The sequence below is a fragment of the Furipterus horrens genome, unplaced genomic scaffold, assembly GCF_987537825.1.
Source record: "Furipterus horrens unplaced genomic scaffold, mFurHor1.1.pri manual_scaffold_5, whole genome shotgun sequence".
Lineage (NCBI taxonomy): Eukaryota > Metazoa > Chordata > Mammalia > Chiroptera > Furipteridae > Furipterus > Furipterus horrens.
The window spans coordinates 69,016,455-69,160,633 of record NW_028327175.1 but is presented as its reverse complement, the minus strand read 5'-3'; the positions used below and the strand labels follow the sequence as shown (position 1 = coordinate 69,160,633).

At 36.0% G+C, this 144,179-nt stretch overlaps 2 protein-coding genes across 2 annotated transcripts; both read left to right on the top strand.

The window, feature by feature from the left end:
- The first annotated feature begins 36,166 nt into the window (after positions 1–36,166).
- SLCO6A1 (solute carrier organic anion transporter family member 6A1) lies at positions 36,167–136,833 on the top strand. The gene is made up of 15 exons (XM_090279323.1): positions 36,167–36,437; positions 46,609–46,869; positions 48,286–48,468; positions 50,365–50,461; positions 56,640–56,761; positions 57,589–57,698; positions 65,676–65,820; positions 78,290–78,485; positions 97,974–98,124; positions 110,238–110,292; positions 110,572–110,704; positions 115,715–115,779; positions 117,941–118,110; positions 119,648–119,722; positions 136,756–136,833. The coding sequence occupies exons 1-15, from the start codon at positions 36,167–36,169 to the stop codon at positions 136,831–136,833; spliced, it is 2,112 nt and encodes a 703-aa protein (XP_090135449.1).
- A 14-nt stretch (positions 136,834–136,847) lies between these two features.
- LOC150008764 (heterogeneous nuclear ribonucleoprotein A1-like) lies at positions 136,848–137,943 on the top strand. The gene has a single exon (XM_090279013.1). The coding sequence runs from the start codon at positions 136,866–136,868 to the stop codon at positions 137,826–137,828; it is 963 nt and encodes a 320-aa protein (XP_090135139.1). The 5' UTR covers positions 136,848–136,865; the 3' UTR covers positions 137,829–137,943.
- The last annotated feature ends 6,236 nt before the right edge of the window (positions 137,944–144,179 follow it).

The window sequence follows — 144,179 nt, the reverse complement described above, 5'->3', positions numbered from 1 at the left end:
TTTTAATTGGATCGTTTGTCTTTCTGATGTTGAGCCATGTGAGTTCTTTAAATATTTTGAAGATTAAACCTTTGTCCAGCGTATCATTGGCAAATATGTTCTCTCATATATTAACTCCCCAGTCCCTGGTTACCTCTATTTTACTTTCTGTCTCTATGAATCTGAAGAATATTTTTTTCAGCTTTATTGAGATGTAACTGACATAATATTATGTAAGTTTAAGGTGTACAATGTGTTGCTTTATACACTTATATATTGCAAAATATTTACTGCCTTCACATTAGCTAACACCTTCATCACATCACATAACCATTTCTTTCTTGTGCTGTATACTTTTTAAAAAAATAGAATAAAGAGTAAGGGAGGAAAGTGATCTATAATCTTGGGTAAATCCCAGACATAGAACAACAACAACAACAACAACAACAAACCCCAAACAACTTGTTTTCTAAAGGAAAACTGATAGGGTGGAATAAAGTAGTGAGAAAGCAAGGAACTCCTATTCTTCTAAATAAAAAAATCATTTTTTATGAGTGTAGCAGTGTTATTATATAAAATGAATATGGGGGGAGATGGTTATGTAGTTCTTTGATTTTACTAGGTCATTTTTTCATTTATCATTTAAATTTTAATTCAGAATTTATATATGCCAGACATAATACTAAGCCCAGCAAATGTAATGATAAATATAAGGTGTAGTTCTTACCTTCTAGAAGTTCATGTATTCTGGGACTGACAGTAACAACACATAAAAATAAAAACAATAAAAAGCTAGAGAGGTGAAATTGCATTTTATATACAGTGGTGCAATTGTAGATACATTGATTCTCAAAAAATAATTTTCTGATAAAATTTCATTTATTTACATGAAATTTGTGTTTGATCTCAAATGGGTAATTATAGGAAAGCCTACATTCATTTAAGAGGGATAGTTTCTTTTCTTTTTTTTTGCACTACTACTAGAAGGATTCTTAAATTACTTTGATAAGTCATTACTTTCAATGAATTTACTAGAACTATATTTAATGCAAACACTATAGCATGCAAGTTTTTAAAATCCATTTAATGAATTAAAACCTCTTCAATTTAATGAACAGAGAATATTTTCTTAAATGGCTAGATACATTCAATTACATGTCAGAAATATTTGGGTAGTAGAAAAATATCAAGGAGTTCATTCATTTGGAATGGTTTTTTAAAAAAAAATTTTGTTATGAAAAGTACATTTTAGATGGTATCTATCTTTAAAATACATGTATTATTCGCTATTCTATACCAGAAGTTTATTTTTTTATTTATTTTATTTTATTTTTTGGTTTTTCAATTACAGTTGTCCCATTTTTCCCCCATTGCTCCCCCCCACCCAGCCCATCCCTTCTCCCACAATCATATCCCTCCCCGTTGTCCATGTCCATGAGTCATTCATACACGTTCCTTGACTAGACCCTTCCCTCACTTATCCCCCTTCTCTCCCTCCTCCCTCCCCCCTATTGACTGCTATTCTGCTCTTTGCCCTATTTAGTTTGTTTGTTTATGTTGTTCTTTAGTTTCCTATATTGGGTAATATCATATGGTATTTTTCTTTCTTTGCCTGGTTTATTTTACTAGGCATGATTCTATCTAGTTCCATCCATGTTGTTGCAAATAGCAGGAGTTTTAAAAATATTTAATAGGTATTATAAATTGGATTAAATACTTTCCAAGAGAAACAGGACACAAAATGCCCTCGTAGAAATTCTGGATTTTATTAATATAAGTCTGTGGAATGCCATTCTTGCTTTTGGGCATGCTCTCATCAGTGGCTAGCTGTTTCTTTGTTTTTGTAAGAATGGCTGCAACCAGGAACTGTTTTTATTCTCAGTTTAGAATGGTCATCCCCAGTGTTTGGAAAGTTTCATGTTTCTCATGTCTCCTGGAAGCACAGGTGCTTGAAGATCGGTCCTGGCAAAGACATGATGTCATTCCCACTGTGACCATGAAGGGTGAAATTGTTTCTCATCTTACTTAAAAATTTATTGTTTAAATTATTGACTATATTGCCTATGTTTAATTTTGTAGACTATATCAAGTACCTAGAGCATATTAAAAACTTTTAACTTTATTAATTTATAGAGTATTTCTTTTCTATAGTATGCCAATTTACATAATCTACTCAGTGCAGTTTTGATTCAACTCTTAAAATAGTTAAATAAAAAGACGCAATTCTAAGCTTTTTAGAAGAACATTTCTATAATCTATTCATAGAGGAAAGCTTCCGTGTATATTAAGCATGGTTAACTATAAGTTACAAGAAATTTTAACTGTAAACTTTTACCCCATTGTACATAATAATGTGTCCATTTTGTGGAAAAAATGGCTTCTAATAGGCTGTAGACCTATATATCCTGTGTGGCTACATCAATTATCTCTGTACTTAGGAACTGGGGCTTAGACAGGGCTATATCCTGTTTCAACTCTTCTATTGGAAAGCAGTTTGTAACCTAATGAATTTTTGTTTTACAAATTTCCTCCCCTAAAGGAAGTCAATATGTATTTTATTACAACACCCTTACAATAACCTGGTGATGTAAGAGGCAAAACTCGCTTTCCACAACATAAAAGTGAGGAAACTCATATACTTTGAATTGAAGTTAAGTAATTTGATGGAAGTCATTCAGAGGCAAGTCTTACTCTCTTACCCCCATATCCTTTCCACTTGCTCAAACTGCATTCTTCACACATACAGGTCCATAACAATCTTTGTTTTGCTTCCTTAGAGTTTCTGATTATTTAAATTCTACAAGTCAATGTGCAGTAAAGATGATGCTATTTAAGAGAATTAGTTTTCTGCACCTGTTTTATAGTGCAGTATTGTGGAGGTAATCAGCATTCTTCAAAGCTTTATGTTTAAATATATCTTGCTCTGTATGACGTTTCCTTCTATTTATGTCTGCTTGGGCATCAAAATTATCATCTGCTTTTTCCTGCCTGTGACAGAAGGGCATCATCTTAAATGGGTTGAATAGGATAATACTAGACTTAAGACGTATGAAGTCATTTTATGGGGGTTCTTGGTCTAATTATTGAAAGTGTCTTTTAATATTTCTCAGTTTTAAAAAGTTGATTATAAAAAATAACTGATTACTACTTCAAAGCTATTTAAATATTATAAATGTGATATTTTGATTAAATTTGGTCTATTATATTCCAGAACTTAAAATATAGGCATATCTTGAGTATAGTATTATGTTTTTGGTTTCAGACCACCACATTGAAGTGAATAATGCAATAAAGTGAGTCATGTGAACCTTTTGGTTTCCCCGTGCATGTAAAATCTATGTTTGCACTATACTGCAGTCTATTAAGTGTACAATAGCGTTATGTCTAAAAAATGTAATTACCTTCATTTAAAAATACGTTATTGTTAAAAAATGCTAACCATCATCTGAGGCTTAAGTGAGTCATAATCTTTTTGTTTGTGAAGGGTTTTATGCCTTTGTAACATCAAATATCACTGATCATAGATCTCATGACAAATATAATAATAAAAATAATAATAACAACATTTGAAATATTGCAAGAATTACCAAAATGAGACAGAGACAGGAAATTAGCAAATGCTGTTGAAAAATGATGCCCATAGACTTTCTTGATGAAAGGTTGCCACAAATCTAAAATTTATTAAAATCACAATATCCACAAAATGCAATAAAATGAAGCTCAGTAATAAGGAGGTATGTCTGTAACTCTGGACTTTTCCCCTTGCTGTTAGTTGGCATGGATCTTGGTACTGACCAAATACTGTTTGATGAAATATGAAGTTAAACAAAGTCTTTGTGCCAAAATTCAACTAGCATTTATGGGGCACCAACTCATTAAGCTAGTATTTCTTATGATTCTCTTGATAATTATTTAATCTTGGAGCCTGGGACAAAAGTCCAGGAAATGTGGGAATATTTCCATGAATATCATTAATTTTTGTTGTGATTGTTTTCCTTTGGAAAATAGAAGAAGTGATGTGGAGATGTTCTGAATTCAAAAAAGAGACTCCAGACTTATAATTCACCCAAGGTAACCCTATATTAATCAGAATAACCTAATCAAATAGTCTGATTTCAAACCTTAGTAAACTCTTTTCCTAAGAATAGTACTCCAAATGGATTCTTGGATAATTAGATAATTAGACCTGCTTGGTCCTTTAACTACATCTTAAATGAACAAAGAGAAATAACAGTTCTTTGTGCCCTGGCTCCTTTTCTCTCTTCCTGCTCTGTCTACTCTGGAGGAGAAGATCCATCATAAACAGACTTTTTAAAAATAACAGGAGCTGGGAGACTGAGTATGTGCAGCGAAAGCACTACATGAGACAAAGGTTCTTGATCTAATAATGCTGTGTGGCCTTCCTTATATGCCAGTAGATTACTCTCTGTAAAAACAAGATAAATTATTAATGTGGAAGCCCAGTGGAGACTGGTTTTTGCCTAAGAGGCTCATAAACATAGTATTTATCACAATCCCATCTATCCTGAAGAATAATATACAGATAGTGAAATTCATTCATACCATAACTGTGAGTACTTTCTAGCATTTCTGTCTCAGTTTTGTCCACAAAACCTAAAGTAATGAGGCTCTTTCCTTTATTAGTGCTTGATATCGAGTTCTTAATTTAGTTGAAACTTGGTCTTCTATAATTCTTAAATTGGTCCAAATCTTAATCTGAGATATTCTGGAAAGCAGAGCCTAAAAAAAGAATTTGAGTGCGGCCATTATTTGGGAGGCAGACTCCACAGCAGCAGTGAGGAGAGTCAAACAGGGAGGCAGAAGTCAAGGCAAAGGTAAGCTACTGAGATGGTCGTTGTAGGTAACCGAGCTCCATCCTTCTGAGGGGAATAAAGGATATCTCGGAACTGTCCAGCAGAGGGTGCACAAGAGGAATCATTTGCCCTTAGCTGTCACCCACCACTGACTGAGGGTCGCCCAGTGTTATTACTCCTCAACCGCCCTTGCGTGCCTGCCTAATGGAATCCTGCAGGACTAGCAGGGCACAGAATTGAAAGGGCCCTGTGCAGCCATTTACAGCAAGACACTGTCAGCACCAAGTGAAAGAAAGCAAGCCCGGGAGGCCTAAGGAAAGTGAGATTGGGCATCTGGGTTAGGCAAACTCAAACAGTTTTGTGATAGAACAAACTGGATTGGAATCTTGACTCCATCACTTGCTCTGTGAGTTATATCGAACCAGTTATTATATCTCAGTTAAAAAATGGAAACAGTATGTATTTAACAGCAAGATCTGATCATTAGTACTACTATAGGAAAAATATTTGGTGCAAATTACCTTGAAGAGTCTGTTAGCTAGAAGCTTCCTGGGTGTAATCTGAAACCAGCCCCCGTACCTCAGGGATAGGGAGAGATGGAAGAAAAAGGCAGACCACTGCAGATTGGTAGATGACAGTAAAATAAGTAGAGGCCTTCAACAAGTAGATTTCTGCACCCACCTCCAAGTCTTAAAAGTTTACATAGAGACCTTAACTGAGTTTAGTCGTGTCTCCAGTCCAGACAGTCTCATCACCACATTTCTATCTCAAGGCTGTGTCCTTGGCAACTTCTAGTTCAGGGAAGGCAGGGGAGCATACATTCAAGACCAGGGGAGAGAGTGGGGAGTCTCCAATTGTCCAGGTCCAGGTTGTGGGTCAAATCAGCTATCATGTCTTTTTGATGAGCTTCCCCCAAAGATATTAAGACATATAGAAGAGGTAGTTTCAAACACATCATATAAGTTTTAAAAAAGGCTTGTCAAAATTATTTCTTTTGAACCATCCAGAAACATTTGCATTATATAGGACAAGAATTACATTTATGTTATAAGGAAGGACCTTGAGACACAGAGAGATTATATTTTTTAATGAAAATCTCCTACCTGGTAAAGGACAGTGCTAGTTTTCTACCCCTTCTAAGTGTTTCATCTCATTCCTCAATGGTTAGCAAATATTAAGACTGCTATCTTGATCTGCAATTTGCAAATTATAATTTCCTTACAAATATAATTTATGGACCAAGGCTTAATTGCAGTATACTAATATCTGTTTACTTACTGAACTTGGTGAGTAGCTCATTCCCGGTCATTGATTTTGTTGTTGAAAATTTAACAAAGCCTTATCATGTCAGGGTTTACTATGGAAGAACCAATGTAATTACCTTCCACTAACTTCCAGCTCTTAATTAAATTAGTGATTCCTGTAGTCTTCCTTAAATAAAGTTCTTAGGAAACAATTTAGTTGTTAAAAGATTCAGATTAACTATGCACATTTGGATGTTAATTTTCAAAATACTCAAGTAACTGCAAAAAGTTATACAAGATAGCTATAATTCAGAGACAGTTATATAACATTTATTAATTTAAAATCCACCATTTAAAAGAAATATTATTAGTGATCACAATAATTTTTAAAATAGTCTTTGCATTTATTTATTTAATGAAAAGTATACTACAGTTTTATGCCACAGCCTAAAAAGCAGTATCAAATTCTCTTTTACACATTTATGTAATATTTATGATAGACCCAGCGCTGTGCTAAGCCTCTAATATACACTAACCATCTTAATTTTCATAATAGCCTTATGAAATAGAAACAGTTATTATACCTATTTTATAGATGAGGAAACTGAGGCACAAAGAGGTTAAGACCTTCTCAAGTTCATTGTTATCTTTACATTTGAGGAAACCCGCTGAAACATTGTATAGAACTGATAAATGAGAGAGCTAAGATATAAATTCAGGTTGATTAATGTCTAAATTCATGTTTTTAATCAATATAATATATTAGCTCTCATTCAAGGATTCCAATTAAAAAATAGATTAATGATTATTGAGACCCAACCCTAATACAATGCCATGAGTGACTGAAAAAAAGTTAAAATTATAACGAAACCAAAATTGATATTAGTTCACTTAAAAAGAAAACAGTGAAGCCAACCTTCACACATTTTATGAATGTAATATTAATTAGTCAAAATCTTTAGAATAATGTGAGAGTATTTTTGTATAGTAAGATATTTGTTTCTGGGAGAAAATTTTAATCTAGCCCATAGCATTTGATTTAAGCACACAAAACCACCTTTTTAGTATGTGCTGTCAATTAAATATATACATTTAATATTTAATTTTTCTCTTGAGGCAACAAATGTATGCTAACCTACATGCATTTATCTTTTCTTTCACAAAATGTCACTTATTGTTTGTCCTTCGACATTTCAGGAACAATGCCTTCTGACAGTGCTGCTGAATCAGTGTCTGCTTTGGTTGGAAATTCAGCTGTTTTTAGCAAGGTATGACACACAGTTCTCTGAAACCTGGCAATATGTGGTTATTTTTGCCTGAATAACAGCGACATTCAAAACAAACACTTAAAATGGATTGGATAATAACAAATTCTATGGAATAGAAGTAAAGAAGAGATGATGGGTTAATGAAAAATACAAAACACAAACTGAAAATAAAGTTTCTGTCCAATGGGCTGTAGACCCCAAATAGCAGAATAGTCACCATAATCCATATCCAGGAAAACCTTTTCCTATGCTCATTTAAAAACTATCTTTATGAAATTTCAATTTACTCTCATTTAAAAGGTCATTATTCATCCTAATTTGTTGGCTTCTCCCTAGATATATTAGATGTTTCTATTTTTGTCTAAACTCTTCAATTACCTTATGAATTTTTCACTGTCATTTAAATATATTAGTCACTGTTGTGAACTTCATTGCCTTTCTTTTATTCTTTAAAGAAATCACTCTATTTTTGACTCCTCATATAATATATTTTGAGACAAATTGCAAATAAGTAGTCATAAAAGCATAATGTTATTTTACCATAAAATCAGATCTTTTTCCATAATCTTCTTAATATTAGGTCTAATATCAGGAGTGCAGAGTCATGCTTATAAATGCTTACCTTGTTAAAACTTCTCCATATTTAAAGTTTCTTCAGTCTGTTCATTTCACATAGATATGCAGAAATGAGAGAGAACCATGGAGTATTGTCTTCCAATACTCAGGGCTCTTTTTCCACTAAGTTATCCCATGAAGCCTTCATTATTCTGGCTAATTAGCTCCACTGTAAAGATTACTAGTACTGGTTATGTGCGATGTGCTCACACACATTTTCCTATGTCAGTGCGCTCACACTCCTTCCCGCGTAGCATCATGGGTGCTCCTAGAGGACCTGAGCAGCAGGTGATAATCCCAAGGATTCTGTTAAGGGTAGAATTTTATTCTGCCCAAATTCATATACTGAAGTCCTAATGCCTAGTACCTTAGAATCTGACCTTAGTTGGAAATGGAGTTGTTGCAGATGTAATTAGTTAAGATGAGATCATATTGCAGTAAGTTGGGCCCCTAATCCAGAGTGACTGGAGCCCTTATAAATATGGGAAATTTGGACACAAATATGGACAAAGGGACACCACCTGAGAATAAAGAGAGAGATTGGGCTGAGGCTTCAACATGCCAAAGAATGCCAAAGATTGCCAGCAAACCAGCAGGAGTTAGAGGACAGCTATAAGACAGATTATCTCTCACAACCTTCGGAAGGAACCAATTCTGCTGACACCTTGATCATGAACTTCTAGTCTCCAGACCTGTGAAACAATACATTTCTGTGGCTTTAGTCACCCTTTTGTGGTATGTTTTTTATAGCAGCCCTAGAAAGCTAATACAGATCACATAGACTTTGGGAAGATCTGATCCTAATGTGTAGAGATACTTGATGGGAATCTTAGAGCCATTCTCCAGCCTGAGCTCACATTAACCCCCACAATTTAGGTGCTATCACTGGGTGAATCCTCAGACTCAGCAAAGACTGTCTAGAACTCAACAACAAAATAATATCACTAGTCTCAAATGGCATTTAAAAAAATATTTATTTATTTTTAGAGAGAGTAAGGGAATGAGAAAGAGGAAGAGAAACATTAATATGAGATAGAACCATCAATTGGTTGCCTCTCATGTGCCCCAACTTGGCACTGAATCTGCAACCCAGGCATGTGCCCTGCCTGGGAGTCGAACTGGCAACTTTTCACTTTCTGGGACAATGCCCAACCAACTGAGATACACCAGTCAGGGCTCAAACGGCATTTTTAATGCTAGGATTTTAGTGCTGAAGCAACTCTTCAGACCTGAACTACTAATATTACAGACATGTCTCCTGAACTCTAAACCAAGTTTCCTTTGTTCTCAGCAACTGTAAAATTCAGTCTGTAACAATTCTGTCTACACTTTCCCTTTCTGGTTTTGGTCTACAGGACAGTTCTTAAACCTTGCCCTGTCTTACTGTCATCCCTCTCAATAGTGAGAAATGTAGCCTGGGTTACTAATACATGAGTTCATGTATGACGTACCCTGTGTGGTGTCCAAGTTAGCTAGCTTAAACAAGAAGTTCCCTGCCTCTAGAATAATAATATCACCTTACATACACTGAGTTCTAACTTTTTGTGTTATACGCTCCCCAGTTACTTTGCCTATGGGTTTCTAGTTGACCCTAATAATGAGCACCATTCTCAGCATTTACTGAGTACCTACAGTGTGTTTGCACCATAGTACATTATAAAATATTTAATTTTAGTTCATACCCAGTACAAATTCAGGCATTTTTCTCCACATTTCATAGGTAAGAAAACTGAGGTTCAGAGATGTTAAATATTTACACTGACAAAGTAGAAGTTTTGACTGACTAGAGTAATGCTCTGATAATCTAGGACAAAATTATGAACATAAATAAGAAGAAATTCAATAGACAATAGAAGTCTCTATTTGTACTTCTACAGTCAAAGAGATTTATTGCCCCATGAAATACAGTAGCGACCAATAGTATCTCATTTCTGAAAGTAACTGAATAATAAGACATATTATCTTGATATATAACATACTAAACTTTTAACGACACTGTTTTCCCACTTAGCCTAAAAATGTCATGTTTTATTCTCTTCCTCCCTGTTGACCATCCTCCTCTCTCTCCAAGCATGACCATGGCCTGAAATCTGATGACAAGGGTAGGTAGAGTGTACAACCAATACCTTCTATCATGCGGCTCACACCATTGCTGTACATTTCCTCCATTATTTCAGACAAGTAGGTCTTAGGTCTTTACTGAAACTCTGAGAACTGATTTCTAGCCCCTAAATTGCAAAAACCTGTTGAATTAGTATAGAAATGCAATAGCCTGGCTAAATATACTGTTCTTGAAACTGTAGAAAATGGAGTTTCCTGAAACTTTTAAGGTTAACATTACTTGCAGTAAGGTGATTTCCCCAAACATGCTGTTTTGCTGTGGAATAACCTAGATTTATGGCAAGATCCTGGGTTCTTTTTACTAACACCCTCTTATAAATTCATGAATCAAAACACAGGTTCATAAATTAATGGAGGCCTGAATCTGACACTCACAATTCCAAAAGCCAGCTTATTTTTTATTGTTGTGCAGGAGAAAAACTTACTCTCATTGGGAACTTAGTTTCTCATTGAATTCTAAAGATTACTGACACTTTTAAGGGATTATTTCTGAAGTAATTTATTAAAAATTTTGTTGGGAGATTGTTAAGAAAAACCAATAAATTACACTTAATACTGATGTAGGTAAAATGGTCATTGCTTATTTGAGAAAAATAATAAAGAGCTGATCCATTCCTTTTTTGTGAGCAAAAGAGGGGAACATTTTTCTAAGATTTGCAATAACTTCACTTCAGGGGTTCATATTTCTCAAAGATACTAATTGCACCTTTTCTTTATTTCTGCTCTTAAGACAACAGGAAAAGTGGGATTTTAGAGCAAGAACTGGAAAAGAAAAATGATGATTTGTATTCTTCCTTTTCTTCCTGATAGTGTCTTCCTGGTACAAGCAGAGAGGAGCAGTAAAGGAAATACTTTAGCAAGCTGAAAAACTAAAGGAAATAAAAATTATTACCAAAGGATAATACTAAATAAAGCAAGGAAATTAAACAGAATGACACAATCCTTCTATGAATAAAATAAAATAAAATATGAAATACATAGTATTAGACATTTAAAACAAATAATCTTTGAGATCATTTGTAATTTTCTTTATTCTCATTTAATATTAATTTTCCTTCCTAATTTCTTTACTGATATGTAATTTCAAAACAAAATGTTACATATGCATATACATACATACATACATTTACAGTACGTATAAGAGGTATACAGGACAGTGCCTAAGAATGTGGGCTTTAGAGACAACTTGGATGTGAATCCTGGCTGTGCTAGTTGGTAAGTTTGTGACCTTAAACAAGGCATGTCACATCTATTTGTCCAAATGTTCTCAGGTGTAAATAGGTTAATAATAACATGGTGTTGTTTTAAAGATAAAGTGACTTAATATGGTGACATAAACTGAGTACATGAACACTTTAAAGAGTACAGACAGTTTTAAGGGAATCACTTTCAGAGCCTGAACTCCACGTGTACTCTGCCTGAGAACTTGTGGCTGAAGAAGGGTAACCTCAGAGGTGTCACACCTGTTTTCCTCTCTCTCTTCACTACTGTTCTTTTCCACATTCTAAAATAACGTATACCTTTTATCCATCCAGAGTCTTACTGAGCTGTTTTCATTTAATGTATAATTCCTCTAGTGTCAAATAAAGTGACTACGTATATGAAATAGTATTGTTAGTGTTCGGACAGTGAGTGATACTAATAACTAAGATTATGTTTTTTTGGAAGTCTGGTGATTTCCAGTTCTTCATTCTCAACAAAATAAAGGAGGACCTATTTGAGTTTTTAGCTGAGAGATCATTAGAAATAATTAGGAATGGTAAGAACAGAGATTTCTTCCATTTTTACCTACCTCTGCATGTGAACAACTTCCTTAGTTATGTTTCCACATATTATATACAGTTTAAACATATATATATGAAAAAATATATATAATAAAATTAGGGATAGTACATTTCAAATTACTTTATGACCCAGCCTCAGAAGGCAGAAGTCATCACTGTGTGGTCACAAGCCTCCCATAATCAAGGAGAAGACATACAGATTCCACCTCTTCTTGGAGAGCTGACAACGTCACATTGTGATAGAGTTAGAGCCAGGTGGGTGGAATTTATCATTGCAATCATCATTGAAAAATATTAAGTATCACATAGCATGAAGGGTAAAATTCTACAATTTTAAAGTTGGAAGAATTTTTTGTTTTTATAAATGGAGAAACATGAATTTGTCTTTGAGATCAGCTACCTCTTTTGTTTTAGGGAAGAAATCTAAACATGTTAATAAGGCCTTTCCTACATTAAGCCAATATCCTGTTCTGAAATGAAGAGATGTAATACAGTGAGAAGTGAAATCACTCTGCATTATACAGATAAGTTATTTCTACTCAGAAATTAAACCACATCTCTGAAGTTTGTTTCCTTTCAGAATGGAAAACTCCATTTTCTCCCTTCCTGGAATCCTTGGGGATTCCTGATGCTGAATTCTGGGCAGGAGAATCCTACTTGATAAGCTCTAGTGTGTGCAGGAGCTAAATCTAAGGTGGCAGAGGACTGGGGACTAAGAGGAGGGATGTCCACAAGCACTTACATTAGAATGTTCTGGGAGTAGTTTTATAGAATGTCCAGCCTTGAGTTTTTCTTTGGTAAGTTTGTCTTTTGATATCCTGTGGACTTTGGTGAAATTTTGGTTCATGTTGCATTACATTGGGTTTGTTATTTTTCCCTTTTTGGAGTTAAGAAATAGACTCATGTCTGGAAGAACAACTTGTCTTGATTTGTCTAGGATTTCTGGTTTTAAAACTTATGATCCCATGTTGCAGCAAAGCCCTGCAGGCCCAGGCAAACTGGAATAGTTGGTCCCTCTAGCTAGCGTCTATACTTGAGGTTACTTGCTGGCAGTGAAGTGTAGCAGTCTGATGAAAGCTGGTTTCAGGTCAGTCAGTGGCAGCCTTCAGAAGTGCTGTGCCTTGTCTTCTTTACTGAATCAGACAGCAATTCAGTTGTCAATAAAATGCTAAGAAAATGTAGCTAAATCCTAGAACTAGGCAGAAGAGATTATTAGGTACCCTGTCAGTATCATGCTAGCGACTGTCTGGCTAGCCCACAGAGGTATTATCTGCCTTTCTAGGGGTGAATACCTCTGTTTGACTAGATCTTTATAATAAGGATTGCGATATTTTATATCTCTGTAACGGTTATTATCAACTTGTAGAAGCTGATACTCATGATTCTTTTCTGATAGCAATTTAATAAATTTTGTTTGAGAGATGAAATTATTTCTGTCCTGCAAAAGAAAAAAAAAGGTGAACCCCAGAAGTTGCAGTGTTATTGCCCTGAAGGATATTAATTAGTTTTATATTTAAATTAGCATTCTTTTTGAATTAGCCTCACCTTCTTGCTGGTTTCCTTATTAATAGAATAAATAAATATTTGACATTGCTGACATTTTTTGGGTGAACAATGTTTTGTTTTGTTTTTTCAAAATCATGTATTGCCATTAGAGATTTGTAGGATATGTTAATATTCTTCAGAAAGATTCAGGACATTTATGAAGAGAGTGAACCTGGTAAAAGTCTAGGCTCCCTACATCTCCTCTCCTTCTCAGGGTTGGGAAGACAATGAATATGATGAAGAGACTGGATGTTCCATGAATGAGAAGGTCTTCCTGTCCCTCCCTCATCTTCACTGCCAGTCCCCTCAAGCCTTCACCCTTCTTTCCCCTGCCGAAGAGTCCCTTCTTTCAATCAATGGGTTTTTATAAATGCAGTGGGTTCAGGGGGTGGTACAAGTTCTTCCCAGTCATCAAACCAACACATCTATGTCAACCTTTCTCTTACCAGGATGGACTTCTTAAAGCTTAATTATGCCACATTATGATCCCAAAGTGGTCTTTGTTGCTTTCCTTGGTCTCCCCCAAAATACTAGGAAGGGGTTGGAGATGAAATCAGAATCAAACTATGTATATATGGAAACCAGAGGCCATTCTGCAAGGTTTTTGTTGTTGTTTTTGTTGTTAGTGTATTTGTTTTTAAGCAATGAATACCAGGAATTGGTTAAATAAGTGATAGGCTGAGAAACCAAACAGAGGACAGTGAGGCACTCCAGAGGTTAGCAACAGCTGGAAGCTCCTTCACTCCTATGGCTGGAGGGAAAGAGGGACAGGGCTGTGTTCCTGAGGCTTGTGGGCTGGTATTAAAAGGCAGAGACTGGAGTCATGGGGACAATGCAGCCTTTGGTGGAGAGACTGCCAACGCAGATAAAGAAGAAAAGAAATCGCCTGGTCTCTTGCTTCTTCTCACCTTCCCACTGGCCAAACCCATCAGGGAACAGATGACCCCAAAGCCTGGACACTGCAGCCTACAGGGCCAGCACCTTGCAGAGGAGACAGAACAGCAGAAGGGGGAAGAACGAAAGAGAGGAAATGGGGCAATACTGGTACATTATTTAGTGGGACACCTAATACATCAATAAAGGTTAATTTTCTGTTTCTTCCAATTTTCAGTTTCATTGGCCTTAAGATTCTTTATCTAAAAAAAGTGTTTTTATTATTTGCTCCAGGACCTTGAATAAGGCCAAAAACTTTCTAAGAATACAAAGGGCTGTTCTGAAATTCTTAAAATCACTTGTATTTGAAGATAGTTAATTTGATCAAGCTAAATAAATGCACACTCTCTCTACTCCTGCATTTTTTTCAATACTTTTTTCAGTATTCCTCTTTCACTTGGCCTCCCAAAGATATTTCTTGTTTTATGACTCATCCCTAAACTGCGTAGAAAATAAAGGGACCTTTTATCATTCATTCCACTTCCTCTAATTCAATTGCTGCTTTATTTCAGACATACACATGCAAAATACTGAGTCTTGTGGTAACACTAATTACACCCCCTTTTTGCCTTTTAGTTCTGAATACATTTAAAAAGTAGTTACAGAAATGAGGTAAGGAGCCAATATCAGCTGTACTGCCAGAAAAGCTAGATCAAAAAGCACAACAGGAAATTGAAGGTGAGATATGCTTCTTACTTCTTTCCATCGAATTGAACTTACCTGTTGTCATAGACATAGTGAACAGATAACTGCACACCAGGGTTCTATATGCTCAGTGTCCTTTCCTTGCTTTCACAAATTTGATAAATCAATCCTTCCTCGTGGGTGATATTCAAGTAATGAGATGGAGGGAGTGACCACAAGTAATCCCCAGTGATCCTTTCTGGGAAATACAGAAGAAAGCCTCTCTGTATAAATGAGAGAAGAAACAGAATAGATGTTCCCCCACTCAAGCTACTTCCTATAGAAACTGTCAGTCAATCTCCTAAAACTTAATTGTGGGCTGGTTTGGTCCCATTCATTATCAATTTGAATATAACCAATCACTAGCTTAAAATTTTGCAAATTAGGTATTCCTTATTAACACAATTAAAAAAAATTCTGATTAAAAGAGTTCAAAATTTTTAAATTTTATTTATTTTTTAGAGAGAGGAGAAGGGAGGGAGAAAGAAAGGGAACTAAATATTGATGTGTGAGAGAAATACCCATCGATTGCCTCTTGCACATCCCTAACCAGGGACCTGGCCCACAACCCAAGTGTGGCCCCCACCCCCAGGAATCGAACCTGTGAACTTTTGGTTTGAGGCCAGTGCTCAATCCACTGAGCCACACTAGCCAGGGCAAGAGTTTAACATTAAACAAATGCTTTAAATTTACAAGTACATTATGCACTGTTATAAAAGTTAGCACAATATAAACAAAAATGTACTGTTGCACCCTGATTATAATCAGTAACTCCAATTCAACTCTCATAGAGTACTGGGAGCAGGATTAGGAACATTAAAGAATTCTGTGGTTGAAAGTAATTAAAAATATTTTCCTGAAAGGAGAGGTATGTAATAAAGTAACAGCATGTGAGGTCTATTTTATATCTTTCAAATTTAATATAAAAAATGAAAGTATATGCCCACTAGATGGCAGCAAATTAAATCTTTTTACACAGTTCCTCTGATAAAGGACAGGGGAAAGGAAGGAAGTCCCCGTGAGTAGTTGTCAGGAGGAGCTAGGAATGTAGACAGAAATCACAACTTGAAAAATTCACTGGCAGGTCAGATAAATCTTATTAACCAAACTGTGATTACAGTCTATCTATATTGGTTGGTCTCCTAAAGTCAAACTCTCTTAACATCAATTTCTTTGGACCTATGTGTTCTATGATAATTCTGTAATCAAATTGATCCAACAGTAATTGTCCAGAGTCTTATGAGTTCTGAAAATAAAATTACTGACTGTGACAGAGACTGGCCTAAGTTATAAATTCTGGTCAATGTTTGCCAAGGCCATCCCATGATTAGCTCTAGCCTCCCAACCACTTTTTTGTACCTTTCCCCTAAATTTCTCCTTTGGTATTCATTCCCTCTTGCAGTTAGACTTGCAGAGAAGTCCTGGAAGTATTGGCTGATGAGCTTTAATACATCAATGAGACATGCTATTTTCAAACTTATAAAGAAATTATTTTCATAATTGCTTATAATATTGAAATAGATTTATTTCAAGTAATATAGTCATATGTTATCAACAGTGCAGAAGCAAATAATAAAATTTGCATACTGACAAAGATACTCTACTTGACCAAACTGTAGATAAGCTCTTCTGAGCCTTCTTTTCAACTACAGCAGTCCCCCTCTATATTGTGGTTCACTTAACGTGGCCTCACTCTATGGCGGGTTTTTTTAAAGTATTATATTTAATTATTTATCACGGATTTTTCGCTCTATTGTAGGATTTTGCGGTACTGTATACATATATTGTTAAAGTAACATAGGTTTAAGAGTGTAGAATATGTTTAGGAACATAAGTAGTGTTTATAAAAGTGTGGAAAAGGTTAAAAAGGGACTGGGAACGATTTATAAGTGTGTGGGAAAGGTTTATAAAGCCTTAAAATATATATAAATACTAAAATAAATGTAAGGTTCCTACTTTGCAGATTTTCACCTATCGCGGGGGTGGGGGGCATCTAAAACGTAACACCTGCAATAAGTGAGGGAATACTGTATCTAAGCCAGTCTTAGCAAAGAACTCTGCTAAGTCATCATTATCGCCAACCCTTGGTATTTCATCACTCTTAGTATCTTGATTAAGTTCCTCATCCCCACCTTTGATATATATGTCCTTGTCGTGTCTTTAACAAGAATTCTGTTGTCAAGAATCCCCCTACTCTTGATGTCTCCTCTTAGTAACTTTCCACCCACTATCACCCTCAACCTGCTCTTTGGCTATAAATCTCCATTGATCTTTGTTGTATTTGGAATTAGGTACAATTTCTGGCCCCTATTACAATAGTCTTGAATAAAATCATCTTTAGCATTTTAACAATAGTGAAAAGTTTTTAAATAATGCATGTTTATTTTTAAGTGTTTTACTTTTTAAAACTTTAACATGTAATGTAACAATCATCTGAATGGCTTTGTACCCAAATTTACTTTTAAAGTGCACTATCTCTAACAGAAATACATTTCTAAAGGTCTTCATTATCTATCTGTTCATTCAGCCATGTGTTGTGCCCTCTCTTTCTGCAAAGATGTCAGTTAGGCAGCGAGGCCTGGACATCTACATATTGTTTATCTTAATTTTTTTTTTTTTATCCTCACTTAAGGACATTATTTTCATTGCTTCCAGAGAGAGAGGAAGGGGGAGACAGAGAGAGAAACATCAATGTCAGAGAGAAACATCAATTGGTTGCCTTCATGTACATACTCCAAATGGGATCAAACCCACCACCTGGGTATGTGCTCTGACGAGGAATCAAACCCATGCTCTTCAGTCTACAGGATGATGATGCAACCAACTGAACCATTCCAGCCAGGGCATCTATTTTTATCTTTTATTCCAGCTCCTTCCCTTTCAGAGTAGGTTGTCTAGAAATTGTAACAGAACCCCTGGGCTGCTCTGATTGAAACAGAACCCACGGGCTGTTTAGTTAGGGACCCGATTGCCCGCCGCCAGAATTATAACTCTGAATACCAGAGTTTGGTGAAAAGAAAAAGACTTGTTTATTTACACATAGTCCTGCCTCCTCCCCAACCCCCACCCCAGACCTGGCCAGTCTTACAAAGTCAGAGACACCATTTCCCTACTTCCTAGACACAGTTCAGCTTTACCAGTATCTGCCAATCACTCAGTTCTGATTGGGGAGGTCCTTTCTGTGCTGTGGTGCCCTCCAGCTCTCAATGCAGAACCTCCTGCATTCTCAGCCTCCTTAAAGCAGCCTGGAGACCCCTGCCCCTCCACGCCACATGGAGGGATCCCACCAGAGTGAGAGCCAGATAGTGAGGGCCAGAGAGAGAGCCCGAGAGAGAGGCTCCTAGAGCCAGAGCCAGCCCCAAAATCCGCAGCTGCTTCTCTCTTCCTCCCTGCCTCCTCTCTCTCCCTCACTGCATCCTCTCATGCAGTGGATGTTGCAAACAGTTCTTACCATTCACAGAACCCTACGTAGGCTCTGTCTCCTTCTTCCGTACCAGCCCACAGTCCAAGACCCCTCCTAGACCTGAGCCTTGGAAGTAAAGTGGATCTTTGCAACAATGTTTCCAGCCACTAGCTCCAGGCAGGCAAATGCATCATGAAAGCTGCTTCCTTTTCCCTATCTCCCAGCTGCAAACTCTGGGGTTTGTTTTTGAACTCCCCTGTTTCTGTAACAGTTCCCCCCTTCTCAGACTTAGACCCTTTATAATCTTATAAAGGACAATGGGCGAAGGTCTCATGCTCCTGTAGCTGCTTCCTGCTGGACATGGCCGTCGTCCTACCTATGACAGCTTTTAGCTTTCTTTCTATCTCTATTGTGGCTTACAGCAAACATCGATTTAGGCTGTTTGCTTCTTGCAAACATTATTACTTGTTCAAATTCTATCAGTTCATTAAGGATAATCTCAACTGTCACCCTTTCTCTATAGTCTTTTGTGAGAACATCTACTAATAAATTTTCCCCTTCAATTTACTTGACTTCTACCCATTGGTTGAGGGTCTAACTTGTAGAGGGCTACACATAGTAGATACTTTTTAATATAAAAGTTTATGATTCTAATAAGTTGATAAGTAATTATCTACTATATGGTAGGAACTATGCTAAACACTTTTAGTTTATTCTAATCCTCACAATAATCTTTCAAATAGTTTATTATCCTCATTTTATAAATGAAGACCTACTGTTCAAGATGTGTAAAAGACTTACCCGAGATCATGTAATAACTAAGCAGAAGAGCTGGATCCAAAGTCTATGTTTTATTCACTATACATGATGCTTCCCTTATGTTCGTTGCCTCCCAGCCCCATTTCTCTCTAGGTTTTAAAATTATTTAGCATTTTATTTAGCTAGCAGTTAGAGTTCTAATCTCAATAAACTAAACAGAGTCATGGGAAGTCAAAAAACAGAGTTAAATAAAAGGCCTGTAATCATTGAGAAAAGTAGTACTTATAGCATCCACATTTTGGAATTTTTTTTTAAGCAGGAGATTACAGTTATTTTTAGCCTTAAACCTTCTGATCTTATTATTTGTGTAGAATATATAATGCTTGACTATATAATTACAGGAGGCAGCATATTAGGAACTTAGAAAAAGTAACTACTCTCAATCAGTAAAGAAGCAAGAATAATTTACCAGGACAGGTAAGCAAACATGGGCCATTGACTAAAGGCACAAAGTTTAATATCCCTTAATTGATGAGGTCATTTGTACCATCATGTTGTTTATCTGCTTTACTGACTCATTTGTTAAAGAGAGTTACAAGAATTACCCTCAATAGGTTACTTTAGTGAATAGTTCTTTCTATATACATGTTTAGCTGAAATTGATATTATATGGAGGATATTTAACAGCAACCCTTAGACATTTGTTGTTCAATTCAAGCTGGTCTCAATATTTCTTAAGCTTTTTCAAGCTATAAAAGTATAGATATTAAAATCATTTTGCATATTTTCTAGAAGTAAACAAATGACTATTACATAAAATTTCAATATAGACTTTGAAATATAGCTACCAACTAAAGCACTCCTGATGAGTTTAGCGATTTAAAAGCTTAAGATTTTTTCCCACATTTAGCATTTCCAAATTTGGGTTATATTTTATAACACTAATTTATATCTTCTTTTTTTAACTGAATATTTATTTATTGACCAAAAATGCATATTTAAAAAAATACATTTTATTGATTATGCTATTACAGTTGTCCCAATTTCTTTTTCCTTTGCCCTGCCTCCACCCAGTACCCCCATTCCCTCTGGCAATCCCTGCCCCCCCACTCAGTTCATGTCTGTGGGTCATATGTATAAGTTCTTTGGCAACTTCATTTCCTATATTGTTCTTAACATCCCCCTGCCTATTCTGTACCTACCAATTGGTGCTTCTTAATTCCTGCACCTTTCCCCCCATTCTCCACCTTCCTCCTTGCAACTGGTAACCATCCAGTTTATTTCCATATTTATGATTCTGTTTCTGTTCTGCTTATTTGCTCAGTTTGTTTTTCAGATTCAATTGTTGGTCATTGTGAATTTGTTGCCATTTTAATATTCATAACTCCACCCTGGCTGGTTTGGCTCAGTGGATTGAGCATCAGCCTGCGAGCTAAGTGTCGCTGGTTCGATCTTCCAGTCAGGGCACATCAGAGAAGGAAAACTCTGACTCCAAAAAACCTCCGCTGCCTTGCGGCATACCTCTTCAGGGGAAAGGCTAAGGGAGTAAACCCCGACAGAAAATCCGGAGCCGGAGTCCCTAAGGCGGTTTGACGTTGTAGTCGACACCGGCAACTCCTGCGGCGCACCTGAAGCCAAGCTGTATTGACTCCGTCTTTCCCTTGGACCCTTCAGCTGCGAAGAGAGGGGGGGTCTGCTGCATGGGCAACAGCAGACCCTCCATATCACCCTGCCCAGGCTCTGTAGCTTCAGCTTCACTGGAGAGGACACTCCAGCGTCATCGCAAGATGTCGATTCAACACGGGAGGAGACAGATACCGTGTCACTCCCGAGTCAGACTGCACAACCATTCTCGGCGGTGCAGATAGACTCTTAAGAAGCTACACCATCGTCTCTCGAGACGGACGGCTGCCGAAACGAAATATTCATAACTTTGATCTTCTTTTTCTAAAATAAGTCCCTTTAAATGGCTTGGAGATCATAGACTCCTTTAGCTTTATCTTGTCTGCAAAGCACTTTATCTGCCCTTCCATTCTAAATGATAGCTTTGCTGAATAGTGTAATCTCGGTTGTAGGTCCTTGCTTTTCATCACTTTGAATACTTCTTGCCAGTCCCTTCTTGCCTGCAAATTTTCTTTTGAGAAATCAACTGACAGTCTTATGGGAACTCATTTGTAAGTAACTCTTTTTTTTTTTTTTTCTCTTGCTGCTTTTAAGATATTCTCTTTATCTTTAAAATTTGGCATTTTAATTATGATGTGTCTTGCTGTGGTCCTCTTTGCATTCGTCTTATTTGGGACTCTGTGCTTCCTGGACCTGTATATCTATTTCCTTCACCAAATTAGGGAAGTTTTCTTTTATTATTTTTTTCAAATAGGTTTTCAATTTCTTGCTCTTTCTCTTCTCCTTCCTGAATCCCTATGATTCAAATGTTGGTACATTTGAAGTTGTTCCAGAGGCTCCTCACCCTATCCTTGTTTTTTAAAAAATTCTTTTTTTTTTTTTCTGTTTTGATTGAATGCTTTTTTCTTCCTTGTGTTCCAAATCATTGACCTGATTCACAGCTTCACTTACTCCACTGTTGACTCCCTGTAAATTTTTCTTTATTTCACTTAGTGTAAACTTTATTTCTACCTGAGTTTTTTTGTACTGTTAAGCGTTCAATGAATTCCTTAACCAGTGTTTTAAACTCTGTATCTGATAGAGTGCTTATCTCCATTTTGTTTAGTTATTTTTCTGGATTTTTTATCTGTTCTTTCATTTGGGCCATGTTTCTTTGTTTTCTCATTTTGGCAGCCTCCCTGTATTTGCTTCTATGTATTATGTAGAACTACTTTGACTCCCTGTTTTAGTAGCGTGACCTGGCATAGAAAAGTGTACCTGTAACCCTGTTTTAGTAGTGTGACCTGGCATAGAAAAGCATACCTGTAAGTTGGATGAGGTGGAGCCTTCAGTAATCACCTGGGTGGGGCACCCCATGTGAACCAGATTGATGGAGTCTCAGATATGGTGTTGCTGATCTGTGTCTCTGTGTGGTGGAGGGCTCAGAAAAGAGACAATGTCCGCTGTCGAACCTCTGGAGTCCCTTTTAGGGAGGGAGCTGTTTCCTGGCACTCACCCAGATGCCAGACACTTCAGTTTCTCTTTGTATGCCACTGGTGCCCTTCATGCTGTTGATCAGTTGCTGTAGTCCAGAGGGAGTGAGTCTGTGTAAGTCTGCATTGCAGATTCTTTAAGAGGAGATACCTGAGAATTCTACAATTTCTTCTGCCACCCCAACCCCCACTGGTTTATATAGCTAGATGTTATGGGGACTTATATTTCTGGCACTGGAACCCTGGACTAGGGGGCCTTGTGTGGGGCTGGGATCCCTCACTTCTGAGGTATCCATCCCAATTTTTATCCACCACACGTGGGTGTGGGACTGCTCATTCCACATCTCCACATCTCTGTGTCTTTGTGTCTCCATGTCTCTGCCCCTCTTACCCATCTGAACAAATATGACTTCTTTAATTCCTTGGTTGTTGGAATTTCATACAGCTTGATTTTATAACAATCCTGGGTGATAGTTGTTTTGTAGTTTAGTTGAAATTTTTGTTGTGGTTGTGCAAGGGGGCAAGCCGTGTTTACCTATGCTTCCATAAAATTGTTTTAAATCAATGATACATCTTTCAGGAAAATACTCTATATATTAAGATGTTCAGGTTTGTAATATCAGGGAAAAAATTGGGAACAAGCCAATACCATCAATATGGAAGTGGTTAAGTAAATTATAGTTAATTCATACAATGGAATTCAATATAGATATTGTTTCTTCATATAAAGATAGCCAACATGAATTGTTGAGTGTGGTGTTAGCTAAGGTTATACATGTAAGGCAACACCCCCCATTATTTCTTCTTAAGTACTTAGACTACTGGATAGCAGTGACTTCTATTATGTAATAAAATCCTGTGGTTAGACATTTCCCCACTTGAAAAATGCTGACTAAGTCATTGAGCTTGGCTTTAAAAAATTTACTGTAAAGATGGAAAAAAACATAATTTTATAGTAAAATATAAGAGATCTAGAACACCATGGAATCAGTTAAGTAATTAATACCTAAAATAGTTGTTATTAATTCTGTGATTTAACAAATTTTAACCTCAAATTACTTATATATTTAACTTTAGAACTGAATGGAACTTCTGTAATTAATCTCATTTTCCTTTATGGTAGCCACCAGCCACATGTGGTTATGAGCTCTTGGAATGTGAACAGTTCAAATTGAGATGTGTTGTAAGCGTAAAATATACTCTAAATACTGAAGGCCTAATAAGAATAAAACATGCAAAATATTTCATTAAAAATTAATGATTTTGAAAATCATGAGTACATATTGAAGTACTATTTTAAATACATCATGTTAAATGAGCTACATTATCAAGTTAATTTTACCTGTTTCCTTTTATCTTTTATGGTGGGTACTATAAAATTTTAAATTACATATATGCTGACATTTTATTTTACTGGACAGTGCTGCTCTATAACTTGTTTCTTTGAGACTTAAAACTTCAAAGGTCTCATTTTGGGCTCAAACTAAAAACAGTGAGGGATCACTTATTACTTTTTTTTTTCTTTTTTTTTTTTTTGACTCTTCTTTGGACTGAAAAAAAAAGTGATCAGAACAACAATCACTAAAAGCCAAATTTACATGGGCATAACTTCCCCTAGGAGGATGTGTATGTTTTTCCTGGGAATGTAGTTATGTTAATAAATAACACTAGAGGTGTGGTCACCCTGACCTTTGAGCTCATGCTTCTCTTTTAGTGAAAAAGACCTAGTTTATGACTGTCACCTGATGTTTCCAGTAGTGATTTCCAGGCTTTTCTAAAAGGGCTAATTTTTCCCCTCCATATACATATTAAACATAATTTGGTATTTAAAATATAACTACATGGCCATGTGGTTATCTCCTTGTTGAAAGAATTACTCAAATAATCTCGGAAGCAAGACAAAGGTCAGTAAGGAACAATTCAGAATCAGAAGGAAGATCATCTCTCAATTTCCATGAAGTTCAGAATCTAGAACTGTACAGATATTAATAGGGTAAAGTGTTACTATAGCTTAGAAGTTTCATATTTATAGCTAAAAATAGTTCTTTTAAAATCATTTGTTGATAGAATGTTCTTTTATCTCTGCATAGTTTTCCCAGGTCAAACCAATCCAAGAACAACATTACTCTCATTTTATCTTCACTTCAGTAATATGCTCAAATAACCTTTAAAAATTTCCCAAACTATTACTTATACTTTCCATGGATTGTAGTCTTTGGTTTCTCAGACATCATGTAGCATCCCCCTTTTAATTGATTGATTGTTAGTTAATAATTAGTATTCATTACATTCTTCAATGTACTAAGCCCTGTGCCCTCAAGATGCTTTAAGTTTGGTGATGTTTGGTACATACACATATATATGCACACATGAAAATATGATGAGATGCTTGCTTTAATGGAAATTGATATGGTCAAAATGAAATGGTAGCATGAAGTCTTTGGGGAGTCACAATGAACTGGATATAGCTGGAATATGAAGACCAAGGAGGTCATAGTAAAGTCTGTCAAAGGCAGTAGTTAGAGCATGAAGAACCTTGCAGATTTAGTTCTAAAAATCACAGGTTTCCAAACAATTTTTGAACTATGGGATCCATTATTCAAATAAAATATTACACAGTGTCTCAGTGAGTAAAACAGGTCAACAGATTACAATACTGGAAATTCTTGGTCCAAGAATGCCCAAGGCATTAAAAAGATGAAATTAAGTGTGACTACTGTAACTTCTCACCAAGACTCAGTGGATATTGGTGCCGTTCAGAGAGTCAAGTAATACAGAGAGATTCACCTTTTATTCTTCTTTAGCTCTAGAGTACTGTTGACTGCCATTAAAGTATTTTGAAGCTACAAATCCTCTAACACTATGAGATGACAGTATGACCTGCTTTCAAATATGAAGTCCTATCTGGTCCAAATATAGGTTGGGGTATAATACTGTTCTTATTCTTACATCCACATTGTGCTCCAAGAAGCAACTCTAAATGGGAATAGTATTCTTTCCTCTCTTTGATGTTATACTATTATAGAGCTTCCCAGGGCCTCAAAGAGAGTTTCATGAAAAAACTCCGTTAGCATTTGCTTGCATTCCCCTCACTAGGACATGATGATATTTGATGTGGGTGAGGGAGAAGAGGACAAGGCACGATCTGAGTAATAGACCTACCCTCTTTTTCGGAATCATCCCTGCTCTCTAACCCTAAGTCATTTTTCTTGGATGGATTAACATGAATTTTTTCCAGCAATCTCCTTTATTGTTTGAATAAAAAGATAACTTAGTGGGATCTAAAATAGAATCTCCAAGATACATTTGGAACACAGAGAAATACACCTTATATTGAAGCTGGTACTTACGTGACAGCTGAATATTGTGGAGTAGTTAAACTTAGGAACAACTTTTGTTTTTAATAATACATGGTAGAATGAAGATCAGAGATTTACAACCTTGGCACTACTGACATTTAGGACTGGGTAATTCTTTGTTGTGAGTGCTGGTTCTGAGTGCATTGTAGTTATGTTTGCAGCATCCTCACCCAGAGTTGTGACAAACAAAAATGTCTCTAGACATTGCCAAATGACTACTGTGAGACAACATTGCCCTTGGTCAAGAATCCCTGAATTGAACCTAACATGGAATTCCCACCTCCCTCCTTCTCAATATATTACTCTAAGCAAGGGACTTAACTTCCCTGGGCTAGTGTATCTGAAACACTGAGTAAAATGTTAGGATATCTAGTACGGTGTTCGATAGAGAGTAAGCACACAGCAAATTGCATTTTTCTTTTTCACTTCCTCTTTAAAAAAAAAAAATCCAGCAAGTTATCCTAGAATCTAGAAGTGGGTACATATACTAACAAAGCAGCTTACCTTCTAGAATCTTAGAGTGGTAAATAATGAGACTATTTTAAACTAGAAGTAAATGTAAGAAATAAACATTGGAGAAAAGAACTGTGTTTTGTCAAAAATTTTTGTTTTTAAATTTCAATTATTTAAAAAATTTACTTTAAAATTTAATTTTAAATAAAAATGATATATTTTGTAGTTTTAATTAATTTTCCTTTATCTTGTTTCCTTCGTAACAACCATATGAAATAGGGTAGGGAGAATCCCCATTTTATAATATAAGTAAGGATTTTTGAGTTAAGAGAGTCTAAGTGACTTGTCAAAGACATTAATTTAATGAGTATGCGAGGTGAATCTTGAACTAAGACTAATTGCAAATGTGGTATGTTTTGCACTTATAATAACTACTTTCTACTAGATTAAATATATATTTTGAATACAGTGCTGCATATTTATTTGAAGTATATGTTATCTTTATTTCAAGATTTTGGCTTTTATTTACTATATGTAGTCCTGTTTGAGATTTGAGAGGGATGAAGACCAATGATTTTGAAATATTTCTCTTAGCTTGTTTTAAAATTTATTTTGTATAATAAGTGTTATGAAAAAATTACACAGATATGTGAAATAGGCTTTTGCCCAAATGTACAATTCTCTGCACAAACTCATGATTGGGTTTTCTCCTTAAAAAAAAAAAAACACCTATGTTTGTAAGCCAAGACTCTACAATAAAAACATGTTCTTAATCAGGAAAAGAGCTTCCAAATCACTAGCTAAAAATCCTCCTCTCTGTCACAAGCCTGGCTTCGTGTTATAGACTTTTTTATAAGTCATCAGGGCAGCTGCTCGGCTAGCTGCCTGCTGAGCAGCCTGGCACCAAGGGATAGATGAGAGACGCACACAGTAACTATGCTATTCCCTTAGCTTTTATTGAATGCAGGTTCACTCAAAATAGAACATCAACATGCATTGATATCCTACTCACATTCTAACAATCTAAGAGAATTGTAACACACACACACAGCAATCAGTGAAATAATGAATCTGAGTCCCAGAGTCTTGTCTCAGTCTGCAGATCCAGGAGACATTATGGTAGGCAAGAGAGATGTCAGTATCTTGCAGGGAAGGGTCTCTGGACCCAGGTGAGCAGCAAAGCAGTTGAAGTCCTCACTCCAGCAGGGCAGAGCCTCTGCCGGCCAATGCCACGGGAGATCAGCATGGCATGGAGCATCACTCTGGCGTGTGGAGCTCGGCTGTCTCAGCAGTGATCTGGAGCCTGCCTTAGTTATACCTTGAAAGTGGTGTACTCCACCCTTCTGGGTCTTTTTGATAAATGTCTTGGCACCCCTGATGCAAAGTGGGGAATTTTCCCATGAGCCTATCTATGGGTGGTCCCACTCTGTAGACATGGCTATTCTGACCACATGTGCAGATATTTTAGGTATGTCTCCTTGACAGATGTGTCTGGCATGACTTAGGCAGTTTCCCTCTTGAACCAAAATGTCATGGCTGACTGATCATCTTGGTTGACATGAGTGATTCCACTTTGTTTTATATACTTTATGTTATCTTGATCAGACCAATGCCATTTTATTGGTACTGCTCTCCACACTCTCTCAAGAGAAGTCAGTTTTACTTGCATGGTAACTACTGTTAATGTTCTATTTGAATAGCCCTAACTGGTGATACTTACTTTTTTCATTTGCCATCGTGAAATACTGTGAACAGAAAAAATGGAGTCACTGTGGTCAAGTTACTAAATTATTAACTTCAAGTGAGTTAAGGCATAAGAAAATGATAGTCCTTTTTTAACTGGCTCTGGGAACTTAAGCCCTAGAACTTTTTAGTCCTGTGTCAATACTTAGATGTGCATCAGTGTGCTGCATGTTAATGCCTGGACATAGATTTTCATCAAAAAGATGTTCCATTGTCTAGAACACCAGACATCTGCTGACTACTATATTGGATCACCAATCCAGGGACTGTGAGTGTAGAACTGATCCTTCTAAAGAATGTACTTTTTACTATAAAACTATGACTTTTCTTACTCTTTTGGAACACTCTTCATACTACTTAGGTGTGTTTCTAGTAGTCTACAAACTCTAAGGCCCTTGAATAAATCTTTGTTATTTATTTCTAGTGAAAGCCTCCTGACTCTTTTTGAGTATGTTCAACAGCAGTATGAAACACTTGAAATCAGAGAACCGTCTTTTTGGAATGAAATGCAAAATATCATGGAATGACCAGATATTACATGAAAAAAAAGTAGAAGTACAGAAAATACCTTAATTCAAAACTGTACTCCTACAACTTTGAAAAAGTTATGAAGAATGGAAAATAATATGGTATTTATTTTCAAAATAAGGACAGATGGGAAAGTCTAACTAGTTCATCTAAAAACTCACTGAACCAAAAATAAGATTTTGTGTTTAACTTTTAGTTTAGTTGAAGAATTCCCTTTTGTCACAAGCCTGTGATCTATGCTACTCCTTCTGTTAGAGAGAGAAAGGCAAAAGCTCCTTAACCAAAAATCTACTTGGGAATTTTAATATAATAAAGATAAATTTGACATCTCTTAAAGTAATCTGCACAGCCACTGAATTCATCTTGAACTTCTGGAGCTGAATGGCTAGAGCTCTCTCCGAAGATTATTATTATCAAATGAAAAATAATCCAGAAAAGGCAGAGGGAAAAAGAAAGTGAAGGAAAAAGGGAGTGCAACTTCGTAACATACTGGAGTCACTGGGGAATTTTAAAAATTGTAATTCTTGGATTTTGCAAACCGGAGATTCTAAATTAATTGTCCTGGCGTGTGAACTGCTATTGAGATTTTTATAAGCATCAAAAATATTTTTAATATGAAGTCAAGGTTATGTATTTCTGGTTTTGCTGGTGAGCTGAAGGAGACATAAAATTGTTAGAAATTTGCTGAGGCTTATGAGGTTCCAACCACCTATAAGCCAACAAAATATTGAGTGTATCATTAATATTCATTAGTAAATATCCTCCAAATACATGCAATAGATCAAGAAAGGATGAAATCAAGAGCTAAATTGGTAGTATTTCACCAGTAATGTTTGTCAATGAGTTCCCATTTACAATTTACTTTGTACAGGTTTTCAATACTAACCATCTAGAAACTAACACTGGCCAGTTTTTATTCCTTTCAGAGGAAAGTGGTGAAAGAAAGAGAAGGACATTTCCTCTCTGAAGGAAATTTGAAGAGTAGAGAATTTTGAACTGCTCAAAAAACTGAATATTAAAATGTATCTGATAGCTTCAAAACACAAATTGTGATTTATTAAACATTTATCCTGCAACCTGTACTGTGCTAGAAGCCTTTCTTGTCATCATAGAACCTGCATCATTTCCATAATACTTTAGGGCCTACTTTTGTTATCACAGCTATCATTTGCACTAATATTGTATCAATAGGTATTTGAGGTGTTTCTCCAATACAATAAATTCCCTTTCAGCACCTTAAAGTTATCCAGTATTCCAACAAGATATTTAATAAAATTCTATCTACCTGTCATGAACAGCACTGACAAAAAGAGTGATAAAAAAGTTAAGAATGAATAATATTTTAACAAAGTATGCAAAGAAACACTAGTAAATTAAAAAGGCTGTCTAAAAAAATATTAATTTAGTTGTCATGACCTAAAAGGGGAATTGTGTCTAGAGCTTATACTGTTTTGGAATACTTATAAATCTGCAGAACATCAATTAGTTTGTTGAATGATTTGATTAAAATACCCATAGGAAAAAAGAATATATTCCAGGCCTGTGGTTTTCATTTAGAAGTTTGCTACAAATATTACAAAATAAATTAATGATGTATTTTATAAGTGCTTTTCTTTAGTTATATATATGGATATGGTATGTGTTTCAACCATATACAAACATATACATTACGGGTGTGTATCTGTGTGTACTGAGTCACTATGTAAAACATATTTTTTATTGTAAGTGTGGTTGAAAGATTTTAGTATAGTGGACTAAGGAAAATTATCTATTCTCCTAGGTCCATAGTTTTCTGTAAGAGTAAACTTCATTGCATTAGTATAGTAAAATCTTGACATAAAAGCAGTTTCATTCTAAATTCAATTATTCCTATAGTTTAAAAATATTAGTAATATAACTGTAAGATCACTTGGATTTATTTTCTTAAGCAGTATTATGGACATATGTAGGAATAGTAACATATTGCTTCTTTCTCTTTCTCTCTGCAGTTATTGTACTGTTTTTGGCTCTTATATTTTCTGGAAGACTTTGTGCAGACTTTGTTCATAATGGAAGCAGGGGATAGGTTCTTCTGGTAAGGCCTAGATCTTTTACTGAAATAGAATTGACATATAACATTGTATTCGTTTTATGCATATAACATAATGATTTGATATATGTATATATTGCAAATGATTACAATAAATTTAGTTGACATCTATCACCTTACATAGTTACAAAATTTTTTTCTTGTAATGAGAACTTTTAAGATGACTCTTTTAGCTCCTTAGAGCAGAGCAAGCTTCTTTCGATCTCTTTTATAAGGGCACTTATCCCTTTATGAGGGCTATGCCCTCATGACCTAATCACCTCCCAAAGGCCCCACCTTCAAATACCACTATACTGGGGTTTAGGATCTCAATATATAAATTTGTGGGGAGAACATAGACATTTAGTCTACAGCAAACTGTCATTATAATATTGAATAAAAGTGGCAGAATTAGATATTCTTGTTTTGTTTCTGACCTTAAAGAGAGAAGCATTCAGCCTTTCACTATGTTAAATATGATATGGAAGGTTTTTACTTTTCAGTCTTCCATTTATCAATTTGAGAAAGTTCCCATTTATTATTAATTTATTTTTATCATACAAAGGTAATGAATATTTTAAATTCTTTTCCTGCATCTGTTAGAAAGATCATGTGGGTTTTATCTTTAATATTGGGTTGGCCAAAAAGTATGTATGGTTTTTTCCATAAAATCAATGACACATTTTTAATTTTCACCAATAACTTTATTGATTTGGATATTTTAACTAGGTCAGCTACTTCCCACATGGTATAAAATGTTGATTGTTCTCAGTTAATGTCTTTTATTTTTAAAAGATTTTATTTATTTTTAGAGAAAGGGGAAGGGAGGAAGAGAGGGAGGGCAACATCAATGTGTGGTTGCCTCTTGTGCACCCTCAAATGGGGCATTGGCCAGCAACCTAGGTATGTGCCCTGACTGAGAATTGAACCTGCAACCCTTTGGTTTGCAGGCCAGCACTTAATCCGCTGAACCATACCAGCCAGGGCTCAAATGCTATCAGCCTCAATTGTTCTACCTGATTATGGAGCATCTCCAGCAAGAAATCTCTAGCACCAAACTTTGCAAATTGCTTTTGACATGTTTGATCAGTCACAGTACCTTCTCCATATGCTGCACAAATCTTCTTTTTGTGTTTCAGTTGCATTTTTATCTTTCTTGAAACAATAAGGTATAATACGCTGATAATGTTGCATATTTTCTTTCATCTTCAGTATTAAAGTGGCTACATAAAATTCACCAATTCTGATAAATTTCTTTTAAATGTATGCTGATATGTCAACTGTCACAATACAGTCTAACAAAATTGTTTTGAATGAAGTTAAAGACAACTAAACACTACTAGAACCATCTTACAGAAAAAGCCCAACCCAATATTGTGCATTACATAAACTGATCTTCAGATGTTAAACCAACTTTGCTTTTGTGGGATAAATTCCACTTTGTCTTAAGATATAATTCTTTTTATATTGTTGGATTTGGTTTGCTGGTATTTTGTTGAGGATTTTTCACAGTTCTTGACCAATTTTCGAAAGATATTTTGCTGAATAAAGACTACTTGGAGGTTTTCTTACATATTTTTAAAATATAGTTTCATTGTATTGTGACCTATATAATTTGCTTCTCTGCAAATTGTTTCTTTTTTCTCTGACTTCCTGCAAACTATTCTAATGAGTTTTGATTTTTAGTAGCTTGATTAAGAAATGTCTAGGTGTTACAGAGCAAAAGGGGGTTCTTTCACATGGCACCTTGGTATAAAACCCAACAACTAGTGTTGAGGAAAACAGGTCTCTATTTACAATATTCCAACTCGGGGAGAGCAGTGAGCACTTTAGCTCAGAGCCCTGTTCTCCCATTGGACACAGTACTTTTCTTGCTCCCCAAAAGGCTAGAAGCCAAAAACATGCCCAGAAATTCCCCATCCCTTATCTGTCAGCTCTCTCCTTCAGGATCTGGGGTGTGATGTCATCAGCCTCTGTATGACAGTCCTGGAAAACATGTGCCATGTTGCACTGGATTATGCATGGTTCTCTCTCTGCCTTTTCAAAGCCACATGGATATCTCTCCTTCTAACACCTCATGTTGCTCTCTTTCTACCTGCCTTGCAAACAGCGTGGAACTCTCTCTCTCTCTCTCCATAAAAATGACCGCTGCCTTATTTTTAAATCCCTGACTGCATCCTGTGACATAGTGGGCAAGGTGACCAGTTCTGTCCATTCACAGAAGCTTGCAAAGTTCCCTATAATCTTTCCTCACCATTCAATGGTAATAACCTCTCCCATTTCCTTGGGGCCTTGGAAGAACCAAAGCCATTTACATAACTAAGACACTAGCTGCCAGCCATAGATATGCAAAGGCATCTTGAAAGCTGTCCCCTTCCCCCAACTTCAGGCTCTGGGAAATTCTGGGGACCACACTCTGTAACATAGGTGTGCTTTTCATTGTATTTATATTGCTTTGAGTTTTCTGAGATTATTGCATATACAATTGTGCATATTTCATTATTTTGATAAAATTTGTTACCACCATATCTTCAAATAATTCTACCTCATGTTCCCTCTCTGCTACCTCAATTATATACATGTTAAACAATTTAATACTAAATTGAAGACATTGTACATAAAAGAAAATTGGAAACTAATATAGTTATATCTAGAAATGATAAATCCTCTTTTGTCTGGCTGTTAATGTAGATTTGTTGATGTCAACTGAAATAGAATTGCATTTGGGTTTTGTTTGTGTTATATTTATATTCAGTACACCACAGGCTTACATTTTTCTAATGGGTCCTGTAGTTACCATGTGCTTTATGTGAAATTTTGAGTGCTGGAGAGTTTGCAGCAGGTCCAGTATGTACCAACCAGCATTGGAGTTTTTCCCTGCTCTCCTGACCCACCTATATGGGGGAGTGCTATTGCTTTGTATTCATGCACAGTTCATAATGGAAGCAGGGAATAGGTCCTTTTGGTCCAGCCTCAATCTCAGGCCCTGAGTGTCTGAGCTTCAAGGGTTGAATTTTGATTGTTTTGGTGGTGGTTCTTGGGAAGGAAAGACATTCCTGCCCTTCCCTCTTTGGCAGAAGGTTTTCATTTCTACCCTTCCCTCTGGTGGAAGCCAATCCTTTGGGTGGACCACTAGACAGTATGATTTTCTGCTCCTCCCTCAATGGCAAATGGCTTTTGCTCAGGTCCTCTTTCTGTAACAGCTAATTTTTGCCCCAATCCTAGAGGTCGAACTGCTTGTGATTTACATGCTAAAAGGAAACAGCACTGGGGATAGAAGGGTGAGCAAGCAAACCTTCCTACTTCTTCAGCGGCAGCCTATCACCACCAAATGCATTCTTTATTAAGGAAAGTGCTTGTGCCCTGTCAAATGGCAATGCTTCCCCTTGTTTCTAAGATTCCTAGGGTTTCTAAACCATATGCTAGCCCTCCCTGGGCCTTTAAGAATTCATTCAAATTTCAGGTATTTTCTTCCTGTTTTTTTATGATTGCTATTGTGGTAGGCAGGTAGACAGATATGAGCAGAACAAGGAAGATGGGCCAAGTACAGAGGTCACTAGGGTGGAAAGCACGGTTACCTAGCAATGGACAAAACTGGTAAAACAAGGACATTGCCCCCAGGGTGACCTTTCCCCTCTAGCATATCACTGATCAGGTGGTTTAGATTCCATGACCTTTCATATTGCTAGTCATAAAGACCCTCTGAACTTTCCTCCTTAGAGATAACATCTAGGCTTCAGTTGTATTTCAGCTGCAGGCCCAGCAGTGAGAACAAGCAAGGGATGCCACAGCTGACCTCAGGACCAGCTGCATTTACCAATGATCCCCTGCCCACTAATCAGTAGAGACCACTGCCCTGAAAGGACATACCTGGAAAGCTGATGAATTGTCTATTGAGATCCTCCCCTGGGACCTATCCTAAAATCCCCACCCTTAAAATCCTTTCCAGTGGAAGACCCAGTGTGCTCTTCCTCCCAGGAGTGCACTTGCACTTTCCCCTCTTCCTCTCCCTCTCCCCACCCCCATCCCAGGCATGTTTTCCTTGCCTCCTTCTCTCTCCTAAGCTCCAAGGGACCTTCCTTTTGCCTCTATAAGGTGTTTCCTGAGCCCATTTCTTCTTTAGATCACTTCTTCAACCTCTGCGATTTTCTAAATAAACGTTCTCTTACAGTTGAGTCTTGGCTCTGAATTCTTTCCTAGACAGAACACAAGTACCGATTTTGGTGAACCAAGGCTTGGTCTGACCCCACAGGTTTAACACCTGGTGCTCTGCCACAGGTAAAATAGTCTGTGTGTTCCATCCTTGTTCTGAGGGCTTTGTTAGCCTCTAGAATCATTTTGCCTTGTTGCTTTGGAAATATAGCTCTCTGGTGGGCGGAAACAGTGATAGTATATTATATTACCTAGCTTTCTTTTCTTTTCAATTATTGTTGTTAGAGTGGAGCTAACATTTTACTTTGCTCCCTATTTTCTATGTAGAAGCAAAAGTCCTAGTACCATTTATTTTGAATGGAACTGTCTTTTCCCTGAGGCTTTCAGGCCATGCCTAGTCTGGTATCAAAGCACAAAATAAGAGAACCCCCCACCCCAACATTCCTACCTCCTAGGAATTGTTTCCTTTATGCGTATTAATGTCTTGAAGTGATGTGGGGATATTCTTAGTTAAGTAGGAAAGGAACATAGGAAATCTAAGGCACTCTTCCTTCTTATGTAGTGCCCATATATTTGACAAACTAGGTATCTTAGTATAGGAGAACATTTCTATTCACTGATGGACAGAGTGCTCTGTTGAGGCAAGTTCAGGCCTCAAGTCAGTGGTGGGGCCTTTGGGACCCTTATCCCAGCTCTTCAGTGATTCCACCCCCCTCCCCTGGTCTCCCAGCCCCAGCACTTTCTAACAGCACAAAAACTTGTTGAAGATCTGGATTGTTTTGGTGACACAATGTCTAATCCATGGGATGGAAGATAGTTTCAATTTTCCTGGAAAGTCATCATCTCCACCTACAAGGCCTGAATAACTTATACTTTGTCTAAGAAAAGAAAACCAATAAGAAGTTACATTTTTTGTAAACAACACATACATTTCATGTCCTGTAACTATTCTGCTATGTTCTTTCTTTTTAATTAAGACTTTTGCACCTGGGAACATAAATCACACCTGGGTCCTATTCCTTTTTTAGGGAGGAAAATAATAATTCTTTCTGTTCTTGGCTAGAGATGGAGTTTCTAGGACAATAATTTTGATGTATGAAACACTTAGGAACGTTTGTTGGAACACTGTTTTATGAACTTTGCTGGTTTCAACATATTTCTGGTTGTCTCTAGTGAGATTATTCAATTCGAAAAAACAATAATTTTGGGGGTAGTTGGGGGACAGTTCCACTGTCCCATCATTGATTGCACGTTTCTCTTCCCTTGTTTCCTAACGAGAGGACTTCCATTAGTTTGAGTTACACTGATGCTTCCTGTGTTAGCAATGATCAGAATCTAATAGACCTGGCTTCTTTTTTGTCTCCTCCTTTCCCATTTGCAAGCCTTGAAGTTTTCTCAGGGCAACTGTCAACGTTCTGGCAGGGACGTTTGCCTCCAGCCCAAGAACGAGCGTTCCGTCTGGAGACCTGGGCTGCAGGAGCCCATTGCTGACGTCCAGGCCCGCGGGCTGGTCAGTTGCAGGCGGCAGAGCAGGGCGCCCATAGCGTGGGCCACGCCCCAGCCTCCCCCGGCGACCCGCTGCCACGCCTGAAGCCGCGGTGGAAGTGAAGCCGCGGGCCATGCGGGCTCAGCCTGCGGAGAGCACAGAGCACAAGGAGGCCAGGAAGGCCAGGACAAAATCGATTTCAACTTCCCTGGTCAAGTTCCACAATCAGAAAAAGAAAAGAAAAAAGACTGGGACCATACCCGCCATTATGAAGAAGCCAGGAGAACAGAATGAAAATCTGGAGGGTCCCTGCAGCTTGGGTTGTATAGTTATTGCCAGCTGTCAGCGTTTTAATAACATCCACTGCTTTCTGATTTTCTTCTGCATCCTGCTGGTCTCTCAAGGTGAGCCTCTCGGGGAGGGGTGGGGGATGTGCAGGAGGAGGAGGAGGCAGGAGAGGGACCAGGTGTCCAGCTTGAAGCAACTGTCCTCTCTAACGTTCTCGAGGTATGACTAGGAACAAAGCTGGTTAAACGGGTTGTCACCTGTCATCAAACACTTTATTGCCATAATTACTCCTCACAGTGTGGGTGATAGGGGTCTGGCCTTCAGAGAGCCACCTGGAGGGAGTAGTATTGAGTCATTAGTGTTTTTTGGTCACCAATATCGAGATGCTCAGGGTTGAATCACTTGGGGGATTAAAGTTGAAAACAATATCTGGGACCACCAGGTTGTTTCTGCTTCAGCCCACAATTTTGAGACACACTGGCCAAGCCATTGTCTGCCTGGATCTTGTTTCATCATGTGTGAATTGAGGAGGTATAGTTGGAACCTCAATCAATCTATATAAGAGAACCCAGGCTCAAGAGTGTTTATCTTTTCCCACAGTTTGCAGAAGAATATGAATTTGAATGCTTTCAGAGGGTCATGCATTCCCTTCTTGGCAAGGCCCTCACCACTCATTACACTGAGACTCTTTATCACTAGCCTGTGTACACTAATTGCACTGGAGTTTGCCAAACATGAACTCTTTTTTTGCTTTGAAATGCTATGTCTAAAGTGCAATAAAAAAGGACCAAGTGTGACTAGAATCACACCAGAGGAGCAAATAAATAGTCATCAATTTATTTTTCTTTAGATCATCAAGGAAATTTCTCTGAGGAAGAGGCATTTGAATTTTGCCTTGATAAATAGGTACAGATCTGATGGCTGGGGAGATAGTTAAGGAATATTTATTGAATAAGGAAACAAATGAATGAATGAATGGGATGTTTTAATAAATACTCAGATACAGGAAAGACTTTTTTTCAGAATGGTGAATAACAGGATTGTCTGGATGATGGTTTTACTTAAGAACCAAAAAGGGTAGTTATATTTATTTTATTTATTGTTCTCCCCCAACCCTGGCCTGGACCCAGTATAGTGACTGAGGCAGAAAAGAGACTCAATAAATATGTATTGAATAGGTAGGTAAATAAAACAGGAAAAGACAAGTTGTGCCCACATTATGAAGGTGTTTAAATACCAGATGGATAATTTTGAAGGACACTAGGTGTTTACTTCCCACTAATGTCCTGGGTGATGAGTAAGGTGCTTTGTAGGTGTTTTCTTACTTAACATAGCCTCGTTATTAGGTGGGTAATGAGAAGCCATTAAAGGTTTTTGAACAAATGGTTGACAGTGATTGGTTTTAGTTTCACTACTTATTAACTGGCTACATACAGGTCTCAGAGAAGGAAAACTCTGATTCCAAAAAACCTCCGCTGCCTTGCGGCATACCTCTTCAGGGGAAAGGCTAAGGGAGTAAACCCCGACAGAAAATCCGGAGCCGGAGTCCCTAAGGCGGTTTGACGTTGTAGTCAACACCGGCAACTCCTGCGGTGCACCTGAAGCCAAGCTGTATTGACTCTGTCTTTCCCTTGGATCCTTCAGCTGCGAAGAGAGGGGGGGTCTGCTGCATGGGCAACAGCAGACCCTCCATATCACCCTGCCCAGGCTCTGTAGCTTCAGCTCCACTGGAGAGGACACTCCAGCGTCATCGCAAGATGTCGATTCAACACGGGAGGAGACACTGTGTCACTCCCGAGTCGGACTGCACAGCCATTCTCGGCGGTGCAGATAGACTCTTAAGAAGCTACACCATCGGCTCTCGAGACGGACGGCTGCCGACGACGACATACAGGTCATTATCTCAGTTTAAGGATAATATTGAGTCTCCATTCATAAAAATGATATACCTCTTCATTTACATATTTATCAGTTGATATATTTATTATTACCTTATAAACAAATTTGAAATGATTTCAAACACATGGAAAGGATGCAAAGAATTCCTGAGTCCCCTTCACCCATATTCTCTAGTTGTTCACATTTATCATATTTGTTCCTTCACCTTTTCTTTCCCTATACATACAGATTTTTTCAGATATGGTGCCCCAGTATTGCTAATACTCCAGTGTGCATCTTCCCCAAATGAGGACATGCTTCTGTATAACCACTTTTCACCCTCCAGTCAGGGCTCACGCACACTACCATCAGACATTGAATTGATGACCCCACTCAGATGTGTCCAACTGTCTCAATAGTGTCTCCTTTTCCTTTCTGGCCCAAAGTTCTATCCAGGAACACATGTTTCATTTAGTTGTTATATTTTAGACAACTTATTTAATCTGCAACACTTACTCCTCATCCCTCACCACCTCTTCCTTGTGTCTTATTTTCATGCAAGACTTCAAGTATGTGTGTTTTTCATTCCCTATATTGAACTTCAACATGGATATGTTTGATATTTCCTTATAAGACTCAGGACATGCTTTCATGCCTGCCTTTCTGCCTCTCCCGTTCCTTTATCCTTTTAATTTGTGGTTTGCTTCGCTTTCTTTTTTAACCTGTGTCTTTTTTGATGAAAAAGTGTTCCATTTTTAAATTAAACATTTTGAAAAATGTATTGATGAGAGAAAGAGAGAGATTTGTTGTTTCACTTATTGATGAATTCATTGGTTGATTCTTGAATGTGCCCTGACCTAGGTCAGAACCAAAACCTTGGTGTTTCTGCATCAGGATGACACTCTAACCAAAGGAGCCACCCAGCTAGGGCAGTGTTCAGTTCTGTTGAAATCCAATTTGTTAATTTTTAATGGTTTATTCTTTTTGGTTTACATCAAAAAAGAATTGCCTAAATTGAGGTCATGAAGATTTTTTGCTTTGCTCTCTTTTAGAAATTGTATGGTTTCCTCTGACCAGTGTGGCCCAGTGGATTGGGCATTGTCCCACAAAGCAGAAAGGTCACTGGTTACACACACGATCATGTCATCTGTGCATCAGCAGTTTTACTTCTTCTCAATCTGTGTGCTTTTTCTTTTTCTTGTTTTGCTCCAGTGGTTATAACCTCCAGTAAAATGTTGAGGAGAAATTCAAAAAGAGAAGTTCATTTATTTATACTGATTTTAGGTAAAAATTATTTAGCCTTTCACAATTAAATATGTTAACTAATTTTTTTTTTGTAAATACTCTTTATCAGTTTGTAGATGTTCCCTTTTATTCTAAGTTGGTTGAGAATCTTTATCATGAATTGGTGTTGAATTTTATCGTGTTTTTTTTTTTTTCTGTGTCTCCTGAGACCATTATATGGTTTTTCTTATTTATCCTATTAATATTATATATTACATTCTTTCATTGTTGGATATTTAACCAACCTTACTATTCAGGGGTAGACCCTTATTACTGAATTATTATTATTTTATATGTTGCTGGGTTCAATTCACCAAAGTTTTGTGTGCTCTTTTCAACAAGGCCTGGATTTTAGCCCTTGAGTCCTTTACCTCAGCCCTAGAGGGAGCGGCTGTGCCTTATACTGTCTATTTCTATGTTCCTTAGCATTCTCTTTACTTCTTACTAGTTAATTCCTCATTAGTTTCATTTTATGTTATAGTTAATAATTCTTTATATTAAACTGTTCTTGTTCAAATTACTGTATAGTTTCTCTCTCCTGATTGTATCCAGACTATTCTGGAATTGGTATGAGGAATAGTCCCAGGAGATATACCCATAAATATGGGATTTTAGGATTGGTTTTATTATGCCTTTAATCTTGAGTGAAGAGCTGAGCTCTCTGACAATGGGAAATGGATCCTTTTTGTTCAATCCCCCCACACCCTACCCTTCCCTGCCCTTAGCTGTCAACCTACTCTCTATCTATGGTCTGTCTCTGTTTTGCTTCTTAGTTCAGTTTGTTCATAAGAGTCTACATATGAGTGAAATATATGGTATTTATCTTTCTCTGACTGGCTTATTTAACTTAGAATAATGTTCTCCAGGTCTATCCATACTGTCACAAACAGTGAATTTTTCTCCTTTTTAATGGCCAAGTAGTATTCCATTGTGTAAATGTCCCACAGTTCTTTTATCCACTCATATACTGATGGACCCTTTGGCTGCTTCTATATCTTGGCAATTGAAATAATGCTGCAATAAACATAGGGATGCTTACAGTCTTTCAAATTAGTGTTTTGTGTTCCTTTGGATATATTCCCAGAAGCGGGATTGCTAGGTCAAAAAGCAGATCCATTTTTGATTTTTTGAGATACAGTATTCCCTCATTTATCGCAGGTATTACATTCTAGACCCCCGTGCAAAGTAGGAACCTTACATTTATTCTACACTCTTAAACCTATGTAACTTTAACAACATACATATACAGTACCACAAAATCCTGCAATATAGCAAAAAATCTGCAGTAAATAATTAAATATAATATTTTTAAAAATCCTGCATTACAGTGAGGCCACGATAAGTGAACTGTGATATAGAGAGGGACTATTGTATCTTCAAACTGCTTTACACAGTAGCTGCACCTGTCTACATTGCCACCAACAGTGCAAAAGAGTTTCCCTTTCTCCACATTCCCACCAGCATTTGTTCTTTGTTGATTTATTGATGATAGCCATTCTGACAGGTTTGAGATGGTATCTCATTGTAGTTTTAATATGCATCTCTCTGATGATTAGTGATGTTGAGCATCTTTTCATATGTCTGTTGGCTATCTGTATGTCCTTTTTGGAGAGAAAGTATATATAGGATTTTATCAAAAAGAATTTTCTGCATTCTGATGTTCATGTTGTTTTTGTCCTTCATTATCTTAATATAGTGAATTACATTGATTTATTTTCATTTATTAGAATTAAATTAATAAGGCCTATGACTTTTCACATTTATCTTTGGCAAAAAATTTAAAATAATAATAAATAAAGACAACTTATTTGAAAAGTTTTTAAAAATATTCATCAAAGAAAGATTCTATGAATGATTTTTGGCTGATATATTTCAGTACAAAACAGAATGAAACATGATTTAGTAGTGTTTTCTTAGATACATATTTGTAGAAAATTTTTTCCAAATAGAATATTATAATCTACAGTGAAGAGTCATTTGGAGGCCTTAATAAGCTTCAAGTTTATTAACTCTTATATTGGAGATCCATAAGACCTTACTCAGACTGAATGATTCAATGGAAGGGCTGAGGGCTCAGAGAAAGATGTTATACAGTATTCCCTCACTTATTGCGAGTATTATGTTCCAGCCCCACCCACGAAGTAGGAACCTTAAATTTATTCTACACTCTTAAACCTATGTAACTTTAACAACATACATATACAGTACCGCAAAACCCCGCGATATAGTGAAAAATCCGAGATAAATAATTAAATATAATATTTTTAAAAATCCCGCGATATAGGGAGGCTGCGATAAGTGAACCGCAATATAGCAAGGCACTACTGTATTCATGTTCTAATTTATTAAAGTGAAACGATGTAGATTAAAATCAGCAAAGGGAAAAGGCACATGGGATAAAGTCTAAAAGAAACCAAGCCTAAGCTTTCATGTGTCCTTTCCCAGTGGGGACAAATGGCATGCTTGATTTTTCCAGCAAGAATGTGTAATAACACGCGCAAAGAATTTCCAACCAAGGAAGTACCCATGAGGCTCATGTCCAAGATTTTTTGAGGGAGGGTCAGTCATGTAAGATGCAGCATCTGTATGACTGACTTTTGTTACTTAGACACCATTATCACCCCCCCCACACCAAACAAGGTGTTCACCATAAATATATTGTTAGCATAAGCTAATCAAACCGGTACAGCCTCAGGCATACAACAATAGATATTCACCTTAAATCACCTTGTTAGTATAAACTGTCCGATTCTAATGGTACTGAGTGGCCCAAGGCTTCAGGCGTATAAAAACGCTCTTCTCAGGCAGAATATCCCATGGCTCAGAGTCATCTTCCAGCAGTCAAACAAAGATCAGTCTTGAAGACAGGTTTTTTTCTGAGCAACCACACTTGCCGAGTCAACCTTTGCTGCAAAACTATAAAAAGCAACGTCAGTGAATTACAGATAATTTCATAAGAACCTTAGAAGTAAGGTCATATCAAAAATATATTCTTCAGGAAAATATTATAACATTTTATTAGAGATAAATACGACTAAGAAATTGGTTCAAGTATGTATCAAATAATATTTCCTATAAAATACTATGAGATATAAATACAAAGATGTTTGAAAATTTTTTGACTAAACCTTTAGTTTCACCAGTGTAATAAAACTAATTTGTCTATAAATTACAAAAATCATATATTTTTTGATATAGTACTTCATACCAATCATTGAACCAGGAAAAAACAAACAAACTACCCCTCAAAGATAGGAATCTGGATTGGTTATCTGACCTAGTTGGACTCGAAAGCAGCAAAAACAACAGTATTTGTGCCTGTGGAAAATGGCACATGGGAAGTCAATGGCATACATTGACAAAGAGTTATTTAAAATGTTGCCTGAGATAAAATTCTTACTGAAAGCAAGGCTTTGGGAGACCAACAGCTTCTGCAGTTAACTGCAGTGGAACATTAGACTACAAAGATTCTGGGGTTGATGGACTGACTCCTTCTGACTGCACTGGAAAGTTTACAGAAAGAAAATGAGTTTAGGGCATAATTAGAAAATGTGTGAGCTTCTTTGATGGTTGTAAGAGAACCTAATCACTTTTAGCCACATACTACATATTTTGAATAGTACCAACCCTAATTCATGGTTGTAGAGTTACAACGCAAGTTGAATTCATGGGTTCACAAGATCACTTATGTGCGAGTTGGGGCACTGATTGGAGAGAAATGGACCCTGAGAATTGGGATAAAGGCATTTGGGTGGAATTCAATGAATCTGAGGACTGTCAGTCCTGAAATCCCAAATCTCCTTTCTCAATAGGAGCAACTATTCCTCTTCTAACTGAAGAAAAAGCAAGTCCCTGCTTGAAGACACTGAATTTATCTCACCTAAGTTAAGGGAGCTCTGATTGCCCTCATGGCTCACCCCACCACCCCTTATTGCTGCCAGGCTCCATCTAGAATCAGATCTCAGCCTTCCCAGAATGATTAACATGAAGTCCACCTGGGAGATGATGTCTTATAAACATCCAAAATTTGCCTGCCACTTCTGTGATGTCTCTAGGGACCAATTGGTTCAGATTGTGCAGGGCTACCTCTTCTAACATACAGGAAAAGGTTCTTCATTTGTACCATTCACTACTAAGAATGAAACATAATCTTTTGTACCTATGATTTTTGAAGGTCAATTATGCTATTGTAACATTATAGTCCCACTCGCAAGTGTTCCTGAAAAATAGAGCATAGAGGAAATCCTCCCAGTGGGCAGGACATTAAGCAGTACAATTTGATTGTCTGTATTTCCTAGATACTATACTGGCATTGCCTAATAGTGACTAGGTGGGCCAGGTAAGTGGTATCTCTGAATGGGCAGAATTACCCTAAGCAAATGTTCACCAAAGAAATCCATTGCAGAGGAAGCTCTCAGTAATGAGGTACATAGATAACGATGCCATGAGTATTAGACAGCCTCTTTTCCCAGCCATTGTATGTTTTGTTCCAGGGACCATGTTCAGTTGCATCAAGAATGAAATTTCTATAGGAGCTGAATGCATGGATTTATCTTTACTGCAGCTGATTTGGCTATTGCACTAGTGAGTGCCTGACTTGCCAACCAGAAAAAGTCAACACAATCCAGGAAATGACACCATTCCTTGATGAAATTAACCAGCTCCCAGGATACAAGTTGATTACATCATCTGCTTTTATTATGGAGAAGGAAATAATTTCTTCTCACTGAAACAGATATTTGTTTTGGATATGGATTCTCTTATCATCACATTTCTGCCAAAACAACCATGCTTGGATTTAATGAATGCCTTATACACCATCATGATCATCTTATTTATCATCACATTGCTTTTAATGAAGAAATTCATTTTATATCAAAAAAAGTACACTCAGTTCATGATCATGGAATTCACTAATCTTACTAAATATCTCAGTAATCAGAAACTCTTGGTCTTATAGATAATTATAATGTCTTACTGAAGACACAGATAGGGCTTCAGCTAGGAGAGAACAATAAAAAAGTTTGAGGTGTTGTCCTAGGAGTTGAAGTGTATGCTTTTTAATAATGTGTATATGTTATGTGAGATTGAGAGATAGAAGAGGGAGTGAATAGGGAAGAAGGAGGTTATAAATATCAACTCTGTCTCATAACCATTTAGAGAAATAAAAGCTGTAGGAACTATGCATTTTTTTCATTTTTGTTTTTTTATGTATACACATACATGAATATGTACATTTATGTGTATATTCCAATTTTTTATTTTTTTACCTCCCTTCTCCTTATTATGTTCTAAGAGAGTATCGTGGGCTGTAACTTTACAATTTCACCTCTAGGTTACAGACTATTCCTGAATTAGAAGAGGAATTAATACCTCGGCCCCAGAGATGGGCACTGTTACTGACAGGACATTTTTTGCCTTGGCCATTATCCTTCTTGGCCACATCTAAAATGAAAGTTGTTAAAAAAATGAATAAATAAAATAAAAGAGAGTTGAAAAAAATTATTCTCTTGGACGCAGCAAATGTTTTATATCTTGTTTCCTGCTGCTCTTGGTCTGTTAAATTGTTGTGGTTCTAAGTTGGATTTATGGTGTCTTGCAATACAATTCCCTCACAAATTTTGTTAGGCCTATATGTTTGCTTAATTATTTATTTATATCTTTTATACCTTTGCAATTGAGTTTTAATGTTAAAGAAAATCAATTCCCGTTTATGACTGAACTAGAAGAAGGATTAGCATTACCTTGATATGGATATGGTGACTGATGGGACTGTGTATCTCCCTTTTTTAGGGAAAGACTAAGAAGTCCTTTGTAAGAATAAATGAAACATGTTAGGAAGAGGCATGATGTCGTTGCTATTAATCTGGTATGGAAGTTTAAATATGTATTCTGAGCAGTCTAAAAGATGAACTTTGCAAGTTGTCTGTTGGCCATAAACTCCATTGTTCCCCTTCTGGATTCATTCCCATTTACAAGGAGACTGGCAGCCTGTAAACTACATTTTCCAGATTTTCTCAACAGCTGACTTCACCTAGGTGTTACCAGTGAGAAACTGTGGTAGTAGATTTGAAAAAAGGAACACAGGGAAACCTTTTTGTTGTTATTTTCTTCTCCCTGTTTCTGGTGATATTTTTGGCAGCAGCAGTAATCTTGTGGTTGTGAAGTTTCCAGGATTTAGGGTCAGTAATCAATGCAGCTCCATCAGCAGCAACAGTGAGTGATTCAGCAATGCAGTGCTCAGGGGCTCTGGCTCTGGCAACTGGAATTGCAGCAGGAGCAGCAGGTGATTGTGAGCTAGCTCTCTCTGCATTAGCAGGAGTGTAGATCCTGGCTCTCTGCAGAGGAGGTAGTGAAGGGAGGTCCAGCAGCTGCAGCCCTTGCAGCTGCTTATGCTCCAGCAACTTCGTAGCATAAGATCATGAGTTTTGATTAGAACTACTTTCCCTTTCCGTTCTAACGAATGTGTTACTTTGTAACCAACCTTTATGTCAATTTCTCCCCCACCCCAACATTTAGTATGATTATTTTTCCCCAGCTGGATGTGGAGTGAACGTTTATGTAATGTTCAAGAACATGACAAATAATATTCTGTATTGCCCACGGATATATACACGGTGAAAAAAGTGTTAACAAGGCTAGGAATGGTGAACTTCAAGTATAGGATACAGGTTATGGACGGAGAAAGAAGAATGTGTGTGGGGAGTACATGGTGGACTTCAGCTATTTTTTTGACTGTTTTGTTAACATTTTATTGTCTGTTCTGGATGGTAGATATTAGATTGTTATTTATTCATTTTTACTCATATAATTGAAATATAATACATCAAAATAAATATTAATAGAGATGATAAAAAGATAATCTTTAGTAAGTTACTCATGAATATAGTATTTAAAAATAGCTATTTACAATTATGCCATTTGCAAATATTTCATACAGGTTAAGGCCTATTAGTGTTTTTAAAAAGGAATCATTTTGTACTTATAAATCTTAAACATTCAGAATAATATGAAATAAGCTTAAATCACTGTAAATTAAGTTTTGCTTTGTAATGATTATAATGGTGATATATTTTGTCTCTTAAAATGCATGTTATTGCTTTCTTTTTTCTTTTCATATTTTAGGTATTGTGTTTGGTCTTGTAGATGTGAGTATCAGCACACTTCAGAGGGACAATCGTCTGAGATCCACTGAAAGTATGGTGTTGTCACTGACTTACGATATTTCATCTTGCCTGGTAGTAGTGTTTATATCATACTATGGAGGAAAAGGAAACATACTAAAATGGATTACAGTTTCCTCCTTTTTAATAGGATTTGGATCACTTTTATTTGCTTTTCCTTACTACAGTAGTGAAAATTATCAGTTGAGTGTAGAAACTGAAGGTAAGATTTAAATGATTCTGTCATACTTCATATAATTATTCATTTAAATCCTTGTTTCTAGGAACTTAAAATAGACTATAATACTTGTATGTCTGTACATCCATCCATCTGTATATGACCAAGTTTGTTAAACTAAATAATTGTAGCTCCCTAGTAATGTATATCTATTCTCTTAACTTCTCATGATCATATACCCTATACAGATGGGCCTAAGACAAAGAAAGAGTATTTGGTGATAACTATTTTGTGAAATTGTTTTTCTTTTGTTAATTTCTGTATTTAAGTATCTTGAGAGCTTCAGTAGTTCTTCATGTCTTCTACAGTATGCTTTAATTAATCCCTTTATTTAGGCTTCAAAACACACACATTCTACACAAAAACAAACAAAAAACACACACAAAGATCAGACATTTTCTAGCTATTCCTACCATTTCAAAACAGGAGAGCTGCCCTTTGACATAGGGCTTTGAATCTAAAATGATTGGTGGCTTCTTCACTTTATTCACTAAAAAAAATTTATTCCACAATCAATTTGCTACTCCCAGTAGATAAAGGCTATCTGAAGTTGCATAGCACTATTTCTGACTCTATTCACTACTTTTCTGTTGTGAATAGGCTTATAAGAGTGTTGGTATGCATTTTCCAATTTGGCAACTTTAAAATGGGACTTAGAAGGACATGATGGAAAAATGCATGAGGGTGTCTCTATGTGTGTGTGTATGTGTCTGTAAGCTTATGATGTTTATAATGTATATTTACAATGTCAATAAAAATTATATTTATTATATCAATATTATATTAATATAGCTATACATTATTTATATTAATGTATAATATTATATATAATGTAGATTATGCTAATTAAATATTAATATAGTTATATAGTATATTAATTAACATAATATAGTTATATACTATATTATATATAGTTATAAAGTGCATGCATTAAATAATTACTGGTAGACATTATATCAATATATGAACTATATACTATGCTAATACATTTATAATATATAGCATTTGTAGAATATAAATATTTCAAATATATTTATTAATTTGAAAAATATATTTATAATATACTTAACCATATTTGTAGAATGGACAGCTAATTGAACTAGAAGGTGATTTATGGAAAGAAGGGAATGAAATGACATCCTTTCTATTCTTCCCTTTATCCTGTCCTGGTCAGAAAGGATGAGAAGTTAAGAAGCACTGCTTGAGACATATTAAAAATGCTACTTGTTTAGCACTCAACAGGAGTCATGGGAGTAGAAATAGTACAATTTTTCTTCCTTTGTGTCTAATTTATGTCACCTTGATTTTAGCTTATAAAAGGTAAAATATTTCATAAAAGATACTGTATATTTGTAAAAGTTTTGACTCGTTTAACAAAAAATTAAAATTGTTTCTTCGAAGATATTTGCAAAGAAACGAAGATTATCAGAGCTTGCAAGAAATCCATATCATTTGAATCAAAGTTTGTAATTTTCTTCATCCTTGGGCAGACTGTTCAGGGAATAGCAGGAATGCCTCTTTATACCCTCGGAGTAAGCTTTCTTGATGAGAGCTCTGGCACACACTCAACTGGTGTATATATAGGCAAGTTTTTTTTTCCTTTTTATTATGATTTACCCATTCTGAATTTTTATTGAGATTCTATATGTTGGTGTGCATATCAAAAATGATATATAAGTTCTAATTATTGGCTCTAATAATAATATTGTAATGAATGGTAACCAGTATGCCTAACTTCAAAATTACATTGAGCCACTTAATTCTGAAGAGCTGCTTGAGATTTGGAATTAGAGACATGTCATCTGAAGGCCACCCTAAAAGAAAAAGAGCAATAGGAAAAATACATTCTTAAGTAATACAAATTGTACTCTTTCCATATATAGTGCACATGTACATATCAAATTTTATAGACTGCAGTTTATTTCTCTAGAAAAAACCTTAAAATTACCAGATTGAATTTTTTGAGTAGTTCTATGTTTAACCTTTGGGGATATGTGTGGGATGTTGCTGACATCATGTCCATAAGGAGACAGAAACGTTGTATTATGCCTCTCCAGCATTAGATTCAGTGTGGTGCTAAAATAGTCATCATTGTATATTAAGTTCTTTATATCATGCATTAACTCAGTCTTTCGGTGGGCTCTTATATTTTTAAGTTAACCGAAGCAAGCTCGTTCATCCCTTCAAGGAGAGAAGTGATATGTTACTTAATCAACCACAGTGTAGTATCCTCCATTTACACTTTTTTTATGGTACTGTATCCTACAACAAGTAACACTGGGGTATATCTCAGAATAATCTGTACTTCCTAATATTGCAATAGCTTCTAGTCCTGGTAGAACATCCATTTGTACAGGGATTTCTAACTACACTTTTGAAAGAAAAATTAAAGTTGTTTTTCTATACTTATTGTGAAGGTGTCTTAAAAGAAAATAGCATTTTTCACCAAAATAGTAATTTTTCCATCATAGGTAAGGAGAGTGATGCCAATAGCTAAAATAGATGATATTCATATATGTTTCCTTTTAGGAAGAATTTTTTGCAGTGACTTATAAGTCTTATGTGAGAGTGGAAACAAATATGTTTGTTTTACTTTTGGTTTTATTGAATAGTAACTAAAACACACATCTATATACTGCAGAGAGAAGCTTACTTTATTGCCACCTCTTGTCACTCTCACAGCTAAGATGAAAGATGCAAAAGCAATGATAATGTATCATTATAAAGCATCATCTTGTTTTAGTACCACAAATTAAAGTGAAAGAAGGTATATTGAATTTATATTTATATTAAATATAAATATATTTACTTATATTACATTAACTATATAGATTAAATAAGGTACAGTGAATTATATGATTAAAGTACCTGAGTTTCTCTACTACATGTGTTGGATAATATGTATGATGATTAATTTTATGCATAAGCTTGGCTTAGTTATGGCAACCAGTTGCTTGGTTAAGCACCAGTCTAGATGTTTCTGTAATACTTTTTAGTTGTGACTAACAGTTACAATCATTAGATTTTGAATAAAGCAGATTACCCTCCATAATGTGGATGAGCTTCATTCAGCCAATTGAAGCCTTTAGAATAAAGACTGAGGTTTTCCAAAAAAAGAAACAAAGATGTCTCCAGACTGCAACAGAGAGATTCTGAGTTTTCCGACCCTGCTGGCCTGCTCTGTGGATTTCAGACTTAATTATAAACTCAAGACTGTAACATTAACTCCTGCCTGGATTTCCAGCATGTCAGCCTGTCATACAAATTTGGACTTGCCAGCCCCCAGAATTGCATAAGCCAGTTCCTTAAAATCACTCTCGCTTTCTGAATATCTTATTTGTTCTGTTGCTCTGGAGGATACTGACTAATGAAGTGTACTATGAAACTTACACAAAGAATTCATTTTAGTGATGTAACTTTTATTATCTTATGACAAAGCTGTCTTATGTAGTTGTTTGATGCTCAATATTCATTTTATAGGCCTTATGGAAGCTTCAGTAACAATTGGCTATGCTTTGGGTTATGCAATAGGAGCACCCCTAATTAAGACCTCTGAGAAGAGTAATTTTGATAACAGGTAAGCTATTTTCTTTCCTTTTTGTCTACATTGTGTAAAATATATATTAGACACTTTAGCTTATAATATATATATTTAATTAGTAATAACCACATTGTTTAGAAAATATGTGTAAATGTGACTGATATGCACATATATGTACATATAAATACATAAAAATGTACATTTTTACCATTACTGCTTGAATATAATTTTAAAAATACCATTTATAATGACAATCTTACTACTAATTCTGCATATAGTTTTTATAAAAATTGTGGTAAAAAACATGTAAAATAAACTTTACCATACTAACCATTTTTAAGTGTACAGTATAGTAGTATTAACTATATGAACACTGTTTTGAAACAGATATCTAGAATATTATTTTGCTAAACTGAATCTCTATATCTATTGCACAACTTCCCTTTTCCCCCTTCTCCCCAGCCCCTGGCAATTATCATGCTGCTTTCTTTTTCTAAGAGTTTGACTACTTTAGGTACCTCATATAAATGAAATCAAGCAGTATTTGTCTTTTTGTGACTGACTTATTTCACTTAGCGTAATGTCCTCAAGGTTCACCCATATGGTAGCATATGACAGCATTCCTTCTTTTTTTAAGGCTGAATAATATTCCTTTTCATGTATATACTACATTTTCTTTATCAATTCTTCTGTCAATGGACATTTAGGTTACTTCCAACTTATGGCTATTGTGAATGATTCTGTAATTAACATGGGTGTGCAAACATCTCTTTGAGATTCTGATTTCAGTCTTTTTTGATATATACCCAGAAATGAGAAAGGAAGTTGCTAGGCCACATGGTAATTCTTTTTTTTTTTTTTTTTAATTTTTTTTATTTTGGTTTTTCAATTACAGTTGTCCCCTTTTCCCCCAATTTCTCTCCCCCACCCAACCCACCCCCTCTCCCACAATCATATCCCTCCCCGTTGTCCATGTCCATGAGTCTTTCATACAGGCTCTTTAATTAAACCCTTCCCTTACTTATCCCCCTTCTCTCCCTCTCCCCTCCCCCCTATTGACTGCTATTCTGCTCTTTGTTCTATTTAGTTCCTTTGTTTGTGTTGTTCTTTAGTTTTCTGTATTAGGTGATATCATATGGTATTTTTCTTTCTTTGCCTGGCTTATTTCACTAAGCATAATTCTCTCTAGTTCCATCCATGTTGTTGCAAATGGCAGGAGTTCCTTCTTTCTTTCTGCTACATAGTATTCCATTGTGTAAATGTACCACAGTTTTTTGATCCACTCATCTACAGATGGGCACTTAGGTTGTTTCCAGCACTTAGCTATTGTAAACAGTGCTGCAATGAACATAGGGGTGCATAAGTTCTTTTGAATTGGGGTTTCAAGATTCTTCGGGTATAATCCTAGTAGTGGAGTCATTGGTTCAAAAGGCAGTTCCATTTTTAATCTTTTGAGGTAATTCCATACTGTTCTCCATAGTGGCTGCACCAGTCTGCATTCCCACCAACAGTGCAGTAGGGTTCCCATTTCTCCACATCCTCGCCAGCACTTGTTGCTTGTTGATTTGTTGATAATGGCCATTCTGACTGGTGTAAAATTGTATCTCATTGTGGTTTTTATTTGCATCTCCCTGATGGCTAATGATGTTGAGCATTTTTTCATGTGTCTATGGACCTTCTGTATGTCCTCTTCGGAGAAGTGTTTGTTCAGGTCCCTTGCCCATTTTTTAATTGGGTTGTTTGTTTTCTTGATGTTGAGTCGTATCAGCTCTTTATATATTTTGGAAATCAGTCCCCTGTCTGTGATGTCATTGGCCACATGGTAATTCTTTACTTTCTTTTTTCCTTCTTCTTTTTTTGAGGAACATTCATATTGTTTTCCATAGTGGCTGCACCATTTTACATTTCCACTAATCCAATTTCTCAACATCTTTGTCCATGTTTACCTTCTGTTTTGTTATTTGGTAAGAGCCACCCTAACAAGTGTAAATTGATATTTTATTGTGGTTTTTATTTTCATTTCCCTGATGATTAGCAATGTTGAACATCTTTTCTTATACTTGTCATCCATCAATATGTTTCTTTGGAGAAATGTTTATTCACAGTTTCATGCTCATTTTAAATCATATTTTGTTGAATTGAAGGAGTTTTTAAAATGTATTCTGGATATTATCCATTTATCAGATACATACTTTGCAAATATTTCCCCCCATTTCATAGTTTGCCTTTTCACTCCCTTGATTTTTTCCTTTGCTGTGTAGCTTTTATTTATTTTATTTTATCTTATTTTTTATTTAAGTTTTTGGGAATACAATGGTTAATAAAATTTTACAGGTTTCAAGTGTATAACTTCATAATATATCATCTGTATATTGCATTGTGTGTTTGGACATTTCTTGTAGCAATATTTTTTCTGATGTATATTCTTGGGCAAGGGAAACAAAAGAAAAAATAAACAAATGGTATTACATCAATTTTTTTCACAGCAAAGGAAACTATTAACAAAATTAAAAGACAACCCACTGTATTGGAGAATATATTCACCAATGATACATCTGATAAGGAGTTAATATCCAGCATTTATAAAGAGCTCATACAAGTCAACACCAAGAAAACAATTCAATTAAACAATGGACAAAGGACCTAGATAGACACTTCTCCAAAGAGGACATACAGATGGACAATAGATATGAAAAGATGCTCAATGTCGCTAATCATCAGAGAAATGTTATGTAGTTTTTATGGTCGATGTAGTCCTGTTTACCTTAATAAAGAACATCTCTGGTTTCTCACACAATATTGTCTCTGACTAGGGAACATACGATAAGACAAAGGAAGAGTGACAGAATGATAACTCTAGAATTCACTGGTCTTACTCTCTGCCTCATTATTCAGAAATAGCTGGATTGATAAAATGGTGTCATAGTTTGGTGCCATTAACAGGTCTTTTGGTGGAGTCTTTAAAAATTTTCTATATGGAACAGGAGCGACAGCTCTACCTAAGATGCAGAGACAAACAGACACAGGAGACTTCCAGCCAAGATGGAGGCCTAGACTGACACGCTCCTTCTCCCTCCACAACGAAGAAGGAATACAACTACTGCAAAACCAGAAATAACCAGAAGTCCCAGAAAATAAATGGAAGTCCAACATATGAAGTTATAAAGAAGTGGTGCTCGTCCAGACGGGTAGGAGGGGTGAAGCTGGGGCAGAGAGGTCAAGCTGTGCTGTTGGTGGCAGCAGCAGTGAGGGCCGTGGGATGGCTGTAAGCACAGACACCTGTATTTAAGGGGAGGCAAGAAGCACCTGGGGAGCACCCCCGTCAGTGGACCAGACCTGTCAGCTTGTGATTCCAAAGTTGGGAAAGGCAGACCTCCATTGCCTTGGACTGTGAGGCCCAGAGGGCATGGGGATGGAGGAGGAGGCTCCTGGTCTTTCAGCGGAAAGTGAAGGGCAGTAACCCATCTTGGACCCCCACCCCTGCAGAAAACACCACAGCGTGGTGAGAAGGGTTGCCCTGTTGTGACAAGTGCATGGGGCTCACAAGTGCATGGGGCTCCACCTCCTATAGCATAGGAGGTGTGACAACCCCACCCCAGGAAGGAAAGGTAAACACAAAACTGTCAGGATGACACAGATCATGGTAGAGATCCCAGTGACGCAACTGACCAGACAGCAAATATCTAATCTTACAGACCAGCAGATAGATAATCTTTCTGAGGCTCAGTTCAGAGCTTTGGTTATAAAAATGCTTACAGACATAACAGCAGATCTTAAACTAGATGGGGAAGGAGTGAAGGCTATTCCTGCTGAAATGAACAAAAACACATACGAAACTAGTGGTGAGGGCAAGAAAACCAGGGATCAAATCAATAAATCGTAACACAGGGAAGGAACAAACAGTCAACCAGTGCAGAAAGAGGAAACGGGAGGCAAGGAAAATGAGGAGAGGCTCAGAAACTTATCAGACAACTATAAGCGGGTCAACATCCAAATCATAGGGTTGCCAGAAGGTGAAGAAGAACAATTAGAAATTGAAAAATTATGTGAAAAAATAATGAAGCAGAACTTCCCTAATTTGGGGAAGGAAATAGACTTATAGGTCCAGGAAGCACAGAGAGTTCCAAAAAAACTGGACCCAGGGAGAACCACACTAAGACACATTATAGTCAAAATGTCAAAAATTAAGGATAAAGAGAGAATCTTAAAAGCAGCAAGAGAGAAGAAGAGAATTATGTAGAAAGGGGTCCAAATAAGACTCTCAGCTGATTTCTCAAAAGGAACTCTGTAGGCAAGAAGGGACTGGCAAGAAATATTCAAAGTAATGAAAAGCAAAAACCTACAATCATGATTACTCTGTCCAGCAAAGCTGTCATTCAGAATATAAGGGCAGAGAAAGTGCTTCCAGGACAAACTAAAACTGAAGGAGTTCATCACATCCAACGAATGTTATATGAAATGTTAAAGGGACTTGTTTAGGAGAAAGAGGATAAAACTATGAACATTAAAATGAAAACTGTATCACAACAACCAACAACAGAAGCTAGGGAACTGAAACAAAGGCAAACTAAGTAGGTAACAAGAGTGGGAAAAGAATTATAAGTATGGGGAACATTATGGGGGGAGGTCAGCAGAGAGGAGGAAGGGAGTAAAGGGAGGGAGGTGGTACAGGAATTAAGAAGCATAGTAGGAGGGAGCGGAGAAGACAGGAAGATGTTGAGAAGAACTATATTCACAACCAATGGGCATGGACTAAAGGGGGGTGCAACTGGAGGGAGGGCGGCCACTGGGTGGAGGGGAGCAAAGGGAAAAGAAATCAGGACAACTGTAACAGCATAATTAATAAAACATATTAAAAATGCCAATTTTACTTACCTTTTCTGTTATGGATGCCATTTCTCCTCTTCCTCCTCCCCTTGACCCCTCTTCTTCTTCTTTTCTTTTTCTTCTTCTTCCTCACTCCCTTCCTCCTTCTTTTTCTTCTTCTAATCTAACCACCCTGGCTAGTACTTCCAGTGTTATGTTGAATAAAAGTGAGGAAATTGGGCATTCTTGTCTTGTTTAGGTATGTTTTATCTATACCACTTTGTTGAGAGTTTTTGTCATGAATAGATTTTGAAATCTGTCAAATGCTTTTCTGCATCAGTTGACATGATCATATGATTTTTATCTTTCATTTTTTTAGTGTGGTATATCACATTGATTGATTTATGGGTATTGAGCCATTCTTGCATTTCTGGAATAAATTCCACTTCATCATGGTGCATGATTTTTTTAATGTTTTGTTGAGTTAGGTCTGCTAATATTGTGTTTAGGGTTTTGCATCTATGTTCTTCAGGGATATGTGCCTGTAATTTCCTATTCTTGTAGTGTCCTTGTCTGATTTTGATTGTACATTTAAATTTAAATTCCAATTTCAATTTACTTTTGCATGTAATACAAGGCATGGGCCAATATTCTGTTTTTTTACTCAAAGGGATATCTAATTGTACTAATGACATTTTAGATTATTTCACTTTTGAAATGGATTTAATTTTACTGATATTAAATACCATCTTTATCATAAATTAAATTTCCCTGTTAATATGATTTCCTCTCTCTTGTCTACTCTATTCTCTGATATATTTTTTATTTCATCCCAATGCTATAATATTTTAATAACTAACTAAATAAAATAAGTTAACTAAACATAACTAGTTATATTTAATAACTAAATCTTTATCATATGATTTGCAATTTGGTTGAATAAGTCCTTACTCATATTATTCATTAAATATCAGAAGTTGTTTTGTAAAATTACTTTCCATATATATTTGATAGTCTCAGGTTATAATCAAAGCATTTTGATTTGAATTACTTGAATTTATGTGTCAAATTGAGTATAACTATTATCTTTCCATGGAAGAATGTGGTACATTGCTCTATTTTCTCTGCTTTTCTTTTATGTGCTTCAGTAAAGTTTTATGATTTTCTTTATTGAAGATGTCCTATTAAGCTTATTCATGCTGATTTTATATATTCTGTTTTGTGCATGGAATAGATGTATTATTACATTTGCTAATCATTTATTTGTAGTAGAAGGAAAACATTTGTCTCTAAGTTTGTCATATATATATATACCTATTTCACTCTCTTTTTTTTTTTTCTGTTAACTTATGGCTTTGTTTGTAATAAAATATGTAAACTTGAAATTTTTCATTTGTTTTTATTAAAGCATTGGAGACAGTGATAATAATAAACACTGGCTGCACACATGGTGGATTAGTTTTGCTTTTGCCGCAGTTATTGCATGGTCTACATTAATACCATTGTCATGTTTTCCACAGCACATACAAGGTGACTATAATCATATAATTCATTAAATTAAAGGAAAGTAGATTCCTCAGACTCCTCATCCCACCCTCATCCTCCATTCTCAGAATATGGCTGGATTACATTTCTGTTATGGGGATAGAGAGGCATGTGATAGATAGAATAAATGAAGCCTCATGTGACCAAATACGATTTTATTTATGTACCAGACTTTCACTAGTACATATTTTCACTTTCTGTCATTTATTTTAAAAAATCCTTTATAGAGAGAGTTCATACATTTTCTCAAAGAAGTGTGCTTACATCTAATTACCTAACATTATTTCATACATGTACTACTTCACAGAATTGTTGTAAGATAAAATGATAACTATTGAAATTCTTTTAAAAACACTAAAAATACATGTAACATTAGAGAAGTCAAATATTCTCTTAATGGTAGTACATTTCATTGGCACAAAATATTTTTAGTAATATGAAAGGTTACTCTTTCATATTTTAGGGCCGTGCTGTTAAATACTGTGGTAAGTTGCCACATGGTGCTATTTAAATTTTAAACCAAATTACATTAAAAATTAATCTGCTCAGTCATATGAGCTACATTTCAAGTGTTTAATGGCTACAATAGTGTACAGTGTAGGCATGGAAAATTTTCCTTATAACAATGTTCTTTAGAACAGTACTGTTAGAAGAATGTACCTTTTACTTAATTAGGTTGCCTTTAGCTTGTTCAAAAATTGTTCACTTGGCATTTCAAGACAATCTAAGTTTCTTAAAAGGTGTATGTTTATTTATATATGTTTTTGTTATTTGAATATGTCATAAGATTCTTTTGCTTGTTAAAAATATAGGTACAGCTATAGTAAAAGCTGGGAAACACGAGAAGCTTCATGTGTTGGATAAAAAATATAAAGATCAGGAATATGGAGCTAGTATCAAAGATTTACTTGCTTCTATTTGGGTAAAGTAAAATATTTTACATGAATAAGCCTATTAGTTGACTTGTACAATTTTCTAATGGTGAATTTAAGAAAATAATTTTAAAGTGTTCAACATAAATCTAAGTGGCACTTTTGAAGTCTTAATTAACCTATTTATTTGTGGATCATGAAAAATAAGACCTAGCTTACCTAAGAAGCACTTCCAAGAACTTGACCAGTGTCAGAGATTGGTACCAAGTATTTTCCTTCTTCTGTTTCTCTTATATTATTTTGTGTTTTTCTTCCCTGATGAAATAGAGATATTAATATTATATACTTTTAATTATGTTTAAATGACTTAGAGAAATCTAGAAGTTAACAAATATTCTAACAAATATTATATTTTATTGAGACTATTTCCACTCAATATCAAATGGAGAAGAACTCTGTTATTCTAGGCGAGAAACAAGGTGTAAAGTACAGACATAGTGGGGTTAAAAACATCCAACTTCTGAGTAATGATTCTACATTCAATTTGTTTTCTATTCACAACTTCATCCTTTATGTTGACTGCAGAATTGTATTTCTCATATGTAGACTTTATCAAATAATTTCCCAGATTACTTGGTAGATGAATTTCATGCTCTTGTATCCTTCACAATGGAATCAACTGAATTTTCCCACCTCATTTCAGAATTTTATCCCAATTTCTCCCACATTCCAGCCACTTGCTCTTTCATGGATGCATTAGGTACTTTTATAGTTCTGTACCTTTGTAGGTGCAAATCTCTCAAGTTCAAATGTTTTACTTTCTCTTCTCCATTAAAAAAAAAAAATCTTCGTCAAATATTACCTTATATGAGTTTCTCCTTTCTTAGTGCTTTCATAGATATTTGTTCAAAATATAATGTAGCAAAACATATCATGTATATATGGGATAAACATATACATAGTGCTTTTTATTGTATTAGTCTAATTCTTCTTAAAATGGATAGATATATGTTGTATGAAATTGTACATTTTGTTTACTTGTTTTCATTCAAACACAAAAGTGTTTATATTTTTATCAAATCATGGGCCCTTCCTAGTAATGGATTATATTTTATTCAGACTTTTATTTAATTTTAATTTTTACCAAAATATTACATGTGTATATTTTAACAATACAGAAATAAATTAGGTATAATCTCTTTAATATTGTTAAAAATTAAGATACAATTGTTAAAAACAATTTTCAAAAAATTTAAACATGAATGTTTTAAGTTTTTATTTTTTAAGATAACTGCCATGCAAGAAGTAAAAACAAGCTAATTCCAATCTCTCTCTCTTGGAAATAGTGTTTTGATTATTGTTAGGATACCAAAAAAATATAATGCCTGTTAACAGTCTTAGACTTCTGACTGATACCAGTGTAAGTAACTAGAAGACATCTTAATAGTTCTTTAAAAATGTTAGAAGTTGGGACTTCTAGAATGTTAAGGAGAATGTTGGAAAATTTTCACCTCCAAAATACAGTGGTTGAAACTGGCAAAATTTATAACAATCATTTAAAAACTCTGGGAATTAAGGCTACGTTCTCAGAATCACTGATCTGGTTTATCAGAAATATCTCTACATACCCTAATTCTGAAAACTCAGTTACAGAGAAGATTTTGCATGTCATTCGCTTACACATTTGGTGCATTATAGGTGCCTGTCCCAGGAAAAAGGAAGGTTAGGAAAACCATGAATAGTATTGTGATATAGCTAACACATTGCCAAAGGTGGCCAAGAGCAAAACATTCATCAAAAGTGAGGTTGTCTTGCTTTAAGCCCACCTGGACTTGAAGTAAAAAATAATTCAAGAAATTCTAATTTTCTGTTTTCAAGTAAGGATTGGTGTATAATCAAAATGAAATATTTGTTACTCTTTTAAAAAATCTCTTTATTACAACCTGATAGAGCCATACCCATCTAATTTTTAAATGAGTACAAGTTAACAATCTTAAAGCCCACCATTTAAAAGGGTCCTCACTAAGGAAAATTCTTTCTAGTTCCATCCATGTAGAAAGAATTTTGCTTAGTGAAATAAGCCGGGCAAAGGAAGAAAAATACCATATGATATCACCTAATACAGGAAACTAAAGAACAACACAAACAAAAGAACTAAATAGAACAAAGAGCAGAATAGCAGTCAATAGGGGGAAGGGGGGAGGGAGAGAAGGGGGATAAGTAAGGGAAGGGTTTAGTCAAAGAACATGTATAAATGACTCATGGACATGGACAACGGGGAGGGATATGATTGTGGGAGAGGGGGTGGGTTGGGTGGGGGAGAGAAATGGGGAGAAAAGGGGACAACTGTAATTGAAAAACCAAAAAAAAAAAATAAATAAAAAAAAATAAAAGGGTCCTCAGATAATTTAGGGGACATTATTATTTTATATGCCTTAAATTTTATTCTATTAAAAATGGTTATAATAGTATATACTTTGTATATGTGCTTAGAATTAAATGTTAATATATGTAAGGTGCTTAGAATAGTGACTAACACATAGTAATACAATATAGGTATGTTATTTTAGTTTTAGTATTCACCTCTTTTTAATTGTGTAGTATCACTGTGCTAGGTATCGAAGATACAATAGTAACTAACACCCATGCCTTTTTGGAGCTTATGCTCTGTGTGAATCTCATATTAAACAAACAAACAAGCAAACAAACAGATGAACAACTGATTAACAACTCAGTGTAGAAAATTCTTTGTGAAACCTACTTTAGATGTGGGGGAAAAAAGGCTTCACTGAACAGGGAACATTTAAATGGGAGCACCTGAAGCATGATAAGGAGTGAGTCATATGAAGAATGGTCATTAATTAAATACCAAGCACAAGAGACTCATGTGGAAAGACCTTGAGTCAGCAAGGATTTTGGTATGTTAATGAAGGTGTTTGTGGCACATGGTAAGAACTTTAGATTTTTATTTTTAATGACTAATATACTTTAAGGGAATAATTTGAACATGATATAAATTTTGTTTTAATAACTTTCAAACACAACTATGTAAAAACTTTATTACAGTGGGAGAAGAATTGAAAATGCAGTGCAATTTTTGTGCTGTTTAAGGAAGTTGTCCCTACGTTCTAAGTGGTTGGGTTTTTTGTTCAGCTGTAGTATATTCCAATTGCAGGAAATCAGTTAAAGAATCACTTGGCATTTATAAAATTCAGGGCTACTGACAATGGTTTGTGTAAGAAGAAGACAAAAAACAAAAACAACAACAACAAAGAAAAACCCAAATAAACCCCTCCAGGTATCAACTTGATCTGAGCTTTCGGAGCCTTAGAAAATAAATGAATGAATGAATGAATGAATGAAAAGCCTAATATATGGGGAAGCAAATTTTCTAAAATCCAACAGAAAAGCCCATGCATCTAGGCTGTTGCCTTTAACATTGTACCAAGCTGAGATTCAGAAAGAAAACAGAGGGATAATGAGTCATACTTTAGGGAGCCACGTAGATTAAACAAATTCCCACTGTTTGTTTTGTCAGGTTTTAGCACCTGCCAAAGCTGAGTTTCCCAACAGAGCCTATCTCTTAAACCATGTTGGTGAAGATAAAGTAGAGCATGTCTTCCCTGATAATAAAGCAGTCAGCCAGTTTTATCTACTAGGTTGATGTTTACTTGTGAGTCAGTTAAGCAATGAAAATAATTAAAGAGTTCATGCAAGAAGAGTGGAGTTGAGCAGTGTCAATGGTTATAATACCATATTAAGTAAGGGCTAGAGAAGCTATGACTTTCTGGAAATGAGTAAGAAGTAGAAATAATGTGAGTTTATTTTATGCTTCTCTGTGATGATCTTGTAGGCAGAGAGATTTTCCTTGTTAGGGTCTGTTACTTTTCCCTAAGCCAGAAAAACCAGGCTGCACACTAGAGACTGGCCACCTGGTTATCATCCTTTTCTTCTCTGATAAAAAATCTTAGAAAGAGCCAGCAATAACCTTCTTTTTGTGATCCATGGTGTATCCAAGAAGTAACAAGGCAAACGGTAAATCAGCTCCCTCCTTATCCATAGGTTCTGATCTATTTGCAGTCCCAACTACTAGCAGGACTCCCTAGGGGGGACATTGTATAGCATTTATTATTGGTGAGGCCTTATGCAAATGTCCATATTTCTCTGATTCTAAGACACACTTTTTTTCCCTTCACGTTTTAACACCTTTGAAATTGGGTTGGGTATTACATTGATGGAGCTTTGGAATAACTGTAAGTCAGGAACTAATTGTGACATAGTACATATTGTCTGAGTATGGCCAAAGTTTGTCATGACTGTTCATATTGCCATTACTTTGAGTTATAAACTTCGGTAGTGCTATCCATATTGAGTGAAACTGCCTTTTTAACTCTTCAAAAAGGTGATGCAATAGTTAGGTGTCAAATTAAAAGTTATTGTATGTGTAGAAAAGCAGAAACAGTAATAGGATATAATTTTGACATTAGTAAAATAAATACGTACTGTTGGAAGAATGATCGCTTGTTCACATTTTCTTGCAAAGTAATATCCAAGTGTTTTGTGTAACTTAAGTAAAGCATTCTCACAGTAGAGATAGCTTTGTTGTTCCTTTATTGAGATACCTGCAAAAGAATTGCCTACAACATACCAAGCTGTGCAGGTGAATCAGGAATAAGTGGCAAGTCCTTCTTAATAAATCTAATATATTTTAAAGGCTGGTGAGATTGATAATTGCATAAAATTTTCCTCAAGGCACTGTATCATAGTGTGTAAGTGGCATTTTTTTCCTCCTAGTTGTACATAAAATAATGGTGTCTCTTACAATTGAGGACATTTTAGATTCAGTGAAATACGGTATCTTAACCTCTCTAAGCCTCACTTTCTTCAGCTAAGAAATTGGTATTATCACAATACTTTCCTCATAGGAATGTAAGGCGCATAGATCAATGCAGCACTCATAGTAGAAACTCTATAAATATATAAATAATATGAATGCCTACTTGAGATATTTCTTCTTTTTTTTAATCCTCACCTAGGAGCAATAGGCTATACCATACTGCCTAAGTGTGTAGTAGACTATAGTGCTTAGGTTTGTGTAAATGCAGTCTTTAATGTTTGCACAATGACCAAATCCCTTAATAACAAGTTAGATCATATCCCCATATTTAAGTGGTGCATGGCTGTACATGCTTTGTTGCAGCAATCATGAAGACTTTTCACGTTCAGTACCTCTTGATGGGGGAATGGTAAATCTGGAAGGGGATGTGAAACCAGAAATATCACTTGAATGAATTTAGAAATTACAGGTAACCCCTGCATTTGTTAGGTTCGTAACAAATGCTGTTTTTATGTGAATCTGTGTTATATGAAACAAAGAACTAGTACAAAAAGGGGGGTTAGGTTCCAAAAATTAAAAATGCATACTATTATGTTTTTATAATTAAGAGAAATATCTTTATTAAAGCAGTATTCATCAAAAGTCATCAATTTTCATCATTACATCTTAATATGAATTAAGTACTGTTTTCCTTGTTATCACTACTAAGCTGCATTAACTGAATGTGTTTTCTTTTTGACAAGATATCCTCATTCTCTGAATTGTCTTCAGCATTATCTTGATTTCTGTACTCTACTTTTTGCAAAAAAATCTATTATTTTAGATTGCTTGCTTTTATCTGAGAGATCTTTATAACTTTCGTTATGCAGTGCTAAGCACTTTTGAAGTTCTCTCTTAAACTGTATGCTCCTTTCAGTGCAAGGATCTTCATTTAAGATATACTGTATGACTAACTGTTCAGCTAAGTCTAGACCTTTCTTTACACTTTTTATAGTAAACTGTTTAACTTCTTCATTTTTATCAGCGCTATCATCCCCTAAGTTATCTTGGCACATTCCAGATGTCATTTCCACCAAAGCTGCTTCATCAGTTTCTTCTTCTACCGGCAATTCTTGGGTATCTTCTACAGTCATATTCTGTTAGAGTGAGCCTGTGTTATGGAAGTACCATGTTATATGGGGGTTTTCCCCAATTCTTTATCCGAGTTAGAGTGAAATCATTTTATAGAAGTACTGTGTTATATGGGGGATACCTGTATAAGCTACTACAGGAAGAAAATGCAACTCTCCTACATTATAATGGGAGTAAACTGATACATTCTGGAGGGGGAAAAAATCTGAAATAATGGAATGAGGTATATTAAATTCCAATTTTCTTCTGGGGTATGTAATCTCAAACACTCTATCCTAGGTCCTTAATGGTGCATGTGCAGGGGTTTTTAAAGTAATCTTGTTTGTGACAGTAGGGTGTTGAAGACAGCCTAAGCATTTAAGCCTATTGACAAATACAGTGGAATTACACTACGTAGAGTTAAACCACACCCGGAAGGCAAATCAGATGTATATACAGAATATGTTAGATTTTATAAATAGTGTTTAGGTCTAGAAAAAGAATTTTAAGTTAATTAAAAAATATTCAAACACAAAACACCAGTAAATATTTTCCAAGATGTATACATTTCCAAGGAATAAATAAGTTAATTGAAAAGTAAATATTTTAATGTAATTTACTGTTATGTTAATTGCTCTCTATAGTATAATAGTATAATAGGTAATAGTAAACAATCATTATATTTCCTAGTGAGGTTTCTGAATAAGTTAAAAAAATTCACTAAAATGTAGAGTTTATTTTATTTTTATTAAATTTATTGGGGTGACATTGGTTAATAAGATTATATAGGTTTCAACTGTAGATTTCTATAATACATGATCTCTGTATTACAATGTGTGCCCACCACCCAATGTCAAATCATCTTCTGTTACCAGATATTTGACCCCCTTTACCTTTTACTACCCCAATACCCTTTCCTTCTGTTAACCACTACACTGACTGTTCTCTGTGTCTATGAGTTTCAGTTTTATATTCTACATTTGAGTGAAATCATATTGTTCTTAACTTTTTCTGACTGAATTGTTTCACTTAGCATAATTTTCTCAAGGTCCATCAGTGTTTTCACAAATGGCAATATTTCATCTTTTCTTATGGCTGAGTAATATTCCATTGTATACATGGACCACATCTTCTTTATCCAGTCTTCTATGGAAGAATCCTTTGGTTGTTTCCATGTCTTGACCACTGTGAATAGAGCTGCAATGAACATAGCACATATCTTAGTGAGTAAATGTTTTCAAGTTTTTCAGGTAGATACCTAGATGAGGAATTGCTTGGTGATATAGTAAAGGTAACTCTACTTTTAATTTTTTGAGGAATTGGAATATTGTTTTTCATAGTGGCTGTACCAGGTTCCATTCCCACCATCAGCAAATGAGGGTTCCTTTTTCCCCACAACCTCTCCAACACTTGTTATTACTTGTCTTGTTGATAACAGTGATTATAATAGGTGTGAGGTGATATCTCACTGTTGTTTTGATTTGCATTTCCTAATAGCTAGTGAAGTTGAGCATCTTTTCATATATTCGCAGGCCATTTGTATGTCTTCTTGAAAGAAGTATCTGTTCAGGTCTTCTGTCCATTTTTTAATTGGATAACATGCAGAATTTAAATCACTTCTTTATGTATGTAGAATTCATAGGAGTAAAATATTATAGAATGTTGACTGCAATCCTAGTGATTTTTCTTTACTGTTGCTTAAATTATTTTTTGTCTATTTTTCAGTTAAATAAAAATAATTGCTAAGGAAAATAAACTAAATAAAGTTAAGGGAATATCTACATAACTGGTTAATGATATCTACTTTTTATTAATCTTTCTGGCCAACTGCCAGATCCACAAATAAAAATTACAAATGGTATGGAGATCAAATTACAAATAAAAGTGGTTCAGACACTACATGTCTTTAATAATATATGTATATTACTGAATTGTAAATTTTTGTGTTTATACCTAGATACATAAATTTTTTTATTTGGTTTACATTAGGAAAGGTTAAGTTTTTGTGGATTGCTTTTTAACATCAGTTCCTCTTTAACTAACTGAATAAAAAAATTCATATGTAAATTTTCTATTTCAGATTCTCATGAAGACTCCAATATTTTTATGCCTAGCTCTGACCAGAGCTTCAGACTCTTTACTTAATATTGGAGCTTCTGAATTTTTGCCTAAATATATAGAAAATCAATTTATGTTAAGTCCCAGTGAGGCAACTACACTTTCAGGTAATTTTTCTGCTCAATGTACTCATTTTGAAATTTTAATGTAAAGTTTTCTTATGTGTATTTTATAAATATAAAATATTTCAAGAAGGAAGAAGTAGAAGAGTAATAGTATTTGCTCAGATGTTAACTATCTAAATACTGTTTGCTCAAATTTAAAAAATGAGCACTTTGTTATCATTGCATCAACATTTTAAAACATATTTTATTGATTATGCTATCCCAGTTTTCTCAATATTTCTCCCTTTGTCCTCCCCCATCAGTTTCTCAACTTCCTTTAAGTAATCACCCTCTTAGTTCATGTCCATAGGTCAAGCATATAAGTTCTTTGATTATTCCACTTTCTATATTGTTCTTAACATTGTCTATTCTCTACCTACCAATTAGAACTTCTTAATCTTTTTCCCCATTCCCCCCTCTTCCCCCACCCAACTGATAATCCTCCAAATGATCTCCATATTTGTGATTATGCTTCTGTTCTGCTTATTTGCTCAGTTTGATTTTTAGATTCAATTGTTAATAGTTATGAATTTATTGCCTTCTTAATGCTCATAGTTTTGATCTTCTTTTTTTTAAATAAGTCCCTTTAACATTTCACATAATAATGGCTTGGTGATGATGAACTCCTTTAGCTTTACCTTGTTTGGGAAGCACTTTATATGCTCTTCATTTCTAAATGATTGCTTTGTTAAGTAGAGAATTCTAGGTTGTAGGTCCTTGCTTTTTATCACTTTGAATACTTCTTGCCAGTCCCTTCCAGCCTGCAAAGTTTCATTTGAGAAATTAGCTCATAGTCTCATGGGAACTCCTTTCTAGGTAACTATCTGCTTTTGTCTTGCTGATTTTGATTCTCTCTTTATCTTTAACCTTTGGCATTTTAATTATGATGTGTCTTGATGTTGTCCTCTTTGGGTCTTACTTGGGACTCTCTGTCCTTCTAGACATGTAAGTCTTTTTCCTTCACCAAATTAGGGAAGTTTTCTTTCAATATTTTTTTCAAATAAGTTTTCAATTTCTTGCTCTTCCTCTTCTCCTTCAGGCACCCATTTGATTTTAATGTTGGTACGTTTAAAGATGTCCCAGAGGCTCCTTAGCCTATCCTCATTTAAAAAATTTTTTTTTCTTCTTCTTGTTGTTCTGATTGATATCCTTGTCTTCTAAATCATTGATCTATTCATACCTTCATCTTCTCCACTGTGGGTTCCCTGTAAATTTTTCATTATTTCTTTTAGTGTAATCTTCATTTCTGCCTGGGTCTTTTTTATACTGTTTAAGAACCCGCTAAGTTCCTTGAGCATCCTAATAACCAGTGTTTTGAACTCTGCATATGATAGATTGCTTATTTCTATTTTGTTTAGTTCTTTTTCTGGAGTTTTGTTCTGTTCTTTCATTTGGGTAATATTTCTCTGTTTTCTTATTTTGGCAGCCTTCCTGTGTTTGTTTCAATGTATTAGGTAGAACTGCTTTGACTTCCTGTCTTAGTAGCGTGGCCTATTGTAGAAAAGCTCACCAGTAAGTTGGATAGGACAGAGCATTAGGTAATTGCCAGGGCAGTGCAACCAGTGTTGCCGCTCTGTGTCTCTGAGTAGGGGAGGGCTCAGAGAGGGAACAATGCTGCTGCCCAGTCTCTGGAGTTTACTCTGGGAGGAAGCTGTCTCTCAGCACTTGCCCTGATGCCACACTTCAATTTCTCCCCATATTCCACTGGTGCCCTTTCAGCTGTTGCCCTGGTGCTAAAGCCTAGAGGGAATGAGTCTATCTAAGTCGGAGTCTGTTGCAGGCCCTTTAATAGGAGATGCCTGAGAATCCTGTCATTTCTCCTGCCATTCCAACCCCCACCGGTTTTTATAGACAGAAATTATGGGAACTTATCTTTCTGGTGCTAGGTGGTCTGTTATAGGACTGGGATCCCTTGCTTCTGAGGTATCCCCTTTGATTTTTATTCACCACACATGGCTGTGATACCACCCGTTTTGCATTTCTGCATCTCTGCACTTTTCTGTGCCTCTCCATGTCCTCCATGTCTCTCTGCATCTCTGCCCCTCCTACCTATCTTGATGTATGTGATTTTTTTTTAATTCCTTCATTGTTGGACTTTCATACAGCTCAATTTTCTGACAATTCTGGGTGATATTTGATTTGTAGTCTAGTTGCAATTTTTGCTGTGGTTGTGTGAGGAAGTGAGCCGTGTTTACCTATGCCTTCATCTTGACCAGCATGTGTCTGCATCAATGTTTCTTAACTTATAAAACCTGTTAAGACTTGTGCACCCTTCCCTTACCCTATTTTTTCCCTGCCTCCCTATAGGTAACCACTCTTATAAATTAGAGTGCATTCTTCCCACACATGTTTGTGTATTTCTAGTGCTTATGTCCCTATCCATATACAAACTATTTCTAAAATTCATGTATCATTTTGTATATATTCTTCTGTTACTTTCATCTGAAATTATGTTCATTAGATTCATGTTGATCTCTATTTAATGGGTTTAAACTGTGCTATAGGATTCTGTTTTATGAACATACCACTGTTTATTTATCCATTGTATTACTAATGGACATGAAATTGCCTCCAACTTTTTCTCTTGTATGTGTCTCCTTGTGCTCAGTTTTGGAAGTTGATCTAGGTTTAGATATTAAAGGGGGAATTACTATTGTGTATATTTTCAGTTTTACTAGATATTGATAATTGGCTCTCCAAAAGAGGTTACAAATGGAATTATATGTTTTTAGGTGCTAGCATTAATGGGAAAGTTGTAAATGTAATTTATTTTGTGTTGTAAAAAAGTCAAGGATGCATGATGTAACTTTTAGGGTAGCCAGTTAAAGAACAGTAAAAACTATATTAATTTTGAAAAATTTTATTACTAGTAAAAAAAAGCAATAAAGGAAAGAAAGAAAGAACATAAAACATATGGGCCAAATAAAAAACAAATGTTAAGATATGCAAAAACATTTACTATCAGCCTATTATTGAGTAGTTTTTTTGATAGAGGGTGCGTCATTGTCAGACTGTAAATAATACAAAAGCCAAAAGCATGACCCAGTTTCAAGGGCCATATTGAGTAATTTTTCCATGAGTATACCATGCTGTTTGCCAGCATGATCAATCTAATCAACAGAGTTTGAGACTAAAGTCATTCAATTTGTTTCATATAGTATTAAATGAAGGCTGATATCAACAGGACTTCAGCAATAGGATAAGGCTACCTGCAATCTTGACCTCAGCTAGGCTAGCCAAGGTCCTATACCCAGTCACTTAAATAAATGCTTTGGCCCTCAGGGTCTACTTTAGAAAGCAAGATAGTTTGATCTGTAAGTTTCTGTATTAACCTTCCCACTTAGCCTGAGGTGTTCATCCAGATGTAACAGGATGTCTTAGCTATTGCATATATTCCACCTTGGCCTGCAAGGATGAAGTTTTGGGTAATTCTTTCATCCATAAGTAACATTGATGATCAGTGAGAGGCTGACCAGAGTGCTTTCTACGGATGAGGTGGTCTCATTGATTAACTCAACTAAAATCAGGGACAATTTTATACCACCTTTTCTAATTGGCTTACTCTTATTGTACAGATAACTATCTTAAGGGTGCATATAAATAATGTGTCAATAATCCCTCCAGAAAGCTCCCTGAATAACCAAGAGTAACTTCATTTAAAAGAGATCTTCATAGTCTTCTGAGGGCTGTCTGATCCATTCAAGGTGTTTCTTTAAACACTTGAAAATCTCTTATGAACATGCCTATGGCTTAAATATTACTATTTCCAATTGACAAATAAGGCTTGTCAAATAGTTAACTATAAATCTAAGTTGGTCCCTCCAAAATGAGAATATCGAAGTGTCATTGTTCAGGGCTTTGCTTTTGACAGGAGGGTAGTAGTAAACTAAGAGTTGCTTTACAATTTTAACTGTTTCAGGGAGTCAATGTGTCCTACACCCAAAAGGAGACTTTCAAGTGGAGGCTACCTCCCTTTTCTAGAGGCTCAAGCACACAAAATTACCAGCCATGGAGACTTGTAGCTCAAATGGGTCATTAGGTTTGTGCTGCCTCAAAGCAGGGAGTGTGCCACAGCCTGCTTAGTACCTTCCAGCGTAGGCCTGCTGATTATACTCCCTGTGGGTCAGCTGGTATAGAAGACCAAGTAGAATGCCCAGATGAGTCATCTATGTCTCCAATACTCAGAGTCCAAAGTGATGCTAGGCTGCCTTTTGGTTGGTGGGGAAGGAAGACAACTATTTTTCCTTAACTGCCAGAGGGACTAGGTATTGTGAGTGTCTTCTTGATTTTGTTGGGCTTTATCATTCTCTTGCTGATGAAGGTATGATAACATCAAAATCATAGCAATTGAGTCTGTAGCATCTGACCCTTCAGCCAAACTGAATATCATCTATCAATGAAAGTTTGGTGCATCAGAGGGTAGTTGTAGTCACAATCAATGCTTACCTACCCCCTTGTAAGTAAATACCAGAGGAAATTTGGTATCCCTGAGGGAGTACTGCAAGTGCATATTTGTGGCCTTTCAGATGAATAAGATTTGGTCTTTGTCTTTGCATGCTAATGAGATAGAAAAGAAGGATTTGGCAATGTGCAGGATAGCATATCAAATACTATCAGTTTGTGCCATAAATTTCATTATAGCCCACAGACAGCCCAGCTATTGCCATTTCACCTTACCAAGCACTTACACATTCCACTCTGTCATCAACCGAACAAATCAGCTAGACGTCTAATTATTCACTGGTTTCTGTCCATAGTGGCCATAAATTTATAGTTGTCCATTTCTGTAACTGTTGTCTGAAATCAAGAGGAATCCTCTGTCCCACCAGTATGTATCTTAGTGATAGTTTTTGCAATGGGGCAAATCAGAGGCTGTTGGTTAGATTTATGAGGATGTTCTTTTGCCTAGAGGAGAGTTAATGCCTACTATGGCATCTGCTGTGGTACTGTCTTTAGGTCTACTTGAACATGCAGTCACCTCTCCAATTCTTCATCATTAATAGGAATTAATCAGCATGTTCAGCACTGGTTTCCAGTAGTTCTTTCAAATCCTGTTACTTGGTTCATGAAGCTATCATTCTTCATCCCATATAAAGCCATGTCTCTGTCAACATCCCATCTTTGTCACCATCAGTACTAAGATCTGTGAAGGGTTTGAATTTTACTCTGTTTGAAAGCTAACAAGTTAATCTAATGTACAATAGTTCCACAGATGCTAGCAGAAGACAAACCTCCTTGGCCAGAGATGAAGGAAAGTTTGTGACTCACAGCAATAGCAGTACCTAGAGTATCTGTGTGTGTGTGTGTGTGTGTGTGTGTGTGAGAGAGAGAGAGAGAGAGAGAGAGAGAGAGAGAGAGAGAGAGAGAGAGAGAGTTTTCTGAGCCCCAGTCCCACAGGATGATGTGAAAGAGCCAGTAACATCTGCACACACAATGGTTGGCATCAGTAATGAACTGCATTACATTCCCTGAGCTTAGGGGACCCAAATCTATTTTAACGAATAGTAATCATCTTTGCCTTTTGATCCAGAGGGAGATGTGAGCAAATCTGTCCTCTCTGTCGAGGAGGACACTATCTCTATCATCCAAGGCTGTTCACCAAACAAAGATCCTTGAAAAGATATAATCAAGAGTAGTCAGTGCAGGCCCTGGCTGCTGTGGCTCAGTGGATTGAGCATTGGCCTGCGAGCCAAGTGTCGCTGGTTCAATTCCAAGTCAGGGCAGATGACTAGGTTGCATGTCAGGTCCCCAGTTGGGGGCCCGTGAGAGGCAACCACACAGTGATGTTTCTCTCCCTCTCTTTCTCCTTTCCCCTCTCTCTAAAAATAAATAAATAAACAAACAAACAAATAAATAAATTATAAAAAATTTAATCTGAGGAAGATCATGCATTTCACATTAAAAAAAAAAAAAGAGTAGTCAGTGCTCCTGCTTGCAGGATATACAGCATCAGAGGGTAATGAAAAACTGTTGCCTAATAGAGTAGTAATTATGTATGTATTAATAAAGATTGTCAGATTGGGGGGGGGGATCCACTGTATTACTTATAAGAGGCACTCCTTAAATATGAGGACAAGAAAAGGTGGAAAGTCAAAGGATGGAAAAAGTTGTGGTTTAACAATAGTAATTTTAAGTATAGTATTTTTCAAAGCAAGAGGCATTACTTAGTATAAAGAGAAATCATTTATAATGTCAGAAGAGTCAACTAGCAAGGTAGGTTATACATGTGTATGCTCTCAACAATATGATTTTAAATTATATAAAACTAAAATTGAGTTAATTAGATATTAGTGATATTAGGTTGATTAGATATCCTTATGAAAAAAAGATAAATCTTAACCCCTTCTTCACTACATACACAATACAAATTCTAGATGGATTGTAGATCTAATATGAATAATAAAACAATAAAGCTTTTTAGACCAAGGTATAAGAAAAGACCTTCATAGCCTTAGAAAAGACAAATATTTAAAAAAAATAGGACATAAATCACATAACCATAAATAAGTGGTCTTACATTAAAATTAAGACTTTCTGCTCAAGTGTCAGCATAAAGAGTGAAAATGCAAGCAAGACAATCTTTTTTATAGAAATATTCTATAAAGGATTTATGTGCATATATATATATAATATCAACAATAATAAAAAGGTAAATAATTAATAAAAATGGACAAAAGACTTGAACAAGCATTCTATAAAAGATGCTATCAATTGGCCAGTATTAATATGAAAATGTGCTCACCTTCATCGGTTTTCAGAGAAATGCCACATTGTAATACTATTATTACCCATTCACCAGAATGGGTAAAGAGAGATAGATATTGGCATGAATGTAAAGGGATTGCCATTTTTTGTATTACTGGTGAGAATGTAAATTGGTTTACCATTTTATAAATCTTTTTGGTAGTGTCATAAAAATCTGAATATATACATATCCCCTGACCTAGAAATTTCACTTCTAGTCACACACCCAATATAAGTTCCTCTCTTTAGAATATGCCCAACAGAAATGCACATGTTCACAAAAGGAAATGTACATAAATTTTTAAAATAGCACAATTTACAATATCACAGTGAACAAATAAGTTGTGGTGTAGGCATATACATTACTATTCAGCAGTAAGACATGATCTATTGTTATATACAAAAATCATGGGTGAGTTTTTCAAACATCATGCCAAACAAAAGAAGCCATAATGTATGCATACTTTATGGCCCATATTTTATAAAATTCTTAAGTGCATGGAAGAGCCTGTGGGTCTTCTGGTAATGTTCAGTTTTTGACCTGGGTGGTGGTTACATATATTATGTTCACTTTGAAAATCCATCAATACATACAATTGTGATTTGTGTACTTTTTGCTGTATGAGTAAGATATTTACTATACATAAAAAATTGATTGAAAGTTCTGTGCATTGCAGTTGTATTTTCAACTGTTTTGTTTCCTTTTAGGGTTGTTTTTCAAGGACCCAGGTATCTAATTGTTGAACTCCCAGTATCCAGTATTTTCTTATTGTTTATGAAGCAGTGATTTTCACCTTTTTCATCTTATGGCACACATAAGTTAATTACTAAAATTCTGTAGCATTTCAAAACATACATTTTTGCCAATTTGACAAAACATAGGTATTATTTTGATTCATTCACACTTGATTGCTCTTGTGTTGGCTGTTGTCATTTTTTAAAGTCTGACAATCTAGGAGAAAAGAGGTCAGTGCCCCTGACTAAACAGTCAGGTATTGCATGTTTTAAAAATTTTTGTGGCACACTCGTGTGCCTCTGTATACCAGTTGAAAATTTGCTGGCCTAGGGCAATAAGCCTAACAGCCAATGTTTTCTTACTTGAGTTGGGCTCTCAGTTTTCTGCTTACAAATATGATTGGTTTTTCCAAATCTGCAGTTGTCAAGTTTACGTTGAATAAATCTAGGCTCTCCTTCTTGGTCAATCATACGGCATGTAGGTGAGAATAGGAATTTAAAGGACCAAACATTTTATATAGACTGCCATCCAATCCTCTTGTTTTTAACTCTTTCTCACTGTTTTTTCATTGATACCTATTGCCTTTAACTTCTGTGAATCTGGGGTAAAATGTGTCTTCTCGACTTCCTTACCAGCAGGCTTATTGCTTACCCTCTGAAGTCTCCTGATTCAGTTCCAATTCTCACAGTTTTCTTGATAAATGTTGCCCCTCCTCTGTACTATTTTTCTTTCTAATAAGTGAATTTGTCTGTAAATGTCTACCTTTTAACAAGCATTCATATAATGTTTACTCTGTGACTAGATACTGTTCTAAGCACTTAAAGATTAACTCACTTAATTCTCCTAACAATTTTATGATAGAAGTATCATTATTTATAGATTTTCTTTAGTAGCATCTCATACATTTAGATATTTTATTATTGTTCAGTTCTAAGTATTTCTAATTTTCATAATCACATTTTTATTTAATCCATGAATAACCAAGATTTTTAGTTGCTAAATATATGCTTTTATTTGTCTTTTAAAATAACCTTGTTCAAATAAATTAATATTTTAAATATCTTTAATAGTGTTAGAAGCTAAGTCTGTTTTGAGAAAACTGAGTTAAAATACTATTTTGTTTCTGGATTTTTAATTTTCTTGAAATCTGGGCAGTTTTTAAATAATTTTTTAAATATCATGTTCTATTTTCATGATACATATATTTTCACTACTTCAGTTTTAAACTTTGCTTTTTAAAAATTACCAAATTCAATAATGTCTTTTTAATAGTTTAATTTTATTTATTTAGTACTATTGTGAATTCTAGATTATTTAGTTAATTTTAACTTAGTTGTATTTTGTTTATTACCCTTCTATTTTTTCCTTTTTTATTCCTTACTATCTTGTCTTCTCTCAATCAGCTTATTTTTTATTCATTATATCTTTATTGTTTGGTTTAGGAGATTTTAATTACCCACTGAGTTCACTACTCCTACTTTTCAGAAGCATGTGTGTGTGTGTGTGTGTGCATATGTGTTTGGTCTAGGTTTTTAATTTTTTCTTTTTAAAAACTATAATTAAAATTCTTTTGCAAGCAATATGCTCTTTGGCAGTTCTTGCAATTTTTACTTTAGTTTTGATGTTATGAATTTCCCTAGCATATCCTTATATGCAAGATCGATTTGATTACTGAATTTTTACTCCTCGGTAGTTGAAGTGTACTTTTATTCCCAGGCCTAATGTTTCTTTAATAATGGAACAATTCTCATTGTCAGTTATAATTCTTCAAATATTGTTTTTCTGGTATACCTTTCATTATATTTATCACAACTGCTGTAAAACATTTTGTCAAGCTTTTTATCCTTTTATCACAGTCTTTTAAAACAAAATTTATTTTTTGAATTGTTTTATATTTGCAGAAAAAAATTGCAGATAATGCCAGAGTTTCTATATATGTACACCTAGGTTCCCTTTTGTTAATGTCTTACATTAGTATGATAGATTGCTTGGAATTAATGAACCAATATCATTCTTTTTTTTAAAGTATATTTTATTGATTATGTTGTTACAGTAGTCCCAATTTTTTTCCACGTTTGTTCCCCACTGTCCAGTACCCCACTTCCCTCCAGCAATACCACTCCCCTTAGTTTATGTCTATGGGGCATGCATATAAATTCTTTGCCTTCACCCCTTCCTATATTATTCTTAACTTCCCTCTCACTATTTTTTACCAACCAGTTAGGCTTCTTAATCCCCGCACCATTTCCCCATTTCTCCCTCTTCCCCCTCCCAGCTGATAACCCTCCACATGATCCCCATACCTATGATTCTGTTGCTATTCTGGTTTGCTTAGTTGGATTTTGTTTTTATTTTTTTAGATTCAGTTGTTGACAGTTGTGAGTTTGTTGTAATTTCAATGTTCATAGTTTTGATCTTTTTCTAAAATAAGTCCCTTTAACATTTCATATAATAATGGCTTGCTGATAATGAACTCTTTTAGCTTTACCTTGTCTGGGAAGCACTTCATCTGCCCTTCCATTCTAAATGACAGCTTTGCTGGATAGAGTAGTTTTGGTTGTAGGTCCTTGCTTTTCATCACATTGAATACTGCTTACCAGTCCCTTCTTGCCTGCAAAGTTTCTTTTGAGAAATCAGCTGTTAGTCTTATAGGTACCCCTTTGTAGGTAACTCTCTGCTTTTTTTATTGCTGCCTTTAAGATTCTCTCTTTATCTTTCACCTTTGGTGTTTTAATTATGATGTGTCTTGGTGTGGTCTTCTTTACATTCATCTTATTTGGGACTCTGTGCTTCCTGGACTTGTATGTCTATTTCCTTCACCAAATTTGGGAAGTTTTCCTTTATTATTTTTTCACATAAGCTTTCAATTTCTTGCTTTTCCTCTTCTCCTTCTGGCACCACTATTATTCAGATATTGGCACGTTTAAAGTTGTCCCAGAGGCTTCTAAGCATCTCCTCATTTTTTTCAGTTCTTGCTTCCTCATTCTGTACTGGCTGACTATTCTTTTCTTCCTTATGTTCCAAATCATTGGTTTGAATCCTGGTCTCCTTCCATTCACCATTGGATTTGTGTGAATTTTCCTTCATTTCACTTAGCATAGCCTTCACTTCTTCTTTTATGCATTTGCGGTACCCAAGCTTATCTGTCAAGCCTGTGAACATCTTTATCACCAGTGTTTTAATTCTGTGTCTGTTTGGTTGGCTATCTCCTTGTCACTTAGTTCTCCCACTGGAACCTTGATCTGTTCCCTCTTTTGGGCCATACTTCTCTGTCTTCTCATCTTGATAGGCTCCTATGTTTGTTTGCCTCTGTGTCTTAGGTAGAGCTGTCACACCTGTTATGTTGTAAGGAGTAGAGTCTTAGGTATTCATCAGTACGGGCAACCTGTTTTACCACGTTGTGGTGCTGTATGTGGGGGAGGGGTCAGAGAGGGAACAATGCCACTTGCTCAGCACTCGCCCCTTTTCCAGGCACTTCTCCCACTTTCCTATGGTACTGGCGCCTCTCTAGCTGTTGCCCTGACCATTGTTCCCAGAGTGGGGGATGGTCTGTGGATGTCCTAGGACCATGGAGGACCTTTAAACAAGGGGACTCTGCTGAGAGACCGGCAGTTTCTTCCTCATCCCCAACCCCCACTGGTTTGCACAATCAGAAGCAACGAGGCTTGATTTTCCCTGGTGCTGGGACAGTGAGCTTCGAGGTCTGGTCAGGAGCTGGGAGCACTCCCCAGGTGTGCCTCCCAACTTTTTAAAACATGTAACTGCACTTTCCGCTGGCCTATCGCTGCCTCAGATTCTGCGACCAGCACACCGTGTCCTGTCCGCTCTGGCTCTGCCCCTCCTACATGTCTGGGTGAGTATTCTTTATTTCTTTGTTTGTTGGACTTCCATGCAGCTCGATTTTCTGGAACTTCTGGTCATCTCTAGTTTTGAAGTAGTTATATTCCTTCTTAGTTGTGGAGGGAGACTCAGCGTGTCTGTCCTCACTCTTTTTAAAAAAAAAATTACATACTGGATGAATAACACAATGCCTTCTTCCAATTTATTAATTCACTTTTTAGATGTCTGTAGGCCGGAATTTGAGTTTTTATTTTAACAGTTATAATTTTAAATATCCAGGTTTCATATTTGTTATTACTTTCTCTTATTATTTTATTTTGTATTTTATGGAAGTTACACTTTTATTAATCTTTTTAAGCATTCTAAAATTATTTACTAGTCTATCAGAAAATTCTATGACATAAATTTAATCTGGTGTTAATGGGATTTTTGTTTGTTTTTACCTTATACTTCTCTTTCCATTTTTCTATTTAAATCTACCGTTTCTTTATGTTTGGGGCAGAGTTTACATCAATGTATGAAATCACTGTGCTATCTTCATCTGATTATTTTCTAACTATATTTCTTCCTCTCCTCCTCCTCCTTTCTTTCTTGGGCTTACCTCTCTGTAATCCCTTAGACTTCATAGAGAAAAAAAACAACAACTATGTCTCATCATGGCTATCCTGGAGTCCCATTTTGTTGTGAGATGGTTGATATTGCACATGCATTCACAGAAGCAATGGGTAACTTGTTTTAATTCTTGATAATGAATCATGGTGTGTGATCTTGTCACTATGGGTATGCCTCTTGTCATAAATCATAAATCCAGGTGGCTATCTAATAATAGTTCTCAATAAGACAATTATCATCTTCTAGTTTGCATGGACTAAGTTTGGGGTTTATCTTAGATGTCCTTAATAAGAGCAAAATATATGAGCTCTGCCCAAAAGTCCACTAGGCCTATTGCTTCAGTCTCACCCACAAATTTGTATTAATTGTAAGGTTTAGGGTTGTTGAGTTATTTACAATGCCTTTAAAATTTCCCTGTCTTTGTATTTAAATCTATGTTTACTATATGTTTAGAACAGAGAGGATTGCATCAATGTATGCATTTTCTGTACTATCTTCAGTTGATTATTTGTAATTGTGTTTTCTCTTCCTTTCTTTTAGGACTTGTTATAATTCCAGGAGCTGCACTTGGCCAGCTTCTGGGAGGCATCATTGTTTCCAAGTTACATATGTATTGTGAAGGCGTTATGAGATTTATAATGGTTACATCTGCTATATCACTTATACTCGTTGTTCTTATAATTTTTGTACACTGTGATCCAATATCATTTGCTGGAATCAATGAAGATTATGGCGGGTAAATAGAATTTTGTATATTACACACTTACCTCCAAGTTCAACAATATACTTCTTAGTCAATTAATGATTATTTATCCAGTAACTTTTACATCTTTATCATTCTTGGAACTATTGAACATACAAAAATAGTATAAAATATAGTTTCACCTTTCATATTAAGGACAGAAACATAATAATGATAGCTGTTATATGATTGCTTGTGCATTCATAAAGTATAAAGAAAAAACATATTGAAATGATTAGAACCTAGAAGTAAAATTCTTTACTAAAGTGGCTAACAAAGCAGAGATAGTACTGTCTGTACAAAGCAAGTCTTACTTTGTGTTTCTGAATTGGTATGTCTGCCTTCTTAAAGACATCAAAGAATGAAACTGAAGTACATCTGAAAGTATGCATGAGTAATGTCTCCTTTAAACTGAACACGCAAAAATTCAAAGAACTGGGCAGAGATTGACATTAAATACAGGGGAACAGAACTGGAATTGGAAACCAAAGGACTGAGCAAGTAAAACAAATAAAGAAAGTAAAACTTCTACTTCCAGCTATAATGGAGTAGCTTATGGCAGACCAATGCTCCCACTGAGACAAACTAGAAAAGCTGAATAGAGTTTTAAAAGAGTGTTTAAAGGCTGCTCATACAACTAGGAATTTAAAAGCCAAAATCCTGAGAAAGGCCTACTTTTGAGGGGAGAAACAACCTTCTGCATCCCCCCCCCCCCCACCGAGGATATTAGCTAATTTTGGACATTGGCAAGAAAAGGAGAGTTTGGGCAAAGGATCTGGGCAAAAAGGATCTAGTAAGATGACAAGAAACCAACACAAACTTTTGAGAGACCTATGAATTTAAAGAGACAAAAATTAGAGAATGGGGCAGGACAGAATATCAAAGGAAGAGGGAGGTAAATGAGATAACACTCTTTAGGGTTTTCACTCAATACATTTGCTGAATTAGGAAGCTAAGAGACCAAAATCAAGCAGAATCTTATAAAAAGCAGAGAAAATTTTCAGCAGTATTGTGATGGTCTTTACATAAGAGATTCATAGGCTGGGAAGGTTAGTTAGAATGTGCTAGGGAGAGGAACTTTGGTGAACATATGTTCTTAATATATCTGAAAGGCTAAGACTTAGGAGTGAGGGTCTTTCTTAAGTACTGTTGCCTACCCATGAGTTAATTTGGTCTTTAGTTGGATTGATATGATCAGCCAGAGCTCTATCTAGCAGCAGAAAGAGACACCCAGCACTGCAAACAAAAGATAATATACAGAGCTGCAAATTGTCTTAAGCAAAGATTTGTATTAAAAAAATTACCAGGTGGTCCGAGGACATGGCCAAAAAGCTATGGGACAAAAAAGACAATAGGCTAGATCTATAGGGGATCCTGATATTGAATAACATTGATGAACTCATGGGTCCACTGACTATATATAGTCAGCTGTATATACAGTCAGCACTCTTGTGTCCCTGGGTTTCACATCTGTGGATTCCCAACCTCGAATGGAAAATAGTATTTTTGATTTGCAGTTGGGAATCTACATATACAGAGGGTCACCTTAAGTTTTATGCAGATTTTCCAGTGTGTGTGGGCCTGAGCCTCTAACCATGCCACCCTGTGCTGTTCAAGGGTGAGCAATGTGTGTGTGTGTGTGTTAGGTATATATATAGTTGAGCTATATGTATCTATATCTGTCTATTTACCTATACTACTGCCGCTGTCTATCTATTTACCTGTATATTGCTGCCTGTTTTTGTATGGTGTGTAAACTAAAGAGTGGTTTTAATGTTAGTATAGGTTGTGAAAAACAGCAAAGAAGAGCAGTTCTAGTTTGTACTCTAATATGCAAAGAAAGAACTTTTAAGTCATTACTTCTTACAAGAAGAAAAAAAGTTCCACAAATTACAGATGAACAACTCTTAGATTTTTCAGAGACTTGAGATCACAGGGAAAACTGCTGCCCCCCCTAGAACTGGAGAGATAGGCAAATACAGACAATTGCAATTTCCTGAAAGCAGAAGGTGTCAGTGCTAAACATCTAACACTACTTGAATATTTTGGGATGTGGAGCCTGGACTAACTTGAGAGTTACAAACTCCTGGACACCCAATCTTAGGGAAAATCCCTCTCCACTTTAAGGGCTCATACATCTAGGTGCCCCCACTGGGTTCTCACAAGAAGAAAAAGTCCTCCTACGTTTTGGGCAGGGGGCGACAGAAAGTAACCATTTTGAAATGTGCCGCAGAGAAGTTTGTCCTATGTAACAAAAGCCTGCCTTTTAGGGTAAATACCAGAGTTTCCCCTACCAAACTTTAGAACTGGAGGGAAATTAGACAAGTAAATCCTTCTCTAACCTTCCTGTCTGACCTAAGAGAAAGAAAAAAAAAAAAAAGAAAACCTAAGCAAAACATATGAAATCCACAGTCTAGAGACTCAGGCCCATGAAAAAAATCTTATAAAAGTCTAAGATTTAATCATAAGATTATAGAATACTTTCTCCCTACAATATCAGCACATAAACTCAACATATGTCTTGTATAATGACAGATAATTACAACTGAAAGAGCTACAAGGCACACTCTATTTAATAAAGAGTTTCTAAGGAAACCCAAAGACAATAGGGAAGCCAAAATGAGGATACCACAGAAAAACGAGACCTCTGATACCTACAGTGACAACAAACTTTAAGCACAGCCTAATTCCTAGACAGATAATCATAAAACCTTACAAAAAGGCCTGTCTACCTTATTTCTTATTATCTGATACACTTATTAAAACATTACCAGGCATTCTAAGAGGCAAGAGGAACACAGATTGAAAAGAAAAATAGGCATCAAAACCAGATCAGATATGGCAGATATTTTGGAATGATTAGACCATGAACATAACTACGATTAATATGCTAAAGACTCTAATGGAAAAAGTAATCAGAGAAATGGAAACTCTAAGGAAAAAAAATCAAAATAAATTCTAGAAAACAAAAACACTAAATACTGTAATACAAATGAAGAGTCCCTTTCTTGGGCTCATCAGTAGACTGGACAGGACTAGGAAAATAGCAATGACTTTGAAGATATGTCAATAGAAACTTCTCAAATGGAAAAAAAATAATTAAAAATTTAAAAAATGAACAGAACACCCAAGAACTGTGCATCAATCTCAAGGATTTAACAAATGTGTAAAGGAAACACCAGAAGGAGAAGGAAAGAAAGGAACAGAAGAAATAAGTGAATAATGGCTGAGAATGTTCCAAAATTAATGACAGATACCAAACCACAGATCCTGGAAGATGAGAAAACACCAAAATATAAATATCAAAATAATCTACACCTAGGCATATCATATTTAAACTGCAGAATCAAAAGAAATGAAGACAACATCTTGAAAAACAACAAAATAAATAAAAACTTGCCTATAGAAAATCAAGGATAATTTATAACAGACTTTACAATCATGCAGTCAAGAAGAGAGTGGAACAAAATTATTAAATGGTTGGGGGAACAAAAGCCCTTCAAACTAGGATGCTGTATGCAATAATACTATTCTTCAAAAATTAAGGAAATATAAAAATATTCTCAGGCAAACAACAAATGAGGGAATTGTCACTGGTAAACCTGCCGTGTAAGAAATGTTTAAAGAAGTTCTTCAGAAAAAGAGAAAACTGATGTAAGTCAGAAACTTGGATCCACATAAAGAAATAAGGAGCAAAGAAACAGAGCATTAGATCTATATGAAGGTAAAATATGACCTTTTATTATTCTTATTTTTAGTTGGTGTAATAGATAACTGTTAAAAATAATAATAGCAATAAGGTGTTTAGTCATGCTAGTTTATGGATAGTGAAATGAGTGACAGGAATCTTATGAAAGAGAGGGAGGAATTGGGAATACTCTAGGATACCTGCTCTATCCACAACATGGAATAGTGTTATTTGAAAATAGATTTAAATTACTTGTAAATGTATATTGGGAAATCTAGGGAAATCACTCAAATATTTAAAAAAAAGTATAATTGCTATGCTAACAGAGGAGAAAAGATGGACTCTTATAAAATACTGCATTAAAACTTAAGAAGGCAGAAAAAGAGGGAAATATGGAAGCATGAAAGAAAACAAGAAAGGATGAAAAACCAATTTGATGACATTTAATTTTTCATAGTAGTTTCTTATAACATATCTTTTGGTTGTATGAGTTGTGATCAGTCTCCTTGTTCATTCAATTTCTTTAAAAAAAAAAAGATTTTATTTATTTTTAGAGAGAGGGGAAGGGAGGAAAAAAACGAGGGAGAGAAACATCAGTGTGTGGCTGCCTCTTGTGTGCCCCCAACTGGGGACCTGGCCTGCAAGCCAGGCATATGCCCTGACTGGTAATCGAACTGGCAACCCTTTGGTTTGCAGTCCAGCACACAATCCATTGAGCCACACCAGCCAGGGCTAATTTCTTTTTTAACTTTATTGTTATTGTTGGCACTATTACAGATGTTCTCATTTCCCCACCTTTGCTCACCTCCACCCAGCCTCCCTCTTTTTTTTTCTTGGCAAGCCTAGCTAAAGGTTTTTCTAATTTGTTTACCATTTCAAAAAACTAGCTTAGTTTTATTGATCTTTTCTATTTTATTAGTCTCTTTTATTTATATTCACTCTGATCTTTAGTTCCTTCCTTCTGCTAACTTCAGGCTTAGTTTGCTCTTCCTTTTCTAGTTCTTTGAGGTGTAAATTTAGGTTGTTTGCTTGAGATCTATCTTTCTTCTCAATGTAAGCATTTATTGCTCTGAACTTGTCTTTAGAATTGTCTTTGCTGCATCCTATAGGTTTTGGTTCATTATATTTCCATTTTTATTTATCTCAAGGTATTTTTTTTTTATTTTTTAATGACCCGTTGGTTGTTCAGTAGCATGCTGTTTAATCATCGCATATTTGTGAATTTTTTATTTTTCTTGTAATTAATTGATTTCTAATTTCGTACCATTGTGGTTGGAAAAGATGTTTGATATAATTCCAATCTTAAATTTATCAAAACTTGTATTGTTGTTTAATATATTATCTATCCTGGAGACTGTTTCATGTGCACTCAAGAAGAATATATATTTTGCTGTGTTGGAAGAAATATACTGTAAATGTTAAGTACATCTAGTATAATATATAGTTTAAATTTAAAATAGTTTTTAAAATAAATTTTATGAATTTTTTGTGGAAAATTTATTCATTGCTGAAATTGGAGTATTGAAGTTTTCTAGTTATTGTATTACTGTTCATCTCTTAAAGTTTGTTAATATTTGCTTTACGTATTTAAGTGCCCCTATGTTGAGTGCATACTTACAAATGTTATGTTCTCTTTTTGAATTGATCCCTTTTCATAAAAATATTATGTCCTTTGTTTCTTATTACAGTCTCTGTCTTAAAGTCAATTTTGTCTGATAAAAGTATAGCTACTCAAACTTTCTTTTGGTTTCTGTTGCATGGAGTATCTTTTTTCATCCCTTCACTTATAGTCTTTGCGTGTCCTTACATCTGAAATGAATCTCTTGTTTGCAGCATGTAGATGGCTGCTGTTGTTTTTTAAAATATATTCATATCTTCCACATGTTTTGATTGGAAATTCTTCCCATTTACATTTAAAGCAATTATTGATAGATATGCACTTACTACTATTTTGTTTATTGTTTTCTGGCTATTTTGTAGTTTCTGTGTTCCTTTGCTCTTCCTTTGTGATTGGATTATTTTCTTTTTTTTTAAGTATATTTTATTGATTATGTTGTTACAGTAGTTTCATTTTTCCCCCTTTGCTTCTCTCTCCCCAGTACCCCGCTTCCCTCCAGCAATCCCACCCCCCCTTAGTTCATGTCTATGTGTTGTGCATATAAATTCTTTGGCTTCACCCTTTCCTATATTATTCTTAACTTCTCCCTGTCTATTTTGAACCAATGACTTATGCTTCTTAATCCCTGCACCATATCCCCATTTCTCTCCCCCCTCCTCCCTGCTGATAACCCTCCAAATGATCCCCATACCTATGATTCTGTTCCTATTCTGGTTTGCTTAGTTGGGTTTTGTTTTTATTTTTTAGATTCAGTTGTTGATAGTTGTGAGTTTGTTGTCATTTCAGTGTTCATAGTTTTGATCTTCTTTTTCTTAAGTAAGTCCCTTTGGCATTTCATATAATAATGGCTTGGTGAGGATGAGCTCCTTTAGCTTCACCTTGTCAGGAAAGCACTTCATCTGCCCTTCCATTCCAAATGATAGCCTTGCTGGATAGAGTGGTCCCGGATTCAGGTTGCCTTTCATCACATTGAATACTGCGTGCCAGTCCCTTCCTGCCTGCAAAGTGTCCTCTGAGAAATCAGCTGATAGTCCTATAGGTACTCCTTTGTAGGCAACTCTTTGCCTCTCTCTTGCTGCCCCCAGGACTCTCTCTTTATCTTTCACCTTTGGGGTCTCAATCATGATGCATCCTGGTGTGGTCCCCTCTGGGTCCAGCTTGCCTGGGACCCTCCGTGCTTCCCAGACCTGTATGCCCATTTCCTTCACAAAATTTGGGAAGTTTTCCTTGGTTTTTTCAATTTTTGCTTCATCATTCTGCACTGGTTGACTGATTTTTTCTTCCTTATGTTCCAAATCATTTATATGAACCCTGGTTTCCTTCCCTTCACCATTGTTTTTTGTGTGGATTTCCTTCACTTCACTTAGCATAGCCTTCACTTCTTCTCTTATGCATTTGCCATATTCAGGCATATCTGTCAAGTCTGTGAGCATCTTTATCACCATTATTTTGGATTCTGCATCTATTAGGTTGTCTATCTCCTCATCTGTTAGGTTGGCTATCTCCTCGTCGCTTAGTTCTCCCACTGGAAACTTGATCCATTCCCCCTTTTGGGCCATAATTCTCTGTCTCCTTATTCTGACCGGATCTTGTCCCAGATTTGTTTGCCTCCACGTCCCAGGTAGAGCTGTCTCTCCTGTTACATTGTAAGGGGCAGAGCCTTAGGGATTCATCAGTACAGGGTGACCTGTTTCACCACATTGTGGCGCTGTATGTGGGGGAGAGGTCCGAGAGGGAACAATGCTGCCTGCTCAGCACTCGCCCCTTTTCCAGACACCTCTCCCACTTCCGCACTGGACTGGCACCCCTCTAGCTGCTGCCCTGGCCTCCATTCCCAGATTGGGTGGGTCTGCGGACTTTCTAGGACTGTGGAGGCCCTTTAAACAAGCGGACTCTGCTGAGAAACTGGCAGTTTCCTTCTCCACCCCAAGCCCCACTTGTCTGCACCGTCAGCTGCTACGTCTGATGAGTAGCTGGGAATGCTCCCCAGGTGTCCCTCCTGACTTTTAAATGTGTGACTATGCTTTCTGCCAGCCTGCCATTGTCATAGCTGCTGCCGCCACCACATCGCGTCCTTTCCGCCCTGGCTCTGCCCCTCCTACCTGTCTGAAAGAGTATTTCTTCTTTATATTCTTGTTTTTTGGACTTCCATGCAATTTGACTTTCTGGAACTTCTTGTTGTTTCTAGTTTTGAAGTAGTTGTATTCCTTCGTAGTTGTGGAGGGAGATGCAGCGTGTCTGTCTGTGCCTCCATCTTGGCTGGAAGTCGCTTCTTTTCTTTATCAGTATAATTTGATTCCCTTGTCATTATCTTTTATGTATTTACTATAGGTTTTTGCTTTGTGGTTATTATAAGGCTTACATAAAGATCTTAGATTTATATGAGTAAATAACAACTTAACCTGAAATGCATACGAAAGCTCTACATTTTTACCCTCCCCCCACATTTTGTTTTTGATGTTACAGTTACATATTTTTACCTTGTATGACTATCAACATTAACAAATTATTGTAATTATATTTATTTTAATAACTATATTAACTAGATGCACCTTATCTGTAGCTATATCCTTACCTACAATTATAATAACTAGATTAATTTTGTTATTCAGCTAGGGCAGTGCTCTTTGTTATCTCTCAAACCTTTGTGATTGTGCATGCCATCTTCTCTGCTTTTAGTGGCTCCCGGTGGTTGAGAGTGTGCTGAGACCTGTCAGTGTCCTAAAGGAGAATATTGCAATCAGCATCTAATGCAGGCTAACTGGAAGCTGGACCCTTAGGCACTAGAAAGTATGTAGCTAGGACCCTTCTATGGAAAAACTGGGATATGGGCTTTTCTGCCTGCTTCCTCTGTACTGGGCTGTAGGGGCTGCTCCTGTGCTTTTTGATGACTTCTTTGTTTCCCAGCCCTACAGGACAAATAAGTGCAAGCCGCATTGTCTATCAGAGTCAGGAATCTAAATGCCCATCCTTTAGGCAGCTGCTGCAAAAGCTGTGGGTACCTGCATGTGTGTAGGCTCCTTCCAGGGAGATATCAACAATTTGGAGCAGGCTTGAGTGATGAGGTGGAGATAGAGTCTAAAGACTTTCTTGGTCTCCCAGAGGATTGCAGTCAGCCCCTAGATGCCTGCAAAATTAGGACCCTTATTCTTAGGCAGTATCTTGTAAAGTATGCAAATAGGCCTCTTTCAGGGAAATTTTGAGAGATGGGCTATTTTTTCCTGTTACTTCTGTGCTGAGCTTTGGGGGTGTGACCACAGTGAGTCCTAGAGAGCCCGTTAGGAGCTGTTTCTCTGTTTATTATAGTAGTCTTGTGAGTCTCCTGAACACAAGCCCCATTGGCTTTCAGAGCTCCATATTTAGGAAGCCTGTTCCTCAAGTGTGAGTTTTAAAAGTTGGTACACTAGATATGAGCTCCAAATTCTTTGCTCCTTAAAGGGGAAGTTGGGAGTTGGAAGCTTCTTCCCAATTACAGGCACTGTGCTGCGGGTAGTGTTTTTCTATCAATTTCAATGTGGGTGATGTGGATATTTTCTCATTTGTGCAATATATAGGAGTCATTCAGCTAGTTCCTGGATTTCTTTCAGAGGGAATTTCACCATGTGTAGCCATAGATTCAGTTTTTTCATGGGAGGAGGTCAGTTCAGGAGGCTCCTATGTCACCATTTTGGATTATGATGAGGGTAGTCTTCTAAAAATGGTGCTGAAGTAACTGAAAATATACATGCAAAAAAAAAAAAAAAAAGATCGGGAGGAGGAAAGAAGGAAGAATCTGAACACAGAATTTAAACCTTCCACAAAATATTAACTCAAAGCAGGTCATAGACATAAAAGTAAAACATAAGATAAAATCTAAGGAACCTTGGATTTGGTGATAACATTTAAAATACAACACCAAAAGAAGATGCATGAAAGAAAATATGTTGGACTTTATTAAAATTAAAACCTTTCTCTGTGAAAGACAGTTAATAGAATTAAAAGATGAGTGACAAGCTGGTAGAATATATGAGGTCTGTCCAGAAGGTAACCAGCCATGTAATTGAAAAATAGAGACATTTATGGAAGAAGATACAAGGTATGAGAAACATTGTACATAGGACAATGATACCCCAGCCCCTTCAAAGTAGGCATGTTGGGACCTCACCCAGTTCTCCCAGTCCCCGTCAGCTGCCCTGTCATATTTTCCTGAATCTCATTGAGGGTCTAAATTTTTTTTCCTTTCAAAGGTAATTTTAGTTTTGGGAAAAGCCAGCAGTTGCAGGGCACCAAATCTGGGCTGTAAGAGGGCTGAGTCACCTGGGTGATTTCATGTTTTGACAAAAAACTCTGCACAAGACCTGAGGTGTAAGCAGGCTCATTGTGATGATGAAACTTCCAGTCAACAGTTGCCGATAACTGTGGCCTTCTGAATCACCCCAACAGTTTCCACAGAGGAATGTTCAAGCTTAACACAAACTCTGATGCAGAGTCGTTGCTCTGTTGCTCAGTCATTTTGAATGTGATAGCCACACAGTACACATGCTCACTCAATGGCATCTACTGCCCCCACTAACTAGTACAGTGAAGTCATCATTGTTCATGCATGCACATTTCAGTCCACTCTCCTTGGCTGCCATGTTATATTGATGTTGCACAAACTTTTCTCATTATATTAACAAAGGTTGGACTTAATCTGGACAGACCTCATATATCTGATAGAATACATAACCAAAATATTCAAAGAACTTTTAAAACTCATTAATTTGCAACTAAATAACCCAACTAAGAATAGTCAAAAGGTCTGAACAGATACATCACTAAAGAAGATACATAGATTGTGATAAGCATATGAAAATATGCCCAGTATAGTATGATATTAGGGAATTTCAAATTAAAACAATGAGATACCATAGCACACCTATTAGAATGGCTAAAATTTTAAAAACTGCCAAAACAAAATGCTAGTGAATATATAGAACAGCAAGTACTCTTATTTACTGCTACTGGTAAGTGACTTTGGCAATTTCTTACATAGCTAAACATAGTCTTGCTATTAGGCATCTACCCAAATGAGTTGAAAACATGTGTTCATGCAAAACAAGTTTTAATAGAAGCCTCATTCATAATTGCTGAACACTGGAAGCAACCAATATGCCCTTTAATAGGTGAATGGATAAACCATAGTATATTCATATATGGACTATTATAAAGTGATAAAAAGAAATGAGCTCTCAAGCTACAAAAAGACATGGAAGAACTTTAAATATATATTGCTAAGTGCAAGAAGTCAGTATGAAAGCCTACATAATGCATGAGTCCCACTATATGACATTCTGGAAAAGGAAAAACATACCATACCATAAAGCAATGTATTAATAGGTGAAACTGTAGGGTGAGAAGTATATGGTAATTCTATATTCTCAAATATTCTGATCTAAAAAATAAAGTTTACTATTCATAAAAGGATTAAGAATATACAACAGAAATTACAATGTTTGTAAAGCCTAAAATATTTACTATCAGGCCCATTACAGAAAATATTCATTGATCCCTAGTCTAAAGCTATTTATGTGAAGGGAGCAATTTTCATATTGGATAAAAAAATTAGCCCCAACTAAATTTAGTCTGCATGAAACCTACAACAAAACAAAAAATGTCATATATAGCTTAAAAGTAACAAAGAAAAGTTATAACATACAAACATTAAACAAAAGAAAGCCAGAAGGTGTATATTAATATCAAACTTCAGAACCAAGAAAATTACAGGGATAAAGAGACATTGCAAAATGTCAAATTGGTCAATTTACCAAGAAGAACAAACAGTTCTACTTAGTAATGCAGCTAACAAAAGAGCCTCAAAATATAAGAAGGAAAAACTAGTACAACCAGAAGGGAAAGAAGACAGATCCAGGAGTACACTTGAAAACTTGAACACTACCCACTCAAGAGAGAGTAAAGAAATACCAAATAACACAGCCAACCAACTTGAACTAATTGGTATCTATGGAACTTTCCAGTCATTAATAGCAGAAAAGATATTGTTTTTGAGTACAAATGGAAGATTCAGCAAAATATGTAGACCATTTTTTAAGACCGTAAAACAAACCTTGAAAGGTTAAAATAAGTGAAACTATACAGAATGTGCTTTTTATCACACTGAAATAAAACTATAGTCAATAGTAAAAAGAAAATGGAAAAATCTCCAAACACTTGGAAACTAAGTAACATGCTTCCAAATAAGCCATTGTTCAAAGAGGAAGTCTGAGGACAAATTAAGGATCTGAATGAAAATGAAAATACCACATATCACAATTGTGGGGTACAACTAAAACAGTATTTAGAAATTTGTAGTACTAACAACATACAGTAAAAGATAAGAAAAGTCTCAAATCTATAAACTTCCACTTCAAGAATTTAGAGAAGAGCAAAATAAGCCCAAAGGAGGCAGAAGGAAGCAAATAATAAAGATACAACTAAAAATTAATGAGAGAAAACCTTGGTTCTTTGAAAGATCAATAAAATTGACACATCACTAGCAAGACTGAAAAAGACAAACAATGGAGCAAAGAACATAGCTTAAACATTATCAGGAATGAAACAGGCAATAACACTATCTCCTTCAATATTTAAGGGATAATAAAGAAGGAATTATTCCAAACAACGCCACACAGATAACTTTGACTGTTAATAGGGACTAATCCTTGAAAAGCACAAACTGGAAAAAAAAAAACACCCAATCTGAAGTAGATAACTTGAATACCTACAAAAGAAACTATTTGAAAAATTGAATCCACAGTTTATAAATGCCCCCTAAAACATCTTCTGGCCCTGATGACTTCACTGGAGAATTCTACCAAATATTTAAAGAAGTAACAGTGATTCTACACTATATTCTTTAAGAAGTAGAAGAGGAGAGGATACTCACTAACTCATTTTTTTAAGGCCAATATTACTCTGATAGCAAAACTGAAGACAATGCAAAACAATGGATATTATGACTAATATATCTCATAAACTTAGCTTAGATGCAATAGCTTCAGGTAAAACGTTAGCAAATTGAATCCGACAATGTATTAAAAACTGTCTTTTTGGTGCCTACCATTTATCACATTTTCTGTTTGGGGCTCATTCAAGTGCACATGTGAGTCAGGGCTTTCCTCCCTCTAAATTAATCAAAGGAAAATAAATACTACTTTTCTCATTTTCCTGACATCAATAAGGATATGACAGGCTCAGCTGATTGGACTGCTCCCTCAAGATTTTGATTTTTGAGAAAGCAACACAAAAGCTCTTGGTCAGTCAGAAATTACCTGAAGCAGCCAATGCAAAGCTTAGAGTCCTGCAAATGCATCAGGTCCTGGTGGTATGAGGGGTGGCGGAGGGGGGCATCTTGCCAAGATTAGTCTGATGATGTAATCTTGCTAAACTTTTGGGGACATTTTGGTGGTTTTTAGAATCTATTTCTCTAGGCTTCTTACTGATTCTGTGAATTCCTAGACATTCAGTATATTTATTCACTTTGATTATGCAGGCTTAGTTTTTGCTGTCTCTATTGATTCAAATATATAGTTTATAAATACAAAATAGTCTTAAAATGATTTTGAAATATAACCACTTTTTCAAATGATAAATGGTGTAAAGCAAGACCCTTTGATTCCATTCTAAATTTATATTTATAAATTGTCCTAGACTTTAATGTACAACCAAAATAGGATGATAGATTCCCCCCCCCATCAAAATGAACCAAAAATTTGTCAACAATTGAAACAGTGAGTTTTCAAGACATAGAAATCAGTCAATTAGGGATAGTGATACACGAGAGATGGGCAACATTCAAGGTAAACCCTACAGTTTTTCCAACATACTGCCTTAAGAGAATTTTGCAGTCCTGTCACTAAGATTGGGAAGTGTTAGATTCTGGCAGACTCCCTGAGTTGAGGTGATGAGCTGAGAGTCCAGAGAGCCTAATATAGCTAGAATTCATAGGACAGTGCATCAGAGAACATATCTTCAGAGGATCCTTCTCAAATACACAGCAGACTACAAATTAACATATGTGTGAGGAAAGTACTTGGGTTTAAATCTACCAAAAGAATTTGAAGAAACAGTGCCCACCACTCACATAGGACTAGGAATAATAGCTGTTCTCACCAGTCCAAGGAGAAAACTTTAAAATTCACAGAGTACAAAGTATATTGAAGGATCTTACCTCACTAGTGGGTAATATTGGCTCTAAACTGAGCACTACTCTGGTTCTACCTATCAAATCTCAGAGGCAAGACCAAGAAAGATAAAAGTGTTTCCAAGCAAATTAACTGCATTCCGGAACAAAGCCTAAAGATATTCATAAAAAAATACAAAAATATCTAATATTCAAAATGGTGAGATTTATAAGGCCAATATACAATAAAAATTTATAAGGAATTAAAAGAACCAGAAAAATACCATAATGAGGAGTTAAGTTAATTGATAAAAAACTGGCCCATAAATGACACATGTTAAAATTACCAGAGAAGGACCTTAACACAGTTGGTATACCAGTATACCATATGTTCAAAAAGTTAAGTAGAAATATTTTTTAAAACCAAAATTTTGCATATAGAAATGAGAATTAGATTGAGAAAAATACTCTGTATGAGATTGTGATAAATTAGATATTATAGAAGATACTCTCTATGAGATTATGATAAATTAGACATTGCACAAGATTAGTGGATATGAAATCAATACCAATAAAAAACTTCCAAGAGGAAACACAGAGAGAAAAGAGAATTAATAAAAATGAATGAAGCATCAGTGAGTTGGATACCTTCAGCTGGCCAACTATATGTGTAGCTGGAGTTCCCAAAAAGGGGGGCTTAGGGGAAGAAAATACTTGAAAAAATTATGTCCAGAATTAAAAAATTTCATGTAAACTATAAATCTACAGACTTGAAAAAAATCCCAGAAAACCTTCACTATAAGAAACAAGAAGAATATTACATCATGCTTCATAATAACCAAATTGCTTAACATAAGTGTAAAGGGAAAATCTTAAAAGCGGAAAGAAGTGAACTAAATCCTTTATATACAAAGAGCCACAGATAAGGCTAACATTAGATTTTTACATCAGAAACAATCCAGTTAAGAAGACAGTCAAACAATACTTTTAATGTATTTTAAAAAAGTCAAGATGTAAGTCTATATTGAGCCAGAATATCAGTCAAAAATGGAAAAATAATTTTATACATAAAAATGTAAATAATATTGAAGGTTAAAGGATTTCTTTCAGCATGAAATAAAATAATACTAGGTAAAAATATTAACTATGCAAAGCAAAGAAGAGCAAAGGAAATGATAACTATATAGGTAAATACTTTTTCTTATTTAAATTTCTTTATGCAATTTTAAAAAACAAATTAACATACATCTGGGTTTACATGAAGGTTCTATGTTCGTAGACTGTTAAATTAAAGCTGTATAGTGTAAATTTTGAAGCAATCACTAAAAAAAATGAGCTAATAAGCCAGCACAGGAGTTAAAATATAGCTTTATAAAATATCTATTTAATCTCAACTGAAGCAGAAAAAAGAAAAAGAACAAAGACGAGACAAGACAATTAGAAAACAAAAAGAGGATAGATTCAAACCTAATCATATTGTTAATCACTTAAATATAAATGGTTGTAATATCTCAATAAGGCAGGGAATCTCCAACTTGATTTTTCTTAATAATTAATAAAAGTAGTTCAAAATTAACCAGTGATGATACAAAAGACTTGAATAACACTGCCAACTTGACTAAATTGACATTTGTAGAAATTTTTCACCTAACAAAGCAAAGTACACATTTTCTTTTCAAGTCATGAAACACCAAAGTAGGTCATATTCTGTAAAACAAGTTTCAGTAAAGTTAAAGGATCAAATCATATAATAGAATTAAATTTCTGACCACGATGAAATTAAATTAGAAATAAATTAATAAAAAAATTTTTGGAAAACCCCCAAATATCTGGAAACTGAATAACAAACTTCTAAGTAACCTGTGGGTCAAAGAATTTTTTAAAAGGGGGATTGGAAAGTATTTTGGGGTGAATAAAAATGAAAACATGCATAATAAAATTTGTGAAATTCTGCTAAAGTAGTATTTAGGGGATAATGTATAGCATTATAAGCCTGTATTAAAAAAAGAAAAAAAGTCTTAAACCAGTCATATTTGCTTCTACCTTAAGGGACTGGAAACATTTAAGCAGATTGATCCCACAGAAGTAAAACAAATGAAATTGAGATCAGAACAGAAATCAGTAAAGTTGAGATGAAAAAAACAATGAAGAAAATCAATAAAACCACAGGTGGTATTTTGAGTAGATTGATAAAATTGCTAAACTTCTAGAAGGAGAAATTACCAATATCAGATTTAGAAATTTGATGTGATATAGTATAGTTTAAAAGTATAATAGGATAATAACATGAACAACTTTATGTTCATAAATTTGAAAACTTTCATGAAATTGACAAATCCTTTGAAAGATACAAACATAAAAAGAAATATGTAATTTATATATTTAGTAAATAAATTTGTAGTTAAAATTTTCTGACAAAAACAAACAAACAAAAAACAATAACTCAGGACCTAAATGGTTGCCTAGGAGAATGCTACAAAACATTTTTAAAATTCTGATTAAAAAAAAATTCTTCAAGAAAATTGAAAAGGAATGGATACTTTCCAACTCATTCTAAGAAACTTGCTTATCTTGCTATCAAGCCAGACAAAGACATTGTAAGAAAAAAAAACAAACTATGGACCTATATTTCTCATGAGCATAGTTGCAAAAATTCTTGACAAAATCTTAGTAAATTAAACCCAATACTATGTTAAAAAGAGAATAAATTATGATCAAGCAAGATTTATCACAGAGATGCAAGGCTGGTGTAATATTTACAAACTAGTAGAATCCACCATATCAACAAACTAAAAAAAACAAAAACAAAAAACTCAGTAGATGCCAAAAGAGCACTTAATAAAGTACAACATTTATTCCTGATAATCAAGGAAACTAGGTATAGAAGAGAATCTAACTAAATATAAAACTAACATCATACTTAGCCATTATTATGTATTAAATGTGTGTTTTTCCTCCTCCCACATAATTCATGTGTTGAAGCCCTAATCCCCAATGCAATAGTATTAAGAGGCATAACCTATAGGAGATAATTACATTTCAATGAGGACAGGTGGTTAGATTCCATAATGATGGGATTAGTGACCTTAGAAAAAAAGAGACCAAAGCCTTCCCTCTATTTGCCATGTGAGGATACAGTGAGAAAGTGGTGGTTTTCAATTCAGGGAGAAAGCCCACACCAGACACTGAAGCTGTCTGTACCTTAAGCTGGGACTTAGCTTCCAGAACTGTGAGAAATAATGACTGTTGTTTAAGCCACTCAGATGATTATATTTTATTATAGTAAGCTGAGCAGACTAAAACAATGATGGACCACTGAATGACCAGGAATACAATAAAGATGCTTGATTTGAAGACTTCTATATTGACATAGTACTGGAGGCTCTCGCCATAAGTATAAGAAAAATAAATAAAAGTCATTACATAAGAAAAGTGTTTATTTGAAGGCAGTTTATTTGAATGAGTTTAGCAAGTTTGTAGAATATAAGATCAACATACAAGAATCTATGATATTATGGAACCTAATGAACAAAACAAACAAGCAAAATAGAACAGAGGCATGAAAACAAAGAACAAACTTTCAGTGACCAGAGGTGAGGGGGAGGGAGGTAATGGGGGAAAGAAGGGAAAAGGTATAGTCAAGAAACATGCATAAGTGACCCATGGACATGGACAACATGGTGGGATTGACTGTAGGAGGGTGGGTGGATAGGGCAGGGGAGAGCAACAGAAGGAAAACTGGGACAATTTTGGGGGCAAAAATAAATATCTATTGTTATAACAACACCAAAAAATGAAATCTATGGTATTTCTATTTACTATCTACAAATTAGCAGAAATTAATATTAAGAATCATCAAGAAAAAATATTTTGGAATAAAAGATCAATATACAGGAATATATGATATTTTCATGTACTACTTGCAAACAACTATAAATTTATAATAAGCAAATATATTAGCATCCATATCAAGAAAAATAAATGCTTAATGATAAGTATGACAAAAGATGCTCAACATCTTTAGTCATTAGGGAAATTCATATTAAAAGCCACAATATGAAATTACTATATCCCTGTTAGAATGTCTAAAATTAAAAAGACTGACCATACCAAGTGTTGTGAGGAATGCAGAAAGCAACTGAAACTCTTATATGAGGTCTGTATGGAAAAAGTCCAGCCATTGTTAATATAAGAATGTTTGCATGACACTGATGTAACCTGGCAGCTATGGAGAGTAGACTGGAATGCACATGTGTGAAAAATGGTGACTTCACTGTACCAGTCAGTGGGAGTGGTAGATGCCGTTGAATGAGCATGTGTACTGTGTGGCTGTGGCATTCAAAATGAGCAACAAATCTGTCTCAAATTTTGCTTTAAGCTTGGCCATTCCTCTGCAGAATCTGTTTAGATGATTCAGAAGACTTTTGGGGATGATGTAATGAGTTCAGTGCAAATAAAAGTGTGGCACAAATGCTTCAAAAATGTTCAAGAATGTGTTGAAAGTGATCCACATTGTGAAAGACCTGCAACAAGCAGAACACCTGAGAATGGTGAATGTGTATGGGCTGCTATTAACAAAGATCAGCGACTGACAGTCAAGACCTAGAAGCTGATCTGGGGATCCCCAAAACTGTGCCTGAGATTTTGATACAGGATCTTGGCATGAAACATGTGGCAAAATTTCTTCTGTGACTTCTGCTACCAGAGCAGAAGAAACACCATGCTGCAGTTGTTAATGACTTGATTCAAACTGCTGCCAATGAACATATTTATTTAAGAAGGTCATAACCAGAGATGAATAGTTAATCTATGGCCATGATCTGGAAATGAAGGCCCAGTTGTCCCAATGGAAGTTGCCTGGTTCTCCACGCCGGAATAAGACGCGGCAAAGTTGCAGCAAGATCTATAACATGTTAACTGTGTTTTTTGATTGGGAAGGTATTGCCCATCCTGAGTATGCCCCTCCAAGCCGAACAATTAATAAGGAGTACTACCGCAATGTTCTTCATTGGTTGAGAGATGCAATACTACGAAAAGAGCCACAGCTATGGGCAATTGGTGATTGGTAGCTTCATCACAACAGTGCACCTGCTCATGCATCACATCTCATGCAGAGATTTTTTTTGCCAAATATCAAATCACCCAAGTGACTCAGGCCCCCTACAGCCCAGATTTGGTGCCCTCCAACTTCTAGCTTTTCCCAAAACTAGAATCACCTTTGAAAGGAAAGAGATTTCAGACCATCGATGAGATTCAGAAAAATACAATGGGGCAGCTGATGGCGATTCCAATAAAGGATTTTGCAGAGTGTTTTGAACAGTGGGCGAGATGCTGGGAGAACTCTGTGAGGTTCAAGGTGCCTAATTTGAAGGGGACTGAGGCATCATTGTCCTATGTGCAATGCTTCTTGTATCTTGTATCTTCTTCAATAAATGTCTATTTTTTATAGTACATGGCTGGGTACCTTTGGGACAGACCTCGTACGCTACTGATGAAATGTAGCATAACACAACCACTACGGAAAACTGACAGTTTCTTAAAAAAATAAAATTAACATCTATCATATTATCTAAATATTCTACTCCTTAATATTTACTCAGAAGCCTGGAAGCATACGACCATACAAAGACCACATAAAGATCAGCTGTGTGAAAGAGAGGACACATGACATTTCAATGAAATTCCATTTCACTAAATGCTGTGAAATCCAAACTAATGAATAATGAGAGAAAGTAGATCATCAGAAGCCAGTGGGTGGAGGAATTATAAAGGAGCACGAGGAAACTTTTGGGGGTGATGATTATGTTTGTTAACATGATTGTAATGATGGTTTCACAAGTGTACACATCCGTCAAAAAGTTCAAATTATAAATTTTAAACATCTACAGTCTATTATATATTCTTTGTACCCGAATAAAGCTGTTAAAATCACTTTAATAATATTTTATGAACCTCATTGATATCTTGATGTGTGCATTAATAAGTATACTGCAATGGCATTATAATTGCGTTCAATCCCCCCTTTCTTTTTTACAGAACAGGGAAGTTGGGAAACCTGACAGCTCCTTGCAATTATCATTGTAGATGCTTAACAGTTTATTCTGCTGTATGTGGACGAGATGATATTGGATATTTTTCTCCTTGCTTTGCAGGCTGTACATATTTTAAAAAGTTAAATAATCAAAAGGTAATTATTTTTAATTATGCTTCTTCCTCTCCAGTAAGATGTTGAGCTCATGCATGATGTTTACATTATGGCAGCAATCCAAATAACTTAAAATTGAACATATAGTATCTCGGTTGGTTCTTTGATATTTACATGGATCAGGTCTCGTTTTAAAATTCCCCTATTTGCTCATTTTGGGGCTATTATCATAGAATTCCTTATTTTCCTAGGCCTTCTACCAACCTCCTGAGAAATTTTCCTCTTTTGTCAGGTAAAGTAGTTTACCACTCAGCTACTTTATTTGTTCCAGGTTAATTTTTGTATATCCAAAGTTGCATAAATGAGCTTTTAGTTAAATAATGTACTGTAACTTCACATTCTCCCTTTTAAGTGGTATAGAAATAGGGACTCAGACTTTGAAAATTCTATATTTTCCTCCTTTCTGACTAGTTTTTGTAAAAGGGAGAGAGCAACAGAGACAAATATTTCCTGATCCATAGGCATTATACCACCTCCCATAGTTGGTAATTAAGTCCTTTATTAGTTATTCACCTACATATCAAAATTATTTTCCCTGTTTTACACAGATCATTTCACTAAAAGGTATTAGCACACCTTGTCAGAGAAGGAAAACTCTGACTCCAAAAAACCTCCGCTGCCTTGCGGCATACCTCTTCAGGGGAAAGACTAAGGGAGTAAACCCCGACAGAAAATCCGGAGCCGGAGTCCCTAAGGCGGTTCGACGTTGTAGTCAACACCAGCAACTCCTGCGGCGCACCTGAAGCCAAGCTGTATTGACTCCGTCTTTCCCTTGGACCCTTCAGCTGCGAAGAGAGGGGGGGTCTGCTGCATGGGCAACAGCAGACCCTCCATATCACCCTGCCCAGGCTCTGTAGCTTCAGCTTCACTGGAGAGGACACTCCAGCGTCATCACAAGATGTCGATTCAACACGGGAGGAGACAGATACCGTGTCACTCCCGAGTCGGACTGCACAGCCATTCTCGGTGGTGCAGATAGACTCTTAAGAAGCTACACCATCGTCTCTCGAGACGGACGGCTGCCGACGACGATTAGCACACCTGACCCATTTTAGTTCCTTAGAGTCATGTTTCAGTGGCCTATTATTTAATCATACATCTTTAGTTTTTTATTGACTATTAATATAAAGACTTCATACTCTTTAAAAAGCCTTTATTAAATGTTACTATATATATTTAAAATGAAATTTAAAATCTTTTAAAAATTTTACTGTGGAAAGCAGTAAGTGTAATAGAAAAGCACAATTGAATCCCATATGCCAGTTACACATCTTCAGCAATTTATTAACTTACAGAAAATTTTATTTTATACTCCTACTTACTTCCTCTCCTCTATTATTGTTAGAAACAATGACTTCTAAATGCTCACATTGTCATCACAGTATAAAAAAGAACTGTTTGACCTTGGCATTTTGATACAATATAATATTCAAGAGCTAAAACACATCCACTATATAATTCCAGCCCCTTTTTCTTTTAGGGGGATATTCCTTTTAGGGGCTTTTGTTTCTGTTTAATAAAAATCTTTATAATTTTCTTGTATTTTTCTAATAAATAATTAATTAAAATTAATTACACTGATAGAAAAAATCAACAAAATAATAAAGCTATACGATAACTTGTGATATTAAATGAAACTTGAAAATAAAATATTTTTGACAATTTTTAAAATTTAATCTTTATTGTAATTTTTCCATTACCATTTAGTGCCCTTATCGTCGTCGTCGGCAGCCGTCCGTCTCGAGAGACGATGGCGTAGCTTCTCGAGAGTCTATTTGCACCGCCGAGAATGGCTGTGCAGTCTGATTCGGGAGTGACAATCCCTGCCGCACTTGGTACAGGTGAAGGCAGATGGCTGTTGTTGCTGCTGCTGATGCTGCTTCCGCCTCGATCTTTTCTGGACCGCCTCCTCGTTGCGCGCAGCCTCCGCGCGTGACGTACCTTGCCTGACCGCGAGCCTCCAGGCTAGGCGGTCGTCTGCTTGAACTTCCCATGTGTTGAGATTGATGGAGCATTGTGTCATGTCCTTTTTGCAGATGTCTTTGAACCGCAGTTTTGGGCGCCCTGTCATCCTCTTGCCTTCTGCTAGCTCGCCGTAGAGGAGGTCTTTGGGGATATGGCCTACATCCATTCTTTTGACATGGCCGAGCCACCTGAGGCGTCTCTCGCTAAGAACTGCATGCAAACTGCTCATATTGGCTCGCTTCAGCACCTCGGTGCCGGGGACCTTATCCTGCCAGGCGACATGCAGGACGCGTCGCAGGCACCTCATGTGGAAGCTGTTGAGTTTCCTTTCGTGCCTTGCGTAGGTGGTCCACATCTCGCTGCCATAGAGGAGAGTGCTGAGTACGCAGGCTTGGTAGATGCGCAGTCTGGTTTTCTCAGTGAGGCTGGAATTGTTCCACGCTCGCCGGTTCAGTCTGGCCATAACTGTGGCTGCCCTGGCGATTCTCCGGTTGACCTCCAAGTCGACTGACAGAGAGCTCGAGATGGTGGACCCGAGGTAAGTGAAGTCGTTGACAACCTCCAGGGTGTATCCGTCGATGGTGATGCATGGGGGAGTCCCCGTGCCTTGAGCCATAACATTCGTCTTCGTCAGGCTGATGGCTAGTCCGAACTCCTTGCATGCGTGGGAAAGGCAAGTGACTAGCTGCTGGAGTCCCTCTTCGGAGTGTGATGTCAAAGCTGCGTCGTCGGCGAAGAGCATCTCACGGATGAGCACCTCTTTGACTTTGGTCTTGGCTCGTAGACGGGCCAGGTTGTAGAGCTTGCCATCGGATCTGGTGTGAATGAAGACACCCTCGCTGCAGTCCTTAAAGGCGTATTGGAGGAGCATGGAGAAGAAGATTCCGAACAGCGTAGGCGCGAGGACGCAGCCCTGCTTTACTCCGCTGCTGACTGGGAAGGCCTCAGAGGTTGCGCCGTTGTAGGACACCGTGCTGTGCATGTTGTCGTGAAAAGACATGACCACAGCAAGCAGATGTGGTGGACAGCCAATCTTCCGTAGCAAGCTGAAGAGTCCGCTTCGACTGACCAGATCAAACGCCTTCGTGAGGTCGATAAAGGCGAGGTAGAGTGGTTTATGCTGCTCGTGACACTTCTCCTGCAGCTGGCGTAGGGAGAAGATCATGTCCACTGTTGATCGGCCAGCTCTGAAGCCACACTGGGACTCTGGGTAGACGCGGGAAGCAAGGGTCTGCAGGCGGGCAAGAGCGACCCGGGCGAATACTTTGCCGACGACGCTGAGGAGAGAGATGCCCTGGTAGTTGTTGCAGTCGCTGCGGTCTCCTTTGTTCTTGTACATGGTGATAATGTTGGCGTCTCTCATATCCTGGGGGATGTAACCCTCCTTCCAGCAGAGACAGAGTAGATGGTGGAGCGGCTGTAGCAGGACTGGTTTCCCGCTCTTTAGGATTTCTGGAGGGATTCCGTCGCTTCCTGGTGCTTTCCCGCAAGCAAGGCGGTCGATGGCTTTGCCGAGCTCTGCCGCAGTAGGTGGGGTGTCTAGCTCCTCCATGACTGGTAGGTCTGGGATGGCTTTAAGAGCAGTGTCTGTTACGGTGTTCTTCGTTGCGTACAGCTCGAGGTAGTGCTCGGTCCACCGCCGCATTTGCTGTTCCTGGTCAGTGATGACCTCACCTGTCTTGGACTTAAGGGGGGCGATCTTGGAGGGGATTGGGCCTGTTGCTTTCTTGATACCCCCATACATTCCTCGTGCGTTGCCTATATTGGCGGCTTCCTGAATGCTTCTGCACAGGTTTAGCCAATAGGTGTTGGCACAGTGGCGGGCGGTCTTCTGGACTTTGTTCCTGGCAGCCCGTAGAGCTTGAAGTGTACTGGGAGTGGGCGTGACCTTGTAAGCCAGTAGGGCCTTCCTCTTAGCCTCGATCACGGGTTCCATTTCTTCCCAGTGAGCCTCGTACCAGTCAGCGTTCTTCCGCTCTTTCTTCCCGTAAGCAATAATGGCGGAGTTGTATATGGCGTCGCGGAGATGTGGCCAATTGGATTCGATAATGTCATCTGCCGCCATTCCCTCGCCGAGTGCATCTTCCATCTTGTTGATGAATTGCTGGGTCTTAACTGGGTTGCTGGCACAACTGGTGTTGATGCGTGGGCGACCCTTCATCTTGGAGTGGTGCAACCTCTTCGGCATTATGCGCACCTTGCTTACCACGAGGGCATGGTCCGTGTCGCAGTCTGCACTGTGGTAGCTGCGGGTGAGGAGGGTGCTGCCAATATCTGTTCTTCTGGTGATGACGAGGTCAAGCTGGTGCCAGTGGCGGGAGCGGGGGTGCCTCCATGACACCTGGTGGATCTCTTTGCACTTGAAGAATGTGTTTGTCACGCACAGGCCGTGGTGACACAAAAGCTCAAGCAGTCGCTGACCATTCTCATTGATCTTTCCTCTCCCAAAGTTTCCAAGGCAGGTGGGCCAGGCCATGTGGTCGGCTCCTACTCTTGCGTTGAAGTCTCCAAGGAGATAGAGAGCGTTACTTCTGGGAATCTTGGATAACGCTTCGTCCAGTGCATGGTAGAACTGTTCTTTCTCTTCGGTGGTGGCGCAGAGGGTTGGGGCATACGCGCTAAGAATGCTGACTGGGCCGAAAGTTGTTGACAATCGGAGGGTAAGTAATCTCTCTGTGCCTCCTGTGGGTGGCTCTATGGAGTTAACAAGCGTGTTCTTCACAGCGAACCCAACACCGTGCTGCCTTGGTTGGTCCGGAGACTTCCCTTGCCAGTAGAAGGTGTAGTTGGTTTCTCTGATAGTTCCGTTGTCGGCCAACGGGGTCTCCTGTAGAGCCGCAATGTCGATGTTTAGTCGTGCCAGTTCCCTATCGATGACAGCGGTTTTCCTGGCACCCTTGATCCACGGAAGGTCTGCAGTAAGTCCGGGGCACATGGTCCTGATGTTCCAGCTAGCGAGGCGAAGAGCCGGAGGCTTCTTTCTTGTTGTTTGCTTGGAATTAACTGGTGCGGGTGTTTTGTGGCCCACTTTTCGAGAGGCGCCTCTCTGATCCCCACGCACCCAGTGGGGCAGGCGAGCCATGGCAAGACGGTAGCTGTCCAGTGAGGCGCGATGACCTCTCCCACCGTCAGAGGAGACCCCTGGCGCTCGTTTCCTTCGCCAATCGGATGAGCTTATAACCGGTATCTGTCTCCTCCCGTGTTGAGTCGACATCTTGCGATGACGCTGGAGTGTCCTCTCAAGTGAAACTGAAGCTACAGAGCCTGGGCAGGGTGATATGGAGGGTCTGCTGTTGCCCATGCAGCAGACCCCCCCTCTCTTCGCAGCTGAAGGGTCCAAGGGAAAGACAAAGTCAATACAGCTTGGCTTCAGGTGCGCCGCAGGAGTTGCCGGTGTTGACTACAATGTCAAACCGCCTTAGGGACTCCGGCTCCGGATTTTCTGTTGGGGTTTACTCCCTTAGCCTTTCCCCTGAAGAGGTATGCCGCAAGGCAGCGGAGGTATTTTGGAGTCAGAGTTTTCCTTCTCTGATTTTAGAGATGTCCAATTCTATTGTTAAGATTATACCCTAAGAATTCTGAAACACCAATTCAGAAGAACCTATGCACTCTAATGTTCCCAGCAGCATTGTTTACAATAGCCAAGCGCTCTAAACAGCCTAAGTGCCAATCAGTCAATGAGTGGATCAAAAAACCTGTGGTACATTTAGACAATGGAATACTAAGCAGCGGAAAGAAAGACCTTTTACCCCTTGTGACAGCATGGATGGAAATATAGAGTATTATACTAAGTGAAGTAAGCCAGGCATATAGTATATAGTGCCCTTATACCTGTCCCAAAAATCACCAAACTGTTGTCCATGTCCATGAGTCCTTTGTCCTTTTTTTCTCAATCCCTCCACTCCCGCACCTCCCCTGCCCTCCACTATTTGTCATCTGCTCTCTATCTATGAGGCTCTCTCTGTTTTCCTTGTTAGATCAGTTTGTTCATTAGATCCCACATATGAGAGAAATCATATGGTATTTGTCTTTCTCTGACTGGATTATTTCACTTAGCATAATGTTCTCCATGTCCATCCATACTGTTGCAAAGGGTAAAACTTTCTTCTTTTTTTATGACTGAGTAGTATTTCATTTGGCAAATGTCTCATTGGTGAATATCCCATTTGATAAATGTCCCATAACTGTTTTATCCACTCATCTACTGATGGACACTTGGTCTGCTTCCATATCTTGGTGATTGTAGGTAATGCTGCAGCGAACATAGGGGTGCTTATGTTCTTTCAAATTAGTGTTTTGGGTTCCTTCATATATATTCCCAGAAGTGGGATCACTGAGTCAAAGTGCAGATCCATTTTTAATTTTCAGAGGTATCTCCATACTGCTTTCCACAGTGACTGCAACAGGCTGCATTCCCACCAACATTGCAAAAAGGTCCCCCTTTCTTCACATCCTTGCCAGGACTTGTTTGTTGATTTACTGATGATAGCTATTCTGACAGATGTGTGATGGTGTCTGATTGTGGTTTCAATTTGCATTTCTTTGATGATTAGTGACATTAAGCATCTTTTCATGTCTATTTGCCACATGCATGTCCTCTTTAGAGAAATGTCTGTCTGTTCAGGTCCTTTGCCCATTTTTTAATTGTGTTACTTGTTTTTCTGATGTTGAGTTTTGTAAGTACTTTATAAATTTTGGATATTAACCCTTATCAGATGTATTGGCAAATATGTTTGCCCATTCTGTGGGTTGTCTTTTTATTTTATTGATGACTTTCTGTACTGTGCAGGGAAACTTTTGGCATAAAAACAGACCCATAGATAAAGGGGACAGAATAGAGAGCCCAGAAATAAATCTACACTTTTATAGTCAGTTAATGTTTGACAGAGGAAGCAAGCACATATAGTGGACTAAAGGTCATGTATTTAATAAATGGTATTGGGAAAATTGGACAGATATGTGCAGAAAAATGAAACTATACCACCTTCTTACACTACACACAAGAATAATGGACTGAAAGCTTAAATAATAGATCTGATACCATAAAAATCCTAGAAGAAAATATAGGCAGCAAAATCTTGGACATTGCTCGTACCAATTTTTTATTGGGTATATTTCCCAGGAAAGGGAAACAAAAGAAAAAATAAACAAATGTGTCAATTTTTATGAGTTTATTTGAGCCAAACTGACAACACATGCTGGGGAGCAAGATTTCAAATGCTCCCAGAATAAAATTTTTTGACAAAAATTAGATATTACACAGGACAATTAGCCTTGATAGAAATAGTGGCTCTGAAGGAAAAATGACAATAGCAGAAGCTGTAATTAGTGCAATTTGATATGGATACAACTGATTAATGGATAAGTATGCTTTATTTTCAAATGGGAAAGAACTGATACCAATAAAAATCATTTTTAACAAAATGAAAATTAAATAAAGAAATGCCATGTAAAATGATCAAGTATCTAAATGGTTTTAATGGCCTTACTCTGGTAAATATTTTTTCAATGAAAATACGTCAACTTGGAAATAATTCTGATTAAATGTTCATTTTCAAAACATGATCAGGATCAATGAGTTAAAATTGGACACTCTTTAATTGCACTTATACAAAAGTTTGTGAGAGTAGTAGTAGGAAATACTATAGCTCTGAATATTTCTAAGTTCCTATAGAAAATCAGAGCTTTACTGAAACTGAAAATAGATATATCCTCTTCATATCAATAATATTCCTGGGCAGGTTTGCTTCGTTGAAACCCATATGTATTACTCTTATCTATGCCACCAAAGATCTTCAAATTTTCTTACAGAGATGTAAAAGAAATCTTGGAGTTTTCTTCCTCATCTATTTATTTGGACTAGTTCAACAGTTGATATAGCTTTCATTGTACACTAACAGAATGAGGGGGGCTTCCTCTAAAGGAGCCTCATTCTAATTATCTATAGAGGAGGAAATCAGTCTCATTCAAAGCATTTAGGATTACAAGAAACCAAGCTTCAGGGTCTCTTTCAGTTGAAACATTCTTAAAGTATTTTACTTCCTTTACTTACCTCCCACTTTTGTGTTTTATCATATATTTTATTTCTTCATATATTTTAAATGACATATAACTATTATTGTTATTTTATACAGTCTGTATGCACTTATATTTATCTTCCCATTTCCTTGCATTTCCATGCTTTCATATGAGATTTTCTTTCTTCTTGAAAAACCATATTTCATCTTCGTTTCTGAAAAAGCAAAAAATATTTTCACTGGGTACGGAAGTCTATATTAGTATTTGAAAGATGCCATTATATTGGCTGTGTCTCTGGCTCCTTTTAGGAGTTTCTCTGTTTTTGATTTTCAGCAGGTTTAGTTTAATGTGCCTGGATATGATTTTTATTATATTTATTTTACTTGGGTTTCACAGAATATTTGTAGTCTGTGGTTTTATGTTTATCAGTTGGAAAATTCTCAGTTATTATTTCTCCCTCACTCTTTTTTTTTTCGCAGGGTACATGTATTAGCTTACTATTGCTACATAACCAAATACCACAGCGTTTTGTCTTTAAATCGTACCCATTTATTAGCTTACAGTTTTAAGGAATAGAAGTCCATATACGGCATAAGAATCTCTGCTCAGACTCTCACAGGCTGAAATCGGGGCGTTGGCTGAGCTGGAGGCTGTGGGAAAGAATCAATTTACTAGCTTATTCGGGTTATTGGCGAGTTCAGTTCCTTTGGGCTGTAAAAACGAAGGTCCCTGTTTACTTGCAAGCTGTCCGCTAGGTCTAGTTTTAGCTCTTGGAGACACTCCCATTCTTTTCCACGTGACTTCCCCCATCTTCAAGGCTAGCAACAACTCCTTTATCACAGGCTTGAATCTCTGACTTCAGGAAAAGTTCAGTACCTTCTAAGGCTTATGCAATTAGGTGAAGTTCACCCTCTCTTTCTTAAAGTCAACTATGCCATAGACTGTAACTTGGTAAGGGGTATTAAATTCATCAGTTCACAGTCCTAGGCATTATTACATAGGCTTTATATTATACAATAGGAGGGTGGAAATCTTAGATGCCATCTTTGAATTCTGCTACCACAGACTACCAATACACCTTTCCACTATGTCTAATACTCTTTTTTTTTCTCTCTATTTTCCATCTCCTTTTCCTGTTTAAATATAAATATTTTTTTATTGACCTGTCTATTTTCTATTCAGTAGTGTCTATTTGGTAGTGTCTACTCTGCTATTAAACCTGTTAACTGAGGTTCTAAGTTTAATGTATTTTTCAGTTCTAATACTTATACTTTTGTAAAATCCAGATCCTGTTTAAATTTCACATCATTTAAAATACTTTATTCATTTTATCCTCCATTTTTAGAAAAAATTATAATTATTTTAAAGTTTTTGCTATTAAGTCCACTATCTAGATCAACTGAGTCTACTTATATTTGTTCTTCTTTTAAGATAATTTTTCTTGTCAATTTGTAAGCCTTGTAATGTTATATTAAGTCTTGAACATTGTGTATGAAGAATATCTCCTAATATAGTTATTATTGGACTTCATGTATTTTCAGGCTCTGTTATTATGTGCATAAACATTGATTATTGTCACACCACCTTGATAAATTGTTCCTTTTATCTTTATAAAATGTCCCTTTCCATCTGTAGTAATACTCTTTGTCTTTAAATAATACACTAAACTTTATATATCAAATCATCACTCTAGCTTTCTATTGCTGACTGTTTCCATGATGTATATTATTTCTGCCATTTTATTTTTCAAATATTTGTGTCTTTATGTTTAAAGTGTCTTCTGTAGCAAGCCTACAATATGGTTTTGCCTTGTCTTCAATTTTATTAATCTGTTTTTAAATTGGAGTTTTTAGAGTACTGACATTATAATTATTGATACGGTATATTTAGATATAACTTCCTTTTTATTACTTGAATTAAATGTACTTCACTGTTTTATTTTGATATAACTTTTAGCATTTTAATTATATCTCTTTGAATGTAATTCCCCAGTTTTTTTGTTTGACCCTTCCAGAGCCTGGTATTTTATGATTCTATAATCTGTTCACTGAACCTTCTTCATATTTTCATTTTGGCCCCGGGCAGCTAGGCTCTATAGCCTGCAACCATTTGTTGTGCTAGATATCTTTTGTCTCTCCTCCAGGTCCACTTTTTACCTCTCTTCACCCTCCTCATTGTTGTGGGTGATTGATCTATATGATGAGAGCTCCTTTGCCTTCTGGCTTATGACTGGATTAAAATAATACAGAGTTCTAATAGAAAATCAGAAAGATGGGGGACAATAGTGACGTTGTGTTCATTTTTTAGGTTTCCTCTCTGACCCATGGACTACCTCCCTGTACTGAAGATCTTAATTTCTTGTAAGGAAGCCTCCAAATGACTTTCTCTTTCTGATAACAATTTTGATCCTAAGACCCTTCAGAAAAATCCTTTCAAATCTATTTTTCATAATAAATACTGGATCTTCATTATTTCCTCTGATACTTACCCTGGTCCCAATTACCATCGTCGTGCACCTTGTTTCAATATCATTTTAACTGTTTTCTCTGCTTTCACCTTTACCTTCACAGAGCTGTAGCCTCAAGATGGCTGCCAAATGATCTTTTAAAATGCCATTTATACATATATCCCCCCCAATGGTTTCATATCAGTAACATTAAAACCCAAAGTGTTTAACTTGGCCCTGTAATTATTTACTGGTTTCTGTATAATCTAATCTTCCCCCACTACTCTAATATTATTTTCTCTTAGTTTACTTCATGTCCCTTTGCTCCAGTCACATTTTTCTCCTTGCTTTTCTTGAACTTATCAAGCAAGCTCCAGTCCCTAAGGCTTTTCAATTTCTGTTTTTGTTTTCCTACCTGGAATGGATTTTTTTTTTAAGGATAACCAAATGGCTCTCTTACCTTCTTCAAATCTTTTCTCAGTTATTAATGAATCACTGGGATAATCAGTGATTATGATAAGTTCACCCCTATAAGCCTTATATTTCTATTGTATTGTTTAGTGTGTTTTCACAACATCTAGAATGATGTTTAATACATAGGCACTAAAAATATAGTGAAATGAATAAATTGCAGTTTGGATATTTGGTTATTTCTGTTTGAATTTTAGGCTATTCAGTAACTATTTAGTAACTTCCACAAACAAACTGAGATGATTTTTGGACCATCATTTTATGAATCATTCGGATTCAAGCCATCTCTTTTTCCTCTTGTACCTTCTCTAGTAACCTAGTTCCATATTTTTTGTGGAATTTATGATATTTTTAACTTTAAATATTTTCAATAAATTAATAATTGCTAATTTGTCTCTGTATCTCCAAATTCTGTTTAGTTCTTTCTAGAAAATATCATTTATTCATCTTTCTTCAATTATCAACCCACAAACACCCCAAATTTCATTAGCTCTCATTTAGGGCTACATTGTGACTTTGGACTTAGAAACTTTGCCTTTGTAAGTAAAAAAATTAATTATTTAATTAAAAAATATTAATGTGCAACTGCATTAGTATGAAGACAAATATCCAGGCTGGATTCATTATTATTATTTTTTTAATTTTCAAAGACACTAAAATTGCAACATTTTTATGTGGCCAATATATTTGGGGCCCTAGACAATGCCTATTCTGCCTCCTCTGCCTCATAGATAATAGCCCTGCCATCATTACATACAAAATAAAGTCTCAGCTTTGCAGTACCAGTCTCCAAACCTTCCACAGTGGAGTGACTGTCCATATTTTAAACCCCAGCTAAAGTTCAATTTACTTTATTACATTATCTTTAATTGCTCTCAATTTACATAGCTCTCCAAAAATTATTTGTGCAATTAGATGTAAATATTTTTGGTGGAATTTTATAAATTAATAGAATTTTTCCTAAGTAACTATAATTACATACACACCAACACATGGGTCTTTGTTAGGTAAAATAGCTTGGACTTACCATTAATGTTTCATTTCTATGTGATGACCAGCAGATTTACTATAAAAGCATTTGCTGTTAAAACTGGCCAGTCTCCATACAGTTATTAATTTAATTTTTATTTTATAATAATATGTTTTTGCTTTATAACTATATTTCTAAAAGATAGTTTTCTATCTTAATTTTCAGACATATTTCAATTGTTCTTGCATTAATGAAGGATTAACAACCTCAGATGAGCAAGGTGATTTTATTTTTTTAATCTATTTTTATTGTTTTTCTATTACAGTTGTTCCACTTTTTCCTCCATTGCTCGCCCCACTGAGCCCACCGCTTCTCCCGCATTCATTCCCCACCCCATTGTCCATGTCCATGGGTTATTTATACTAGTTCCTTTACTAAACCCTCCCCCTACTTACTCCCCTTCTCTCCCTCCCCCACTCCCTCCTGATAACTGTTACTCTGTTTCTTGTTTATATGCCTCTGGTTCAATTTTGTTCATTTGTTTGTGTTGTTCATTAAGGTGATTTTATTGATGCTAGACCTGGAACATGTGATGCAAAGTGCTATAAATTACCTTTGTTCATTGTGGTTATCTTTTCTGCGCTTATATTTGCTGGCTTATCTGGTATACCAAACATTCTGACCATCCTTTGGTATGTATATTATTATTCATAATAACTGTATTTTAAAATATAAAAAGTCAATTTCAGGAAGATTTTGCAGTATTGTAGTAAATGACTTACTCTTGTTTCAAGGTAGCAACTGTTAGAGGGAAAATTGTTACATTGTCAAAATTCATATGTATGTTTTATTCTCTATATTGACTAATTTATTTGCATAAAGCCTATAGATATCACATTTAGTTCACATTAAGTAATCAATTAAATTTAATTTGTAACATGGAAAATTCATATATAGGCAAATTGTTACATTGTCAAAATTTATGTATATGTCTAATTTCTTATCTAATTTATTTTCATAGTCTATAGATATCACATTTAGTGTTGCTTTAACTTAAAACTATATTTAAATACTTAATTCACTGTACCTGGAAATTTTATAAATATAGAAAAATTCATAATTATGACAAAGATGTAATTATAATGTTGATTAATTGGTTATATATTTATTGAATATTTACTTCTCTATTAGACAATTATACTATGGGAAAACATCAGTATCATCAACAAAGGAACATAATATTTAGAATTTCAAAATTTTGCTACATTAGTTTATTATTATTCTAAATTACAGACACATTTCTTATTGATTTGTTTTTCCTGAATATATATTGATAAAATAAACTTGATATTTATTTTTATCACAGTAGCAGAAGAACCAGTCATTGTTTTCAATATTTTTTTCTTTTTTGTCAGGGGCTAACATAAAACATTAAGTCATGAGGAGCATTTTTTCTTTTCCCTTAGGAAAGCAGACTAGAAAACATGAATAAATATATGCAGAAATAAAATCTGAATTGGGCATATGTGGTCTCTGCCTTCAATGAACTTGCAATTTAGATGGGAGACAAGACTTGGACATATCAATATAGGAAGCAGTTTTTAAATTTACTTATATGTGTCTGGCACTGAAACTATAAGGACCGATAAGATATGGACCTTGATCTTGTTACTTAAGGTTTAATAAGGAAGAAAAATTTAAAAGAAGTAGAGTGAATAGTTAGAGGTGCTTTGATTAAAGCTAGTACAGACTGACCCAAAACAAAATGAAGAAAATGATCATTTTTACCTAGGATGATTTAGAAATGCTTGCAGAAAGTGTGGCACCTGAAATAAGTTATAAAGATAAGTGATTTCTCATAATGCAAGCAGACTGGGGATAAGTTCTTAACAGGAAAAGTGAGCAGTGAAAGTAGAGGTAAAATGCATAACCTGTCTGGGCAAGGAGTTTTGTTTTGACAGGAGGAATATGATGGTGAGTGGGACTAGGAGATTTGGAGTTGGAAAGGGCCCGATAATGGGTGGCTTTCTTTGCCATGTTAATGCTAATGACATCATCCTGTGTACACCTGGAAGCCATGACAACAATAAATCTCAAAAGTAAATGTGATCAAACATGCATTTTAGATAGAATACTTTAAAAATAATGTGAAAGAAGATGTTGAGAAGGGATACTTGAAAAAAAGGAAGAGGACTTAGGACATCATTTTAGAATTTAGTAGTGATATTTAGAGATAGAGATAATATTTCAGAAAAATTTAGATAAAACGGTGAGTAATAACTTTGATATTCCTGGTAAAAAAATATGGAAAATTTATGATTATGTCCAGATTCCCACTCTGGGGGACTAAATTAATGGTAATGCATTAACTGAGCCAAGAAATTTAAGGAGAAGAGAAAGCCCAGATTGAAGATAATCAATACAGTGTTGAACATGCCTTTTTAAAAGTTCATGTGAAAAATCCAAGGATACCTTCCCTGCAGTGAGATAAGAAAGATAATAATATTCTAGAAGTTTAATTCTGAATCTTCTCAATTCTGAACCTGGTAACTATACAGAGCAATAAGGAGACTAAAACACACACACACACACACACACACACACACACACACACACGCTATATTTTCAGTACTATTATGAGATAGATAAAAAATGATAAAGTTGAAATTGCATTTAAGTATTGCTTAACTTGAAACAGACTGGAATCCAGCTTGTGATTTCACAAAGATATTAAAAAGAATAACAGGAAATGTGGAGAGTGTCTCAGGATTGACCAGTTTCAGATATCTCCATCATATATTTTTGCTCAGAAGAATACCCCACCTTTATTTATTTATTTGTTTAAAGTTTTTATTTATTTACTTTTAGAGAGAAGGGAAGGGAGGGAAAAAGAGAGGGAGAGAAACATTGATGTGAGAGATACATCAATTAGTTTCCTCTCCCACACCCCCAAACTGGGGACATGGCTAGCAACCCAGGCATGTGCCCTGCCTGGGAATCAAACCAGTGACCTTCTGGCTTGAAGTCCAGTGCTCAATCCACTGAGCCACAAATGAAAGCTGTGAGCATTACCTGGGTAGGTAAGTTAAGGCAGAATATTTCTGGAAAGACTGAGAGAAAAGTTTAGAAATATCCAGGAGGGCCAGACATTGGCAGATCTCAAAGAGTGCCAATAAAATATGTCTTCTACAAATGAATCCATAACTTTGGAAAGCAGGACATGTAAAGAGACTTCAGAAGCCCAGGGCTGGCAGAAGTTCTTTTGAAGCAGCCCATGTTTAGAGAGGCAGCATCTTCCTTGTATCCACAGAGGACATAACTGTTTGACAGTTGGAAACCGTGACTCATGTTCAATTTCCATTAACTTCTGCTTCTAGTTTAAGAAAAATCTATCTTCAAATATGAGTAAGTAGAAAAGGAAGAGGTTTTGCTTACATACAAAAAAATTATAGTGAAATAAATGAAAAATTTAAATCATTACCACAGACAAAACTTACTAGGAAAATATTACCAAAAACTGAAATCAGATAACTATAGGTAAGTTTAAACAAAAAATAACTTTAAGCAATCATGGTCACAAAGCAAGAGAAAAATATCTAGATGAAGGAGGCTATGGAATAAAAATGAACAGAACTCAGGAAAGAAAAAGCAGAAAATTTTAGAAATGAAAACTAAGGTATAAAGCACTCAAAAAAGAAAAGACAGTATACAAAAACAAGTATGAAGCATAGAAAATGGGAGAGAGAGAAATGGAAAATATAAAGTAAATTTAAGATAAAAGGTCTTAAGAGAAATGAGACAAATAGAAGAGAGGTGATCCAACATACTACATAATTAGAGTTCCCAAAGAAGAAAATCAAAACAGTCAAACAATAAATATTTAAATCTATAGTTAAATTTCACTGACATGATTTAAATTTTTTTTTATTTCCTGATATTAGAGAGAAAGAGGAAGGGAGAGAGAAAGAAACATCGATTTGTTGTTCTACTTATTTATGCATTCATTGGCTGCTTCTGTATGTGCCCTAACCAGAGACCAAATACACAACCTTGGAATATCAAGATAACACTCTAACCGACTGAGCTACCTCATCAGGGCTAAAATGATTTTTATAAAGCTGAAATAATAAGCAATAATAATAATGAATAGATAATGAAATAAAGAATATAAATTTACATATTGAAATAGCACATCAAATATCTAGGGAAATTGACTGAGAACAGTCAGCACTGGGATATACCACAGTAAAATTGAATTTTTAGGTAAAGAGATAATCCTTTCGTTATCTAAGAAAAAAAGGAAAGCGAAAGAGTTTGGCATCATATTTCTCAAAAGTTACATTCAGCTACAGAAGACTAGAGACATGCAAAAGATCTTCAAGGAAAGAAAACATGAGCTAAATATTTCATCATCAATAAACTGCCTCACAATTATGAATAATTTAATATGGAAGAACCCAGGAAATGTTGCTATGAGCTACTCCTTAAGAATAGACAGCAAAGCCCTGGCTGCTGTGGCTCAGTGGATTGAGCCTCAGCCTGTGAGCCAAGTGTCGCTGGTTCGATTCCCAGTCAGGGCACATGACTAGGTTGCACATCAAGTCCCCAGTTGGGGGCGCGAGTGAGAGGCAACCACACAGTGATGTTTCTCTCCCTCTCTTTCTCCTTTCCCCTCTCTCTAAAAATAAATAAATAAACAAATTATTTTTAAAAAAATGAATATACAGCAAGGCAGGTTATAAGCAGGCAACATATGGTCAAGGAAACTTTGATAAAAGGTCTGGTAGAGAGCATTGAATATGTTAAACTAAATAAATTTAAGTCCTAATATAATTTATATTAGAACTAAGAACTGAGCATAGGTGTGGCAAAATAGAATGAAATGTAATATGCTTTGGTAAAATAGAAATTACATGACTAACAAAAATGGGAGAATAAAACAAGGAAAAGTTCAAAAGAAGGGTAAGCCTGCTGACTGCCTAATAATAAATGGGAGTCAATGGATATCATTATAAGAGACATTTTTATTGAAGCTTGATACATATTTAGAAGAATGCACAAATCAGACTGATGGATTTTACAAAGTGAAGACACCTATGTAATCATAACCCAGTTCAAGAAATTGATAATTACATACAAGCATTTCTTAAGCTCTTCCTCAAATCCCTTCTTGTCATTAACCCCTTTAACCCCAAAGTTACCACTATTTTGACTTCTATAATGAATAAGTTAATTTGTCCTGTGTTCGAACTTCATGTGTACACAGGAAGATACAGCACATAGTCATTTGTGTGTGCATCATGTTACTTGACAATTTGCTTATGAGTCATTTATATTGTTACATGTAACAGAAATGTATTTTCATTGTTCTGTAAAAGTGCTATCCAATCGTATTTTCTAAAATGATGGATATATTCTACATTTTTGCCATTCAATATAGTTGTCTTCAGCCAGGTGTGTCCACTGAGCATTTGAAATGTGGCTAGTGTGAATGTGGCACCAAACTTTTAGTTTTATTTAGTTTTAATTGACCTAAATTTAAGTAGGCACATATGGCTGATGGTTACCATATGTACCTGATAGTTTTATAGCAATCCATTATATGAATATACTGAAATGTGTTTCTTCGTTCTACAGTTAATATTGTTTCCAGTTTCAGGCTATTATGATGTTTTGATGATATCATTACTATTTGCTTTCAGGGTTGTGTCTGACAAACAGCGTTGTCTGGCCTTGGGTATGACCTATGTGATTTTGAGAGTATTTGGTATGGACTTTTAGTAATCTTTTATTATATTGAAATGTTCATATTTCATATATATAGTGTTTACATATATATTTAAATTTCAAATACATAATAAGGGTAATCTAAAATAAAACAAGTGAATGGGAGAGCTGCTTTGCAGAATTTAGGAGACAATACTTATGTAAGAAGATAATACCTAATGTAAATCCTACCCTGTTATATAAAATATGCATTAATGTTATATTCAATTAGGATAGATAATATATTTGATCAAAAGTATGTTCATTAAGCTCATATAAGTGGTTTGGTAAGCTTAAATAAAACACTTATATAAGCATAACAGCTATACATTGCTTCATATTTGGGAAGTTAGTAACCTAAACTACTGCTTTTAAACATTTCATTACCAAAGTCACTGAATCTGATGTTTTTAAGGATTTCTATCCAAAGAAAGAATTAGTTTTATTTATGAATATATTTATTTTTAGAGAGAGGGAGAGAAACATCAATGTGTAGTTGCCTCTCGCACGCCCCCAACCGGGGACCTGGCCTGCAACCCAGGCATGTGCCCTGACTGGGAATCGAACCTGTGACACTTCGGTTCACAGGCCAGCACTCAATCCACTGAGCCACATCAGCCAGGGCCAGAATTAGTTTTGCTGAGGGTAATGTACTCTGTACTCCATCCAGGCTTTCTTAAAATAGCAAAAACTAGCTTTCAAGTCCACATTATGACTCTATTAGGAACTCTGATCCAAGAAGTTGATTGAAAATATTGGTGAGGTAAGAAAAAAAGACGGGACTGTATTGAAGACTGAAAGACATTTGATAAATGGAGTCAAGAATGCAGAAAGATTTTAGTGTGGTTCTGATGTGAATCAGAGAAATCATTCTATAGCTACATCAGTAGGCAGGGTATAAATTAGCTTTAATTGGGAAAAGTAGAAGATAATTTTATGGTGAACAATGATCCACTAGATAAGGACAGGTTTGTAATGGAAGAGGGAGCCTAAGAAACAGCAACTGCATAGGCAATTTCCTGAATCAGAAATGAACCCAGTGAAATGGATACATTTTTTGAATGGAAACGGATAGAATAAGATGATATTTTAGATATAGATTCTTTAAACAGGGCTTTTCTATCAGGGAATTTAAAGCAGAAGATAAATATTATCTGATTTACATTTAGAAGATAACTCTGTGGCTGGAGGGAGAAATAGTTGATAGAATATAATGTAGAGAAAACAAAAATGGAGGCTTTTGCTGAAATATCATCCATAGTCACATTGAGTTGGATTCTGAAGCTTGTAGTAGAGACAGAGAGAAACCAACATATCCCATATATGTTTGGAGTTAGGGTTACAGAAATTTTTCATGGATTGAGAATGCATAGTAGGCCTAGGATTTTTACTTTGAACGATTATAAACAGAGTGCCAGCCCTCACTGGGACAGGATTTCTGGTGCTGGATTGTGGTCTTTGGCAGAATCAAGTCATGAGGCATGCAGGCTCTGATAATTTCTTATTAGATGTTCCAATGTCTGCGGGGTGGCTTTTTTAAAAAAATAATTAACTTTTATCTGCAAATGACATTGTTGCTGAGCAGATATTGTCTCAGGGTACATAGAGGTTTCCCTCAGGCAGCAGCACTCAACTATTCCTCTGGATATGCAGTCATCTAAATCTAGGGCTGCTATTAGCATGCCAAAATGTTAACATATTAAGTTATTTTTATCAATATCTTAATAAGTAACAGATATACATTAGATTATAAAATTAATTTTTCAGTTATTGAAAACTTCATAATTTGACATTTTTGGGAGAACACTGAGTTCTTAAAATCAATATTTAGTATCTTTGCTTGAAATACTTTCTCCCAAATTTTTCATTCAAAAATTAATAGTTTTGGGTTGTCAACTAAATAACAGCATACACAACATTCTGAAAAGATGCATATCAACCAATTTTTTATACTTACAGGGATAAGGATTTTCAAAATTATATTGTTTCTAGTTATTAACAATCCCATTTATAAGTAAACTCTTACATAATTTTAAATGATACGTTTACAGTGATGATGTCTAAATATAAATGTATAAGTTTAATTTTAGGATAAAAATTATTCTGATCCCAACCAATGGTATTTTCATGGAGAATTTACAATTACTGCATTTTTTTTATAGGGAGTATACCTGGACCAATAGTTTTTAAAATGGCAGGAGAAAGTTCTTGTACCTTTTGGTCTAGAGGACACTGTGGAAACAAAGGATATTGTTGGATCTATAACAAGACCAAAATGGCCTACCTAATTTTAGGAATATGTAAGTCATATCTACTGAAGAAATATAGAGAGGTAAAATTGTTTTAGAAACTATGGTTATTTATAGTAAGGTACAGTAATCGTCGTCGGCAGCCGTCCGTCTCGAGAGACGATGGTGTAGCTTCTTAAGAGTCTATCTGCACCGCCGAGAATGGCTGTGCAGTCCGACTCGGGAGTGACACGGTATCTGTCTCCTCTCGTGTTAAATCGAAATCTTGCGATGACGCTGGAGTGTCCTCTCCAGTGAAGCTGAAGGTACAGAGCCTGGGCAGGGTGATATGGAGGGTCTGCTGTTGCCCATGCAGCAGACCCCCCCTCTCTTCGCAGCTGAAGGGTCCAAGGGAAAGACGGAGTCAATACAGCTTGGCTTCAGGTGCGCCGCAGGAGTTGCCGGTGTTGACTACAACGTCAAACCGCCTTAGAGTCTCCGGCTCCAGATTTTCTGTCGGGGTTTACTCCCTTAGCCTTTCCCCTGAAGAGGTATGCCGCAAGGCAGCGGAGGTTTTTTGGAGTCAGAGTTTTCCTTCTCTGATGTGCCCTGACTGGAAGATCGAACCAGCGACACTTAGCTCGCAGGCCGACGCTCAATCCACTGAGCCAAACCAGCCAGGGACAAGGTACAGTAATAATAATGAACAAATGGATAGTTTTATGATGAAAGAAGCCTTATATTATTACATAAAAATATTTTGGAAACTAAAGTACTATACAATTTATGTAATATTTGAGTCACTGTATTAAATACACAATTATTTTATATTATTCCCGAGTAAATGGTGGTAATTATTAGAATTTCAATTTGGGAAGTAATTTTGCCTGGATACTTATGCAACCAAGTTGTTTGACCTTGTGACCCTTTTCATTTCTACTATAAAAGATTGGATGATGTAAAAAAATTTTTTTTGGCACCATTAAAGAGCATCAACATACTCTCATCCCACTTAAATGTTAGTTTCATATTGTCTCTTAAGCTCACTGATATAACAGTGCTTGGCACACAGCAAGCATTCAGTATTTATTGAATAAATGAGAGGTAAAGGGCTTGAGATGCCATGATAGTGTGAGCTATGGTCAAAGTATGGGGAAAGTCTAGATATGCTTGTATTACTTTGGAAAATCCACTATATCTTACTGCATTTCAATTGATCTGTAAAAGGAGGATTTGGTGCTATTTAACTTTTGAAGTCTTACTCATTACTAACATTGAATGATGTTAGTGTAAAGATGCTATTGGGGTGATAAATATTTCAAAGCGTTTATACGTTTTGTGATTTTAATAAGTGGGGGTTCAGTAATTCAAAGAACTGCATAATGTTAGACTCTAATATTTAAAAGTAACAATTAGCTATTTGATAAACAGTATACAGCAATGCCTTCAAATTCAGAAACTAATTGCCAGCAAACTTAGTCAACACTTAACCTGAATTCAGCAAAATTTAAGAAAAAATTAAAAAGTAAAAAATGGTGTTTAAGAAGTCAGAATAAAACTAGGCATTGTCCTTAAGGACATCCTCTTAAAATACTGCTGAGTCTATTAATTTTTGTGCTAAACTGTTTTCAAACATGACAGGTAATTGAGAAAGATGAAAAACTACTAGAGATCCTGCTAAGGAGCAATGAAAAAGAGATGACAATAATAAAGAACGTAGGAAAATACAGTAAGATAAGGCAAACACAGGAAACTGTAATAATAATATGTGTGTGTGGCAATTTTGTGTAAATGAGTACATTTTAAAGTATATTCCATGAGTCACTTGAATCAGAACTTGGAGTGCTTGCTGAAAATATAAGTTCTGAGGCCCTAAATTAGAATACCAGTATTTAGAGGTAGGCATATCCATTCTTTTTAAAGTATATTTTATTGATTATATTGTTACAATAGTTCCAATTTTTTTCCCTTTGCTCCCCTCTGCCCAGCACCCCACCTCCCCCAGCAATCCCAACCCCCTAGTTCATGTCCATGGGTCATGCACAAAAGTTCCTTGGCTTCACCCTTTCCTATATTATGCATTTGTTTTTTAATTAATTAATTAACTAACTACTTTTTTATAACAATAAAAAATAACAATTCCCCCCTCTTGGACTTAAGACCCTTCATAATCTTATAAAGGATAATAGGCGAAGGTCTTGTGCTCCTCTTGTTGCTTCAAGCTGGACATGGTCATTGTCCTACCTACCCTTGGGTCCAGAAATCCCTAATAAGAGGCAGGGTAGAGAGGGGAGGGTGGCCTTCCCACATGGGGAAGGATCTTGCAGACTCCAGGTCAATTGGCTGTCCCCAGACAGTGGCATGCTTGGTTTAACAGGCTGGCATCCTTGTTGTATTCCAGCCATTTAGTTCAGCCAAACCATTGAGTCTCAGAAGGCAGCAATGCAGACAGGGTTAAGTGAGGCCTATACCCACAGACAATCACTCACATAATGAGATCATAGGCTTATGCACTCTGGTTCAATTTTGCTCGTTTGTTTGTGTTGTACATTAGTATCCTGTATCAGGTGATATCATATGGTACTTTTCTTTCATAGCCTGGCTTATTTCACTAAGCATAATTCTCTCTAGTTCCATCCATGTTGTTGCAAATGGTAGAAGTTCCTTCTTTCTTTCTGCTACTAGTATTCCATTGTGTAAATGTACCACAGTTTTTTGACCCACTCATCTACAGATAGGCACCTAGGTTGTTTCCAGCACTTGGCTATTATAAATAGCGCTGCTATGAACATAGGGGTGCATAGATTCTTGTGAATTGGTTTCAGGATTTTTCGGATATAATCCTAGCAATGGAATTTCTGGTTCAAAAGGCAGTTCCATTATTAGTTTTTTGAGGAAATTCCATACTGATTTCCATAGTGGCTGCACCAGTCTGCATTCCCACCAACAGTGCACTAGGGTTCCCTTTTCTCTGCATCCTGGCCAGCACTTGTTGTTTGTTGATTTGTTGATGATGGCCATTCTGACTGGTGTGAGGTGGTATCTCATTGTGGTTCTTATTTGGATCACTCGATGTTGAGCATTTTTTCATATGCCCTTGGACCCTTTGTATGTCCTCTTTGGAGAAATGTTTGTTCAGGTCCTTTGCCTATTTTTTTAATTGGGTTGTCTGTCTTCTTGGTGTTGAGTTGTATAAGTTCTTTATATATTTTGGAGATCAATCCCTTGTCTGAGGTATCATTGGCAAATATATTTTCCCATATGGTTGGTTCCCTTTTCATCTTGCTGATGTTTTCTTTAGCTGAGCAGAAACTTTTTAGTTTGAGGTAGTCCCATTTGTTTATTCTTTCCTTTATTTCCCTTGTCTTAGGAGATATATCAGTGAAAATGTTGCTGCGTGGGATATCTGAAATTTTCCTGCCTATGTTTTCCTCTAGGACTTTTATGGTGTCATGGCTTATGTTTAAGTCTTTGATCCATCTTGAGTTTATTCTGGTGTGTGGTGTAAGTTGGTGATCTAGTTTCATTTTTTTGCACGTCCCTGTCCAGTTCTCCCAGCACAATTTGTTGAAGAGGTTCTTCTCACTCCATTTTATTCTCCTTCCCCCTTTGTCAAATGTTAGTTGACCATATAGATCTGGATTTATTTCTGTGCTCTCTATTCTGTCCCATTGATCTATATGTCTGTTCTTATGCCAGTACCAGACTGTTTTGATTACGTGGCCTTGTAGTATAGTTTGGTATCAGGTCCTGTTATTTATCCTACTGTGTTCTTCTTCCTAAAGATTTCTGTGGCTCTGCAGGGTCTTTTTTGGTTCCATATACATTTTTGAAGTATTTGTTGGAGGTCTTTGAAATATGTCATTGGTATTTTAATAGGGATTTCATTGAATCTATAAATTACTTTGGGTAGTATGGACATTTTAATAATGTTGATTCTTCCCATCCATGAGCATGGTGTATGCTTCCATTTATTTGTATCTTCCTTAATTTCTTTCTTCAGTGTTATGTAGTTTTCTGAGTATAGGTCTTTTACCTCCTTGGTTAAGTTTATTCCTAGGTACTTTATTTTTCTTGTTGCTATAGTAAGTGGGATTTTTTTTCTAGTTCCTATCTCTGATATTTTATTGTTGGTATATAGAAGTGCCTTTGATTTCTGAATATTGACTTTGTACCTTGCTATTTTGCCAGATTCACTGAGTAGGTTGAGTAGTTTTTTTGTGGAGTCTATAAAGTTTTCTATATACACTATCATGTCATCTGCAAATAATGACAGTTTTACTTCCTCTTTTCCAATTTGAATGTCTTTTATTTCTCTTTCTTGTCTGATTGCTGTGGCTAGAACTTCCAAGACTATGTTGAATAGAAGTGGAGAGAGTGGATATCCTTGTCTTGTTCCTGACCTCAGGGGGAATGCTTTCAGATTTTGAGCATTGAGTATGATGTTGGCTTCAGGTTTCTTGTATATGGTCTATATTATGTTGAGGTATGCTCCCTGTGTTCCCATTTTGCTGAGTGTTTTCATCATAAATGTGTGTTGTACTTTATCAAATGCTTTTTCTGCATCTATTGATATGATCATGTGGTTTTTGTTTTTAATTATGTTTATTGATTGGTGAATGTTAAACCATCCTTGCATACCTGGGATGAATCCCACTTGATCGTGGTGTGTGATCTTTATAATGTGTTGCTGGATCTGGTTTGCCAATATTTTGTTGAGGATTTTAGCATCTACGTTCATCAGTGATATTGGCCTGTAGTTTTGTTTCTTTGTTGTGTCTTGACCTGGTTTTGGAATTAGAGTAATACTGGCTTCATAGAAAAAGTTTGGGAGTCTTCCCTATTGGATTTTTTGGAATAGTCTGAGAAGGATAGGAGTTAGTTCTTTCCTAAATGTTTTGTAAAATTCGCCTGTGAAGCCATCCAGTCCAGGGCTTTTGTGTGCTAGGAGTTTTTTTATTACTGCTTCAATTTTACTACTTGTTATTGGTCTTGTCAGGCTTTCTGCTTCTTCTTGATTCAGTTTTTGAAGATTATATTTCCAGAAATTTGTCCATTTCATCTAGGTTGTCAAATTCCTTGTGATAGAGTTGTTCATAATAATTTCTTACCCTTCTTTGTATTGCTGTGGTATGAGTTGTGATATCTCCGTTTTCATTTCTGATTTTATTTATTTGAGTCTTCCTTTTTTCTTGATGAGCCTGGTTAAAGGATTGTCAATTTTGTTTATCTTTTCGAAGAACCAGCTCTTGGTTTTATTGATCTTTTGAATTGTTTAATTTCTATGTCATTTAATTCTGCTCTGATCTTGGTGGTTCCCTTCCTTCTACTCACTCTGGGCTTTGTTTGCTGTTATTCCTCTAGTTCTTGTAGCTGTAGGGTTAGATTTGTTATTAGATATTCTTCTTTCCTTTTTAGGTAGGCCTGTATTGCTATGAACCTTCCTCTCAGGACTGTTTTTGCTGTATCCCATAGATTTTGGGTTGTTGTGTGTTCATTATATTTGTTTCCAGAAACTTTTTTATTTTTTCCATGTTGTCATTGTTAACCCATTCATTATTTAATAGCATGTTATTCATCCTACATGAATTTGAATGTTATGAGGTTTGTCCTTGATGTTGATTTCCAGTTTCAAGCCATTATGATCTGAGAAGATGCTTGATATAATTTCAATTTTCTTGAATTTCTTGAGGCTTGTTTTGTGTACTTCCATGTGGTCTAGCTTTGAAAATATTCCATGTGCACTTGAAAAGAATGTATATTTTGCTTTTGGGGGGTGAAAAGTTCTCTATATATATCAACTAAGTCTATTCGATCTACAATATTGTTCAACACCTCAATATCCTTGGTGTTTCTTTGCTTTGAAGATATGTCCATTGTTGAAAATGGTGTTAAGGTCACCCACTATGAGTGTGTTGCTGTCTGTATCCTTCCTGAAGTCTTTCGAAAATTTCCTTACATATTTGGGTGCTCCTATATTGGGTGCATATATGTTTACAAGGGTTATATTTTCTTGATGGATTTTTTCCTTAAGTATTATGAAATGTCCTTCTTTGTCTCTTTCTATGGCCTTTGCTGTGAAATCTGTTTTGTCTGATATGAGTATTGACACCCAGCTTTTTCTTCATGTCCCGTTGCTTGAAAATTTTTTTTTTCATCCTTTCACTTTCAGTCTGTATAGATATTTTATTCTAAGGTGGGTCTCTCGTAGACAGCGTATATGTGGGTCATGCTTTCTAATCCATTCAGCTACCCTTTGTCTTTTGATTGGTGCATTTAATCCATTTGCATTTAAGTTTATTATCGATAGGTACTTAATTATTGCCATTTGCCCCCTTTGTACTTGTGTTCCTCTGTGTCTCTCTCTGTTTCTTCATCTTCTTAAGCAGACCTTTTAGCATCTCTTGCAATGCTGGTTTGGTGGAGATGTATTCTTTAAGCTTTCTCTTGTCTGGGAAACTCCTTATTTCATCTTCCATTTGGAATGAGAGCCTTGCTGGGTAGAGTATTCTTGGTTGTAGGCCTTTGTCTTTCATTGCTTGGAAAATTTTTTGCCATTCCCTTCTGGCTTGTAGTGTTTCTGCTGAGAAATCTGATGATAGCCTTATCATCAGATAAAGCTAGAACACTGTCATTGTCACAAGAAGTTCTTTGCACTCGACAACTATAGAGCAAATCTGTGAACCCTAGAAGCCCTCACTGAACTTTAGTATATCTTTGAAACCCTAAAACTCTTTTTGTTCAGTTTATGTCAAAAAACTTTCTTCCTGTGGAGGAAGTCTGGCATTCATCATTCTTAAAAGTTTTATCACTCAAAAAAGTTGGTAATTCTTCAGTTCCCTGTGGTAGCAAGGAAATTCTTCTGCTCTTTCTTTAAAGTTTTCATTGGATTGACTCATTACATACCTTTTACCTTAAATGAAGGATTTTATCAGTTCTTTCTTTACTTGCACTAAAGAGATGATTTATAAGTCTTTTGCGAACATTTCCTAACTTGCCACATTTACCACTTCATTGGGTGTTTGTTTGTTTGTTTTTGGTAAAAATTTTATGGAAATATATGTATTTTCAGAAAGAGCACATTTATAAATGTATAAATGAACATATTTTATAAAGTGAACAGACCTGTAATTAGCATTAATACCCAGAAACACATATATTAGAATTAAGAAGTGAATTTAGTAAGCTTGTGTAATATACAATCAATATAAAAAATTCAGTTGTCTTTCTATATGCCAGGTACAACCAAATAAAAAGTAATACAATAACTACAATAACATAAAAAGTGAAGTACCAAGAAAGATATCGGTTGAAAGTGCTATAAAACCTCTATACTAACGAGTACAAAATTTACCTGAGATGTTAAAATGTAAGTACAGTGGTACCTTGGTACATGTTGGCTACAGAACTTGTCAAACCTGGTACTTGTTGCATTTCGATGAAAAAAAATGTTTCAGCACCTGGTGCTTGCACCCTACCCATTGCACTTGTTAGAAATTGTGTGAGTCACTACACTACCCCACAAGAGAAAATGCTTCATCAATCATCACTTGCTTGTCAACTGTCAAAACAAGTTAATGATGAGTACTGAGGTACAACTGTAACTGGAAAAATGCATATGTTTCCAGATACAAAGATTTGAAAATGCCACTTCTCCTAAATTAACCTATTCATCAAGTGATCACAAACGAAATACCACAAGGTATTTTTTTAATTGACAAGGGAATTAAAACTCACATGAAAGCCAAAGGGCCAAGAAAATCTTAAAAATGAAACAAAATTGAGGTATATATTCTATCAGATATTCAAACCTATTATCAAGCTATAATAATTAACACACTAGGTCATTGATGCTATTGTCATCACATTGACCAATGGAACAGAATGGAGAATCCAGAAACAAATCCACACATGCTTACTCAACTGATTTATGGCAAAGAAAGAAGACACTGCAATGATTAAAGAGATGAGCTTTAAATAAAGGGTAATAGCTCATTTTATATATGCATATATCTAAAATACATCTTCATGCCTACCTCAAATCATATAGATAAAAACAATTCTAAATGCATTGTAGATCTAAATGTAAAAGATAAGACAATAAAACCTTTTGAGAAAAACAGGGGAGTATCTTCATGGCCTTGGAGTAGGAAGAGATTTCATAAACAGGATACAAAAAGCACTAGCTATAAAAGAAAAAATCAAACTATATTAAAACTAATAAATTCTGATTATCAAAAGAAATAAGAGATAGAAAAGAGAGCTGCAGTGTAGGAGACAGTAAAAAAGGTAAAAAAGGTGAAAAAGAACTAATGTCCAAAATATGTAAAGAACTTTCACAAATAAATACTAAGCAAAGAAGTAATAATTTAATAGAATAGTGGACGAAAGACTTGAAAGAAATTTCACAGAACTAAATAATCAAATAGCCAATAAATAATAGGATGAATAATAAATTTTGATAAAATTGACAAAGAATACTATACAACAATGAAGAGGAAAAGTACCCTACTGCAAAAAATACAGATGAATCACACAAATATAATGTTGAAAGAAATAAACCAGACATAAATGAGTATGTACTGTATGAATCCACTTGCATAATTTTGACCTGCTATAAAAAATTTCAAAAAACTAAGCAAACCAAACCAACCCTTTGGGTTAGTGAATTTGATTAAACATGAAGAGCTATTCTCTGGTATAAACAATGCTTTGTTCTTGATTCAGATGCTGGTTACACTGTGTTTTGTTGAACAGATAAAAAAGCAGTGGTGGATTTACACAGTGGAATGCTATGTGACCATAAAAAAGAAAGAAATCTTACCTTTTGCAACAGCATGGATGGACCTGGAGATTATTATGCTAAGTGAAATTAGCCAGTCAGAGAAAGACAAATATCATATGATTCGCCCTTATATGTGGAATCTAATGAACAAAGTAAACTGATGAATAAAATAGAAACAGAGGCATGGACAGACTGACACCCATCAGAGTAGATGGGAAGGGTGGAACTGATGAAAGACATTGAAGGAATTAGCCAAAGAACATGTATGCATGACACATAGACAAAGACAGCAGTGTGGTGATGGCCAGAGGGAAGGGGGGCAGGAGATGGGTGGAGGTAGGCAGAGAGTGAAGGGAAATGGGACATCTGTATTAGTGTCAACAAAAATAAAGGAAAAAAAAAGAATATTGATAAAAATGTGTCAAGCAGCAATACAAAACAATCGCAAAATTTTGGTAATTAATATATAATTACATAATATAGATCTTAGGTGTTTGATTTGATGGCTTTTGGTAACTGAGTGCACCTGTGGAACCACCATCCAAAACAAGCTATAGAAATTTTCCCTAGTCCATTTCCCTCCTCCACAGATAAACCTCTTTCAGATTTCTATTATAATATGTTGGTTTTATCTGTTCTAGAAATTTATGCAAATGTAATACAGCATTTACTGTTTTTTTCGTTTGTTTGTGTCTGTCTTGCTTAATGTTATGCTTTGGGGAAATTCATCCATGATATTCTATAGCAGTAGTTTGTGCTTTTAAAATTTTTTGTGAATGTGCTACAGCTAATCTATTCTTGTTCATGTACCTTTGGATTGTTTATAGTGTTTGGCTCTTATAATGGAATGCATGAAATATTGTGTCATTATAAATGAAATAGACTCATTAAATTTTTTCTATTTTATCTTTTTAAATCACTGTAATTTATATTGTCATATAATTGATACTGTTGCTCTGAAATATTTTTTACTTCAATCAATAGGGTTATTTGAATACAAAGTTTAAGTACTTTAAAATAATACTTGTACTATCTTAACTTTCTGACACTTGAAACATAAAAATGAATTAAAAAACCCTATATAATCAATTGATATTTCTAAAATATTTCTGTTAGTATTTGGAAAAACTATTTCAAGAAGAGTAAAGCTACATAAAGCGACTTAAACAGATTCCAGTTCCTATTGATAGTTAAGTTCTGAAGGTAGAAGTGTATTTTTGTTTGTTTGCTTTTGAGTTAATGCATTCTGTGAAATAACAACAGACCTTGCATTTTTCTTGGGCTACATGTTTAAGAAATCTAAAAGTTTTTGTAAATATTTAAAAAATCTTTAAGTTACTTGATATGTTTATGACATTAATTACATTCTACAATAGGGAAATTGATACTTTTAGAAATAAAATACACTTACCTTTTCTTTGGTAACTGACATTCTTTCCACAAACATTTTTGCTTTAAATAAATTGATGCATCTGATGGTTGTACTTTTTTTTAATTTAGGTTTTTCTTGCAAAGTATTCACTATCTTCTTCACTGCTATTGCATTTGGCCTATACAAGTATTTACTAAAGGAAAGCAGTGATATCCTGTCTGTACCTGTAAAAACTCTAAAATTTAAAAAAAAAGGAGAGAAGGAAAGAAGTGGATCATCATTGTGTAAGAATTATACATTATCAGTCCATCAGTAGAATGTTATATTAATAAATTTTAAAATAATTATAATGTAGTTACATGTTTGATAAATGAATGTGATCAATATACTCCCGTAAGTTTTATTATATTTTTAGTACAAATACAGAAATACAGTCTTTGTGTTTTGAAATTTTAAAAGATATTCTAATATATACATCTAGTACCTTCAATAGAACAATAATACTTTGAAGAAAAAGATGAAGTGGATATGGGAAAATACACATAGGTTAACTGATGGCAATACTATCTTATGATTAGTTATTGGCTTTTGGCTATACAAGATTACTTAGGTTTCATATGTTTTATTTTTGTTACTTTCTATTGCATTGAGGATGTTTATTTCTCAATAACTTTTCAAAATTAAATTTGCCAATTCAGGTCATCTAATAAAATTTAAATAAGGCTGTATTTATTCCCCAAGAAAAAACTTTTAAATCCTTAAAAATGAACATTTTATTTTTCTTTTATTTGATGATGGAGAAGTTTCCTTAGAAAATTTCTCTGGTCAATTCGCCAGTTTGCAATACATATTTTCCATGGTCTTTTAATTTCAGTAGACATAAAATTTAGTAAGATCTTATAACCGTTCTATTTTTATCTTGACTTGAATTTTATTGATAAAGACTACCTGATATCTAAATCGATATCCATTTTTGTATATTTAAATTTAATTTTATGATGAATAATAATTATTTCATGTGAAGAAATTTTCAAATTTGCATGTAGAAAATGCGTCAACCATTTGTGGAATTTTTTTTAAGCTTAAACATGTCTATAAAAAGTTTTTGTTTTAATTACCTCACATATATTTGTATACCCATACAACTTATATAGCAATTTTGCAAATATTGTGATAAAAATCAGATTATTATAACACAAAAACTTCTTTATCTGCAATGGTTTTTATTCCTTGAGAGAAGGAACAACTGACAATGTTTCTCCTGCGTTATTCACATTGGCCAGTGACTGACTGTGGAAGAGTACACGTTGCCTTCTTCATGGTCTTATCTGACAGAAAGAAATGTGAAGCAGGGAGTATTTATGTCATACTATATATTTTTCTTCTTTAACTTAAGCATCCATTTATGAAAATCTATAAACTAGTTTTTATGGGAAACTCGACTTAACTGCTTGACTCTTCTCTGTTTGAACACGCAGGAGTGCAGAACATCTGAGGATCCGAGTGTGAAAACAGGAGTTCCTCCTTGAAAGATTCTACAAATGTGTTGCCGTGCCTTGCATTCAGAAAGGAAATGCCCACGGGATGTTCACCTGCATAGTAGAAATATATCTGTGGAGATATTTCTTTTCATATTAAAGTACTTTCTTGTGAAACATTTCTAATATGTTTTTAATGTATATAGGATTTTAAACATCAGTTTACAATATAGCTATTTCTAGGAGAATTAAGGTTTAGCGTTTTAGTCCACTTACATCCTTTCTTAATATTCTACTGCTTGAAAAAAATATATAAAATATTTTAAAAGTTATATAATGAGGCAACAAAGTAAAACAATAACACTCAGATCCAATCTGAAGGTGCTTGTAATGTGTATATGTAAACACGTATTATCTAGATATGTATTTTTTTTAAAACAAACCAGCAAAGGTATAATCAAAATTATAATACTTTAGGGAGTAGCATTAAGGCTTTAAATTTGAATATAACTTTTTTGCTACAACAGAACATATAACAGTTTATATGTCATAAACTAGTTCATATAGAATTAGTAAATAGAGAAATGATATAAGTATAACCCAGATGTTCCATTGGTTAACACCAGTTTAGTGGCTTTTGAAAAAATCAGGGGAAGTTTTCTCACTGTTAAAGAGAAGACCTTAGCAATATATTAAGTCTTAAGAAAAAACAGCTAAAAATCCTACAGAAGTACCTTCCTTTTGGAGTCAGTTTTGAGTGATTTGATATTATCACAAATCTTTGTGCTTTCTATGATGTTAATGTATTCAAGGAAGCTGCAAGTGTGATGAAGAAGCTGCAAATATTTCTAAATATCATGATTTTTAGTTTGTGATGAAATGCCTCCATTGAAAATTCATGCCCTCATGGAGCTGCATGCCAAAGGCAGAAGGTGAGCCCCGGCATTTAAAACTACATTTGATCAACTGTGCTGGTAGGTGAAAATGCCAGTGAGGATTTAGCTCTGCTAAGATTTATTAAGACTGATTGTTTTTCTCAGAACAGGTTACAGAGTTGCATAGGTTTTTGAGTGATTTACCTCTACAGTATTTTCTTCCTAAGTCTAGTTATTTCTGGTGCCTGATTTTGCCTAAAAGAACATTTTAAAGGAATGCATACCTCATATTATAGGAGAAATTGCTCATGTTTTAGAATCGTTGTGTTTATTTGTGCTCTTCAAATAACGTTATCACCAAAGCTGTAGAATAATTACAGTATTCCTCATTTGTCCTGGGTATTACGTTCCAGACCCCCCTACGATAGGTGAAAATCCATGAAGTAGGAACCTTACATTTCTTTTAGAATTTATATATATGTTAAGGCTTTATGAACCCTTTCCATACACTTATAAACTATTCCCAGTCCCTTATTAACCTTTCCCACTCCCTTATTAACCTTTTCCACACTTTTATAAGCACTACTTATGTTCTTAAACATATTCTACATTCTTAAACCTACATAACTTTAACAACATATGTATACAGTATCGCAAAATCCCGCGGTATAGCGAAAAATCCGTGATAAATAATTAAATATAATATTTTAAATAAATCCCACAATACAGTGAGGCCCTGATAAGTGAACCGCGATTTAGAGAGGGACTGCTGTACTATGAAAATCCTAGTTCCTCAAGCTTTTCCTTTTCTGGATTCTTGTTTATATTGGATTGAAGGTTTCCTGCTTTAAGTTAAGCATGTACTCATTCTTATGTAGAATAGGAAAGTATCAACTTTCAATTTATTAAAGGCTTGTTTCCCTTTTCAGCACTAAGAGTTTATTCTTAATTTTTTTCCAGTTTTATTAAGATGTCATTGACATATAGCATTATATATGTTTAAGGTATGTAGCCTAATAACTTATTTATACTATGAAATGATTACCACAATAAGCTAACATTAATCATATAGTTTAAAAAAATCAATGTTTATTACCTTCTGATGAGAACTCGTAGGATCTCCTCTCTTAATCTTCATATATATAAATAATATACAGAAGTGATAACTATAGTCATCATGTTGTGCATTAAATCCCCAGTACTTATTTATCCTCAAACAAAAGTTTGTATATTTAGACACCCTCATCCAATTACCCTGTCTTCCACCCCCCCACCTCTGGTAACCACAAATCTGACATCTTTTTCTATGAGTTTAAGTCAATGTTAGTTAGTTTTGTTTTCTTTATTTTAGATGCTGTATATAAGTGAGATCATACAGTATGTATCTTTCTCTGTCTGATTTATTTCACTTAGCATAATACACTTGAGGTCTATTCATGTTATTGCAAATGGCAGAATATCCTTTTTTTCTATGACTGAATAATATTTTATTGTGCGTGTGTGTGTGTCCTTATACAGCTCTATCCAGAAGATACCCAGTCATGTAATATGAAAAATAGAGACAATTATTGAAGAAGACACAAGATACAAGAAACATTGTACATAAGCCAATGACACCTCAGTTCCCTTCAAAGTAGGCACCTTAGGACCCCAAAGAGTTCTCCCAATCACCATTAGCTGCCCTGTAGTAGTATTTTCCTGAGTCTCATCAATGGTCTGAAATCTCTTCCCTTTCAAAGATGATTTTAGTTTTGGGAAAATCCAGAAGTCACAAGGTGCCAAATTTGGGCTGTAGAGGGGCTGAATCACTTTGGTGATTTAATGTTTTGCTAAAAAACTCTGCATGATGAGTTGTGATGCATGTGGTGGGGGCATGTTGTGCTGATGAAGCTGCCAATCACCAGTCGCCTATAGCTGTGGCCTTCTGAATCACCTGAATAGTTTTCACGAGGAATGTTTAAACTTAAGGCAAAATTTGATACAGATTTGTTGCTCTGCTGCTCATTTTGAATGTGACAACCAGACAGTACACATGCTCACTTAATGGTGTCTACAACCACCACTGACTAGTACCATGAAGTCATCATCATTCATGCATAAACATTCCAGTCCACTACTTGGCTACCAGGTTATTTTGATGTACTGCAAACCATTCTCATATATTAACAATAGTTGGACTTTTTCTGGACAGACCTCATATATTAATATCACAATTGGTCTTTGCGTACCCTCATCTGCTTGGAACCATTAAGAATAAAGAAGTCAACTTGCACAATCACAAATATTTGTGAGATAGCCAAGAGCTGGGCCAGGCTGGGGGGAAGGGTATATCACCTATCTGAGACCACTCTGTTAAGAATAGGACATGGCTGCTCTATCTAATGCTCAGGAACCAACACACAGAGAATGAAGAAAAATGAAGAAGAGGATAAATATGTTCCAACCAAAAGAATAAGATAAAACTATAGAAATGGATTTAATGAAATGAAAATAAACAATGTACCTGATAAAGGCTTTAAAATAATGATCATAAAGATATACACTGAGGTCAGGAAAATAATCCATGAAAAAAAGTAGAGACTTACAACCAAGATTGAGGCATAGGTAGACATGCTTTGCCTCCTTGCACAACCATAAGAGGGATCACTAATAACCTCAAAACAAAAAACAACCAGAACTGCCAGAATATTGAACTGTATGGAAGTCTGACAGCCAAGGTTCTAATAAAGAAATATTCATCTAGATGAGTAGGATGGGCAGAACCAGGGAGCAATGACGGAGACAGGGAGCCAGGGTAAGGAGGACTCAGTGTGTTGGTGGCAAGGAGGCAGCAGCAGCAGCAGTGGCTGGCGGAATGGGTGGTCCCACATTCACCTGTGGCAGATAAAAGCTGGGAATGACACCTGGGGAGCGATTCCAACTCAGGGCCAGATCGCACAGCCCAGGGTTCCAGGTGATAGTTGTTGAGTGAGCATGTGTACTATGTGGCCATTGCATTCAAAATGACTGAGTGAGTATAGGAACGAATCTGCATCAAATTTTCCTTAAGCCTGAGTATTTCTTTGCAGAAACTATTTAGATGATTCAGGAGGCCACAGCTATAGGCAACTGGTGATTGGCAGCTTCCTCACAACAATGTGCCCCCCGCCCCCATGTATCAAGTCTTGTGCAGAGTTTTTTTTATGAAACATGAAATCCCAAAGGTGACTCGGCCCTACTCCAGCCCAGGTTTGGTGCCCTGTGACTTCTGGCTTTTCCCAAAACTAAAATCATCTTTGAAAGGGAAGAGATTTCAGACCATCGATGAGATTCAGGAAAATACAACAGGGCAGCTGATGGTCATTGGGAGAACTGTATGGGGTCTCAAGGTGCCTACTGTGAAGGGACTGAGGTGTCATTGTCCTGTGTACAGTGTTTTTTGTATCTTGTGTCTTCTTCAATAAATGTATCTATTTTTTATATTACGTGGTTGGATACCTTCTAGACAGACCTAGTTGCTTTGTTTTCCCAATCTGTAGGATTTGATCAGCTAGTTTCTGGATTTCTTTCAGAGGAATGTCTCCATGTGTAGCTGTATATTTTTTGTGTCCACAGGAGTATGTGAGTTCTGGGGCCTCCTATGTCACCATCATCATTCATGTTTCACCCATGTTTCAGATTGTCATCTCTCTTAGCTCACCCCTCACCTGGGGGTGGGAAGGGGAAGCTGTCATGTTTGGAGGAGAAGGGGAATGTATAAACCTATTCCATATTTCTATTTTATATTTTTAATCTTTATTTTAAAATCTATTCCATGTTTTTAAATAAAATTTTTTGAAAGTTTCCTTGATTACTTATATAGGAGTTATTTGTATTCTGTCTAGTAATAAGCCCACACAGCAAGTTACATGCAGACCTAACAATAGTGACAGAACATAGCACAAAAGTTCTGGACTTGGAGCTGGTTGGAATAATTTGAAGAGACTTTGGAATTGTTTTTTCTTAATGTAGTTTTGGCATTTTTAAGGTGTATTTGTAGGAAGAAGTTTGTGAGTGATTGCTGGGAGATAGTAGCAGACATTATTGATTGCCCAATCAATCCCTATTTCCTTGCTTCCCTAAATGTTTGTCCCTCTATATATGAAGGTCAAGTGATAAATGGAAAGATAGCACTTAAGTGAACTTAACATGGAGCACAAGAGAATCTGAGCTGTGCCTGGACTAAACTTTACCATATGTGTCTCTGCACTACTCATAGTTTCTCAGAGTTTATTGTTCTACTACATGCCCAGAACATCCTACCACAAGCTCCTGTTGAATTACCACCTCAGAGGTGGCTTTCAGCCTGTGAGTAAGGGAAGGCCACAAGTTTCAAAGAATTAATGCCTCCAGGAGTTGCTCTCAGCCTTAAGGGAGTTGGAGAATAAACATGAAATATTTCTTGCCCCTTAGGCAAGACAACTCTGAGGCATGTTTCACATGGGCTCCCAGAGGAGTGACAACCTGTGCATTTGTGTATCAGTGCAGCGACTATTGGCTTCTTTACATCATTTCCTATCTTACTTTTCATTCCTCCTCTGATGCTGCTGCTAACCACATTCAGATTCCTGTCATAGCTTGTGTTTCTGGGGAAATGCAGCCTCAGAGAACTATAATGAAGTCTTGCAGTGTTTGTGTTCGTCTATTTCTTCTTCAACCTCCTGTAATTTCTACTTTACAAAAGTAGTTACTGTATTTCTGGTTGTATAAATGTTAATAACACTTTTAATGTCTTTTGTTCTGGATTTTTTCTTGTCAAATTTTAAAATTGTGTAATACCATCTTTCTTTTTAGTTGGACTTTCTTGTATATTTTTGCTTACTGTTTTATTTTGAAGTTTTCTAAGCCTTTCTGATTGAAATATGTTTGCTAAATAAAGCAGAGTGTAGGTTTGTGCTTTGTTCATCAGTCTGACTGCACATGCAGTGAGAAGAACCCTGTGCTTTTAGAAGTATTTTATATCTCCTCCAATATGAAATTATTTTAGAAGTACAAGAGGCAAGAAGGAATTGTGAATAGATTAAAATTTGGCTCAATTTGAGCAAACTTGGCTGATCAAAAAGGTTGTAGTAATAGTAATGCTGATAAAAAGTATATATAATAATTGATACAAGTGCAATGCAGCTTTTTTAATCACAAAATATTCTTTGCTTTAAATTTCCATTTACATTACAATATCTTATAATAATATAGATTTACCAGCTTTTTATTTGTCCGGGAGAACTTTTTCCATATTTTAATTTCAACTTTTCCTATATTTTTATTTTAATTATACTTTTTCCATCCAATGGGGTAATATTTGTATTTTAAAATGACAACATTAAGCCATAGACTATGACATAATTAAACAAGGGAACAATTTTTAACATAGTTTCTGTTGAGTTCAGCTGTTTTAGACTTAAATAGGCATGCTGACTTCAAAACTTCAGTTAGTTTTCTTCTATCATGTCAAGATTTTTCTGTACAGCTTATCTTAATGCGACCACTCTAGGCTGGATTGAGCCTGGATTGAGGGAAGCACTAGTGCTCTCCTATTGGCTGAGAGCAAACCTCCCTCAAGTGGGGAAGGGTGGGGGATGACCTTGGAGACCAGAGACAGGTTCATACTTGTCTAGGCTATTCAGTTACAAATGAGACAGTGTGATAAGAGGTTGTGTGATGCTCTATATAGTGAATCGTATTTTGAAGTGTACTCTGAGTTCTTGTCTGTATACAAGAAGTTAGCAGAATTTATTTTTTTATTTACATATGTACTTATTTTCTTTCCTTCAGATTATTTCTGCCTCTGCTATTTCTTATTGTAAGTCCCTAAACAACCCTGATTTGTTTTGTTCTGTCTGTGGCAGTTTCACCATTCCCAGTCAAAGGACAAACATCAGCGCATTTGTCAGGCAAGCTGATTTTGCATATTTTAAAGTAAAATTTGGTGATCAAGATGAGTCTTGGGTCCCTCACAAGGTGTGCAAGCAGCGTGTCGAGAGTTTACGGATGGGGACGAAGGGAACATGTGATAAATTGCCATTTCGTATACCTATGGTTTGGCAAGAGCCCAGAGATCGTTCATGTGACTGTTACTTTTGTTTAGTGAAAATGTCAGGATATAATAAGAAAAATAAATGTAAAATAGAGTACCTAGTCTAGCATCAGCTATACCCCCAGTGCCTCATTCAGCTGAAATCCCAGTGCCAGTTTTCATTGAACTACCCTCTTTCGAAAAACAGGAGTATGGTGAAGAAGTAAGGAACAGCAATGATGAAGATTTTGAAATTGGCTTTCTGCTGGTGGACACCGCTGAGTAAGCATCATTCAAGTCTCCTGCCCTGAAGTCGTCATGTCTAAGTCAGAGTCTCCCAAAGAGCCGGAACAGCTACAAAAGCTCTTTATTGGAGGTTTGAACTTTGAAACAACAGATGAGAGTCTGAGGAGCCATTTTGAGCAATGGGGAATGCTCACAGACTGTGTGGTGATGAGAGATCCAAATACCAAGCGCTCCAGAGGCTTTGGGTTTGTCACATACGCCACTGTGGAGGAGGTGGATGCAGCCATGAATGCTAGGCCACACAAGGTGGATGGAAGAGTTGTGGAACCAAAGAGGGCTGTCTCAAGAGAAGATTCTCAAAGACCTGGTGCACACTTAACTGTGAAAAAGATTTTTGTTGGTGGTATTAAAGAAGACACTGAGGAACATCACCTAAGAGATTATTTTAAACAATATGGGAAAATTGAAGTGATTGAAATCATGACTGACCGAGGCAGTGGCAAAAAGAGAGGCTTCACTTTTGTTACCTTTGATGACCATGACTCTGTAGACAAGATTGTCATTCAGAAATACCATACTGTAAATGGCCACAACTGTGAAGTGAGAAAAGCCCTATCTAAGCAAGAGATGGCTAGTGCTTCATCCAGCCAAAGAGGTCGAAGTGGTTCTGGAAACTTCGGAGGTGGTCATGGAGGTGGTTTTGGTGGTAATGACAACTTTGGTCGTGGAGGAAACTTCAGTGGTCGAGGTGGCTTTGGTGGTAGCCGTGGTGGTGGTGGATATGGTGGCAGTGGGGATGGCTATAATGGATTTGGTAATGATGGAAGTAATTTTGGAGGTGGCGGAAGCTACAATGATTTTGGCAATTACAACAATCAATCTTCAAATTTTGGACCCATGAAAGGAGGAAACTTTGGAGGCAGAAGCTCTGGCCCTTATGGTGGTGGAGGCCAATACTTTGCCAAACCACGCAACCAAGGTGGCTATGGCGGTTCCAGCAGCAGCAGTAGCTATGGCAGTGGCAGAAGGTTTTAATTACTACCAGGAAACAAAGCTTAGCAGGAGAGGAGAGCCAGAGAAGTGACAGGGAAGCTACAGGTTACAACAGATTTGTGAACTCAGCCAAGCACAGCGGTGGCAGGGCCTACCTGCTACAAAGAAGACATGTTTTAGACAATACTAATGTGAATGGGCAAAAAACTCGAGGACTGTATTTGTGATTAATTGTATAACAGGTTATTTTAGTTTCTGTTCTGTGGAAAGTGTAAAGCATTCCAAAAAAGGGTTTTTAATGTAGTTTTTTTTTCCCTTTTTTCTTTTTTTTTGCACCCATGCTGTTGATTGCTAAATGTAATAGTCTGATCATGACGCTGAATAAATGTGTCTTTAAAAAAAAAAAAAGATTTTGAAATTGGAGGTGACTCAGTTTGTAAGAGATTTGATTAGCATGAGTTGAATGATTTGGCATGAAATTTGGGACTATCCAAAAAGGCTTCAGAACTAGCATCAAGACTGCATGAGAAAAACTTGCTTGAAAAAGGAGCAAAGGCATCCTATTTTGATGAAGAAAAAAGTGCATTTCTGTAGTACTTTCAAAGTGATGTTGGCTTTGTGTATTGCCATAACATACATGGTTTAATGAAGGAATAGGGAATTCCAGTCTAGAACACAATTGAATGGTGACTATTCATCGATAGCTCCAAGAGGAGCTTGAAGTGTGTCCTCCTCCACAATGGCAATTTATTTGGTGCAGTCCTAATTGGCCATTCAGTTTGTTTCCATGAAGAATATGAAGATGTAAATAAAGTCATTGATCTGTTACAATATGATAAGCACAATTGGATTATCTGTGTTAACCTTAAAATGGTCTGCTTCCTTCATGGTGAGCAATGCGGATACACCAAGTATCCCTGTTTTCTGTGTATGTGGGACAGCAGAGCTCGTGAGAACTGGGTGGAGTCAAATTGGCTTCCAAGACTTGACCTCAAACCTGGTGATCCAAACATTCTACATGAGCCACTTGTTGACAGAAAGAATATTATACTCCTACCTCTCCACATAAAACTGGGTCTCATGAAGCAATTTGTTAAAGCTTTGCCAACCGAAGGAGACTGTTTCAAGTATTTCATTTTGGCATTTCCTAGCCTGTCGTTTGAAAAGATAAAATACATTAATATGTATTTTTGGTAGCAGAACTTTACTACTCGTGCACAATTTGACTTATAGTAACAATATATAGCCTTTATATAAATAAAATAACTCTAAATAAACAGTCTATTCAGGTAATTTTTTATTTTCCTTGTATGTACATTTTGTATAATTTTTGGGTCAAAGAGAGGGTATCCTGTACCTTAAGAAGTTGACATGATACAGAAAAACTGGGGTCATTTTTGGATTCAGATGCCAAAAGTTAGTCAAAAACAAGTGTCAAGTGTCAGATCTAACTCAACAAAAATTGTGTTCCCCAGTGTTATTGATATCGTTTTAGTAATTTCTACTACCTTGCTTTTATTTTTTATGTCTCCTGAATTTCTTTCTTTTTCTTTTAATTTTTAAGTAAAATGTTGGCTTGGTTTCTACCAGCACTATGTATAGTGTATGGATACATTGGTGCTTATGCCCAAAGCTCTAAGGGTAACTCCCACCTGCCTACAGACAGTTGTCCATTGGCCATCCCTGGGGCCTAAGAATGTGCACACTGGTGGTGTGGTATGACTTCCAGATGATGGATTTAGGGAAGAGGAAGTGGCCTGTGTGGGCTGAGGAATCAGGATCAGGGGTGCTGAATCAGAAAACTCCAAGTTCTTGGAAGTCCTGGCATTGCCCCTTGGGACTCCTCACCCAACAGGAAGGGGAAAAACTGGAATCAAGCCAGAGTGAATGAAGCCTCATAAAGCACAGAGCTCAAGACAAAAGTACTTCCTGCTTAGACAATACTGAATATACTAATACACATAAATATTACAAATTCTAAAATTCAACCAGCAAAAGACAAACCCTGATGGAAAAATAGTCATTTTATAGAGGAGGAAACACAATTGCCCAACAATCACATGAAAGGATGTTTGACCTAATGAAGTAAGCATGAAAACACAAACTGAGGAACCTCATAAAAATATCATTTTGTACTCATTTGAATTACAAAAATTAAAAAAGCACGACAGTATTTCTTGTTGAGGATTTGGCCAAACAGAAGCTCTCTTAGACTGCTGGCACAAGTATGAAATGGTACAAGCATTGTGGATAGCCATTTAGTTTTATCTTCCAAATTGAAAGTGTATACCCTGTAACTCAGAAATTACATTTCTGGGAATATATAGCTTAGAAAATTTTTATATATGTCCAAAAAAAGATATGTATGAAATGTTTATAAAAGCCTTGGTTTGTATTAGGAAATAAATGAAACGTATAAATATTAATAAGAATATATATTTTGTGCTGGAAACCACACTACCATGAAAGTGAATGAAACTGAAGTATAGCTGTCAAAATGAATAAATCTTAGAAAAAAATTTGAATGAAAAATGCTCAATTACAGTTTAAATATATGTTTATTACTTGTAATATTCACCCTGGCTGGTTTGGCTCAGTGGATTGAGCGTCGGCCTGCGAGCTAAGTGTCGCTGGTTCGATCTTCCAGTCAGGGCACATCAGAGAAGGAAAACTCTGACTCCAAAAACCTCCGCTGCCTTGCGGCATACCTCTTCAGGGGAAAGGCTAAGGGAGTAAACCCCAACAGAAAATCCGGAGCCGGAGTCCCTAAGGCGGTTCGACGTTGTAGTCAACACCGGCAACTCCTGCGGCGCACCTGAAGCCAAGCTGTATTGACTCCGTCTTTCCCTTGGACCCTTCAGCTGCGAAGAGAGGGGGGGGTCTGCTGCATGGGCAACAGCAGACCCTCCATATCACCCTGCCCAGGCTCTGTACCTTCAGCTTCACTGGAGAGGACACTCCAACGTCATCGCAAGATGCCGATTCAACACGGGAGGAGACAGATACCGTGTCACTCCCGAGTCGGACTGCACAACCATTCTCGGCGGTGCAGATAGACTCTTAAGAAGCTACACCATCGTCTCTCGAGACGGATGGCTGCCGACGACTTGTAATATTATATTACTTATGGATATATACATCTGTAATATAAATAGGCTTAAGGGAATAAAACTTTAGTCAAAGCAGCAAAGCTAGCATGCTGCATTGTGTACATTCATTGGTTGCATGCCTATGCCCGCAACAATAACAGTTGAAAAGGTAATAATGACCAGATTGCATTAAATTTGAGCTCCTAAATTAATTAATACCAAGGGGGATATTATTGGTATAATTGGATGGTTTAATCAGGTCCTAGCTGGGGAGCTGAAGATGTAATCAGCCTCCCCTTGGTCCCATAGGCAGTTTGGGAGAGGCGTATATCACACACAGAATGTAATTCTTTTAAGAAGAAATTTGTGGGAGTTAAAGTGTTAGAGTGATCAGGAATACAGTAGTACAGTGAGATGGAAGGTAGAATATGAATGTTGAAGGATGAGGAATGAGAGAGAAAGAGAAGGAGGAAGAGAGAGAATGAGAGAATGGGAGAGAAATTGAACATTGTACCCCTAGCTTGTATGTTTTGATACAGTGTTACCATTTATTAATATGTGGAACATAGGAGGAATAGATGATTTTGAAGATATGAATTCATTTTTAGACATATTAATTTTGAGGTATCCATGAGGTAGCCAAATGTCTTTCAGCATTGAAAATACAGATATGAAGCTGGAGTCATAATTGGGGAGCATCCATATAAAAATATTTAATTAACCTGTGGAAAAAAGACAAATTTTCCAAAGAAGAAAAAGCCTCCCCACAAATTGAGGAATTCTGAAGAACATAAAATATGAGAAATGGCTAGAGGAAGAGACTAAGAAGGAGAAGAGAGGAAACCAAGGCTGAAATCAATATAATAAAACACAAGGTAAGAGAGTCCATGAAGATAATGAGTGTAGTCAAAATTCTCACATGTTGCTGAGAGGTCAAGGGAAGTAAGCAATGAAAATGTCTACTGGGTTTGGCAACAAAGAGTTTCCTGGAAACTTAGGATGAGAGAAGTTTCAGAAGAACTGTAGGAGCAGAAGCCAAATGTTTTGGAGATGAGCAATTGGACACATCAAATGTAAACAACTTGTACCGCATGCAGCTGCGAACAGAAGATGTAAGCCAGTAGTTGGCTGGAGTCCTGAGGTTTGTTGAGGGTGGCAGATGTGGTGGCTGTTGCTACTAGTGTTTATGATGGGGTAGCCTGAGCGTGTTCAAAGGCTGGTGCGAAGGAGGAAGTTAGAGATTGTGGTCAAAGAGCAAGAATATATCTAATAGAGCTAGGTTACTTAGAAAGAAATAGGATGGATTCCAAAGCACAGGAAGAAAGATTAGCTAAGTGAAGGGAAAGCCTTTCTTCCTTGGCAGCCGAGGGCATAAAGGAAAGGATGGGTGCAACTGCAGGTGATGTTACAGACTTGGTGGCTGGGACTTGAGAGTTCCTCAAGCCACACAGTCTTCTGTGTGTCTCTTCTTTTTGTCTTTGCAATCATTTCCTCTTGACCCAACCTTTGTAACCTAGGTTTGTTATCAGCATAATACCTCTCTCACTGCATTCTTGGCCTGTGATAACACCACTCTCCACCCTTCTGAGAAAGGAAGTTGTTTTGTTTTTGTTTTTGCTTTTAAATGCCAGTCTGTTCATGTTATACAATGAATTGCAACTGCTTACCCACCTGGCTCTTTTCTAGATTAGAGCTTTGAAAGGAAGTATTGTGTTGTTCACTACTTTATTCTTTTATATGTAATAAACTTTCAAAAAACAGTTGAACAAAGGAATGGCCAGTGACCTTATCTTTAATGCCATTGGAACCAAAGTCTCAATACAAGTATAAGATCTTCTGTGGGATTTAGAAAATTTGCAATTAATTGGTGTTTTTTTTGCCATTCCCTTCCAAAAAAAGAAAAGATTAAGAAAAAAAGAAAAAGAAAATATGCAATTAAGATCTGAAGTATCTCTTTTTAAAGTCACTTCCCAACTTGCTCCAGTCTCCCTCACTTGCATGTTTTCCATTGAAGCCTCTTGCAGCAAAATTTGTTCATTGTAGATGAATTGTGTCCCCTCAAAAGATATGCTTATATCCTAACTCCTACTGCCTATAAATGTGACCTCATTTGGAGACATGATCTTTGAAGATGGAATCAAGTTAAGATGAGGTCATACTGGCTGAGGGTGGGCCTTTGCATAAGAAGAGGAATGGGCACAGAACACAAAGGGGAGAGCACCATGAGAAGAAAAAGACAGAAATTGAAGTGATATGTCTCTAAACCAAGGAACACAGGATTGTATGATAGTTAGGAAGATAAAAGGAAGAGTCCTTCCCTATAGCCTTTGGAGGAAGCATGACCTTGCTGATACCTTGATTTTGGACTCTAGCCTTCAGGACAATAAATTTTTGTTGTTTTAAGCTACCCAGTTGGTACTTTGTTATGCCAGCCCTAGGAAACTAATACTATATATAATTATATATGAAATGTAATATAGTATTATAGGTAATATATAGTATATATATAAGGTATATATATTATATATATATACTATATATAACATTCAAACATTAAATCTACCCTAACGTTATTATTTTTAGATCAAAAATGCACTTATCACATGCTTTTGTTGCCTTTACTTAATTTCCTTTATGACTTCTTTTTCACTTCAATATTGTTGACTGAGAAGAAAGATTCTAACTGACATTAATCTGTTTAAATTGCTATGAATGACACTGAGGAAATGAAAATGACTAAGCAGTGGTGGGAGAGACTTGTTGCCACCAGCCATGGACTTCGCATAAGAGACTTCACAAGAATTGTCTCCATGATTAATGATTTCAGGAGGATTACAAAGAAATAAAAACTATGAAATGTTCCAGTTCTAAACCTGCTGCAGTAAAGACAAAAAATGAGCTTACAGGGAATTTGTTTTCAAAATACTAAACAAACAAAAACCCACAAACAGAAAAAACCCTCTTTTAGTTTTCTTTGAAACTGGAGATAACAAAAAAGCTAGTTTGCATTTCTGTAAACATATTTTATCACCTTAAAGTCAGTAAAATTGTAATCCTTTTTTTCAGTAGTAAACATTTAGGACGGTATTAGAGCAAACACATACAATTTTAAACTAGATTGCAACGGGTACTTCAATTTATGCAAATGTGTTCCAAAAAAGTATATATAAATTGAACTTGTGTCCTGAGCTGACGGATGAAACTACTGTTTAATTAGTCATGTAATATTAACCGAGGCAACTGAAGATAATAAAAATAAATGGGATATAGTTTGTTTCTCACTTACTAAAAATATTGCAACAAG

Bases quoted from the DNA above. Each gene is read 5' to 3' on its own strand.
- SLCO6A1 (XM_090279323.1), top strand. From the start codon at position 36,167: ATGCGGGCTCAGCCTGCGGAGAGCACAGAGCACAAGGAGGCCAGGAAG. The intron at 36,438-46,608 runs GTGAGCCTCTCG...TTCATATTTTAG, and splicing joins CATCCTGCTGGTCTCTCAAG to GTATTGTGTTTGGTCTTGTA. The intron at 110,705-115,714 runs GTATGTATATTA...ATTTGCTTTCAG, and splicing joins AACATTCTGACCATCCTTTG to GGTTGTGTCTGACAAACAGC.
- LOC150008764 (XM_090279013.1), top strand. From the start codon at position 136,866: ATGTCTAAGTCAGAGTCTCCCAAAGAGCCGGAACAGCTACAAAAGCTC.